General features: G+C 38.0%; 2 protein-coding genes across 9 annotated transcripts; both read left to right on the top strand.

Annotated features, from left to right (window-relative positions):
- Window positions 1-82,965: 82,965 nt before the first annotated feature.
- On the top strand, window positions 82,966-86,497 carry ATP5MC3 (ATP synthase membrane subunit c locus 3). Of its 2 annotated transcripts, none has more exons than XM_054070437.1 (5): window positions 82,966-83,101; window positions 83,206-83,283; window positions 84,224-84,301; window positions 84,662-84,855; window positions 86,255-86,497. In XM_054070437.1, exons 2-5 carry the CDS (start codon window positions 83,245-83,247, stop codon window positions 86,367-86,369), a joined length of 426 nt encoding a protein of 141 aa, XP_053926412.1. In that variant the 5' UTR covers window positions 82,966-83,101; window positions 83,206-83,244; the 3' UTR covers window positions 86,370-86,497. The 2 variants fall into 2 exon arrangements, with proteins under 2 accessions (XP_053926412.1, XP_053926411.1); XM_054070436.1 differs by having other exon boundaries at window positions 82,978-83,119.
- A 4,231-nt stretch (window positions 86,498-90,728) lies between these two features.
- On the top strand, window positions 90,729-137,658 carry ATF2 (activating transcription factor 2). 7 transcript variants are annotated; one of them, XM_054069562.1, is made up of 14 exons: window positions 90,729-90,847; window positions 94,467-94,500; window positions 100,396-100,464; window positions 101,105-101,174; window positions 103,612-103,708; window positions 105,367-105,485; window positions 106,580-106,708; window positions 112,074-112,252; window positions 112,577-112,691; window positions 112,870-112,956; window positions 122,394-122,543; window positions 125,308-125,514; window positions 131,276-131,381; window positions 135,937-137,658. In XM_054069562.1, exons 4-14 carry the CDS (start codon window positions 101,127-101,129, stop codon window positions 136,161-136,163), a joined length of 1,464 nt encoding a protein of 487 aa, XP_053925537.1. In that variant the 5' UTR covers window positions 90,729-90,847; window positions 94,467-94,500; window positions 100,396-100,464; window positions 101,105-101,126; the 3' UTR covers window positions 136,164-137,658. The 7 variants fall into 7 exon arrangements, 6 of the variants coding, with proteins under 6 accessions (XP_053925537.1, XP_053925540.1, XP_053925536.1 ...); XM_054069564.1 differs by lacking the exon at window positions 90,729-90,847 and adding an exon at window positions 90,929-91,076; XM_054069565.1 differs by lacking the exon at window positions 103,612-103,708.
- Window positions 137,659-144,179: the final 6,521 nt, after the last annotated feature.

The following is a 144,179-nucleotide window of genomic DNA, read 5'->3' as shown; positions in this document are numbered from 1 at the left end:
GGCATTGCACTGGAAACTTCATCTGACACTTTGTGCATTATCTGATGCCCTGTACAGGAAAGTGAGGAGGGGAGCGCCAATATATCTAATTCTGCAAGCTGACACCTGCCAGTAGGAACAGGTGTGTCGCTTTTTTATCATCGTTCACCCAGTGCAAGAAAGTGGGAATTTTGAAAGTCAGCGTTCCTGTAGATAGGAAAAATGGAAGGGAATGGATTCTAATCTAATTGTAAATGTCCTGTTTTTAAAACACTTCCTGTCACTAAATCCTTCCATTATCAGACATACTGGCAGCCCACAGCCCAGTCAAATCAGGAGTCCATCTCCAGCTGTGATATCTTATTTCCGTAATTCAAGGTACAAAAAATTGTGGAAAGTTACGTGTTGAATTGGCTGATTTAAAAATGCATTCAGTCTTCAGGAGACTGTTTTGGTAGAAATACAAGATTTTCCCACACTATGGCATATTTTCACTGTTATGCCTTTTATGTGGAGCTTAACACCTGAAAGAGGATCGATTAAGAAACCTATCTGGAGGCTGAGCACAGGGTTGACAGAGGAAGATCTCGAGCTGCAATTACATTTTTGCAGCTGAGTCTGTGTGGGCTTAAGTGAGTCATTTTCCAGTCTTCTAGTGAAGGAAATAGTATTCTTTCATCCCAGAGATGAATAATGTTGGTTACTATTGGTTAATATGTTTAAACGTTTGGAATTGCCTATAAAGACGTAAGTACAATCCTTTTTCCCCGCTATATTGTGTCCATCACTATGGAGTCAGTCATAGATGTTGAGCTGGGTTCTCTTTCTAATAAATTTTACTTTGTAGTTTTGGTCATTGTCCAATTTTCTTCAAATTGCTGTCAGTCATATACAGGTAAGGGGTATTCTCAGCTTTCTAATACTTTGCTGCCCCTCCAGCCCTGAATCTTCTTCCATTTCTCTGATTTTGACTATGCAGACTATTACATTCTCTCTGGGTATTGAAAACTGATACCAGGCATAGCTTATTCAACCAAGTTCTAAATCTACTGGCCCACATTCAGGTTAATCAAGATAAACCATAACTCTTATTAAAAAAAGCGCAAAAACCAGGTTTAGAAGTAGTTTAGCTGGAAGACGTTTCACTTGTTTCTACTTTTCATTTATTTCTTCTGTTCATAGCCTTTTTATTACAAGCATGCAGCAGCATCCACTTGTAGCAGCGTTGCTCCAATGCTGTCATGAGATTCACTAGCGATGTTCTGTAAATGCCAGCCAAAATCTATCTGCAACAACATCTGTTCAACAGTGCAAAACTGATGTAATTACCAACCATCATCTTTTATCCTCCTGCTGGGGCAACTGCTCCAAACATGACTTTTTGCCCTGAGCTAACAAGATCCAGAAAGTTGCTGTTATGTACAAATCCTGCCACAGGAAACTAACACAGCTTATACCCTAATTCTAGCAGAATTGTTCAACTATGAGAGGTAACAAATATTGAAGAGGCATGGATCTCGTGGAAGTATTTTAAAATTTCTATGTTCTTATTTGCTGCTTCTGCTTCAAACGTTGTTGCTCTATAGGATTGTTTTTAATGATTGGCAATAGTCATATGAAAATTCTTTAAAAAATCTAAGTACATATAAAAGTGAAAAGGATGTTGCAGATGCTCAAATTTAACTGTAAATAAATAATAACAGATTATCATGTGTATTTAAATAGATGATAGATACTAGGAGATGGATATTCTCTACACATAAATGTATGCAATAATTAAACACCGTATTTGCAGGAAAAACAAAAATTCACACAGTTTATGGTACTACTGGTGGATACATGTTGCAGAGGCCTTCAATAGATAGTCTATACCTTTCATCAACTTTTTTCTGACTACATACTGATACCTTCCCTTCTGGGAACTGTTTCTAACATTGTGAAACTCCAAGAACCTTCAATTAATTACTATTTTCTTACTTAAGCAACCTGACAAAGAAATGGTTCTGGTTTTCTTGTACTGTAGAGCTGACTTCCAGAGGAGCCACCTACCCTGGTGGCAGGTTTCACATCCAGTGTCTCTGGTTGACTCCTTAGTCATCAAAATGGTAACACCAATCCAAAGAGTAAAATTGACCCCGTTGCAGCAGCAAAGGTTATAACTGTAGGGTCATACATTTCTCAGATAACATTGGTTTCCCCTCATTCATGGAGAAGGGTGTTCTCCTTCCTGAGCTGGATGACCTCTACCTCAAGCTCACATTGGGAAGAGCATGCAATTTTGACAGCACCTGCATAACCTCATATCTTAGGTAGTTAGGGAAAATCAACTAATCTACAGCTTTCCAGTCATACTGTTTAAAAAAGCAGAGAAACCTGAACTGCTGAAATAAAATCAAAATACGACATCAAACAAATAATATTTGATGTGCAAATGCAGCACATATAAGATGATATTTCATTGTACTTCTAAGTAAATACATCTAGAAAGCATAGCTAAACTTCTGGCTAAGCAACCCATCATCATTGCCTGCCTAAAAAATACATGCTTGTGGGACTCAAGGCAGGAGCTCCCTGTTCAGCAGCCTCTCTGCTTCTCCATTTCTATGACTTCCAGGCCTGTATTCTGATTCCTAGACATTTTGATCATTCCTTAAACCCTCGGTGGGATGATTTCTGAATAGCTGAAACAGGTAAGGCTGTGCTAAAATGGGCTATTTTTATAGCCAGATTTAGCAGTGTCCATACACAGGTATGGATTGCTTCTTGGAAATAGCACAAGCAGCTGAATATTGGTACTAAGCAGCATTGCTCGTGATATAAACATATTTCCAAGCAGAACGGTGGGTTTTACACATTCTCTGCTCTATTTTGATCTTGAGTTACTTTTCATCAATGCATTCTCAGCATTGAGGCCAGTAGGACTACACCGTGCTGCACCAGAGAAGAACTTCAGTCAGCCTTGGTGACTTAATTAAATACTTCAAAAAGATCTGCAGTGGGACTTATTCACCTCTTCACACAGTTGCCCCACACTGTTTGTTAAACCTGTTGATATTTTTATTTCTTTGGACAGCCTTACTGTTGCTTACGTGTCTGTACTTTATCATCTGAGGAAAGAAGCAATTGCAATGACAGAACTAGACCTTGTTATGCTATGAGTAATATTACACACAGTCCAGCACTTCTGGAGGGAATCTTGAACACTGGTGCTTTATATACATGATAAACAAGGGGAATTTGTATTGTATTTGAGATAATTTATGGTATAGGCTGCTTCATGTGTAGCTGCTGCTGTGCTGTTGTTTCATGCCAAGATTCATTACACATAATGGGTTGACTAACATCTCTGGGACTTCTTAGAAAATGTGCTAAAGAGCCTTAAAAGAAAAGTATGCAGATTATAGCTTCCTATGCTTTTTGTAAATGTTTTAGACATTTGGAACATGTTAGTAAAACTTTAATAGAAGGAACAGAAGGAAAGCATAGTTCTAAGTTTTTTCTTCTTTATACTCATTTTTTGGGGAATGAATTTTCTGCTTATTGAAGCATATTTTTTTCTTTGTCTGTTGATAAGCAAAAGGCTAGAACAATTATTGCTCAGTAAAAGTGGTGTTGTGCAGCACTAAATGTGTATCCCGTGTAATCCTGACACTACAATTTTTGTGGTTTGTGCTTGTGGAAAGAATATAAAATGGAGGTAAAAATCTATTGGATTAGAAAGGTGTGCTTCTAGATCCACTCAGCACTTCTTTTGCAGAGGAATATATGACAGGGCAAGAATAAGCTGAGAGAATCAGACTGCAGATACCAACATAGTAGACAACATACAGTCCAGTTACAAAAACTGAGCTGAATTCCTAGCTACGGGTGTAATATAAGTTACTGGTGAGACTTGTCTAGAGAGCAATTCTTAACATGTCTATGCATAACTTGGTTGGAGGTTCACTCGTGTCGTATTTTTACCTCAGATACACAAGTACAAACATGGAATAACACCAATGAAGCTTTGGAGTTATCAGGCTAGTGAGAAGTGTGTGTGGCTGCTAGTACCAATCTTGCCTTTTCCCCTGCAAGGATCCCGAAGGGATCTGACATACGAATTACTGTGAAGATGATGGAAGCACAGAGTACTACAGAAGACACAGCGGGCTGCTAGTATGCAGCAGCCCCTACCGTCTGCGCCTGGCTCTGGTAGAGTAAGAAGAGCTTTTGGCGGCTGAACACAGCATCAATGGTGAGTGGTGGGGCAGTGAGGAAGGTCCAAGCAGGGCCAGAGAGGAATAGTGGGAGGATGGCATGGGGATGGGAAGTCTGCATCTCCTCTGCTTTGCTCAGTGATGAAGATACCATGGAGTTTAGTCTACTTCACTGCTCTGCTGGCCCCCATGCATGGCTATGTGCAGCCTCTAACTACAGTTTTTGTTTGAATGAGTCTCTCATCTATGATCACTTGAGCTCATTGTGTATGCAACACTATTGCTGTTAATCCCTCCGGTATTCCTAGCTCCCTGGATTTTATTTGGATTTAGAGCTAGTGGTCCTTAATTTTTAGAGTGAGCCTTTGAGGCTCCACTACACCGCTTCTAATATGGGATTCAGTACTTACATTTTATTTAAAACACAGGACTTGTTACTACAGTGCTTTTAACATTCTAATACACACATAAAATTTTTATGGTGCTCTCTCTTCCTGAGAAATCTCAGGTATAAAACAATTTTTCAAGGAAAATAAAGGCATATAACAGCCCTTCTTTGCTTTAATTTTGGGTTCACAAAAGTCTCTTGCTATGCATGATTGATATCAGTGAAAACAGAAAATAAATCTCCAAGAACAAAGCATCAGAGCATTTTAAAAAGCAGCTTATTTCTGTGCCGGCCTCAGCACACTGCCAGTTTGGTGCCTTGCAGGCTACGGGGGCAAAGCTGCAGAGGGCTGGAGTTGGAGACAGCCTGGCCTTCTCCCACAGTGTCCCCCAGGGATGTTTCTGGGACAGAGCTACTGCCTTACTCATTTCAGCCTGTGCTTTCCCCACACATCTTTCCTTCCCTTATTTCAGTATCCCACCCCAAACACCCACACCTTGCCCAGAGGTGCTGCCAGAGGTGAGGTTGCAGCTCAGCTGTGACGCAGGCTCTGCCCCCGCTGGCAAGAGGCACACAGGGGTGGGGATGATGCCCAGGCTGTCCTTACAGCACTGCTGGCCTTTCTGCTCATGCCAAGCAAGCAGGAAGCCATCGTGTTCATGCCTAGATAGTTGAAAGCAGCAAAAGAGTAGTGGCTATAAGGTGTGTAGGAACCAAATGCTTCCTTTCCGTTGTGCTTTCTGGTACAGTGCATCTGTTGGCACAAAGCCCTTTCCCTGAGGCTATTGTCAATGTCAGATGACTGAACCTATTGCAGATTCCAGCTGAATGTCACCTTTGGGATGTGCACCTTTGCATCTGGGCCAAACAAAATGCTGCAGCCTTTAAAGTGACTTTGTGTTTGCTGGGAATATTTCTTCCATTCAGAAGTTCCTGCTTTACCAGGAAAGCAGTGATGTCTAACATATTGGTGAAAATCAAAAGCTTGGCACCTAGCAGATCTTCATCACAGGTTTATCTGTGGTCAGCTACAAGAAGCTGAACCTTTATTGAAAATTAATCAAATGGAACCAGGTCCTCTCTCAATGTTCAAAAGTGTCGGGATGTTTGTTGACACGCTAAAATATTTCAGACAGTCTTTCAGTGCTTATTTAATCTTGCTTTCATATGCTTTGACAAAATACTATAGTAAAAATGATAATTATTATTCTTACTATTTTCATCTGGAAGAGTAAATAGCATGGGAAAGCTACTTATAACTTATTTCTACATGGATGAATTACTGGAAATCTCACATAAAGTTCTGATTTTATGAGATTTCCAGATCAAAGGTATTTAAATATACCAACTTGCAATTTACAGATCTTTGTATTAACAAACAAGGTTGCCTGCAATTTGTGAGATTTGTTTTTTTCTAAAAGAAAAAAAAATGGTACAGTTCAGAATTAACTACGCATGCTTGTGTGGGTTAACACCCTCAAAATCTATGCGCAGATTAGATTTATAGAATATAATTCAATACTATTTTACAAAGCAATAAAAGTACTTGCCAATTCTCATGAAAAACATTGATATATTTTAGTTTTACTAATGAAAATGTTTAATAAATAAGATCCAATTATCAGCTTCATGGATAACACAACACAGAATCTTTTTTCATGTGTCTGTGTATTTCATCTTTATTTTTACCAATCTTCTCAATTTTCTTTTAATCTCTCTCCAGTTGTTTGGGGTTTTTTTGACAAGAGACCTTGGTTAATTGTTTTGCTCATTTTACTTTGAATTTCAGGATGAGTAGTTTAATGCAGAAAGGTTACTTATTTTTGTAAGCAAGTCTGGCAGGGAGATGGGTGTTGCTGTGTTCGGTGATTTTTTTGCTTATAGTATAATGTAATCATTTTTATAGCTCTGGGTTGATAGAGAATCTTGTGATCTACTGTCCTTGAAAGCTATTGTCTTGGTATTTTCCTATTTTCACTCTGGAATTGCAACCCCAGATTTCAGCTTAATGTAAACTGATACAAAATAATTGAAATTATTTCAGAGGATTTTCTCTTGCTTATACTAGACTAGGTTTTTTTTGCCCAACTATTTAACATCAAATATTGATATAGCACTTAGATTTTTAAAAGATGAGACGATCTTTTCCTCCACATGAGGTTTCATAGGGTACATCTGCCCTAGGGGTGGGTAGCAGTGGTTCTGTTTACTTTATAGGTGAACTTCAGGTTAACACAGAAAAGAGATATTCGCCTTTGCTACAATTACCTCCTCCTTTGAAGAAACTCCTTCCACTCCCATTCCTTTTCCTCCAAGCTCTGACAATTTCATAATTCAACAGTGGCAGACATCGGTATGCGCTTATCTAAGTGTAAAGTATTTGGAGCAAATGTTGCCTTATATGATTTGTGGTGGATTTTAAAATGCACTCAGGCACTGCAGCTAATGCAGGAGGTGTCTGTTAACTCCCGTTATCCACACACTGGAAGGAAGCTTATTTTTCCTTTGTGTGGTGCAGAAGGCCCGTGTGTGGCACCACGAACAGTCCTTGTTGTAGATAAGGATTGGGGTCTTCAAATATTTTTTCCTCTTTTCTTAATGCTGTATTTGGGAGAATGGATTAAGTTAAATCTTGTATTGGCTCACTCATCTGGTGCTGTTCTGCCTCCCCACAGCAAGTGGGACAAGCAGACTAAAGTCGTTTTCCGCTTTATTAAGAGATTTGAAGGTCAAAGCATCAAAATGGTAATTTCAATCAGAGTCAGTCTGGTTGCTCAACAAACTAATGGAGCTACTGTAGCTTGTGGGTCTTAATGTGTGTGGAGACTGTGATCTAATTCTGAGCACTGCTTGTTGGGTCAGATCTGGTTGAGTCAAATTGCAATGCGTCAGCCCATCAGGCCATTCCTGAGAGGCTGTCTTCCACGCATGTGGCAACAAATAAAATACAAAGCAGGTAGGAAATGGAGACCTTGCTCTGCTGAATGAGCACAAATCTCTGCATTAAGGATTAGCACACAGAAAATAGTCCACTGTTGCCTTTGCTATAATCTCAGCAGAGGTACTAAATTCCATGTTGAAGTCTTTGCAGGTATTGTCAGGTACCAGACAAAGGCATTCCTTGTAAATGGATGAGAGTAGAAAGCAGAGACTGGAAGAAAGAGCATAGATTAATTTCTTATTGTCATTCGATTAATCCTTGTACTGCCAAATAGCATGATGTTCACTACAGCAGGAGACAACTGTTATGATATAGTTTTCTTCAGAATTGAGAAAGAGATGGCAATGCCTTGATTTCAGGTGTAAATATAATTTTTTTTCTGACAGTATAATAACTAATACTGATTCGTAGGCATTTGAAGGAATAATAGTATATTTAAAGCAAATATACAGGCGGTGTTTAAAGCCTTACTATAACCCACCCCAGATGCAGAGGTCTATGCCCAGCCCCAGCACACTAACAATAGCAGCAACAGCAATTATATAGCAACTGTAAGTGCATAGCATTTTTCAAGACACTGTAGGTACTCTGTCAGGAGAAAAAACCCAAATAAACAGATTAGTAATATGAAAATACAGCAGAGCACTTAATCACATAGTTGTCTCATTTAAATCAGTGGGTCGACTCATTTTCATATAATTATGCATGTTTTTAAGATATGCTTGGTATGTCACAAGAATGTGTAATCTTATAATTGCAGCTATCCATTTCCCTTATGTTTGCCCTACCTTTGGAGAAAGGACTGCTCTTTTCTTACCGGTTGTAGGGTAGCTGGGATGGGGGGGTGCAAGCTTGTGACAAGAGATTGTAATCACTACAATAGGACACACAGTAACAGAGTCTCAGTTTAAAATAACTAATTATTGATATAGAGAGGGTAAAATATAGAATTTGCTGGATTCACAGTGATACTACAGCAATCTTGCAGCACAAAATAGGGTAACAGGGTAATTGTCTTCTGCTGCCTTTAGAGTACTCTGCAAAAGTCAAAACCAGTGGAAGCCAGACCGAGTAGGTGCAATTGCAAGCGTGGAGCTCCGGCAGAGATGGGGGAGTGCAGGTGGTGGGACAACAGTAGTAAAATGATGTGGTTTATGTTACTAGTGTCCTGTCTTTTATTTACTTTAGTCTGCTGGCAGGATGTTTCTCTGTAAACATTACCACAAAACACTTAAACAGGAATAAAAGTAACTTTTATTGAAGGAATTTAAAAGTAGTCTCTGGAAAACGTGCAAGAAACACCATGTGGACTCCACATCTTCTTCAAAGTAGAGCGAACACAGCGGGGATCTGCTACTGTCACCAAAAAGAATTCCAAACTGCACCTTTTAATATTTATATAATTGAAAGTACAAATCAAGGTTGCTGCCTGAAAGTGCTAACGTTTCATGACAGTGAAAGAGTCAAACTTGACTTTTCAAATATGTCATAGAATATGTAGCACCAACTTAAGCTTGTAGCTCTGGCATGAACAAGCAACACCAGGACAATAGCGCTTACCACATATTGCAAAATATAACTTTCCATTCTTTAGACTAATTAGAAAGGCAGCCAGTAGCACCACTATGGTTCTGTCAGCATTTCCACAATAAAACCCTCTTTTCAAGGCTTTATAACTCGGCTGTAAAAAATTGGCTTCAGGCTGAAATCTGGCATGCCATGGTTCACTCCAGCAGCAAATGGGATTGTGCATGTGGTTATGTGTGTGGTTTGTTGATTGTTTCCTAAGTACAAATTTTCATTAAAATTAGTTTTGTCACTTCTTGGGAGACAATAATAAAATTAACCAATTTTTAAATGAGTATAGTTACATTCTTTGGCAGTCTCTTGCAGCAAGCTAATTGTTAAAACGAAGGTCTGAGATGAGAAGCATACAGCCTTGAGACACTTTTTATTTTAAATTAGATCTCAAAGGAAGTTTGAAAGCAGGTTATTGCACTTGCATGATGAACTTATTTCACATGGTGTGATCCTGACTCCATGGAAGACATCAAGCAGTTTTGACAGAAAAGGGTCCCAGAAAAGCAGCTCACATAAGGGTATTGGTATTCAAATAGTCCCTGGAGCCTTCTGAATAGCGGTGCCAAAGGGACAATCGGTGTCCTCTGAGCTGTAGGTGTGTCCAGGCAACTAAACACTCAGGTGGAGAAGCCATCAGTGTCCTCTTTCACTTTGCCCACAGCGGTGCCAATGTCAGCCTCTCCTAGGCTTGTGCCGCAGATCAAACTGAGACATCTCTTCCAGTTGTGGGTGGTAAACCACTGTTTATTAAATTTCCATATCATGGATAAGCACAGTACATTACTTCAAAAGTGTTCATTTAAACCCTTCTATTGCCACAAATTTTGAAGTGAATTGAGTAATATTAATAATCTTACTACAAATCCTTCTCTTTCAGCTTCACTGTGGTCTGCAAAATGCCAAAAGAAGAAAAAGACTCTACCACGTACCTGGAAACACTGCAATATGGAGACAGAAGTGAAAGTATTTGAAAGGAACTCAGAAAGACTGGTAAGATGAACAAAGCCGACTCTCTTTTCTTCAAGGGAGTTGTCTTCATTTTAATGTGGCTTAAAATCTATTGCATTTTTTGGAGCATTTTCAATAGTTAATAACAGCTGATTATTAAAAAAGAGATGTAAAAACAATACAAGCAACAGAAAATAAGCATTGCTCCTTTCAAGGAAGCGAATAAGAGAAATACTCTAAAAAGACATAGGAGATAGAAAATGTTGTCAATGTGCACTAACGTATTCTCCAAATCATTCTTCAATATAAGTGTCACAAAGAAAACTAACAATCCACATCCAGTAGTCTTCAATCAATGAACAGCTGAAGATGAAAATTAATATTATAGTGTAGAATAACCAATTATAAGCCAATTCAAAAATCTATTCATCATGGACTCGTTTTTTTTGCAATGGGTGGATGAGATTTGAAAGGGAGAGAAAGTGAGTGAGTAAGCAGCACTGAACCAATTCACCAGCTTCCCAAGCCCAGAGCTTTGTCACCACCCCCAAAATAGAGCTGATATATGAAAAGCAAGTGAGATGTTTGGGCTCAGCTGACCTTCCTGAGTACAAGGAGTCAGCTAAGAGAGCCAGCTCTCACACAGGGGTAGGCTCAGGCTCTCCATCAGATAAGCAGAATTTTGTTTCAGCTTTAATTTTCTCCACGAGTAGCTGCCAGGATATCCTTGAACACATAAACCCAATTAAGCCAAGCTAAACTAATCATTAGGCTTTCAAGTATGTGTCTGCTGATATTTTATAAGGCCATAGTCTACTTAAAGTTTCGCCTCCTGCCGCCGCCTAAGGTTGGCCCTGGGAGTCCACTGAAACAACAGGCAAAGGCTCCTGAATTTCTGGGAGAGTCTCTGAATGTCTCACAGTTACAGAGGCTGCCCAGATCACTGTGGTTCGTGCAAGGATTACTCCAAATTTCTTTCTACCACTTCCAGCTGCTAAGGATAGCACCCATTCTGAATAACTGGTGTGACTTTGACCTACGCTTGTGGGTATCCCAATGCCATGCAAGTGGGCAAGCAGATGAAGGGGGCATAGGAGACACGCCCGTGCTTATCTAGGCACAAACTAAATTCTATTTGTCACTTTGAGGTCCTGTTTAAAATTTCTGATTTTTCTCCATTTGCGATAACTGTCATCCTCTGGCTGTGGTCATGTAGTTGTCATTCAGTGAGTGCCAACACCTAGTGGAAAGCAACCAAAAGCTAGTGCTTAGTGTCCCCCTTCTAAACCTACCTCCTCACATCAGTCCCAGCTTATATAGATAATTCACCTTTACACAAACAACTCTAGTCCTCCAGAAGGAAACGCTGGCCCAGTAACCAGACACTTTTTAAAAATAAATAAACTGAATTTGTTGAACAGACAGGTTATACACCATTGCCTGATCTTGCTGCTTTCCACTAATCCCACACAGCTGGTTTTGTGACCGAGTGTTAAGAAGCCATTTTCACTGACCCAAGCTGAGAAACCAACATCAGTTCTGCACATCTGAGTTTCAGTTTCTTACAAGGTTAGTTCACGCTTAAATAAGATGCATAACTAAGTGAGCAGATGCATCAGAGACTGTCTAGAGGGATTTTATAGACAGCCACGGGTCAACTGCCCCAGGTCAACACCCACAGCCATAGTTGGTCTCTGTCCATCCTCATGCTCATTTTTGCCTGTCTTATTAGATACCTCATGAGCATGAAGACATTCTCCCTCTTTGAATGCTATATGCATTTCTTTATGTTTTAGCAGGTCTTCCATGATAGTAAACATCTCATGTACCATTTTGGTTGAAAAGAAGTTTGCTCCCTTTGATTCCCTTTTGGCAATACTTAACAGCCTGCAGCCTCAAGTCCTGTGTTCTTAAATTTGGGGATGTGCAGACTGGACTACATGACTAACAAGATGCAGTCAGGAACATAAGGCCCAACTCTTTATGGTAGAAAGCTGGAAAATTAAATGAAAGGAATGTAAAAACTTTATCATCACATACCACTTGAAAAAGATTTTAAAATGCAACAAATAGTGTACTATAATTCAGGAAGATAATTTCCTAATGTTTTTTGTGAATTAGTGGGATTTACAGGCCATCAATATCTGTGCTATTGTGCTGTCATTGCCTAGAACTGCATGGCCTCCACAGCTTTATGCATCAAATAAGCACTTCCCAATATCTTTTGCCTATCCCTTTGTTTGTTCTTAAATCTGAATGACACTGTTTGACTCCTTTTTTTCCTTCCAAGGTCCCGGTCATGTTTTTAATGAACTGAAACCTGCAGATTGCAGTTTCAATTTCTATATTTCTGCAAAAATCTCCTCTACGATTTCTGCAAGGTTGCGCAAAACCCTAATGGAAACCCAAAGTCTTCTGCCAGTGACTTTGTTGAGATCACAGGAGGGTGAAGGAAGATAAAAATCAAGGTATATCTTAGCTGCATAATGCCAGCTACTAGAGAAAATACATACTGGGGGCTGAAGTCAGAGGTGGCATAACAGTTAAGTCAGGACAAGTACCTGTATCATAAATTAGTCTGAATTAAATGATCAAAATCTAAGATGGAATCTGGTATAACAAAAAAAGGAGATGCAGCAAAGGATAGGATAAAATATATTTCTTATTACATCTCAGCTTCAAATTATTATTAAATGTGTACCTCAGGCTGAGCCTGTCCTAGCCTGACATATACTGGATAGTCACACCCTGACTTCTGTCACTGTCGGCAACCAGTCTTGCAACAGAGCACGGCTTGAAAAAGCTGGAAGGGCAAGTGGTACTTTTTGAAATGTATATATTTGTATTTTAAAAAACCCTCATAATATTCTTCATCAGAGTCTAATAATTTCAAACCAGAAAATATGAAGAATATATGTATATGTTCATATTTATAAATAATAGGAATGTAGTTAAGACCTACAGTGCTACACTCGGCTGTTACTTACTCGGCATATTTTAAACTGCGCCAGCTTGGTCATTTGAACTGTTCTGACAGCCAATAGGACATAGCAGAGAACATCCTGTCACAGTATTAGCACTCTTGCCTGCCTTGGCTGAAATCTTGCATGACTGTGCTGTATGAATTGTGTTGTCCAGAGGGCCATTATGAGTCTCCTTTGCCAGTTCGTGTCCTCTGAACCCTCCCACGTCACACTGGCAGGGAACAGAGCAATTCTGGGAAAGTCAGAGTGTTGCGCTAGCGATGAATTTGGCCCTTTAAAAAAAAGAGACTGATATCCCTCTTTCCCCTCTCTTTCTCTCTCTCCAGCAGGAAATTTTCGTTTCCAGTTCAATGACTCATACAAGTCTCTTCATCCTTTTATCTGAAGCTCTCAATCTCCCAATAAGAGCAAAAGCTAAATTCTGCAAAGCAACATAAAGGAGATGCCAGTTATGATTAGGCTAAATTTAATGCTCTGTCCCATGTATGTTAATGCTTTATGTACAGCTATGTATGCGGCTAAAGGAATAGATAGAAAATAGTCTGGGAAATAGAAGAAAATGAAGTTCATAGCGAAGGCTGTGTTTCCCCAAATGGAAAGCATTTAAAGATTGGGAACTGCCTTTTTCTTCTACCCATATTACCCTCCCAGCTCTATCTGCCAACTTTCTGTTAACCTTCCCTCCGCTTTTAGTTATCAACTTGGGTTTTTTCATGCTGTTCGTAAGGAAAGAAAGAAAGTAAACAGGAATGGAAAACAGAATTAGGTTAATATCTGGCAATTTTTCATGAGCAGCATATCGTAGACAGAGCAACAACAATCTAGATAAGATTCAACTTTTCTTTTTGTTTGCTTTAAGGACAGTTGTTTGTCAGCTCCACAATTCCCATGGATGCTTTGCAGTTCGTGCATAAATGTAAAGTTTCTTGTCTGAGGATCACCCCATGAAGAAACAAATAATAATGGAAAAATGGGGGGGAGATATTTGTAAAAGATAAAAACCTATACACCCATAGTAATATGTTTTGTACAAAGATTTTTTAAAGCAGCCCTTTTACTGTCGTATGTACAAAATGTAAAATCAGATGATTGTTTCTTTTCATAACCAGTAACTACACAGATACGTATACGAGGGTAGGGAGGGACAAAAAAACTTAAAGATGACAGATCTGTACAGAATGCTGTTAGTATGCCAGATCTTATTACAGAGCAGTGGGAGGCCTTGTACACTACGTACCAGCTCTATGGGGACCTCCATATTTAAAACAAGATGAAAAAAATGTGATTTGAAAAACCCCTCATGGGCGCAGCCTTCAAAGGCACAGACAGGTTCTGACTGGATTAACATTTATTGACTGTTTAAGCCTGCTTTTTTTTGCTTCAGGACAGAGATACATGAGTTTAATTGCAGAGGCTGTTCTGCCAACTGATCACCAGAGTGGCAACCAAAGCTTTACTAATCGGTCCTTCATTAAAGAAGTCTCTATTACAAACCAAATTAAGCACACTCTGATCCCAACCTACAGGTCCAATGGCATTACAGCAAAGTTTAAGCTGTTAGAGCACTGAAAAACTTATTAAGGTTTAGCGCTGAAATAGCACTTTTGTATTGATTTTACAATACACAGGTATTATGATTTATGGAGTGCTACTGTCACTCTAACAAGCTGAAGGACACACAATATCATCTCCAACATCATTAAAATTCAGAAGCCTCTAGAACTAACTCATCAACCACTGTACATTGTCACAGACTATAAAGCTGTATTCCAGTTGGAAAACGCCCTAAGCTTTCCGGACAGTGGTCCTCCTGAATCATTTAATTTAAAAAAAAAAAAAAAAAAAGAGAGAACTCAAAATCCACGTAAATTTAAAAATTAAACAGTTGGTAACGTCTCGTTCATGTAACAAAATGGCACTATTATTTACCATCACTTTATACCAAAATGAGTTTTTCTGCCTTCTCTTGCCAGACCGCTCCAGCACCGGTATTAGTTCTGTTGGAAGTAGGTGGTTAATCCGGACTGGAAGAGGAAGGCTTTGGTGCCCGAAGCGAAAGCGACGCGTTATTCTACCTCCTCCTGTACCGGGGATGCTTTATTTCCCCCAAGTTCGGGTGCCGTCTCAGACCAGAGCCACCCACCCCTCCCCTCCCAAGCAGCCGCTCTCGCTTTTTTCCCCCAGAAGAAGACCACCCCCGGCACCGCGGGCGCGGCGCTCCCCCGGGCCGCGGAGCAAGCGGAGCCGCAGGTCCCCGCCGCGGCAAGGCCGGGGCCGGCGCTGCCCCCGCCGCGGGCCGGTTGCGCGGTGCGCTGGAGCCCCCTGTCGGCCGCCGACCGCGCCTGCGGCGCCGTCACAAACGCACCGCTCGGAGGAGCGCCTTTTCGCCTTAAAAACGCGTCCCGTGTTTCAGGTGTGCCCCCGGCGCTCCCTCGGGCGGCAGCGCAGCCTCTGCTCGTCATCCCCGCTCCTCAACTGGCAAAGCCAAGTTAATAGTTTTACAGCCCGGGAGGGGGGAACGCGAGGAATAGAAAGACTTTTCCTTTCTCTTAGTGTGGGGCATCCTTCTCCCGGAATTTTATAACCTGTCTCTTTGAACGCATGCAGATGGCAATAGTATATACAGCACTGAAATGGTTCTGGGCTAGCCGAGGAATTTATCTTGGCAAAATCCCATTCTCTTATCCTACACTGCACTAAGTAGTTGCTATTTGTAATTATAGTAACAGGGACCCCCAAGCCTGCTTCTCTTCTGTGCCATTGTTCACACAGTTCACATGTGCTCATTTACACCGGCACTACCAAATCAGTTAAAAAAGGAATGTAGGAATGACTGTACAAACCACCTGAGTACCAACCCGTTTGTTTTTAATAAGGCGGTATAATATGCTGAGTGTTATATAATAAGCATCTCCATTATTTTCTTCTGCACGGTGCTCTGTTATTTCCTACCTCAGCTCATGAAAAGTGTCGTATTTTTCCTACGTTTGCTCTAAAAATATAATTGAATACAGAAATATGGGTTCTACTGCTGATCTTTTGTGTGTGCAGCTCCCCTTAGAAGCTGTGGGAATGTTTCGTGTGAAAGGATTTCAAAGTCGGGTGATTGGATAGCTAAGCTTATTAGAAAGCAGCCTTAGCTGAGGAGTTCCAAAGTGTTCTAAATTGACACAGCCTTGAGATGTGCCCCACGCTTCTTCTTTTTGACATAAATATATTCATTTTTCTCCCAAATTCTGAAATGTCTAAATATCTCTTAGCACACTTGAAAGTGTCGTTTAAAGATATAGAATACTTCCTAAATTATTTTTCTAAACAAAATTAAACTGCAGCTTATTTTGGTTACTTTTGTTTTAAATGACCCTCAAAGCTCCTCATACTTATCTCTAACACTGATGTAAGTCTTAATTCAACCAGGAGTGTCTTCTAATCTCAAACTGCATTAATTGAACAGCAGGAGCATGTTCAATGTAAACAAGATCAGAATCAGTTCATAGTATGAGAATAGCACTTAGAAAAAAATGAATGACTCTCCTCTCCCTCTACAAAAATATTAGCATTTCTGTTTGCTGAAAAGTGCAGTACCCTCCTTTTTTGGATCTCTTACAAATCTCCTAAAAATCCTGCAAGACTCAGGTGGTCCTGCAAAATGCTATTCCACTATGTACGGCAGATTAAAAATATAAATGATTAAATTATTTTAAGTTTTCTTGAAATTATAACAATGCATATATCAGAAGGATTAGATGTTTATTAACAGTGTAAATATATACTAGTCAATGGACTGTTAGAGTGGTTGAAGTTGTTTATATTTTGTTGCTTATATTTTAAACAGCATATTATTTCTAAGGAAAGAAGAAAAGGCTTTTCTTTCCAATAGGACCGAAGATGCCTGATTGTAACATTCAATCAATCCTAAAATTAAAATTAGGAGGCTGGATCAGCATGAAAGCAATTGTGTTGTAAGTCAGCGTTAAGATGTTATTGATAGAAAAGCTAATGCAATACATTTTCCTCTGTCACGCATTTCTGGCCCAAAGCAATTTGCCAACTAGCTAACCACCTCAGCATAAACACCGGGGAGCCCCCGCTGGGTCCTGGAAATCCCACTTGTCTGCAAGGGCACAATATACAAGGCAAATCTCTATAAAGCTCGGTGCCACAGTTGAATACAAACACTCCTCAGGTCCTGCTGTGACTTGGCATACCCCGCTGGACAGCTGGAAACTGAGAGGAAAGGAGCTGCTGCCAATAATGGGTTACAAGGGATTGTCAGTGCAAAGTTTCCTGGAAACAGGCAGAAACCAACATTATTATTTTGCTGAGAGATATTGATGTGATATATAAGATATATACAATGCCACACGGTTGCATTTGATATATATTTGACAAGATATACGGTAAAGCATAGTGTCTTTCTGACTGCTTAGGCTAAGAATTAAACCCTGAACAAAACAAACAGAAATTGTCCCAACCTTACATTTACTTTATACAGTTCTGGAAATCAGAAATTGCTCTAAATGTTATTTTATTATCTGTATCAAAAAGATTTACCATACTAAGGGTCATGAATGTGTACCTAACACCTTTGCAGCTGCAGTTTACTGTAGATAGATTGCATACAGTCCCTCTTTCATTTTTTTCTTGGAACCAATTGCAATGAAGTGCTACCAGCGATCATTAAAAAAAGATTGCTCCCTTTATGTAGCTTGAATATACAAAATGGTACTTATCTGCAACCCAGTGTAGAGAATGCTTGAAAGACATTTCAAAGATATAAACAAAACAGCAAAATTAAGGATTGGCATCTTTGATCATTAGTCTAATGTAATATAATTTTTAATGTAAAGGAGACATACATTCTAACTTTGAATAAAAACACGGCGTTCTCTATGTGTTATAATAAATTAAGGCAATAAAAACAGGTACGCTTTTCCTGTAAAGAAGCTTATTAACCAGACTACTAGTGCTGCAAAATTTGGCATACAGTAAACAATACTTCTTTTGTTAGAATAATGATGTACAGTTAATTCTTTTATGCTGTGCAGCACTTGGGGACCACATCCATTTACCAAAATAATACCAAATTAGTACTGCAAATATTGAAATCAGACCTTTCAGGCTAACCAGTAGCCTAATTTTCTCTTCAATCTGTTCTTAATCTCAATTCATCAATAACACTGCCTTATTATAGGACTTTGACAGCGAGCTAGGGCTTTTGATAAATTATACATCTCAAGCCAGATTTAAAATTTGAAGCTCAAGTGCTAATTATCTGTACAGGCCTAGTTAATAACGAGATTTCTTGTTAAGTATCTGATCACAGCATGGGCATCATTTGTCAAGAACCTCAAGTCTACCTTGGAGACCAGCTCTTCGAATTCTCCCTTGCCTACCATATGTAAAATTGGGATCTTTGTTTCTATAATAACCTTTTATTAGGAAGCTGACATAATGATTAAGTTCGCTGTAGACACATACAATGAGTTAGACAATTACCCTTGCTGCTTTAAACTACTCAGGCTCCTAGCAAGACAAAATAATTAATATTGAATTTTAATTTGATGTGTTCCACATTTAAACCCCAATTTGCAAAGTACACCTGGAAGGCTGCCGCTGTTTCCTTGCAGTTTGTGCTGATGAAATAAAGGCTCCTGCAGTTTGAATGTAAAAGCACAGAAGGCATGATGCACCACAATCACTTCTCAGTGGAGCAAAGAATTTTCGAGCATTAATGGGAAAGGTAATTACCTAGGTCTAACTTTATAGCCTTTTCTCTAATGAAACTATAATCTCCCAAGGCCTACACGGTTTAAGCATTTACATTATTTTAACGATTTCACTGCCATAACAGTTGTCACACGTGGTAATTTAAAAACTCGGTGCCTTAAAACAAAGATGCTAATTATATTTCTATATTTTTATTATTGAAATAAAACTGGACTGTGTGAAGTGACAGACCCATAATAAAAACAACCATACCCTGCACTGCCTAAGTGGAAGGGGGCAGGGTGAATATTTTTTGCAGGAAAAAAGGCGCCCAAGAGCTTTCACAACTGTACCCGTTAACAGTGCTGAGCGGTTTAATTCCCTTGAGCTTTGGCGGTGGGGCAAAGAACGTGATACACTCTGAGGACCTTCAGTCACTCCAAATTCAGGCAAAACTCCCATTGTGCCAAATTGTGCAGCCATTCCCTTATGGTTCTCAAGCATAACAACCCAAAGACATATTATATAGATACACTATTGCTGTAGTAAGGTGGAGACCTGGAGCTTTTCCCCTATACTAGTCCAGTACTCCCATACAAGTGTTACTGCAGTCCTCAGCAGTCCTCCATGGCAACTGGCAAGTGCTTTCTCCCACATACAGATGAATTTGTGCCTGAAATGTGAAGAAATGGGCTTATTGCCTGGGGGACTGGGCAGAACAGCCATTTGTAGGGTGTATCCTGTAGCATGGTTCCAGCTTTTTAGAGCAGTGCTTCATGTTTCTGCTGGGGTGGGACAGGGCTCCCACCCAGCTCACATCATCTCCTATTCACAGCTTCTGCGGCACCCCTTCTGCATCTGTCTACTAGCCTCTCTTTTCTGTACTAGGCAGTTTGGCTACGACCTCACCTCCATGTCAGACGCACAGGCTGGTAGGGGTGTAACACAATTAGCAAAATCTGTCTTCCCAATGACCTCAGCTCCGGGGCTGGGACCCCAGTAAGCACCCTGCCTTTACCCAGCTCTAGTAGGGCTAGATGACTTCCTCAGGCATTGGCTTTTGACTGTGTTTGAGAACCTCACATCTCTAAATGAGCTGAAGTCATTTTTTTTTTTTTCAGACTACAATTTCCAGAGTAATCTAATTTGATGTTCAGCATCATAGCACTGCTTTCTTTCCCAAAACCTGCTCACATCCACTAGTCACGGGCCTCAGGTTCAAAGCTTGTATTCCTGTCAAAATATGAATTTCATAAAAAGGCAGGTATGCTCACGCCTAATGCAGATACCTTCTGATTATCTGCTTATAAGTGATACAAAACTACGCATTTAAGCAGAAATATCAAAAGGTACTTTGCTGATAGGAAGGTGAGTCTCAGTATTCATTTAGAGTGTCAGTGGACAGCCAGAATTTCCATCTTGTGGAAAATTCAGTTGTTTCAGAATTTTCAATTCTTTACTAGAATGAAAAGCCAGGAAAAGAACAACAAAACGTTATGAAGATTATGTTTCTGGCAGTCACTCCAACTGGTCTGAGGAAATAAGTCGAGACTGTAAGTAGTGTCTTTTGGGTCACAAATTCCAGTGAAAGACACTGTAAGAAGTCTTCTAGTAGAACAATCTGAGAGAGGCAAGGTCTGAAAAATCCCCAGGGAGTCGTGGACCTCAAGAATGAAGCCATGGACAAAGACATGGACAACTTAATATGATGAATAAACATTCATTTCTACTTTGGCCCCTGTAACAACTGTTTCCCTCTTTGTCTTGATGTAAGAAAGACCAGACAAGACTCTTGGATAAAACTCTATCAATCCTTTTAGCCTGGGGAGTAAAATATAATTAGTCAGCCTTGCACTAACGCAAGAAGCAAAGGAGCTGTCAAGCTGGACAGGGGAAAGGATGTAGGGCTGGATAGTGGAGATTTTGTGTTTTTCTTTTCTTTTTTCCTCTTAGGAATGGGAATGATTAAAATCACCTCCTCTGCCTTGGCTCTAGGAGGGCACTCCAGATCAGACGGAAAGCAGATGGCATAATGACTTGTGATGATGGGAGGTAAAAACTTCTTTTATCAAGAGCTTAAACTTATCAAGGTCTGCAGATCAGAATGTTCCATTATATGTAAATTCATAATGATCGGTTCCCATCCTTTCGGGATTTAAAATCCAAAGGTCCTCTCAGATACACTGACAAGGAAAAAATTTCCATGATGACTTTTTCAGCATAGCCTAAGAGTTAAAACTGCTTTTGCTTGGTTTGCATCGGCAACAGGGTAGACAGACTAACAACAGATGTGGGCTGGGTAAGGCTGTCAGCTGCCTGTTTTTTTGTTGGTGCTCTTCCATTAAGGATGGTCATTTGCTCATCTTCTTTGACTAATGAGCAAGTTACCTGATGTTCCCTTGTATTGTCAACAGGGAAAGGATACAATGAAAAAGGTGGGAGAAATGGAAGTGTGGTAGGTTGTCACCATTGAAAGCCCATAGTCCCCTAGTGCAGATCCCAAGGCAGCCAGGAGGTGCTTTAGTACTGCAAGGACACATCTGTGGATCTGCTCTAAATCACCCATGTCCCTGTGCTGCAGGCCAGAACAGCATCTCTCTCACCGTGTGTTACCAGGCGTGATTTCCAAGAAACCCACGTGTAGCTGGACATACTTAGTCAACTTACCTACAGCTGCGCACCCTGCTCTGGTAACCCACTTCAGCTGTTTATTGCACAGAGGATTGCTGTGCCCACAGAACTTCACAGGGTACAGTACAACCCCACCCTTCTAATGAATGTGTTTAATGTCACTTTCTGTGTAATAGCATAAAATAGATGTCTCTGGAAAGCAAGGCAGCTAAATCACCCTCACATGGTGGAAGATTAAGAGCGCCTGTTAATTCCAACAAGATACAGACTCCTACACTTTCACCTACTGATTTGTTCACATTGGAAAACATTCATGAGCCATGCTGAACATCAGAAGATGTTCAGGTCTTCCACACAGATCCTTGTGTTTCCAGCTCCTAAACTGCGCTATATCATTCAGTGGAAAAGACCCATTAGTCTCCTCATTTGTTAGCACTGTGAAGGAATATACCAGGATGGTGAATACTGAGAGACAAGAATGAATCCAAATTTTAAGGATGTCATTGCTTGGAAAATCAAATTCTTTATCAATTTTGTTATTAGATGAGATTTTACATTATAGGATTTCTTTTTTATTTGAAAATGTAGATTTACAATACTGGGCAGATGTCAGAAAAGCTGAAATAAGAAGGTGCATTATTAAGACGGTAAGCAATGACAGCGATCTTCCTTAGCTACTCCAGTAGAGCCATCCACTAGCTATGTTGCCTAATTAGCCTCCATCATTTACCCTAGGGAGCAGAAGCTCTGAGAGCTGCTGCTCTCCTGCTCCTTCTCTTCAAGATGACAAAGAAAAGCAGCCAAAGCGGCTACTCTGAGCCACTGGATCCTTCAAAGCTGACAACAGAATGAACTCTTTGTGCTGCTTACTTACTCCTGGCTTGCATATAATATAATTTGTATAATATATATGTAATTTCCTCCCTAGTCTTTAAAATATCTCAATTTCCATTGCTACTGCAGATTCCTGCCTTTTGAAGATGTTCTGGAAGCCTTATGTTCATGGTATGAGGACTAAGAAAACTTCTTAGTAGAATCATGACTGTGCCTTTTTATAGGTTTTATAGAAAGAAAAATATATTCTATTAATAGCAGAATTCAGAATGGGTTATTCAGATTAAGAAGTCTCTAACAAAAATTTCTTGCTAGTTTTAGATGGGGCTTTTTTCATGATTCCAATCACAGTTAATAATTTCTTCACAGCCACAGATCTTGCTGAACTGAAAGTCAAACTGCATTTTTTGGCATGTATAAATGATGCAATACTAAGGTTTAAGATGTTAGATGTAAATCAATACTGGCATAAATTCTGTTTTAACTGTATGAAACAATAGTACAATTTCAACACTATGCAGCAATATTAAAATTCACAAACGTTTACTAATGCACACAGGCAGCTAATCAAACATTACTTCTTTTCTTCATACATGCATTATATGTATGTATAGACATCATATTACCACACAATAAAAAAGCCCAAATCGCTTATCACAAATACTGCCAATGGAAAAAAACCAGGATTGCCACTTCGCTGGTGGTCTTAGCAGATATAGCAAAATTGCCACTATACATCATCCTTAAAAGAAAGACGATATCAAAGGAGAAGCTGCCAGAAGGTGCCATTTTCAGATGTCAAGATAAGGGATGGACGTCTGAATTAATGCAAGACTTGTTGCATGTTGACTGTAACAGGCAGCCTGGTGCCCCGCTAAAGCACACAGCAATGCTTGTTCTTGGATGCATTTCTAGGGTGTATAACTGAAGGAACCTAAAAGAAACTTAAGAAAACAACTACTAGTCTTCAGAGCGTTCCTGGAGGCAACTGCTGTAGGTTCTTGATGATGTTGTAATCAGTCTTTTAGGAGCTGTATGTAGAAACAATGCAGAGATCAGATGCTGGGGGAAAAAATGTATTGGGAAAGTCCATTAACTCTAAAGGCATAAATCAAGAACCTACCTATGGCCTTCCTGATACAAGGAGTCACTAGTGTCTGTATGTGAAAAGATTGTTTAAGTACCACATTTCAGATACCAAGAATGGGAATGTTGATGCCATTATTTGGGTCAATAATGTTAATGGGGACTGCAAGAAGCAATGACAGCATCAACAGTAAGGAGAAGATCTGCAGTGATTGTAGGGATGGATAAGTGTTGCATCGGCGAAACAGGACTGGGGCAGGTTTCAGCACGTTGGGAAGCACAGTTTTGGAGAGGTTTTTTTTTTATATTTTGTGTAATTGTGATAAATGTCAAGATTACAAGGAGCGGTTGTTTACAAAGCTAGACATACTCTTGGGAGCCAGGAAAGAACCATTGGGGAAGCTGTGATGCAGACTTAGGTTTGCCTGGGCTAGCACACAATGTCTTTCTGAACCTTTCTGTATGTGGCTAGTGCTTGGGTTTGCTGGACTTAAATACATTAGTCAATCCTATCTTAAACCTCAGCTGTGTTTAAAGGTAGATTTGCACCTATTACAGAGTTCTGAAAATGGATGGAAATTAGTGAGTTTTATTTGACAAGAAAATATGCTTGGCTGAATGTTTGAGAAATTAATTTTTATGTTCTTCTGAACAGAAGCTTTTCTAAGAAGTTACTCTCCAGCAAGCTAAAACCTCTTGAACATGTCATTCTCAGGCTGAAGAGCATTTCTATACCCCTTTGCTCTCCTATGTCTCTAACTCGTTATGTTTTCAAGTTGTTTTGCTTTCTTTCACTGCCAGAATTGTATTTCTGGCACGAGCACAAACCTGCTGCCAGCTGGTTTGCCTTGCACTGGAGTCTCCTTATGGCAGAGCTAGCAGAACATGGAGTCTCATTAAGTTCTCTGTGTACCTTGTCTTATTTAGACAGATGAAGGGTCCACAGCAGAGTCATCTGTGAGCAGGACACCTTGGTACCCTGTAGCTCAGAGCTGCTCATGCATTTTCCACCGTGTCATCAGACCACTGCAGAGACAGCAGGGACAGGAGAGACCCGCATGCTATAACTGCAAAATCAGCTCTGTGATGTTCCTGCCAACTTCAAGGCTGTCATTCCTACAATGCCCTGATATGTTAAGATAAAAAAACCCAACATCTAAAGAATTAACATCTGTTCCCTAATGCAAGTGTAAACCTAGAAATGTCCTGTGATACTGGGAGCTGGGAGTGAGGGCATCTGTGTCTATACTGAGAAAACTGAAAGAAGAATTTAAATGTTAGTCATAGTCTTTCACCTGTAATGTAAGTATGCTTCAGTTGGCCTAGAGATGTTTTTTAAGAAAAGACTGTTGTAGTGCTAAGTATATTTAACCGTTAAATCTTTAACTGAATTTTTACCGGTCATGTATGAAGTCAAAGTAATACCTGAGTTACATTTCCACTGACTTACACGCCTCACAACTGAAAGAAGGTGAGATGACTTGCTAACTGGTGTAGTAATTAATCTTCAAGAGGGTAGAAGATACAGCATTAAATTGGAGCTCAGGTTACAGGGATGAAATCAAATGAACAAGTTCAGTGTCTCTAATATCTTGCTACTTATTCCACAAGCTGTCTTAGTACATCAAGAGATTTAATTAATTCTGAGATTCTCTGATCAGTTGCAGAAAAAAAAGACAAAACACAGTGTATGGCAAAAGAGTCCTAATCAGACTGACCTCCTCTGTGGTACCAGAATTATCGGTGTACCCTATGCGCACACAGCAGATGATGTACTGTCTCCGCATCAGACTGTGCTGAAATTCAGAGCTACACCGCAAGTTCCTGTACTAAGAAGGGCATTTGGAAGGACCCCGGAAGACCTTAACTGATCAATTTGTTAAGGAGAAAATTTTTACTGTTAAACTTTAAACACAGAAAGAATTTCTTGCAAAATGGCAGACTCTCCCACAGTGTACAAGCTCTTTTTACCGATTAATTAAGATTTCTGTGCTGCCCACTCACTTCCCAGTATAAACCACACTGAGGACAAGTCCTACAGCTCAAGGCCCTGTGGAGGAATGAGTGAAGCTTGAAACGGCCCTGTCTGGGAAAGAATGACCTTCTTCCTTCCCTTCATGGCATCCAACTAGAAAGAGGGGATTGCCCCCTCCTGAGACAACAGCTCAACAGAGAGCAGTGCCACACAGGCACCAGGGGAGCCGCAAAATCAAGCCTGGCATGGGGCAATACCTTCAGGTTCTGATTCAATTACCTGCTTTTTTGACTTCTGCAAAAGAATGGAAGCATTTTTTTTTTGAAAGATGCCACATTTGGAGAGCAATCGCTGCATGCTGGAGAGTTTAAGTGGGGTATGGTTTATTTAATTCTCTCTTGTCTGCGTGGCAGCTGGGCTTTGTATCCCAACTAATTTAGGTAGGGAGCTTGTTTTTATTCCATTAAGTTGCAGCATGAATGTCACCAGCCATAGCTGACAGCAGTGACCACTGCCAAAAAGCCATCAACGCTTCTCTGTTTGTAGATTCACAGTACTCCTTATTACGCCTTCAAAACACATAGCACCAGATCCACACAATTTATTCTAGAGCAGGAGCTACTTAATGATCTACTATGTTAAAAATGCAAAGTGTAAAAACCTGATCCTGCCTCCATCACTCAGACAGCTGCTGTCACTGGGGAAGGACTGAATTCAGAGTCTGTGACAGTGTTTGCTGATGAGCTATTGGCACATTAGAGACTTACCATGTTAACCTGGGGAGGAGCGCACCTGTTCAGTCAACCTGCGTGCATGATAATGTATGATAATCATGCATCAGTTCTTCTGGGGAACTCTGTCTTTGCACCTAGACTGCTGAGAGATCATGCCATCTATAATGCTTACATGAGTAAGCAGAGTCCTAAGCACTGAATAATTTTGGAACTTGTGTGTTACTCTTTTCACATGCTCAGTTTTGCAAGAAGTTGAACAGATCTTGATCTAAACTCTCATTGGTCTTTTGATTTCAGAAGAGCTGAAAAATCTGCAGTAGCTAAGAATTTGGCCAGTTTTCTGCATCAGGTTGGTTGTTTAAGGATAAGGCAGAATACTGTTTTTTCTTTAGAGGTTGATAAGTTCAGTCTTCTGAAGAAGCTGTTGACTACTATTAGTAGTGGCTTCATTTGTTCTCTGCTGGACACTGTCAGCCAGCAGGGGTTTAGGCTGTTGTGCAGCTCCCAGCTCAATTATTTCTCAGGGCTCTTTGTTTAATATAATGGGGTCAAATTCAGACTGTAGGTGGCTGATGATTTCTGGTCCAATTTACAATAGCCTGTCTGCAAGCCCACCTTGAATCCAGTTAATCTCTTTTGTGAAATAAAGTGAAAACTCTGCAAAGTGTTCAGTGTTTTTCTCCAAGATTTAGTTTTTATAATGTGAACTGATTAGCAATTTTTCTTGTTCAGAGTAGCTCTGACATATTTATACAGCTGTGTTGACAGAGAAATTTTATTTCTCCTATTGTAATGCACTGCAATGGGAAGTCTTTTTGCTGAAAGGAAATGAAGAAATGAAAATAGGCTTCGTACTGCCAATATCAAGCACTAACTGCTTAATGAACTTCAGGCTTACAAGTAATCAAAAATTCCTGATCACTGTTAAGAGTGTTATTTGGTCTTTAGGAAGCCACAGTACTCTGGTTTGTCGATATAAAGGTATTGCAGATGACCAGTCAGCTTTTCAGAGCAGGTATTAAGTTGCCACCTTGGTAGACTCACAAATACCAAAAAGGACTGTGAGCCTTAACTGCTCCAGCTCAGCCCAGACCTTTAGGGCTAAAGGACACCACAATTTCTGGAATGTCATGGTGAAGGGGTAGATTTGATGCTTACCCCAGAGATCATGCAGAATGTTCTGGGGATTCAACGACCTTTGTGGAATAAACTGATTAGTTTACATTCAAGTTGATGAGAGATGAAAGAAAAGGCCTGAATCTCATGCTAGCTAAACAACGTAGCAACGAGTCTACTTATCTTCTTTTGAAATGAGGCTCTAATCCAGACTGTAACTCAGTACACAGAGATGCAGAGAAGGCTTCACATTTCATGATTTTTGCAATCAGGCAAATAGGTAAGATATTAAAAAATCTTTAGCAATAGTGAACCAGAACAAATGTGTTACAAATCTTAGATTTGGTGAAGCAACATAATGTAACTACACGGACAATTGATGGCAGATTTTGTGCATTGACCTAGTGGTAGACATAACCACCTATTTGCAAAGGAGGAGCAGGAAGGCTTTGCAGTCTTCTGGCATTTAGCATCTTTTCCTCTTTCACAAGTGGTTTTCTTTCTATAGCAGTCAAAGTAGCAGAGACAACACTGTACCACAGCAGTATCTTTGTTTACTTTGAACTACATGCCGTATAACTCTCTGGGTTATATCCACATCAACCTCACATATTTATTTCTTTGATGCATACGCGCTTGCTTTTTACTGTTGGGCAGAAGAAAGTGGCCAACATTTTACTTACATTGTAATTGTCTGGGTTTACTTGTTTATAAACAAAGGGGCTTCATTTTAACAGCTTTATCATGAACTTTGCAACTTAGAGGTGGTTTTTAAATGTAAAAAAAACAATTACCAGAGTAAGTGACTTAAAATGTAAACTAACATAGGTATAGATTTCTAAATATATTTGATTTTGTGATAAAATAAAGTAAGATCCATTTGCTGATTTCACAGTTAGTGTAACAGGAGAGAAAAAAATCCTGTTTATTTCCATTCATAGTTAAACCAGTGTTGATTCTTTGCTCATGAGATAAACCTTCTTTGTGGCAGTAATGGATGCAGCTTGCAAGCAGGAAAAGAAATAAGTAAGAAAAAAAACCACACAACTTACTATTCAGAAGGAAAACCAAAAGAGATATTTTATCTTTTAAAGTTATCACACTATTGAGTAAGTATGTTGTCAAAAGTAACTGTAGTCCTGGGTCAGTTTCTCTTCAGTTCTTTCTCAGGAAAACTGAATAAAATGTTGAAACTGAATAAAGACTATGAGGATGTGAATAGATTCTTTAAGGTGCCGGAGGGCAGCCAGCTTGAAAAGACACTGGAGAAGTTTCCGGGTGACCCTATATTTAATATTTACATTTTACATGTCTTCATTTCTTATCTTTATTGTTATCCTTATTACTTATTTCTACAATTCTACTTTGAGCATCTATATTTGAGTTCTAAAAGCTTTCAGAATTTTGAAGAAACAATAAATATTTCCTTCCTTTTTCTTCTCCTTTTTTTTCAGATGAATATGCTTTTGTTGTTCTTCCACTCTCTTCAGTTCCAGTTGCTAGTACACAAGGAGTAGAGTACAGTTTTAATACTATAAGTTTTGAGAACCCTGAAGGTAAAGAGCCTGAAAAGTCAAATGTGAGACTGTAAGTAAAATTTATTGAACTAGCAGATCAGTTACGATTTTGGTAATGTAAATGTTAGTTAATAGAGCACTGGCAAAAGGAGAATATGAGGAAGATGCTGGTTAAACAGTAGATATTTAGCTGAGCTGAACAGGAAAGTTATTGGAAAGAGGGTGGTGGTTCAAAGGCTTATCAAATCTGGAGCTGGAAATTTTTTTTAATTATTACCTTGACATGAAGCAGATGCATTAATGAACTCTGCAGCTGATACAAATTTGGAAAACGCTGATGGTTTGGAACAGGTCTGGAATATTATATAGGCAGAACTTAGGGGAAAAGTTTGAAATTTAACAAAACTAAATGCAACATTAAAAACTCTAAGTGTAATCCGGAATTTAATCAGAAACATCAGAGGAAGAAGAAGTCATTCTTTAATCAGCCAGCACATACAATTCCAAGCCACCAATGCTATAGATCTGGTAAAGATGTAAACATTTTGGCTTCCCTCTAGGCTTCTGCACACTATTGTATTTCAGAACACAGGTATGCTCCCGGGGTAGAAATAATTTCTAGGCTCCTAGCCTAGAAATAATAAGGCTGAGGAGGAAATATGATACTGGCTTTACATATAACAAAGAAACAAAAATGGAGAGAAGAAAGATTCCATTTAAAAATTGTTGCCAAGTACAGAAAGACCAATTTAAGGCCTATCTAAAATTTAAATGGAAAATTAGAAGAAGGCCCGCCCTACTGAGGTTCATCTAGAAACTTGAGTTTTAAATAACATTCTGCCAAAGGGCAGCAGTGTGGGGAACAAGTGTGATTTTAAGGTTTATCAGTTACAATGGCCTGATTATTTGTGGTATCGGAGACCTGGTTTCAAAGGCCTCTCCAGTGATGTTTATTTCGTTTAACAGTTTGGATTAATTGCAGCAGTGCCTTTTCCTTGGGCGCATCTTCAGCTCCTATCAGAAATCAAAACTAACCATTAAACTCTGTGTCCAGAAAACATTGTCAAAACTCTTTCCCTCTGCACACTGTCTCACAATTGCAGTTCTTGAGATATCAGTTTTACCTTTGGATCCTCTATTTGCGAATCTTTACAGAGAAAAGGGCTTTCCTGACTTTTAGACCTCAGTGTACTTTACATGAATGCTTGGACAAACTATCTGCAAGCATGAAATAGTAGAGGACGAGAATACACCAGCATCAGGGAAGGAGAATTCATTGCTGTTAGGAAGGATGAAGTGTCACTGCTTTGCTGTTTTTATCAATAGACACCCATAAGCTGCCAGAGACGCACTGCCTGGAGCTGTTCCTGCCAGGTACCTAAGAATGGTACACAGGTTGCACACTGTGGTTTTCAGACACTAAGGCAGAAGACATTCCCCTGAGATTTCATGTGTTTTCCATTGGGTATTTTTTCTAGCTCATTTGAAAATGTGGCGATGACAAACACCCAGAGAAGTTCTTGATTCTCCAGGGTGACTGCAGAGATAGGAGGCTGCCCAAGGTATTTGCAGCTTAGTAAAACACTCACACCACTTTACTGCTGGGTATTCCCTTAGAGGAGCAAGCTTAAGAAGGTGATATATCTTTTTTTTTTTTTTAATTGTCAGTCACTAAAAAGAAGAAAAAATTCACTGTCCATCTGAAGCACTTTGTATGCATGAGTCACCCTTCCAGCACTTGGCTGAGATAAACTTCTCAACTGTCAGAAAAACTGCTGGACCTTTTGGTACAAAAGATCATCCTCTTAAGGATACTTAATGGCTGGGTAGCAGCCTCCAGTGTGAATGTATCCAAGTAATTATAGCTTAAAGTTATACTAATCACTCCTAATAGAGATAGACTGTTCCTCCTGCTGTGTCCCTCACTGCTCCCAGATGAGAACTATCTCAACAATTTGGGATTAGTAAAAACACTTGTTATACTATTAGCTTCATAACTTTATTAACATCTTTGATTATAGAACAGATGGATGAATATTAATCATTCTATAATGGAAGATTAAATCGCTTAAATTATATCAATCATATTTAAGTCTTTACTTAATAAAACAACAATTTAAGTTGGGTCATCAGTAAGGTTTGAACCTAGGGCCTTCAGATTAGCAGCCAAGACTTCCTCCATTAAAAGAGTAAACCCATTAGCTGCTTGCAGTTATACACTTATATCTATGTACATTGGCCATTAAAATATATGACACACGCTGTGCTAGTGGATTACACATTGAATTTTGAGATTAGGAATTCCTAGGTTCCTTTTGTGCCTCTCAGAAGGAGTTTTGCAGCCTGAATTGAGTAGGCAATGAGAAATGGGTCAGCTGGTGACAATGTTCAGCTATATTTTTACAGAAATCTTGTATAAGTGTTCAGGTATCAAAAGACACTGTAAAAATGTCTGGTTGCATTGTCTTTGGTTCAGAGACACATAAGAGGCAAACATGCATATTTGGTGTATGCACTTGGAGATGTAGACAGAAAAGAGAGTTATTGAACCTCTACTCTGTCATTATAAGCAGAATGTAAGTATGAGAATACAGTAAAAAACTGTAGGGATTTATTGCAAGATACTTTTTGTCATCTATTTCAGATAAACTGCTTCGCTGTAAATAAAAGGTTTTAGGGGATATTTTTTTTGTGTACAGCATTTTTGCTGTGCTACCTAAACCTCAGGTGAACTCAGACACTTTTCATGAACTCCCCTGGGGTCAACACTGGTTTGCACTGACCCTAACTGTAGCTTATTAAAATCCTTTATCTGCCACCTTATCAGTTGCCTTATCAGAGACAACACAAAACCTTACTGGAGGTGGCAAATGGTACCACTGACTGGAGAAAAGATGTATTAGTCTCTGAATATTTAATGAAAGATCCATTGGAGAGTGGCTCAACAAATCTCGTGTGAAAAAGAGATCTTAAATCTTAACTGTAAATTTGAATGCAGTGTGTTTACAGGTGTCAGCCTTCAGCCAGCTTTGATTTCATGACTATGTGCAGAGAACTGATCTGAGCATTTTTGAAAATAACGTTGGACTAACAGAAAATACTTGACCGTTGCTTGACGCTGTTAACAGAGAGCTGCAACTCCAAGACTGAAGGTGAAGCATGGTAAACTAAAGATCAGCCACGGATAAGGAGTTTGAGAATATCATCTACAAAAGCAGAAACCCCAAGAACACACAGAGGAATGTATTTTGCTCCAGTTAGTGGGAGTAGAAACTACTAATCCCTCATTGGAAACACTTCCTTTGGCACTATTTGGCTTTTTTTAGAGAGGACTAAAAGCAGGTTGAATTCCAGTTAACTTTGGAAAAATCACAATAAAAGGTACAATTGCACAGTATCTCCATAGCTGTATATTTGATGCCATAATTCTGCAAACTTTGCAAGTTTGCACATCAGTTTTCCTCAAATCTTTACACGCATACTTAAGATTAAAATTTTATTTGGAGATGTTATTTCACTTTACTGCGAATCAGTACATCAGCTTTTCTATAAGTGCCCTTAGTTGCTCCCTGAAGAGAGAGAAAGTTAGCAGTGGTATATATATTTCCTGCTCATTACACTGTACAAACCCTTGGAGAACTGATACATTGATTAGCACAAGTTAGAAGTGCATCTTTGACTTGATCAATACATTTGTGTGTTGTGGACTGGCTAATGGCAAGTGTCAGAGTGCCCACCTGTTTGAAATAATTGCAGGATAGAAACATTAACCTATTGAAAGAGCGCATTTATTGGGTACAAAGAAAAGTTTACAGTCATCAACTATACAGCCTGTGCAATAACACTGACTGCCAAGCAGAGAAAAGATAGTTCAGCTGTATTAAAATAGCAGGTAAATCTGGAGTCTGGGGTTTGCTCCAGGTATTTAAAGACCTGAGCAGAGCATAATGAAGAAACAGATGTAGCACTTCAAGCCAGTATGGTACAGGAGTAGCCTCAGAGGAGCATTGGAACACAAAATGAAAAAAGATACAACTCTGATCAAAAATACATATCCAAAAGTTCAGAAAATATGCATACCTGTTTACAGATTTATTTTTACCTGTTTACTGTTTATTTGTGCTCTTGTAAATTATTTTTTCAGGTGAACTGAACTTTGCAGCTTGCTTTTAAGTACTCTGATACTTCTGATAGGATATGTTTTTCATTTTAAGCACACAAAATGGAGGAGAAGCTTCCTTTTCTTTTAATCCCATACACCAATAGATAAAACACTCTTGCTTGAGATTTAGTTAGGTTCATGCCTTGTTTGCATGCAGGAGCTAAATATTTCCCAGGAAAGCACCTAACCATTATGGTAAGTTTATTCTAAGATGAGCTGCTTTCCGTATTTCTACTGCTGCTATTCTACTCCAAATGGCACATTTCCATACTCGGCAGGAGATAACTATTGTCTAATGATTCCACATCTCCCTCAGTAGAAGCTGTGTCTAACTTATGGTACTTCAAGGCACAAGTAAGCTTGACTTTCCAAGCAGAACAGAGGAGACTGAGAGCGTCTGAGCTGCAGAGAACCATGGACTGGATCTGCCCACTGGCCTTTCTTGGAGGGGACAACAGATGGTTGAACATGTCCTGATGCATGGAGATGGAAAGGGAGTAAATTCCAACAGGAGACAGCCTATCTTAGACACATGTAAACCCAAAGCCCTGGGTTTAGGGTTGAATCCTGAAGCACTCTACAGCTGCCAAATCTGAATCAACGTGGCCAGGGAAACACAAATTGCAGGAAACAAGCACGCTGATGGTGCCCTGAATGGGTGTCCTGACTTCCCTCCAAAGAGTCTGACACAGACACCAAGATATGTTTGATCTGAAACCAGCTTGATTTCTTTTGCTGCAAGAGAATCTCTTCCCATGTTAGAGCAGCTGAACTGAGATCTTTTCTCAGTCTGTTTGAAATAAAGTATTTCTACAGCCTTATCTCAAAGCCTATAGCATTGTGACTTTCTCCTGGCTCAGTCAGCTACATCGCCTTATCAGTGCAGAGCAGGAAGACTAAAACTTGCATACTAGATTCTGGTTTTAGCGTGATTACAACTCAGGGCCTGTACTAAGTTCATCATATGCCTTTGTACAGGTGAAAAACAGGTGTATGGGAGCTCATTCTCTGAAACCTGATGCATTGAGGTTTTGTAGCAGTTCCATGGAGATGGAGGTAAAACCTAATCTTGACAGGAATGCTCTTAATTATAGGTTAAGAGCTGCCACCTGAATTCAGACCAGCACCTTGATTTATTCCTTGAAATAAAGCCAAATAGGTAGTAGTAGCCCCAAAACAATCTAACCTAAGAAAACGCTGCAGGGTGAGTGGTCCTCCTATTAAGGTAAGAAAACAGTGACTAGGAGGTGTAATACTGAGCTTTTCCTGCTCAGTTTCTGTAGCGTTTAGTTTGCAGGAGAGAGAATGTGCATTTCTCAGGTATTTGGGAAGTGCTTTTAAGTGTTTCTAACACATCTGATACAGCCTGAAAATGCTTTGATTACTAAGGACTAAGACTGGTAAGGTTTGGGGTTTTGAAGGTTTTTTTTAACTTTTACTAGTATCCGATACTCTTCTTTTTAGTTTGCTGTAGTCACACTGAAGATAGCTATATAAATAACAGAAATTTACTCTCCATAATATGTCTTTTAAGAGAATGTTAGAGGATAAGATACTATTGCTGCAATATAGAAAATAAATGTAATGTTATCGTTAACAGCATGTAGTGTTCCTGCAATCCATAAGGTACAGAAAGTTAAGATGGATTTTAAACAGTGATTAAAGGGAAACACTGAATTGATAAAGCGGTAAAGTTTTGTTGTTTACATGAGAAATCTTTTAAATGCTAGTGTTATTGCTCTGTTTTCACTAGCTGTAGGCCGATATATTCATTATTAAACAAAAAAACATCCCCTTTGGAGTGCTGTGGCAAGCACCTGTGCTAATTGAAAAGAACCTTTTGGGATGTGCTCTCACCGCAACAACTGTCTCTCTCAGTAAAAAGGAAAGCTCCTGGTTTTGAGGCAGGCTTTAATTAAGTGTAAAAATGTTTCAGGAAGGTGGTGATAAGTAGCCCAAAGCAACTATGTTTTGGTTTTTACCCCTGAGCTAGATCAACCCTCTGATACATGCTGAAAGGATTTCTTGTGAATCCAAGAGGAGCAGTGTAAGTTGAGACACTGGTGACACAGGTTCTGGGAGAGCATTTTGGTCCCACTCATTTGTCTGTACACTCAGTCTGCTGAAATATTAAGCTTTTGTCTTCAGGCCTTCTATGGTAGAACACCTAACAGAGAAACTGTTACATTGACTTTGTATGCAATTGTTCATAGGAAATTCAATATTTCCTTTTGGATGTTCCACTTTACAGTATGAAGTATCATTTCAGATGGGAACTATGCTCTCCAAGCAGATGTAAAATCTGTCATACATCTTCTGTATCCCAGCAGTTGTCACAAGCTTATAAAAACAGCTCTGGTTATGGGGATAAAAAGCTCTGCGTTGAGAAGGTGGGATTTTAGGTGTGGTACTTAGTTACAATAGGCCCACTTTTTCATCAGCCAGGAGAAAAGTTTGTCCCGTGCGCATCCTTCCTTTAATTGCAATTTTCCAGTTGCTTTCACAGTTTAATCTGTGCAATAAGGAATCGGGTATTACCTGGTGAAGACACCAGCAGCCCATGCTTGGGAGGCAGTTAAGTACCCAGGGAGACCTAGCTTAGAATCCAGGCTTGGACAAAGCATAATGTCACACGCCAAGATGAGCATTTCATTGGTGTCTGCTGGTGATACCTGCCCAGTAAGAAAGCAGTCCAGGGGCACAGTCCCTGCGGTCCAAAGGATGAAAGGGTATTTGCAACCTCTTCCCTGACATTCCCTGCTTGATGAGCATTGGGCATAGAAAAGTCTGTTGTAGGTGATGGAATTCCAACACAGACATTCATACCCTTTATGTTTAAAGTGTTTGCCTGCATTACTTAGCTGCTCACGTATACCTGAAGTTCATGTATGAAATTGGAAGTTGAGGATGTACTGTGAATTTGACCCTTTTTCAAGCTGTTACATTACATTTGTTTACATTTTCTTACATACCTTTTACGCAACACTAAATTGTCACTGAGTGGGTGGTTCCCAAGAACCAGTGTGCTTTTATTCTTGCATTTATTCTGTTCACTATGTAGGCTCATACCAGTCTGCTTGATGTTCACCTACTGAAATGAGTAAGGAATCATTGCCATAGGGATTTCTTAGTGTTAGAACTTATTACTGATGATTTATTCAAATTCAAATCTGATCCTTTTGGGACATGCCCTATGTAACAGAATCTTTCATTACATAATTTTTTTACACAGAGTCCCAGTCCTTCCTGCCATGGGGGTTTTACAGAGTTACAGCTTGCTGTTGATGTATTCAGCTTGAAAATTAGCTTTATACTGTACACACAGATAAGCAAGCTGAAAAAGGGAGATCAAATCTCACTTAATTTTGTACACTTCTGTGCACTTCTCTGAAAATCCACAGTACTTGTCTCTAAGCAGACCTTTGGAAAAAATGAGAGTCTCTTTGAAATACTGTTTGAGCATCAGGTATTTAATATGCAAGATACCTCTGAAGGACAGGTTCTTAAGCTTTATTTTCATAGATTTGAAAATTAGAGTACAAAGAAAGCACTAAGTGATTTACTGGGAAGAACGCAACAAACATAGCCAAAACCCCCTCACATTTAAGTTTGAGGCTTCCTATTCCTGGCATGTCCTGCCTGTCTTTTTACAGATGTTTCAACTCCAACTGCATAAATGTACAACACTTTTGGAATCTATGATTCCCAAAATGGAAAAAATGAGACATGATAATCAGCAATTTGTGTCTCCTTGTGGAAAATTTTTTCTTTAATGTGTTACTCAGCTCTTGTACTGTGAATGAGAACCATCAAACTGAGATGGAATATGCCATATGCAACTGTCTTAATTGAGACCATTCTTTCCATCATATGTTTAGAAAAACTGAATTCAGACTTTGTAGTAAGTGAGCTATTCTCTGAACATTGTCTACAGTACAGTTCTGCAAAGATGCCGTAGCATAGGGCATGTTTGTATGAATACACACATGGATGTTTAAAACTTAAAATTAAGATAGACTCAATGTTTCACAGCTTTCCTCTGTTATGATACTCTCTGAAACATTCAGGATGGGAGGAGGAGGAAAACAAAAAATACAGGAACTGCCAAATAAATGACCATCAGATCCAGTAGCCTTACTCTAACAGTGGTCAGTAGTAGATGCTTAAGTGAGAATTGAAAGAAACAGGACAGAAGTAATCCTAACAAATTAAGCAGCACAGGGACTGTTTATGCCAGATGTTTCTCTGATTAAAACATCAAATACTGTAAGAAGCTGAAGAAAAATTTTGTCTAGTCAATGAGACTCTTTCTCTAGTGTGTACAGAAATAGATACATCATGTACAAACAGTTTCTCTCTTCTGATTTCCATGGATTGTTAGCTTTTGAGCCACAGTTGACAGGTGCCCAGACTGAATGTGAGACGTGTGGTCTCACTTAGGCATCTAGATCTGAGGGGAGACTGTAGCAGTTAGAAGTCTAGAGTGCCAAGCTGTCATGAATTTGGAAGGATGCTCTCACCTTCTCATTCAACACCATTTTCAACACCTAAGGAGCTCGTGCTGTCAGGATCCACGTAGGCCTGGAAATGCTGGAAGCTTAAAACCAAGAGGGCCGCTAGAGGTCTATGCCATATCTTCCACCAGGTGACCTGCTCTGCCAAGGCTAGGAGTTTTTAACATGGATGAGCTTACCCTTCCTCAAAGCTGTAGAGTAAACGAGATGGGAGGATTCTGTTTTGTAGGTGATGGAGTTTCCTTGTTAATAAGGTCTTAACAGTTAAATCTTACTTTGAAAATATTCATCTCCATTCTCATCTTATCTGCTGACTGTCATTCCACATTCCATTCTTTGGTGACTGGAGCACTTTTTCTGCTATTTGTAACCATGGCTCACAAGCAGTCATGTTTGACAAGCAGTAGATAGAGTATCCCCTTATATTCCAGCACAGGGAAAGGCCCTTTGAATGAGGGAACCAGTCAACCAACAGGCAACCCAGAGAAACTGGGTCAGACACTGGTGACCATGAGCATCCAAAGGGGAGCCATAAGAGACTGATGACTCCAGAGTATGTAAATGCATACATTTTAGTCTGGTCATGCAGCCTTCCTGGAAGAGCTTGGTTCTGTCCTCTGGGTAACTGTCTGTCAAGAGGATGATGCTATTCTTTAGGAAAACTTCTCTTTCAAGCTATGATTCCATTTAGGTCTGTTCCCTGTAGATTTTTCTTTTTCCCCACACAAACCCGTCTTCTGTCAAACCATAGCAAGTCCCAAATAAGCTGTTTAGCAAATGGATGATAGTAAATGTTCTCCTGGATAGCGTTATTCAGAGATACAACTTGGCAGTGCTGCTCACATGGGGAGGATTTCAGGTTGGTGCTAGGTATTGCTGGGAATTTTCCTCTCTGCTCTATTCCAGCACTGTTTCATGCAATAGTACAGCTCTTTATTGCAATACTATTTCCATTTCTCTCCACCATGAGAGAAGCAACTAGAATCTTGGCTTGCAATCTGTCTCACTAATGCTTGAGCTGGTGTTCGTAGCCCTAAGGGCTTGTAGGCAATTAAATTACATTCATTTCATAATTTCAAGTGATGGAATTTTGTAAACATTTTTAATGTATCATCATTAATATGCTAAGGAAAGAAATCTATTTCTGCCAGGAAAGAGAAAATAAATCTTCACTATCTCTTTGGTCCACTAGTTTACATTTAGACTAGAACACCTTTTCTGAAAAGCTGTTGGAGACATATGTTCCCATTATTATCTCACAGTGATTTATCACTAGCTCTGAAATAAACATTATATCCAAGTTACCTGCTTGCTACACCATTTTGGAATGTCTTAAAGAACCAGTATACAGACTGATGTGGGTTGCGTGTTTTGGGGCTTTCTTGCCTGCTCTTATTTTTTTCAAATTGTATAAAGTAAGAGGGAGAGAAACAAATAAAACCCAAACTGCCAGCTGAAATCCTCAGTAGAGAAGGCAAGCTCCCACAAAGAAACCAATACTGAAATGTCTTCACTGAAAGGATGCCGAGTCAAAAACCAATCATGTGCTAGGAGAAAGGGAAAACTCACTAAAACATGAGATATGCTATACCCTTAAGGTTGAGAGGATCTTTTAACCCATGTATTTGGGGCGCTGTGAGTCAGTGCAGCCCTCGGTATCGTGAAACAGGTATTTACCACAGTCTAAACTGTCATTCTGCTGTCAGCTGACCAGAATCTCTCGGTGAAATGGGACATCTATACTCCACTTTCCAACCACTTTTGCAAGTAACAAATAGTCAAATTGAGAAGAAGGTGTTTTCTTGTGGCTGGAGGATCAAGGTGACCCAAGGTATAAGACAAGGGGAACCTCTGCCTTAGCATGCGAGGCCTGTCTTTTGGCTAACAAATCACAGGCTACATCCACCTCGGAGGAACAATTCCATTAAATTATACATATTTACTTATGTATCAGAGAAGAGCCCAGTGTTCCTGTCAGGATAAGGAATCTTATTATGCCAGAGCTGTGTAAACCAAGAACAACTGACAGTTCCAAAATAACTCACCTTGAGTTGAGTTAAGAAAGAGCATATAATAAGTCACAGGGTATGGCTAGGGGAACTTATACTATTGTGAGACTACATACTAAAAGAAAAACATGACTAGAAGACATCTGAACTCTTCCTGGAGGCTAATCTTATTTATTTTGGCTTTAGTTATTTGATCTATGTTGCGAATCTTCTCCTTCATGGAATCACAGAATGCCAGATTAGAAGTGACCTTGGGGATCATCTAGTCCAACTTTTTAGGTAATATATAGTTTAAATGACACGGCCCAGAACCCTGTCAATCTGAGCCTTAAAAGTGCCCAGTGTAGAGGAATCCACCAGTTCCCTTGGGAGATTACTCCAATGTTTAACCGTTTTCATGGCAAAAAATTTTCTTCTGGATTCCAATCAGAATCTGCCTGGTAGCAACTTGTACCCATTACCCACTGTCTTTTCCATGTGACTCCTCATAAAAAGGGAGTCTCCATCCTCTTGCTGGACACCTTTTATGTCCTGGTACCCGGTAATAAGGTCTCCCCTAAGCCTTCTCTTCTCAAGGCTGAACAAACCCCGTTCTCTCACAGAATTAAAGCTCAGTTAAGGAGTTTGGTCGCATTGCCCCAGCCTGAAAGATGAGGGGAAGGAGGGAGAAAGGTCATTACTCAGCCTTTGATTACTGTACCATTTTCTCCTTTGTTTCTGGTGATCACTGCTGCAGTAAAATTTGTTAATAGCTATGCTAGGGAAGCTAGCTGAGCTGAAGTACTTTCACTAAAAACTTCACCCAGTGTCAGTAATTTTCCCTTTCCTTTTGCGTTTTTGTTATATGTCTTGGGTAGTGGACTATTCCTGAACATTTAAGATACTTGTCTCCCTTTTGGACAGGCTGTTTCAGACTCATAAATGTTTGTCACAGCATGAAACTATGAAATCCAGCCCCTGCTTCATTCTTGCTTCCTGTTTGTTCTGAGGTTGTACAGGAGCAAAACTGAATAGAAATTCTAGGCCAGTTATTTTAAAATAAATAAATAACCATCAGCTCTAAAACTCTCATTGAATTCAGTGGAGACCACTGCTTTAGGATTATTAGAATAGCACTTCTTGGTTTTAAGGCATTGAGAATTGCTTTTTTTGACTGTGTTTATAATCTAAATCCAAAACCTGATGGATAGATATTTGCCAAATACAGTATAACTAATGCTATGTTATCCTAGAGCAGTGTTGTGTTTTACTCTGTAAGTAAGCCCTGTGTTGCATATCTATTTACTTCAAATGTTTTCTGGTTTTCAACATCATCTCTCCAGTTATTTTATCTGCTAGATTTTTAGTATAAAATATAGACATGGAACGCAGAATACCACAGTAGGTTTTCCTGGCAAAAATGCATGTAGCCTGCTAAGATGCTGGCAGCTGAGGTTAAAAATAGTTAGCATGTGGCAGTGCAACGTGGGGGTTTGGGACTTTAAGATCCACTCTAATTATTCACTGGACCAGTATGCTTCTGTCATCTTCACCAATTCAGAATAACACTTGGAAAAAACAAGTGACCCTCACTATCATACGTAATGTGGCAGCTTAATTGGCAAGAAGAAGGTGAAAAGTAGGCTAGGAAAACCCTTTGAGACTGATGGAGCATATTTCAGTGGCTTCATCAAGGTAATGTTCCCCAGGTGATTGGAGGCAGCAAATATTTCATCAGGAAAAATATAAAGGTGCTTCAACTGCAGAACCCTAAACAAATTATTACAAACACGGGTTTTTAAAAGAGCATTTTATATCCTACATATCTAGAGGAAAAGTAGAAGAAAATTATTAATTTTAATACCCATAAATTATGGTGTTAGTGCACCTAAAATAACTTGCATTTGCAGTGAGTTTTAACTCAAATAGGTTTTCAGCTGTGATACATGTTTGCTTTCATCAAAGGAGGGAAGCAGTCAATGTGTATTTTTGTGTAGGTTAGCACATAGTATGCTCTTTGGCACACGTGCACAGAACAGAAATAATGCTGAAGTAACCTTAATTTCACCGTCACAGAGCCTATGTAGACTGACCAGGCTCACAAAAGCTCACGTTTATTCAATATTCAATTTACAGTCGGATTTTATAGAGATCCTTTGAAGTGAAAACAGTGTAGCTACTATAAGAAGAGTTTAAAATTAAAAAAAAAAAATCAAATTAAATGAAAACTTTTTTTATTGTGACTTTCTAGATCGCATAGTAAAACTACGAATAAATGAACTGCTAGAATATCCCAGACAAATATCCTGATTCTGCTAAATCCAGATTTAAATAAGGATTTTTAAATAAAAATAAATGTAAAAAAATTAAAGATTTTGACTAAAAATTATAAGTATGCAATTTAAACAAAACCCATAGCCCCATTATTGAGGTGTGTCCCCACATCAATGTAGCATTAATTATTTGTATTTTCTCTTTAATATCTTCTGTTGAAAAAGACATCATCATGTGACTTTGCTTTTTTAACATTGCTAACATGTACCATTGTAACTAACTTAAGTTCCTGTTTGGACCTAACAAAGTGCATGGGAAACTGGAAAACACTTCCTCCTATTTTTATCTGTGCACATAGTGTAAGTTGTTATTACCAAGGGTCCCATACTCACATGAGAAGACTAGATGATCCCGAAAGTCTAGATTAACTTGTATACAGCTGTAAATGTCAATGTCAAATGTAAATGTCAAATCATATTTGAAATGGAAATGTGCTGGCTAACTGTTAATAGCTAGTTAAAATAATTCCTGACCAGCAGCAACTAAAAATATGTGATTGTAGTGTTGTTGGTCCTGGTCTTTCAAATTATGTGTTTGCATCATAAAACCAAACATCCTTACGTACACTCGACCCAGAAGGAGCTAAGTAGCTGAATGGGCCTGGCCCATTCTTTTTGCTTTAAGGCAGGTCTGCAGGAGATGTAAGCCTGGATATTGTCTGTGCTTTTGGAAGAAAAGAGGAATTTGATTTCACATCCAAGGAAAAAATATAATGGAAGTTTTGTCTGATACTGAACTGCAAATTCTTAGGATCACCATGCTCAGTACCGAGATAGTCAGGCATAAAATATTTGTACCTTAATTGTTGTCATACTTTCTCTAACGCCTATGGCTTTGGGCTGAAAGAAAACAGTGTCATTACAGTGGGCCACACACACAATCAGATGTCTCTTCCCAGAGTTAATTCTTCCAACAGCTGATTCAATTTTTAGTCCTGAATTCAATAAATAAACAGAAAGTAGAAGAGGATGTTTCAATTAGACGAGTCTGTCAGCCTATACAAAGAACGTATCATTCCCTAAACTGACTGCTGTACTATATGTTAATTAGTCATCACCAGAGAATGAAGGGCTCCATTAACAGGCAGGTGCACATGAGATGGTGTTAAAGGAACACATAGGCATTCTCAAATCTAAGGGTCTTATTTGCAATCTGGTACTGAGCTGGAATTTAGTTAAACATGTTGAAGATGTTTAAATAGCTTGTAGCGGAGGCACTGGCTTTTAAGTAATTGGCAGCAGCTAGCTCATTAGCATAGCCTCTCAGCTGACGTGCCAAATGTGCCCTGGGTTGAGGTGTTCAATAATCAGCAACCAATCGTTCCTCTTTCCACATCACTCAGCATGACAAATCAGTGATATTAACCACATGGGTTAAGGCCAATGCCAGTCACTGTTTACATCTCAGGTCAGCCAATTCTCTTTCAATCAATACAATGTCTCTAAAAATACAATACAAATAGACTAATGGTGTAGTCTTCATAAAAAATCACATGACTTTCCCACATTTTAAAAAAAAAAAAAAAAAAAAATTACAGATGTGCAATAGAAATGGTGGTGTGAAATCAGCTATATTTAAATTGAAGGATGTAGAGACCATGTTGCTGGAAGGAACTGGTTGCTGCATTTGCTAGTAGTCAATAGGAGATAACAAACCCTAGAACTTCAGCGGAACGTGTGATAAAAAAGCCCAGCTGGAGGAAATCCCTTAGCTTTTCTCACATTCATTCAGCTTCTCAGTAGTGTGTTCACAGTAGTACTGCCCGAGCCCTTCTTCTAAGTGACAGGAGTTAAAGGAGAAGCCTGGGGTATTCTTTTCTGTGTGCATCACTTCCCTGTTGGTCAGCACTGAATTTCAACTGCTATCACACATTTGTTATTCAGTTTCTTTACATTCCTCAACCCCACAACCTTTCCTAGTCTAGACTAAGCTAAATAATTTAGTCAGTTTTGCATTTTACCACCTCAGCGCACACCTGTGGTCAAAGATAGCTGATAAATAGGGAGAGCAATACAATATGGTTTTCAGACTGTACTATTTGCTGCTTTAATGTGCTACTGTAAGCAATGAGACCAAGTGTCTGTTCACTCTTATGCATGGCATATTGCTGTTCATAACTCAATTCTAATGTGGAACAACACTGTGTTTTTCACTTTTTCACTTCTGAACTTCAGCAAAAGCATCTCATAAAAATAAAGGAATACATTGGTGAGTCTAGTGTTTACTTGAGGCCAATTAAATTCTACATTATCTTTATCTCATCACTTCTTTTGTAAGCAATAGTGATGGAACTCCACAAGGTACCACGACTATCACAAATTTCAAATGCTGATAATATGCCTGTATATGCTAAGCACCCCAAATCCCGCTGTTTCTGTCAGCTTGGAAAGAGCTGCAGGCTAAATGGAGCAGCGTGATGTGCTCTGAAGGCAGCTGAAAGGACATGAGTCATAATTCTAAAATGAGAGGCTGGAGAAAAAGATAAGGAAAGTAGCCAGTAATACTAGATTTTTTTGAGTTCTCTTTCTAAAAAATACGTGAGATCTTACAAAGAGGTGTTTTTCTTATTCTGCACATGATTTTTGTTGATTTGCTGAGTAGCAGATCTTGACCTCGCAGCCAAGGGTACAGCAACCTTTCAGCATGCCTACTTCAATCTCTGGCTTTCCACTTCTAGTCCTGTTTTGCAGTAAATGCAGGTGGTCATCTCCTGAAATGAGCACCTGCCATAATTTTTCTCCAGCCTTGCTTTTGCTTATAACAGAGCAACATATGAACTCCAGAGAACTCCTCAAGTAGTCCCCTTGAACGAGGTTTGTCTGCAGGCTGAGCCATAACACAGCACTGGTTACCTAGTGGAAGTCTCTCACCATGGCTCCTTGTCTCCCTCTTTTATCCCTTCCTCACTGCCTCTCCCCCCCATTACATATAATGATAGTAATTTCATTTCACAAGTTTTTGTAACACCACTTTTTGACTTTAATTTTTCTTTATTTCCTGCTTCGTTTTTGGTACCCAATGGTTTTGTTACGCTGCTTTTGGTTAATCTTTTTTTATACATAAATCATGGTAAAGATATCTACACTGTATTTAAATATATTTTTGCAGTATATACACTAGAGAAATTAAAAGGCAGAAGAAGAGAACTCAAAAGATTCAGTAAATATGCATAGCTGCTGTCATTAAATGCATAATAATCCAGAATCCCACTGGTCTGTCTGGGCATAGCTGGGCTCCCTTGGGCAGAACAGGCTGTACCACTGTAGGAAAACACAGTGTGGGGGAACTTATTTGCTTGTGATGGCAATCACATAATAAATATATCCTGTGATGGTCAGAATAGCTATTACTGTGCCTTGGTGAGGTTGGGCATTTAAATGTCTAGTCATTTTTCTTTTTTTAATGGCTCATTTTATATACAGTACATCATTGTACCACTGACCTTTTCTTTTCTGACTTGCGCTGATGACATCATGAAAATGACAAGATTACCAGGAGCGATGGAAATAGGTGCTTATCATTGTACAAATTAGCAAAGAGCTGGCAGCAATGGGAACAACATGATGGGCTACTACGTCCGCTCTGGTGCGGATGAGAAGGCCGCATTCCAGCCATCTAAAATGGGCAACAAGAATTCAGAGACAAAAGCTCCTATTTGCTCAGGACCTTCTCTGTGTGGGAACACCCAGATGTAAATGCCTGATTACCATCTACTAAAACATGGAGTTAAAGCTATTAAAAACCAATATTTACCACCCTCAATAGATAAATAGCACGCTTGCTACAAATATCTCCTATTTTAAATGTGGAGCTTAGTCATGTTTTCTGGGCTGAATTTCAGTAATTACTTCCACGTAACAACCTCTCCGCTCATTTTAATTCCATTATTCAGTTTTACAGTTATAGTAAGCACTGGCTTGCTTAAACTGTATTTCATGGTGGTTTTAATGTTCTCATAAGAATACAGGGTTTTGGTACTATCATTTGAAATGCATTGATATTCCTGAGACGTTAGTCTTGACTCAGTATAGTAATACCATTAGGCCCGTAGCAAAGCTTATTTAGTGGATTCACACTCACGCTTAAAGTTAAATATGGAGTTAGCACCACACTGAACTGGGGTCTTGTAAATGTAACTATGCATGCTGATTTACTAGGATAGTGCTGCAGAGTGAGCAAAACAGTTAAATGGATGTCAGCTAAGAGATATGAAAGATCCCATGGAAATGAATACTTGTGTAATCACACTCTGGCTATGAAGGATATGAAAAGAATATTTTGAGTTATGGTATTTAGGTGACGTGCCAGACCAACAGACATGCTGTGGCTTCTATTCCTACCACATACCCCCCAAAAAAACCCTCCAAATAAAAACCAAGACAAACAAAGCTGGACACTGTTTTCTGTTTACAAATTCGTTTTCTATGCATTATCAGAAGTTGCAGATGACTATGAAATAGTGAGGGGTGAGGAGTAGACTGCAGTGGGTTGTTCCAGAGCCACTCGGTTGCAGCAGCTATTGGCAAAACATTGTGATGACTGCAGGTGAAAACGGAGATTTCAATTTTCTTAATAACATTGCAATGTGGTTTGTGATGATCTTATACCTGCTGAGAATGTTGGCTTTTAATTACTCACAAACTGGTAAATGTTTCGGGGGAAAAAAAAAAAGGCTTTTCCTTTATTCTCAAGAATATAATAGCTTTTATTGCCTCGAGACCTAGATTGAGGGATGAAGTGAGGGCACAATCAAATACATAGGAAAAAAAACATTGCCTTAGGAAGGTCACGATGTAGTAATAAGGCATGTCCTTCAATAAGCATCATGACTTTAAGGGGAATAATGATCTAGAAGCATCCTAGTTTGCTTTGTCAGAATTTCCTGTAGCATTCCTGTGCTCCAACCCCTCCTGTGGATTCTGCATGTGGTATTAGCAAGACTTAATGAGCTGTGCTGGATTGCCCAGTGCTCCATGTCTTTATTATCAGAAAAAGATGGCAGAACAACACCTGTTTCCCTGACTGTAGGCATTCTGGTACTTTATTTGCATGTGCATATCTGGAGGCTGTATTAGATGTCTTTGCTCTTGTAGTTTGGTAATTCCAGTAGCAGGTAGCTTTGGCAGCATTTCATATCCATAATGGTATCCGAGACTGTCCCTCAGTGAAGTGAACATGCTCATTTCTATCCATAATTCTTTTATCTTAGTTGCTTTACTTGAGCACACCAGAGTCAAACATGACTCAAACTACAGACCAGGTGATGGCCTTCATACCACTGTGCCATATCATGGGTTTCCTACTGCTTCTAGATCTCCCTCTGAATAGGGAAAGAAACCTATAGGCTGCCTGCCCGGGCTGGCACCTCTCTGGGAAGTGGCTTCATGCAGCTGCTCAAATTAATTGGCATATACAGGGAGTGATCGAGAAAAGGATTTTGGAGAGATATCAGCTTTAACGTAGGCAGGCTCATCTTTCTCTGCTGTCAGTGAAAAGGGAAATGCCTCCTCCATACTTACTTCCTATGTCTCAAGCTATCGAGTGACTACTCTATGAGTCTTGATTCCCCTTGAGTTTTTAATTTTTTTAGCAGGGAGAGAAAAATTAGCTACCTAGGACAATGCAAACAACAGCAAATATCAACAGTCCTATTGCAAACCAGACCCGTAAGACCAAAGAATCAGCAGAGTACTGCAGTTAAATGCAAGGAATTCCACAAATGCCCAGATATATGACAGTGAGTAACTTCCAGAGGCTATGTCCAAACCCTTCATCCACTCCCAATTTTCTGAACTCAATTAAATTTGTTGCTGGTTCAAATGCTTAGAATAGCATATGCAAAAACTTCAATATAGAGTACTTTAGCCTTTCATTCTATATTTGACGGGAGAGTCTTCCGTTTGTGCTCTTTATTTGTCTTCAGAAAAGTGTGAGTCTCTTCCCGTCATACTCTGTGCAGGCAGCCTGACCAAACTCACTCCCCAGGCCGGCGTTAGGCTTTTGGAGACCCGCTCACTGTATTTCTGTCTTGTAAAGCTTCTATTGCATTGTCAGCACTTAACACCAGATAATAATTCTGGAGCCAGACGCTCCCATCACAGGCCACGAGTCACTTCTATTGATTTCAAATACAATGCTGCTTTTATCTCCACTCCATTCAGGAAAGAATGTGGTTGGGCTGCCCTCACTATATATATCATTTGAGTAATACAAGAAAAGTAACACGCTGAAGGAAACTGTTGTACAAAGGCAATGCAGCTTTTTACTAATTCCTAGAATGGTGCATGGAAAAAGAGGGATATATTTTTTCTTTGAAGGTGAAATAATAATCCCAAAGAAATGATAGGAGGATTTTTTCAGCCTTAAATATGGGTGGGAGATAATAAAGTTTCCTCTTCAATTTGTAAATCTTTTAGCATCTGATTAATAGTTGCTAGACTTCATTAATGGCAAATAACCAATAGTTAAGTCTTAAATTCACGTTAGTGGTATAGATAATAAACAATTTCTGTGAAGAAGATTGTCTTTAGGATGCCTAGTTTGATCAGGTTCCTTCACCACAATCAGAAGAAAAAGCAAAATATGTATGGAGTTAGCAACAAGTACCACATCACCACATGAGTCGCAGGCTATTGAGGACAGCGGATTTTAGGACTTTGCACCCAGCTTGCTTTTGAAGAAATCTGATTGACTAAATGGTGTGGGGGAGGGAGTAGAACAGACTTAATATACATATATATATATATTTTTTTTTAAAAAAAAAAAAGCCCAAGTTGTTATTAATGCAGCAGTAGAACCTTAAGTCACAGACAGAAATTAGGTATGGCTGCTCGTAGCAGGACCCAGATGCCGAACTAGAAAAGATACATAATGCTTCCCGTAGCAGCATCTGGCTTTTTGGCAGAGTCTACGCACTTGAGCATTGATGACTCTGGATTTGCTTCATAGTCTTTCGAGCAGTTGGATTGCAGTGGCCCTGGGCAAAACTGCAGCACCTTTTCCTCCATAGCACATCGTTTCATACAGTATTTCCCTTTTCCTAAACAAATTCTTCACCACCAGATAAGCAAATACTGAATTGCCTAGTCCTTCAGTACGAAAATATTTTAGCGTTGGAAAAAAGCAGGATCTTAAATGCTCACATTTTGTATCTCTGTGTTGCAGATCAACCCCTGATCATGACTGCATAGAAAGACTTGGGAAATATCCAATATGAGTATGCCCAGCCTGCAAATGAGAAAAGGGCTCAAAGTGCACATGTACTCTTACATGTCTTTAATGGATTTAAGCTAGTAGTATGTCAAAGTAAAATACATTATACTGATATATAATTAAGGTATCTCTTAAAGCAAGCTAGGGTAAAGGATGGAATCACTATATTTTCATTCTATACCTTTCACCAAGGGCTTTTACAATGATATTAAATATTAACTCTGTATAGGTTTAATCCCAAGCCACAGCAGCAGCCTTAAGGTTAATAGTCCTTTTAATTAAAGGATAAGTCAGTTATTGAACACAGAAGCTAATCACAAAAGGATTACCACTGAAAATGAACATAGTCTGTGCAATTAGTCTGATAATTAAGACTTAAGTACTGGACAGAGATCAAAGTGCTTGTAATCTGCAATAAAGTTCCCAGAGTTGTAAGGATTTTCAAAATGTTAGCTTGTGCTTTATTGCACCTTCCATTTATTGTGTACCCATGATAGCAGCAAACACATTTTCCCAATGGATATCAGCATGTATAACTGCAACAGCTGTTACTACATAAGCCTGGTGTTTCTCACAATATGATTACTCTGTCAACGACTACCATAAAAGGTGGCATCTGTATTCATCAAACAGAGTTATCAATAAACGTAAAGCCATACAACAATTAGAGATCTCCAAGGAAGAACAAATCCAACTGAAAAAAATGTCAACTACACTACTTAATTACTAAGATTGTTAATCAATAAAATGCCTTCATAACTTTTAATTAAATTTTTATTTGAACTGGATGTTTAGAGAATCTGATTCTTTGTTTTTGTTTCATTTAACAGTTGCACTACTCAAGTACTGGTGGCATCTGTGAACAACCATCCTCGGGGGGACACTTCATGTCTGTAATTGCATTTTGTCACCTACAGAGGGTGTTAAGAATCTTGTTAAAAATAAAGGAAATAGTTAGGAGACATCTCACTCTAGCCATTATTATAGTGCAAATTACCAGGTAGAGCAATCCAGAAGCTGTCAGGAAAGGTTAGTAAGAAAGAGTGTCAGGAAATCAACCATTCAGCAATTCATCATGGCCTAACACTAGCTCTAAAATGAAAGCTTTAAAAAAAAGGCATTGTTTTACGGAGTAAGGGACATTATGTTGTGGGGTTTTTTCTTTTTTTTTACAGCAGTGAATAAAGATAACAAGGAGAGTGCTTCTCTTATGAAAGATATAAAGACATAATGATGAAAAATGTCGATTATTTTATCACACAAATTTGCAGGCAAGGTAAAATTGAGAGAGGGGTTGCAACAATTGAAGGGGAGGTCATTGCTGTATATTACCTCACTTTTATTTTTATTTTAATTTTGGAATATGAGGTCTGATTTTCACAATCCTTGCTTGGGCAAAAAAATGACAAGCTTTCCAGCCCACTAGGCTGGTCCTCAGATGTTCTGTAAGATGTCATGAAAATATTATTTTTCAAGAAGTTTTCATAAGTGAAGGTTTGATACTGATTGTAACATAGATTATCTTTGTTCTTTTAAGGGCTATTGGAAGAGTTTGCTGCCATTTTTCTCACTAGAAAATAAACGTTATCTGCCTTTTCTTTTGATTTTCGGATTTGGCTAGTTAGTAAGGACATTCTGATGCTGACTATCGGTGACAATTCTCTACTTCTGTAATGCCACTCATGTGGTCATATCTTCTCTCTGTTTATAGACTGTTATTGTTATGGTGTACTCTCTGAGGAATGCCATTGCTGTTGTTTGGGGTTGTGTAGGTTCACGCTCATAATCATGGCAAAGCACTGGACACAAAACTCAGTCTTATATAAAGCAGCTAAAATTGTACTCAGGATTGGGGAGAAAACAAACAAACAAACAAAACCCCTAAATTACAAGAAGACTGAACTAGTAAAATGTCAGGAAAGAGCAGTTTGCATAGGCCAGTAGCATTTTCCTGGATAATACTGGGTGGGTGAGGTGGAAGGAAGGGAGTCCAGTTTGGTGGTGGCAGGGGAGAGTTCCCATAGAGCATGTGAGGAAGAAATAGTTTGTATGTATGTACTACAAATTCAAATTACTGGGCCAGTCTATCAGCATCAGAGGCATCAAGGAAGGTGGGTTTTATTTCGTTGTGTTGCTGAAGGGCATGAAAAGGAAGATAGATGTAATCAAGACATCCCTGTGGATTTATGTGTTGCATGTGTAGGGTCTTCCTCTTCCAGTCCTAGGAAAAGATAAGCAGTCATCAAATCATCCATTCTGCCGCAGGACCTGAGTAGGGGTTGAAGGAGAAAAGGAAAGCATTCGGTATCACATGATGATCCATAGGGTTACCTAATGTAAAGTATAAACATAAAAATCTGAACCTTCAGTTAATAGAATTTTCTAAACAAATTTTATAAATTTCTTAGTAACTTCTGAGAAATAAATCCCAGCACCTAGCTAATTTCTGATTTTTTTAAAAGGAAAATTACCTGTAAAACTACAAAAAACATGAAGAAATGCTTTGTTTCACTATTAGTAGGAGAAAATTAATCAAAAAAAAAAATGAGGTCAACAACCTCAATTGTACAAATTAAATTATTATTTATCTACTGATAAATTATTTAAAAGCACTCCTAAACTAATCTATACATAAATATACGTGTGTCTTACTACTTCAAGAAAAAATGTTTCAGGATTTCTTATTTTAACTTTATATCACTGGAATATGACACTGCCCGTTTTGTGGAGTTTTTGGAAGTTACAATGATGTGAAAAAAGCCAAATTGTATACCTTGTTTATAATCTTGTTTTATTGTCTCTGTGAAACAGAGAAGGCATCAACTTATAGATGTTAGTCTTCAAACCACTTTCTGCTGACACGAATGGCAAAATTGACACTCATTTCAGTGGTGGAGGACTGGGTTTTTGCCAACAATTAGGTTTTGATATTTAGGCCAAATCTTGGTTCCACTAAATTTGATGGGGAATAGAAGTTTAGGTCAAAATACTAGTATTCAATTAATAGCCATGCTTGAAACTTCCTTTTGTTAAGGGAAAACTAAGACAAAGGCATACTGTAAACACGCTGTTCAGAGGCCTGGTTACAGCATCCATAAAGCTATAAATTAGCTTTGTAATACATTACTTAAGAAGCAGAGGTGATCAAAAATGTGTCCTTCTGTTCCATATGAAAATATTCCAAGGACTACCAGTAGCAAGGGATTGTATTGGAGTCAATAAATAAATGTTAAAAGACAGTTGTCTCAGGTAGAGGGCATCCCATAATTTTAAGAGACAGCTGGAAAATATCTGAAGATAATAAAAAGAAACAAGATGATGACTGTATAAGGTGGCGAGTTGAAGCACACCATGCTTGACTGAAGTCTTTGAAAGCTCTTGGTGTGTTATGCTATTCTATGTAAAATCATGTGGCAGAATAATGCAGTTATCAATTAAAAATTTTTTAAATGGACATGATTGATGATTAAGTAGCAGAAAGTTCAATTACTAGCACAAATTCGCATCAGGTTTGCATTGATGAAAAAGAGTTGTGTTTATATTCAGCCTTATAGCGCTACCAAGAGCTAGTCTTTGTTTGCAATGTTAGGGATAGTTACTGAAGACTTGGCAGGATGAAAGCCCTCGCTTCTCATAGATATAAAAATACCCTTATGAAGAGATAATCACATCAATCACTTTTAGTATTCAGATGTCAGACGTGTATGAAAACCCTGCTAACTACCTTCAGTAAAGGATTTTTAAACTTACTCCTCAAAATGTATATACATGTATTTTAATTCACAGGAGAACAGATTATAAGACTGCTCCTTCCATGACACGGTGGATGAAAATCTGTCTTTTTGCAATGCTAAAAATTCTCAATCCATCAATTAAATGTAGATTCAGGGCACCGTCTCATATTTCCTTGTCAAATAAATTATGTCTTACATCAAAGACCACACAGATTCATACTTAACAAAACAGGGGTACATCTGAACATATCATAAATATGAAATATGAAAGAGAAGAAAATGAGACAGCCAATAAAATGTAAGATTTGTTAGTCAGATAGCATATACCTTAGAAACAGTCTTATCAGTACTCAGAATTTGTGATTAAAGAAATATTCATAATCTGTCACTAATTTTTCCCACAGATTGAAACTTTCTTACAATATAAATCAGAGAAAAAATCTGAGAGAAATTATAAGAGGAATAGTAACAGATAAGATGCTGTTTAAATGTACACATTTTTATTTTTGCACATACGTATGTACATAAAAGATATTTCTCTTTTTTTCCCCTCTTTATTTTCAATTAAACACTAGCTGGGAAAAGGATGTATACTTTCAAACAACAAAGTTTGAAGATATAAAATTATTAAGGGTCGTCAAATGTAAAATTGTAATTAGAATTTGCCTGTGGCTTTCTTAAAACTGTCTGGGCAATAAAATTGTAGCTGAAAGTCAGGTCAATAAAGGCAAAATAACGTGGTAAAATGAAGTGTATGGAGAAGTCGGCTTGAAGCAAGCTACTGCCACTCAAGAAAGAGATCTCAGTTTGGACTGCTTTATAAAACCATAAGCTCGGTATTTCTCATTTTTCACAATGTAAACACTGTCAAGAATAATTTGGAAAGAAATTTCAAAGAAAATACTGACCTGATTAGACCTCTGGTGTGCCCATATCTTGGATACAGCTTATCGTTCTGGTCAGAGTATTATACAGTATAATCACAATACGCTTGCCAGGTATCTGCTGCAAACAGCTGTCAGAGAGAGACCAGCAAGGTGGGTGAACCTTTGGTCTGACACAGGATGGAAATTTAAGTTTCACTGACAACTCTAATGTCCAAGGAAATGACTGCTCAGGGAATGCAGCCTTGAGCTCTAATCAACATAAAAATACATTAATAATGTGCACTTTGCTTCCAGAATGAATGTTCCTCGTTTTGTTTCCAGTTATTAGGAACTCCGCATACTGAAGCATCTTTCACAGATGAAGACTCTGAAGAAACTCTAGCCAAAAGAGGGAAGCAGCCAGGACGTAAGTGTTCTAAGATATGTTAGTAATTACATAATTTTTTTAAGCGGTCTAGGTAATAAGATGTACTTCATGGACATTGGCTTCTGCCAATAGACTTTCACACTAACATTTAAGACAGACTAGCATATGCCTTGTTTTCTGATTCAAAAGGAGGTGTTATTGTCCATAACTGACCAGCAGTTCATTCAGACAAGACAATAATCATGTTCCAAATCTCTTTTTTTAACCTTGATATGGTTAGATAGTCACAAATTCAGTCTCTAGGAGCTCACTTCTGTCAGCAATGAATCGTACAACAACCCTGCACTGATCTGATATCCCTTGGCCTCATGGTTAAAACAGGCAGTAGAAACTCACATTCATGCATCAGGCCTCTAAGTTCTTGGTGAGGTAGCCTGTTTCTTCAGACTGATATTAAACTTGATATAAAATCTTCAGATGAAGATGAGTATGCTATGTGGAAATAGATCCAGTGTTTAAGTAATCTTGGCACTTTATTCTTATTCTGTGATTCACTGTCTTTTTTTTCCAGTCATTAGATCTTCCTATGTTTGTGTCACTAGCTTAACTGTTTAATCAAATGTTCTAATTTGTAGACAATTATGGACCATGATCAAGCTATCTTTTAATTAACTGTGGATGAACTAAATAGACTGAGCTCATTCCAAATCTTTGTGTAAATGTAGGTACGCACTTCTCAGGGGTTTTATTTCCTCAGAGGTTTTCTGATATGTCAACATACTTCCAAAGGGTAGGGACATCCCACGCTGAACAACCTATTTCAGAAATAGTCTTGATGCCACATGTTATCACCATTACTACCATCCGTCACATTTTTCTCAGTATGTCCATCTTGATCATGAAGAAGTATGTTAGGTCTTTCTTTGTCATTTTGAGACATCCTTTCCAGCTTTTCCAGTTTCTCCAGCCATGACTTCCGAATCTTCATAGCCCCTACTTTACAAGTCACAGCTCTCCATCCTTCCAACAAATGGTGCATTACCCACAGCTCTTCATTATTTCCTTTAGTTTTCTTTCCTATTACTCCTTATACCCAAGCAAATATTTATATGAAAAAAAAACCTTCCTGCAAATTAAAAGAAATCAATGTGTGAATATATGTCATTTACCCCGAGTTATTGAAAAGCAATCACAATTTCTGTCTGTCTCCACAACTACAACAGTATCTTCCAGTTGAGAAGGAGGTATGATACAAGAAATATCATGAAATGGAAAAAAATACTTCATTTCTTAATTATGCTGTGAATAACTTCTGGATTTGACAATTTCCTCCCAAGAGAAATATTCACCATATGACATGCTGTGCCTACCTAGATGAGCAAACACCGCATACATATTTTCACAAACATAAAATAAGCACATGAATTGTAATAATTGCAGTGGCGGTGGGAATATAAAGGGGATGGCGGTTCATGACATAGGTCCATTAATCAAAACTGTTTGAGCACATGTCCATGGGATCTTGCAGAATGCAGGCATCTTCTGGCAACTTGACCTTACTATAAGCTTCATGTAAGAAACTGGTAACCTTTCTTTTCTCCTATGTGAAGTCAGACATCAGTGATAAGGATTTTACATTGCTTGAATAAAATTATTAAATAAATAGGAGTAAAACTACGTTTCATGTTCATGAGAATGAGTGAATGAATCAAATTGGCCAAATTGTTTAGCAATGTGCTATATCAATGTGGTGTTTCCAATCACACCTAAGTAAAAATAGTTTGCTTGGAGAGGCAGATCTTCTTCTATGTGGCAGAGGGGTATATGGGCAAGAAACTTCAAATTTAGTCTATGGTATAATGCACATGTATAATTTTAAGAGCTGTCTGTCTGCAGTTTGGTTAGCTGCAGGCTTGGAAAGAGGGAGTGCTCTTTCACAGAGGCTTCATTTATGCTCTTCTTCTTTATCGTCAATCTGGAGTTACAGTCATTGGGCTGAAAGCAAGAAGTGCTTTTCCTCTGTGGGGAAAAATATGATTGAAATCTTAACAACCTTATCATAACTTTGTGAAAGATCCATATCGTCAACTGTGAGAGAAGTATAACTGATAAAGGAGACTATATATAAAACTAGCTTTTTCTCCAGCTGTATAAAACATCATCATTTTAGATAGCTCTTTCTCTCTCTCTGGTTCTGTGTCTGTTTTTACAAGAAGCACAGAGTAATTTATTTAATATGCTCACAATCATTCAGGAAGGATGAAAATCTGAAAGCCATGGCAAAACCCTCCCTGGTGCCAATGGCACTGTGTTTTACTTATCACTTTGTGAAGATCAACATCCTCCATTTGTGAGGCTGTTGGAGACTCACAGGGTAGTACATACTGTCACAAGGAGAACAGTAAGACGCAAGAGGAAATATCTCTTTATATTTTATTTTAAAACTAACTGCAACCACTAATTAGCTCTTATTAATATTCATTTATTAAATGCCACAAAGCCCTCCATTAAGGTCCTAGCAGTGGGGTCTGGAGCCAGCTGCAGCCTGGCCCGATGGACGGCTGGGGGAGAGGAGCAGGACCACTGCACTGCGCTTTGGGCTCAAGCCTGAGTTTCATTGCTCTTCTGGATCTTTAATGAAGGGAAGATACTGGAGACTCACATGTATCTGTAATTGCCACATTTTCACTATGCCATAGCTTCCAACATAAATACAGGCTTTGCATTTGGGGCTTGTCCTGAGAAAAGAAAGGTACAAAGGTATTGCTGCTCTTCTGCCTCCTTTGGTTTTGCACACGGGTCATCAAGCCCCTCTTTCTGCCTATCCCTTAATCGCTAAATGTCATGTTAATGCTAATCATTCCATTAAAGTCTTAACTACAGAAGTAATAGAGAAATTAGAAAAATAACCCAAACACTTTCTCTTTTATTTAATCCCATTTATACCTTCTCTAACACATATATTGAGTCATCTTGGTATCTGGGCCAAGAAGAATGAATTTCCGCAAAAGTCTGCTGAAATTGTAATCCAGTGGAACACAAATGGAGAGCCTGGCCAAGTCACAGACATGACTACAATCTTCTACTACATACTTTCGTTCTCTCATTTTTTATAGTTCTCTGAAAAGAAGAGTGTGAGCTGTGAACACATGAAGGTAAGAAGGGACATCCAACAAAGTGGAATAATTGCTCTTTCTTGCTCAGCAAACCTGGATAAAATTACACATTTAGGGTTGGAAATACCTTTCTTGTTTGTTTTTCCTTTTTCAGCCTATGTTTCTTTTCAAAGATCACAAGGGAAAAATGCTATAATATGGTGTTCACATCATATAACGATGAATTGTTGAGTAGCAGGAGTAGGAACGGAATATTTGGATCATCCTTGCTGCTGTTGCTGAATGCTGACTACTGCTGTTTTCTTCTTTATCGTTAATAAAAGAGCAAGGAGATGACAAAGAAACTGTGGTGAGGAAACGTAACTCTGTTTTGGCATCAATTTGCAGAATAATTCTGTTTCTGTACTGATGCTGGGGTATCATATAGGGAGGTTTTCTTCTGGTGGAGTTCACACCAAAGAAAGTTAACCAAAGAGATAACTGTATTAGTAATTTCTTTTCAGAACTTCTTTGGGTATGTGTACCATTAGGTTTGGGGGTTTTTTTGATGGGTACATAGAGTATAAGTATAAGGGACTGTGATTATCTGCATTGCTGAACAATAACTAACATTGTAGCTCTGCAGTGGGCTGCCACATTCTTGAATGAGTGCAACCAGCAATGCAAGACATCCTTATACTCTCCCTGTCTCTAAAAGTAAGTGGGAAACTTGGAACTCTGAACAGAATGAGGAGTAAAAATTAAAGGGTTCAGGATTGCCTAAGTGTTTGTATAAGTCATTGGTGTTCCTTTTACCCAGAGATCTTAAAGGGACAAGATGGACGTATATGACTCAGGGACTCTATAAAGATTTAGATTTCCAAAGAAGCCAAACTTTGTTAAAGCCTATCTCTTCTGAAATTCCAGCCCAAGGAAAATATGCAGTTTCCATTTCTTGTTATCTCTGTTAAAACTATATACAAAGTTGTTAGCTTGATTTGCTGATCACTGAAATGTGGACATACCCACAGTCCAGCACAGTGGAATATTTAGCAGTAAAATCAGTAAGCTGTTTAAACTTTATGCAGCCATACTGAAAACTACATCAGCAGGCCCTCACAACCTGCTGCAATCTGCTGAACTAGTCACTTGCTAATTAATTTTTCCATAGCTTGTCTTTGGAAAGCTATCAACAAGCATCCTTCAGCATTTGCTTAAGGCATTTTGGGGGGATTAAGTGGGGTTTTAATAAATTATTTTAGCAAGTGGAGATTGCTAAGGGTAGAAATTGCAAAGCAGTTTTCTCATATTACTCAACCTTGCTGTTGTGGAGTTGTTCCCACAATATTTTGTGTTAATTTAGCTTTTTCTGCATATTGACAATTAATGACAATATATCTATGTTACCAGAGTTTAAGACTGTAAGTACTTTGACATCTACAACATTTTAGCTGCATTAATCAGGACTAATATTGTGCTAAAGAAACTCCATCACCTGTGGATTCACTGTAGATCACTGTCTGCACAGATGTGGAAGGCAGTGAGCCACAAAACTAATAATAATTAGGACTCCTAGCCGAGGTGAAAAGCTATTGCCTCATGGAACTATTTTCCAATCATCCTCTTTCCAGCTGAGCTGGACTAGTGACACTATAAACTGGCAATTAAAAGACTCAAGTTTAAAAATACCTTCAGCTTCCCAGGTCCCACAATGGCAAAGGTTAAGTGGATTATGTGGAGATAATTCACTCAGCTCCAGGGGGAGGGTGCTGACTGCCTGGGCTGTGGGTTACCTCCCTCTCCCCTCCTCACTTGCAACAATTGTTCCAGTAGTGTCACCTTTGCAAATGTAAAACAAGGAGAGAAAAAGCCTGGAGAACTTTCCCAAGAGACATTGTGATTACTAATGGGCACTGACTGATACTTGCAAACTTTACTATGATACATCCTCGAAAACTGAGCCTGGTTGGTCACTGCTCTTTGGTTAATGTCTTAATGCTGCTAAATATTGACCATTCATGCAAGTCTTCCAGTAAATACCCTGTTTCTTCAAGGGAAAAGAAATATGAATAAGATTGCTGGCCTTACACAAATGGCTACTCTACTCCATGCTCCAAATGAATTAAAACCACCAGTTACACCTCTAGTTGTGTGGCAACACCTACACAGTGTTTCCAATTAACTTTGTAAGTTTTTAATCAGTGACAAATGCATTTTTGTAAATTCAATTTGCCTTTTATTACAGCACCTATAAAATGTCTTGCAGCATTCCGGAACTTTGTGAAGGTTTTACTTGCTACTGACATAATGCAGCTGTCGGACCTACAACAAAGGCTAAGGTTTATGAGCAACTTGAATTAGGATGTAGGTTAAGCAATTAAAGTTCAAGGAGGGGGAGGTGACTTTCCAAAATTTGCACTTGCCAATGTGAAAAAGCACTCTGGAAACTTGCTGCATACTGGGACCAGCAAAGGTAAAGCAGCTAAAGAGGCCACACTTGGGTTTAAACTCACTATTTTGAGAGAGATCCATATGTGAAAAGTTCATGCAGATTCCGTTAATAAATCTGCACTGCTATTTTTCTTTTTTAAACAAACTCAAATGCATCCTGTTAAAGGGCTGAGTGATTAGATCGTAAATCTGTATGTCCTTGAAGATGATGAAGAAAATGCTTATCTGTAAAGCAATCATCATACTGCCAGTTCTATCATTTGCACGTTTTTACAGGTGCAGGAAAAATTGTTTCATTTTAAATCGTTTGCTTGAATTGCTAGGTAAGAAAAAAGTGCTTCCAGAATTTATAGTTAAAAGAGCAACCGGGTTACTTTTGACATATGGAAACGACTCATTACATCTAATCTTCTGTATCTGAATTCAGGGTATTAAAACAATCAACATTCAGAATAAACGTATTAATTTTTCATCTTAGTGAAACTTAACACTCAGTACAATAACTTCTCATTCCAGTTATATGATACAATGCTCCCAAATTCAACAGCTCTGAAATTAGTCCATTTTAATGAGGCCCGAGTATAAATTTGACCCACTGGGGTTTAAATTAGAGCCAGTCCAAATAATGTTACTAACTCTGGTTTCAGTATATTAATGCATGGAAATCCTTATTATGTGAGGTCTAGACCAGTACATCCTGTGCTAGACTTTTCATTTCTTCTTTTTCACTACTTTTTATTTTCCTTATATCCTGATATTTCTTTCTGTTGTCAAGTATTTATTCAATACTTCTGGCAGTGTATTTTTCTGTTGTAAGTATGATATTGCTGCAACTTCTCCTTTGTGCATTTGGGTCTTACAGCTGATTTGTCACTATATCTGAACCCAGACTGTGGACATGGCTATGGATAACACCAGCAGTATATTTTTGCTGTTGCAGTGCTAGAAGGAAGTTGGGAAATGAATGTCTCTTTGGAGCTTTATTAAAACAATCGATGTGGAAAATAAGGTTTTTGCACTTTTAGACATGCTTACAAAAGGAATGAGATCTGGAGCAATATTTTGAGGTAAGTAAACACAGTTTGCAGTTTTTTTAGCTGACTGCATGACCTGTTTCCACTTTAACTTAAATCCTATCTAGTTTGATTCAATGAAGCCGTTTTGATTTCTGGAGGTTTTCGATCCACAGAAGAGCTACCAGATACACCTATCTGGCACCGATGTTAGTGCCAAAATCCAGCTCAGTGGAAATCAGCACAGAGTGCTTTATCTATTGACAGTCGAAGTGTTGCATTATTTACTGCATAGAATGTCCACCCTGTGAAGATTTATGTGTTTATTTAACTTTGTTCTGTATGGTTAATTTGTTCTAACTGCTGAAGATCCTTACATGCATAGAGTGAAACATCAATCTGTTTTATTTACATGTTTTTAAAGTTATTTGCTAGATTGTTAGCTAGATAAAAAGGCATTATAGTAGAAGCTTATTGTGCTTTACAAAGGTCTAAGATTTCTAAATTACATTTTTCCCACAGATCATAGTGAGCATCATTCAATCATATATATCTAACTTTACTTCACACAATTCTCTTTAACTATCATTTATAAACATTCTTACTTGCTTTGTTGTAGATCCTGCAATCTTCTGCTCATAAATGCAAACGCTAAGTTAAAATTTAGTTTTGTGAGCCAGTTTTGAACTACATGCAGAGAAGATTAAAAGCAATGCTACGAAATCCTCTCCTGGGAAAGATCAAATGGTTACTAAAATGAAAGCAACCTAAAACTGTAGTGTTTAGTCTGGGGTGGGGGAGGGGAATTGGGCATTTAGCTAGAATTAACACCTTCTACTTACACCCTTCAGTGTTTCAAATGGATCGCTTCCTATTACGGGTACTTGCTCAGAAATCTGAAATTACTTTAATTAAAAAATGAAAAGAATCAGAGAAAATGTTATCAACTAATACAGCTAAATTCAAGGATTTACTCTTCACTTACAAGTTCTGCAATCTTCAGACATTTCTAGTCAGCCATAAATCCATCAAGCATTAACTACATGTACAAATACATTATTTCTGTGGGAATATGTGATTGCAGAGACAATCAAACTTCTCCCCAATTTCCAAGGAGCTCGTGCTGAAGTTTTGCTTAGGCAAGCACTCTATTTGTTTATCTGAAACTTGGGATTAGCAACTTTATCCAGGATAAATATCTTAAAAATTCTTGGTGCTGTTTCTTCATGCCTCCATTATTTCAGCCGATGTTGCTTAAAAATATCACAGACAGCTACCCACAACATTATAAAAGAAGGTATTGTAGCTGTTCCTTTTTTTCAGTTTGTCTTGATAGATAAGATGCCCAAAGAAACAGAAAAGCTGACAAGTTTCCTTACTTGGTTTTCAGAGGCCTTGCTCAGTGGTTTTGTTGTGTTGCGTGCTGGAATCTGAAATACAGCTTATTTTCTCTCGCCTTCTTCTCTCTTGCATTGGTCCTTGTCAGGGCATTGCTCACTGATTATTCAGTCCCTTAGTCTGGTTGCACAAAAGTATGTGGTTTTTCCCTTAAACAATAAATACGTTGTTACTTTGTATCAGCTGATCTAAAGTAAGATATTTCCTGGCTTTATGAACTTTGATTTACGTGTTGCTACTACCACATTCCTTTGGCATTTATAAAATCATATCCTGTGTAGGTTCGTATCCTGCCCTCCTAATGCATTACAGGCTGCTAACAGACTTCTTAAACTGTTGGAGATAAATGTCTGTAGTACATCAGTAAAAGTAAATTCTGATTCATATATGTATTAAAGAAAATAAAATCTTTGTATTCCAAGATAACAAGCTAGTGGAATTTGTTATTAAATCCTCCCCTATCTGCAGAAATGCCTCAAAATCATCACCTCTCCTTTTATCCTCTCCCACTGTGCTGTACAAGGAACACGGAAAGTGTGAACAGAGTGCAGATGTATCCTGCTGAGTTCACTGTTCACCACCAACCTGCCACTGAACAATGTGCCCCGTGATTCTGATGAATTTACGCATCAATTTATGCACATTGCCACAAAATATGATGATGTTTTCTCTGTGTTAGGCCAAAAAGGTGCTGAATACCAGAAGTTTCAGGGGGACAGTGGGTATGGAGGTAGCGACATCAGTTTATGCATTGATTTCAGTGGTCTGTGGTAGTGCATCATCAAGTATTTCAGCATGTTAAGGGGAAGTATGGTGTGTAAGAAAGATGCTAACAAATCTAAGATTGCAAGATTATCACCTTTATTCTCTGGCTAAGATCTATGAAATACAAGGTTTTGTTTCCAGCTTTTCCTGTTTTGTTCCTAAGAAAGGCTCGTTTTGACTATAAACTTATTTGAAGTAATTCCTTCTTCTGCAGATAAGACTAATGCTCTCTGTCTAACTTGCTCTTTCATGCCTAAGGGGTGTAACACATATGGTAAGTAACAATAAAACACTGATCTGATAGTACAACTTTATGTAGGGCTTGTGTGACTAAAGCCCAAGCAATAAAATTTCCTTTCCTGCTCAGGCAGAATTGTATATGCCTGTCATATTTTATTGGTTGTTAAATGGCACATACACTTATGGATCACAACCAAAAGCAGACAAGCTACAGTATTATTGTATATATGTCATTTTCAATGAAATCATTGTAGGAGATTTCTCCATACTTCAGCAAATTAACCTATAGGAAAGTAAACCATCGTGTTACTTATGAATGTATGCACTTAACACATGTGGAAACTTCAACCATTCAGTATTAGTGGCCAAAAAAAATTCTCTTTTAACTAAGTAGGGATGCATCTAATGATCAGCAAGCAATGTTGTAGAGCAACAATTTTTTTGAGAGAAATAGTCACCCTTCCAAAATGCAGACAAAAATAGCTTATGGATCCAACAACTCAGACGCGTCTTAGATATATTAGTAAATCCAAAACAATTCACTAGCATGCAGTGACTAGAGCTATCTGAAAGAGAAATACTCTGTATTCAACTTACTGAGTTACAGTAGTGAGCATTCCGAATTCTCAAATTGTTCGTTCTTTTCCTACATGGTAAACAATTCTGGTAAATTATAAAAATGGTAAATAATTTTCAAAATTAATCAGATGTAGCAAAAGGGAAAAAATGAATGTGTTAAATACACAGTGAAAGTGTACTTCAAATTCCCGTTTGAAGAATCCAATTATAAAATTTTGAATTGACGGTGATTTTGAATAGGAATTATGAATATGAATGCAAATGAATTAATAATATCACATGCTGCAAACTAAACTGCACTGCTGTTTTCAGGAATTTCTTTTTGAGTAAGTGTGAACATTTAATTAATTTGCCTAAGAATTAGAAGGTATTGTAAGAATGTTAGATGGCAGACGTGACCCAGCTACGCTGGATCCATCCTCTGCCCTTTCTTCAAAGCTGGCTGAACTGACATTTGTTTATCAAAATAAAGCCTTTTGACTTTTTCTTAGCCCATATCACTGTACAGCACACTAAATAAGCCATTTGGATACAGTAACATTGACCTTTATGGGAGAAGCTTTTGGTCAGGAAAGATATGAAAGTTTGAACTTTCTTCACAGGTGCTAAAAAAGTATTGATAGGTTGCCAGCCCTCAACCAAATAAGTAAGTGGGAGAAGCCTGCTGATCTGGATACTGAAGAGCAGTTTGTCGTTATTCTAATGCCACCTGAGGTAAGAAAAACTAATTTTGTCATGTTCTTGACAGCAATTGTTAAGTAAATGCTACAGGAGTGACAATGACATGTAAGCAAACAGAGAGTGGATACATGACATGAATTTTGGTGACTCAGTATAATTTACTTATACTAGGCTGTAAATGCTTCAGGTAGCATTTGTCCACCTCGCAGATCCCAGCCATTTGAAATGGATCCTTAGCAGGTTACTTCAGCTAAGAATAAATTGCAGTAAAGAATCCTTAGGCACCTTCTCCAATAGCTACATGTGTGATACCACAGTATGGGGAACCCACAGAGTCTCTAAGATCTCTCATTTCTTTTCCTGCAAGACTAACAGCAAAACTCTTGATCTTTCCTCTGCCTGTAATATGAAGTCACCATAATTGTCAATTTCCCCAATTTTATCATTATTCAGTAGAAGCAATCTAATAAAAGTCAGGCTGATGGTCATGGTTAGGTTTTCAGTTTTAGATGGTTGTCTTCAGATGACCTGAACTGAGATGACCTGAACTGAGATGATCCTGGGCAGGAAGTGAGCTGATTTTTTTTCTCAGCTGTGTTTATAAGCACATAAGGTTGTAGGGAGTATCTTCCATTAGAGGGGCTGAGAGGTTGAAGGGGAAAAAAAGCTGTCATGCGCACAGACTCTTTATCAAATCTACAATGTCTTTGTTAAGGTGGTGTTTGTTGGGCATACGCATTGGCTTGACCCTCAAAATTAAGTGCTATTTTTACTGTGAGAAAATATGGGAGAATAAACTTAAATCCAAGCTGATAGAAGGGGTTTTTTTTTTGTGCAGCTTTGTAACGGTGCTTTATATGAAGTGACAACAGTATAGGTGCTTATATTTGGTAAAGAGATTGCTGAATTGGGTGAATTGGGTAAAATGTCCCGTAGCCACCTACCATGGTTCCTGCCATATCAGGACTCAATTAAGAGTTGTTTAACAGAGGTTCTCTATACTGTTTCCCTCAGCAAAAGTTTTAAAGTGCTCTGGAGATGACCTATACTGCTTTATATCCATCTTCTTTTACTTGTTTTTTCAACAGCTGTGAAGTTCCATTTTTCTGCTAGATTTGAGAATTGAATGAACACGCTAAACTATTTATTCAGGACTGATTTAATAATTCTGACACTTATAAATGCTGTCTGAAAGTCAGCTGCAGCAAACGGTAACTTTGACATGCATTCCATCATCTTTCAATATCTTAGGTTTTGAGTAACTACAATTTTAGTAACTGAAATGTGTTTTCCCACAGAACTGTGGTTTCAGTTGCAAAATCAGAAAAGGAGTTTGCTAAACATATTTGGAGCATGACCTCAGCTTACAGGATGTGATGGCCCTGGTCTGTGTAGTTAGGTCTCAGATCCCACTGAAGTGTGCCACATATTTATCACAAAGCCATGAGTGATACTCATTTAATTGCGGGATAGACAAAGAGTTTATTTTGAAGAAAATATGAATATTTAAACTTCTTCAAGGATCAGTCTTGACCTCAGATATTATTCCTCGGTTCCTGCTGACAGCACTAGAAGTTTTGCCAGGGTGTTTACAGACAGAATTTGGCTGATGGAGGATGTGGAGTGTATCGGTGCATAAACCTTCCACGGTTTGTGCAGCTCAATCACTGGTGCTCCCTCTGCTGGTAGTGAAAGAGAAAAACAAAATTACAATTAACATTACGGATTCGTGACTGTTCCATAATACAAATTAAAATATTCCCAGTTTATATGTGTAAATTAGTTAATAGCCACAATTTTTGTGTAAAATTGAGCTCTGTTTCATCTGACTTGTTCAGTGTGGCATGGCTACTTCAGTGTCATGTATTTTCAAAGACAATTTTATAAAGTACTATACTACCTCATACTAATTTTGAAGCAACCATTAGATCAAAATCAGATCAAACTGAAGCAATCATTAGATCAAAATCATTAGATCAAAAAAAATTCTCAGCCAAAGCAAATGGATGCAATGCCATATTATTTCAGCATTTCATCTGTGTATGTACCTTCCACTGACTGCTATAGAAGTTGCACATGTGCATCTGAGGGAAGAATCTGAGCCTGAATTTAGTGTTTGCACACAGCTTGTACCTTTACACATGCAGGAAAGCAGATTGCAGTATAAATTTTGATCCCTTAGACACAAGGAAGGTGTGTTCCCTACTCATTAGTCTCTAAACAGAAAATAAATACTAGCAGCCAAATACCTTTAGGTCGCAAGAAAATGTGTTTCCACCCTTACTTTGGGTTTTTTTATGGATAAAGGAGCTTTCAGCAAAATGTAACAGCAAAGCTAAAACTAAAGATCTGAATGTACTTAAGGCACCTTAGTAAAATAGGTTTGTTGGTCTCGCATCACTGCATACCGCAAAAAACATTTCAGCTCAGTTGATAGACTCTATTTAAGCTGAGCTTTTTGGACTGAAATAATACAGACATCTACACAACTAAATTACTTTCACCTCGAGAGATATTTATGGCTGTGGTCTGTCAAAGATATATTTGGAAGCAGCGACATGATAACAGGAGTGCTCTCTACACAGTTGCACGCATGTACGTAAGAAGGCACGCTTAGATTAGTCACTTGAGCTACTAACATCAAGATACAATTTTCTGACAAATACAGGAAGAATTTCCAATTATTCTTACATTGGTAGTCTAACACAAAACCACCACTAGCAGCAGAGACAGCTGCAGTTTCATGACTTTTTCTCTTATAAGAAAGAGCTATTTTAACCTAATTCCAATGCAATTTCCATGTGGGCAGTGATCCTTCAAGGAAGGCAAATATTAAAGAAACAATTAAGTTTAACTGGTTAAAATCTAAGAAAAGTTACTTCACGTATTTTTCCAGAAGAAATTTATCAACAAGAATTCAAGACCCCGCCCCCCTATCAGTTTTAAACTAAAATAATAAAAGATTGAAGATTGTCAGTTTTCTACGCAATATTTACGAGTGGAATTTAGCACCATCTGCTCAATCTGATTTCTTATGTAATAGAAAGAAAGATAGAATATTATGAAAGTGATTTTTTTTTTCTCTGTTGCACTCTAGACTAAGACACTTCTTTACTGCAATTCCTGTCAGGTAAAGTTTGTATTTTTGTCAATCCATTGGTTTATCTTACCAGGCAAGAAATTTCCACAGTGTGTCTAAGACACCAGGGGAAAAAGATCCCCAAAGCTCTTCATGTCATGCAGCTTTGCACACCTGTATTGTGTGTCAATCTTCAGGGTATTTTTTTGTAAATGAATAAACAAAAGCAACTTTTTTTCCTCACCACACTTAACAGTCCAGTTCATGGTAGAAGACCACCTTATCTCTTCTCTCTGGGGGTACATTATCACAACTTACTGTGGAGGACGTAAGTAACTGCATGGAATTTTCTCCTGTGGACAAAAAAAAAATAAATTACTTTAATATTGGAGACAGAATTTTCAAGAGTGTATAGGGAAATCCCACACTTTAATGAAGACTGAACTTCTTGGGCTCTTAACCCTTACTGACGTAAAATTAACATTTTATGCAGTTCTTGAACGACAAAATGACTCACGAGCAAATTGAAGTTTGTGAGATACAGAAACGTGAGTAACTAACAGGAGCCTGTTCCAGGACTGGGAGGTACAGGATATTTTGCACTCCAAGAATGATGTTTCTGAAGACGTATCTTTAAGGCTGAAAATGCTCCAGTTACTATCCCACTGAGTGATGCTTCCTGAGTGAAGTCACAGTATTAATTCTGGGAATAATTCAGCCGTGGAATTTGATCATTTTACTATTTTAAATTAGATGAGCCAATTTCTTTAACAGATTTTTTTTTTTTGTATGACTGCTATTTACTTGTTTCCAAACTTCTAGTGTTCTACTATTTCTGGTATTTACTAAATGCCTGTTTGTAGTTAAAACCAAATATTATATTTACTCTGTGTCATGTTATCTCTCCAGGGAGATCTTGTAGCAGTCTTCCAGTACTTGAAGGAGCCTATAAGAAAGCTGAGGAGGGGCTCTTTATCAGGGAGTGTAGTGATAGGATGAGGGGCAATGGTATTAAGATGAAAAAAGGAAAATTTAGATTAGGTATTAGGAAGATTTTCTTTCCTGTGAGGGTGGTGAGGCACTAGAACAGGTTGCCCAGAGAAGCAGTGGATGCCCCATTCCTGGATGTGTTCAAAACCAGGCTGGATGGGTCTTTGAGCAACCTGATCTAGGGAAGGTGACCCTGCCCACGGCAGAGGGATTGGGCCTAGATGATCTTTAAAGTTCCTTCCAACCCAAACCATTCTATGATGATTCTATGATCCTGGGAACATACAGAAAATAAAATAAAAGAAAAATTCAGGGGCAAAGACTCGTCTGGAAAGAAACAAATAGTTACATGCAATCAAAAAGGGAAGGCTGGCTGTAACTCCTGCAGAAAGGCTGGCTAGTTGTGTCAGTCCTCGCAGCCTGTGGGGCAGGTGAAACCAGCAGCTACACTTGGTCCATCATGACAGGTCTTCCTACATGCACCACGCCTGCCTGCACTCAGACAACCTGCCCAGCATCCTACGCGCTGGTGGCCTCCTAAGCCAAACAGCACTCTTACTGCGGAGAAAACAATGGAGGCTAATTACTCAAAATGGAAGAGAAATTTGGCTTCCCTCTAGGCAGGCACCTGGGCCAAATTTAGTAATTGCTTTAGAAATCTAGTAATTAAATGCAAGATGATTCTGTTGTATGACATGCAGTTTAATGGCTTTAGCTTTTTTCCATGCGGCATGAATATATTCAGTGAAGATTTTTAAACACCAACAGTTTCTGCTAAGCATTAAAAATGCAAAGCATAATATAAGGATAACAGGTGCAATAGCAGTTCTTTAATGTTCTTAGGCGTTCCTCATGAGTTAGGTGGGTACAGTATAAGCAAAGGGGGTAAGCTGCCAGTTTAATACACAAGTGTGATGTCCACATGTGAACTTTAACAGAAGAAGTGATATGTTATACAGCTACTAATTTCTCTTTAAGGTCGTTTCTTCTGAGAAAGATGGATTTGCTTTGCTGTATTTCACTTAGCTAATACTATAATTCTGGTTTCTCTCTCTCAGGGAAGCCTTCTAGATGAAAATTGAATGTGAACATCCTTGTGATAAAACTACTTCTTACTGTTAACCACAAGGTAAAAAAGATACTAGGTAGCAAAGAAGATTCTTTGATATTAGACTTGTTAGTCTACTTCTGCTAGTGGTTAATTTAGTGCTTTCTCCTTTTTCTTGCTTTGTTTTGGGTTTTCTGTTTGGTTGGGTTTTGTTAGCGAGTTGTTTTGTGTTTTGGGTTGTTGGTTTTTTTCAATTCTACCAGTATACTTGTTCTCATATGATTCAAAGAATGCCTTATTCATAAACAGAGAAATTAATTATGTGACGTCTTTAAGTAGTTACGGACATCCAAAGGAGGTCCTTCCCAAAATTTAACTAGCAACTATATGCACTGTCCTGTAACAGAAATAGTGCATTTAATGTCACTTATTAAATATGTATCTTCCCAGATCAATGTCAGCAGTAACAAACAGAGACAGTAGTTTGCCTCATCCGTGCAGGCGAGCAATCAAGGGCAGTGCTTTGGCCAGTTTGGATTTCAGTGCCTGAATCACAGAGGTTTCCATTGTTTCCAATTTGCAGCAAAGTCCATCGTCTTGAGTTTCCAGTTTCAAATTAAATGGACAGTTTCTCCCTTTCATTATATCACATCAATGATCTCCCAGGGGAAAAAAGAAATACCAGCAAACAATTTTTGCACTATAGTTATCTGTAAACCTGCATATTCTCTTTAATATTTATTTTACTTGTCTTTCTGATTTGTTAGTTATACATTTAGCGCTTTCCATGATTACTACCAAATGGACATTTCTGAAGGATGATTCCACCCACATGACCCATACCTACACCATAAAATGAATAAATTAAAAAAAATCTTTGATAATTTAGGCAGCACATTGTTGTCCCAGATCCTCTGCCAAAAGTAAACATAAGTGTTGGTCCTAAACGTTTTGTAATTGAAGTGAAAACGTACAAACAAAGGCAGAATGAGGAAGGTGAGGAAAGCTAAACGACTACTATGTGCTCTTCAATGAGATTGCCAAGTTAGTAAGTCTTTTATTTCTCAGTCTGATGGTTTTCTCAAGTATAGATTATCCTTTACAAAATACGTTAAGGCTGGAAACTGACAGAAATAGAAGGAAATTTTCAGCATCGCGGAGTAGCCACCAACTCCTTGAAATTCAATATTGAAGGTGAGAAGGAGCTTACTAGGATAAAAAAGCTAAAATCTATTATTCAGGAATAAGATTAGAATATCTTATAACCACTCATTGTCTGTGAATGCATTAGAAGCTGACTAAAGAAAAAGAAATATACTATTGTTAAAATTGATGGAGAGTACAGACTGATGGAGAATATTCCTGGATGGTTATTATTGGCTTTCTTTTTTTTCTAATACTGTACAGAAATAATTTTAAATATGAATTTTAATAAGTGTAGTAAAGACAAATATACATTTTGTGATAGGTTCTAATGACAAAAATACATAAGCATGGTTTTCTGTTAATCTTGCAGCACACACAAAAATCACTTTCTAAATTAAAATAAAAACCTCACCTAGGAATTTCACTTTCTTTGAAAACTATTAAGAATACTCATGAGTCACATCCATAGCTTGCCTCTAGCACAGAGCTATAATGTAAAGAAAGTTTTCTCCACTCTTTAGGGATTGGTTCTCCCTTGAAGCCTGGATAAATTCGTTTCGATAGCACCTGAAGGATCAGTAGAGGATAGTGCTTCAATTACAGGCAAGAACCTGGGCCAAAAGGAGCTCTCACAATTCTCACAGTGCTCATTACCTTTGGCTTTCTGCCTTAACAACTAGCATATACTGTATCAGGTGTATAAGTGTTCTGCATGGTTCTTACACATTCTCCATGCTTCGACTCACTTGGCAGTGCTCTGCACCTCCTCCTCTGCTGCCTTTCACCTTGTGAAATCGTCATTTATGTGAAGCGAATCCAGACCACTTCTGAATTACAAGTCTTTGCATGGCACGCTCTTTGCAAAGGTGTGAAAGGCCACACTAGAGACAAGGAAACAGAATTCCTTGCCCAGAACCAGGATTTCTGATCTCCAGTTGCTTCAATTTTTATAGTGCAACTGTTTTAACAAAAGTTGTGCAGCTGAAACAAATGCTAGTCAGTGCTTTCCAGTGCACTCTCCATATGAGGTTATAAAAACCACCTTTGTGTCAGTTTGCCATGAAAAATATTTTTATCTATAAGGTGCACAAATCTGGAGAAGTCCAGAGGATAAATTCAAACAACAATCTGGTTTTGCATCTGGCTTATATTAGTCAATAGTACATAATGTGATAGCATACTAGAAGCAAAGAGCGTATGGAGGGATTCTAGCACTCTGTTACCACATCTGTCTCTCTACATTATCATCATTAGAGTGTTTAGATGCAATTTATCTCCCTTTGCATCTGAAAGATTCATGTTCCCTCCTATGAACTGGGCATCATCCCAACCATACGGGAACACCTTCACTTCAACACCTGCTATTAGCCATCATCAGCCCAGCAAGCTCTATTTTGATAGATATGTTTTCTGTTTGTTTATATGTTTGCAATCTTTAGCTGAGTGGGGAAATGCGTGTTTCTCTGATACAGAAATAGGAGAGAAAACTAGGGGAGCGAAAAATAAAGTTATGTCCACTTTTCCACAGCTGACAGATTTTACAGCTCAGACATATGGGAATTTAGCAAAGCTGGGCTCTGCTGCCATTTCAATTAAACATAAGTAGAGAAGGTTGTTGCTGGGGTTAAGGCCATTGGCTTAGGCACAAGAGATCAAGAGTGGGTCACTAGCAACTGCCACAGTCTAACACTGGGCAAATCAACCTCTCTGTGTCCCAGATTTACAAAATAGCTTGTGTATTTAGACATTCTGTTCCTTTGGGCAAGGATTGGCTTTTATTACATTTTTCTCAGCATCCAGTACCCTGAGGCCCTGATCTCAATGAGGTCATCTGGTTATTATCATAATACAAACAGTCCCATCGATGTCTCTGCTCTCTGGCCCATATCTTACCCAAAAAAAGCTCCATGTAAAAAGAAACTTGGGAAAAATAAGTAGATGAAGCACAGAAAATTTTCTTTTCAGGTCAAAATCTTAAGCAAAATATAGCTATTTCTGTTATGTTAGAACAAAATAGCTTATTACTAATTAAGGCATAAGAGGAAAATCTGGAGCTGAAGCAACTTCCTTTGTTGTCCAACTCCCAGGCATTCATGGCAAAATCAAAAAGCCCTACAGTGATCAAAAGTTCCATATAAGTGAGCCACATTACTGTCATTTAAAACAAAAAAAAAATGGGGCAGGCAGTACTGTTGCAGTGCATACTTAATAGTATCTGGTAACTTATTTCTGAGACAGTTGTTAAAACATGCTTTGGAGGAAGGTACAAGAATCCCTATTATCTCAGCCTTCCACCAGAGAGAACAGTGTATGGTGGTCTGCATTTCTGCTAGTCTCATCTTACTGGGATGTGAAGATGGGTGTGATGTCTGCAGTATGCGTAGCCATTCTCACGCAAGCATTAGTCTAAAATCTAGCCTGCTCAGGCTGAAATGACACATCTAGTTGCAATGTACACAGATGTTGGATACAGAAGTCTAATTTGAATCAGGCGATCTGGGTTCTGTTAGTGACTCTGCTATATATTTCCTGTATTGCTCTAGGCAAAGCCTGATCCAGCTTCCATTTAACTCCACAGCAATCTATTCTCTGGTAGCAGTGTGAGGAGGATTAGACTCCTAGACCATTGCTTTCCCATGCTCTCCATATTCCAAAATCTTACAATAATACCTGCTCACTCCATAAGTGTCTGGTATGGCTTAAACCATTTGCCTCTAAAGCGATTCACTACTTAGGCACAGCATGAATATGCAATTGAATTAAATTCTTGATTCAGCAAAACCCTCAAACCTGTAATAAACTTCAATTAAGTAAACACGCACTGGAAAATTTTAGGTTCTATGTCATTAGGTGTCAATATGTAGTCTTAAACATGCAAGAAGGTAAATAACTGCAGTGGAACTACTTAGGAGCCGAACATTAAGCATATGCCAAAGTATCTTGCTCAAGGGCTGTATTATCTAACATTAGCCATACACATGTGCTTAAAGTCAAGCATCTGCTTAAACGTATTACTCAATTCATCCCTAAAAGCATAATGCTTATACACTATCTAGCATAGCATACACAAACTTTTGAGCCTAGAAGATACTAAAATAATCCACATTTGATTATATAAAATGTCACAAATTTTTACCTCTATCTTTCTAACGTATCTAGAGAAACACAGAAAACTTGTGGTTGTGTAGCACACGCTAATTTACAGGGCTCCTGCTTACCCTATAACCCTTTACTTTTACATAACATTGAAATCACAGTACGGATGTGTATTTTGAAGTAATTGTGTTGGTGGTCCCTTCATGCTTTCTGAACATCTAACAGTTAGCTAAACAAACACACGTGACTGATTAAAAGAAGAAAGGGAACAATTTTTACAGGGACCATTAAACTTTAACTGCCATCTGGCATGGAATGATTAGAGAAGATCAAAATTAAGGCAGTCAACACGAATACCGTGTAGATACCTCAGGGAATTAATGTGGATAGAAGATGGTGGACTTGTGGCTATGTTAAGAGACAGACAGAGAAGGAAGTGGTGAACACATCCTTTATGACTGCTACCCTAATGGCCGCATTCATAGCAACAGGAGCAGAGAAAGAAGAAATCAAGAACACCTGGGAATAATCAGACGATTGCTGTCATAAAAAAAGAGTTAAAGCATTATACAAGAGCCACACCATTCTTGTTCCTCAACAAGCCAGGAAGGAAATTTTTATTGTGGAGGTGTGTTGAAGTTGGCAGGTAGTTAATATTCAAATTAGCCTACTATCTTTACACAGGCATTTTAAATAGGTTCTGTAATAAATCTTTTAATTAAAGGACCTTAAGGAACATGGACCTGTGGTTGATCTAACTGAACACTGGATGTCACTATTTATACACACTATTAGTCATTTTAGAGGCATTAAAAACACAATCCAGTCACAAATCGGAACAATCCAGCCACGGCTTTTTCAAATTAGCTATCTTTAATTATTTGTTTTCTTGAGATAGCAGTGAGCCAAAGCTTCCAAGCTGCCTAAATAAACACAGCCTACTCCACTGCCTGCCCTGGCTATGCTGCAGTTAGGTGCTCCCTAACAAGAGTACCACATCTGACTTCATATTTTATGGGAAAGATTTGAGGTTTGGATAGCGAGATAATGGACTGGCTGCTCACCGCACTATCTCACAGCTGAGACTCTCATCAGGCTGCCAGATTATAGTCTTATAACTCTGCTGTTGTGACTAGTAAGGAACAATCAAAATACAGCTCACTTAAAACTGCAACAGCTCTCACATAAGGCAACTCCTGGTCTGACTGCACTGGAGTAGAACCTTCTTTCACCTCTCGAGCTGTTAGGTTGGAAAGCCCTCAGTCACTGAAGTATCTGCCCTGAGGTTTTTCATTTCATGACATTAATTACATACAGGAACAAAAAAAACTTAAAAAATTTAAAAAAAATTAGTATCTCTGAGTCAAAGTGGTATGGAAAACAATCAGTGCCAAAAATTAGCTGCCAGAAAAGACTAAGGACAGAAGACAGGTGAGAGGAGGTAAAGATTAGGAACAATTCAATTGATGAGTAATGTGCTGTGAAATGAGACTGGTTATCTTTGTTTCTTGAGCTCAACATGGTATTTTGAAATTTTCAATAGCATAGGAGTAGCATGTGTGCTTCAAAGACTATGAATTTTGCCAACTGTACTTATTTCATAAACTTATGCTGAACAACAACAAAAATTATCAGAAATGTATGCATTACTACTCTGAAATGTATAGTCACTACAAATATTTGGTAATTTTTGACCTTGATTCTCAACAGAATTTTCCAATACATTGATGTGTCTACTTGTCACGCTGCATCCTTGAAAATGCTAAGACCTTTAAAAATTAGCCTCTTCTTAAATTGAATATTCCTTCAGGGAGAATTAAAAACTGCTTTAAGTATCTTTGTTAGTAAACTACTGAAAATACCTCTCATTAATTAAAAAAAAAATTCTATGGACAACATGAACATAGTCTTTCCTAGTGCTGTACAGCAAGTGTACTACTGTAAAAACACTACAGGTATCCAGGGGCATTTTTTAGAGGGTTTTTTCCACAGATCCAGGCTGGACAGCAAAATATCTAAAAGTGAGTAATTGTGAACAGAAATGTAAGGCTGGAAATTATCGGCCCTGCATCCTAATCCTATTCCAGGTTTGGGGTTTTTTTTTGAGAAATATGCTGGGCAAACCAATCTTTTGCTTATCTACAAAATTATATTTCAAATTTGAGCATAGCTGGCTGTCCAGGTGAGGCTCATGAACAGGTTTTGCTCTTTCCTAAACCACTTCTAGCCCTATACAGTACAGGGTAATTTTGCTAACATGAGTAATCTTTTCAGTGGAGCAAAACAGGGGTGAAGCACAGCTATAACATATTAATATACTAATGCTAGACATATAACATATTACTACAGTATGTATGTATCTTATATAGAGCATGATATAGAATATTAAGATTAATAAGCAGCATTAATTTTTCTGTACAAATATGCCACTTTACAACTGGGTCGGGGCAGAATATGCCTTATAAACAGATCTATTCAGAATCTGGAAAGGCAGAAGCTGTGGTGCAAAAAGGCAATGCTCTGTCATTCTCTCCTTAGAATGTGCCATAGACCCAAAGCAATCAAGGGCCACTCGAAATAGTAGTGCAGCTCTGGTAAACTTCTGCAGTTTCATGCCCCAGCTTTGATGCAGAAACCTGTTAAGACTGCTCAGAGCATCTAACAGCTTGTGGCTCTCTCCTGTTAACAAGGTGCAGAACATTCATTCTCCACATGCAAAATTCTGAGCACTGAGCCAAACTGAAAGAGAAATACAGTAGACATTTGTTGATTTTTTTTTTATAATGCCCACAAGCATCCACAGATGTGATACAATGTAGTGAAGCATGTGGGCTTAAGCTGGAATTATTTGCAAACAGCAGGATCTCCTGGCAAAAGAGATGGCACTCGCTGTGTTATGAAAGCTGTCCCTCTAAACCCATGTTTGGTTAGCACCTATGCCCTGTTGAAATTGGCATAGATAATTCCAAGTGGGAACAACGCCAGCACAACAGATGGGAGTGAATGCAGTCATGCCAGAGAACCAGTATGTTCATCAAGTCTGAGTATTAGGGACAGAGTCCTTTCCAAGAATTTAGAAGCAGCAGGCTGTCCAAAGTTTCGGTACTTTAGGTACAGAATATAAGAATATACTATCTCTTTTGTAACTATGAGCAAAATTAATTATAGTAATTTAAAAATAGCTCATCTAATTCACGCAGCACGTCAGTAGTCAGCTGAATTAAAACAACTTTTTCTCCAGATTCAGACTGGCACCAGGTCCTAGAGGGCAAAACCTGTGCACTGGAGTCAAAACGATTCCACAGATTTTCTCCTAAGAGGTTCATACTGAAGAGCTTTCAGACGATAATGAAAATTCATTTACACAGTGCCTTTCAGGCAGTGATCTCAAAGCACTTTGCAAGCCGATGAGAATTTAAACTCATAGATGGAAGGTATGTCATTTACAATTAAGCAAATGAATCTTGCATGTATTAATGGGCTATACTCCCACTCCCCATCCCACTAAGGATTATAAACTGGAACTATAGTCTCTGCAGAGAGGGTGGAGGAAGACGAAATCCTGCTGCCACAATGCTTGCACATACACGAGTACTCTGCTTTTTGCTCTCTATGTGGCACAAATAGCCAGAACGGTTCAGTTATCCAAAACACTAATTTAATCTCCAAACAGGAATAAATAATTCTTACACTTTTTGAGCACTGGACAGTTATCTTTCCTATTTCTCTTTTCAGATTGTGAACAGCCAAAACATTGCCCAGAAGGAGTTGCCTAGGATCATTCACATGATTTTAAGGAAGAAAAAAAAAAAAAAAATCTAACAAAATAGCTTTGGTACTATTGTTTAAAAAATGAGACTCTGGTATTGTAACTCCCCTTGTGCAAACAGCTTGTAGTTGCAGAAGGGACTGCTAACAAAAAAACCCTCCATTTTGGGTTTCTTTAACTTCAGCAATGACCACTTACAGATATTTTTGGAAACACTGGTTCTAATATGGCCACGGTCGTCACTGTCTGTGCTGTTCTCTGGGTCTGTGTTTTATCAGAAAGTGTGTATCTCATGAAAGGTGGTGTATTTGGATTGCTTACATTGTGTTCTAATCAGTGTAGCTAATAGTGTCAACTTACAGCTGAACTTTGTTTTTTGTTAAAAAGATGTTTAATAGTATTAGTAGGAGTAGAAAACATTGCAGAATTTATTTTCATTTAATTCAGAAATATTCTGTAAACTAGAAATCTATGTGTATTATCCAGTCAACTGACAGACCATTCCAGGTGTCAGCTGTTTTTTGCAACACAGCAAAGAAGAAGCCTGAACCAGCCTTGGGAAATACGTGAGTCAGCTGAGTAAGACACCATAGTTAAATGAGTTTATGCTGTAAGTTAATACATGAAGAGGTAAATTCATTCCAAAGGTTCTGAATTTTCTGTGTGATTATAATAATTACTTTGATTCAACATCAGTTTTATTATTGCGTTTCCTCAAAAATCAATTTCTAGAAAACACTGGCTAGATACACAATAATGATTTTTAAACTCATGAAAGCTCACCCTGAATGCAGCAATCATGACACACAGTATAATAGATGTGAAGCACAAATAGTGAAACTATTTCTGAACCTAGCATTTCCTTGAGTTATATTGTAAATACCAATAAATATTACATTAAAATATGGAATTGGATTTTTTTGTACAATTTATTATTTTTGCTGACATATAAAATGAATTTTAAAAATACGGGATCACCTGTGACATGCTGGGTTTTATGAAAAGATGGCTGTTTTTTTACATATTTACACTGTTATACAGCATCCTGAAACTAACCAGCAGAACCTGAATGCTAGACAACAGGGTTTGTTTTCTGGAGCAGCTCTACCCGTCTTTACTTGCAAGGCTGCCTTGGAGCCTTGATCTCACTTTCTACCAGAATCCAGCAGCCAGGATGAAGGTGAGAACATCTCTGTTCCATGCTGAATTTCTGCTGTAGCAGAATGGTTTTTCTCTTGACACCATCCCATTTTGATGTATAATGGTGATGGTAGTAGTAGACCGATGTATATAATCATTATGCCATTTAAAACAGACCCAAAAATGACATGACAAGGATTATCATGATTTTCGAATCAAATTGCATCAATGGTCTCAACAGTAGTAGCATCCTTTCAGAATCTTTCTAACTATGAATGTGGTATGATGTTTGTCATTAATGCCATCCACTTCTAGGACTCCAGTGTTAAAATAATCAATGGACTGTTAAGCGGAATGCTCTACAGCCTAAATTAGCCATACTTTGTTGAATGCCTTCAGCTCCCTAATAAAACAAGCTGTTGAGACTAGAAGAAAACTAATGTTAGCAAAAAATAGCTTGTATAAGTAATCTGAGGGACAAAGATCTCTCAAGGAAAAGATTCTCCCCTTTCTGTGTAAAGGAGTTCACAATGACAAGAAAAAACTTTTATTATTTGCTTTCCTGTAAAGCATCACTTTCAATCCAGCCAAGTCAGCAATTAAAATTCCCATTACTTATGTCAAGTTTTGCTAACTACTAATAATAAGGTAAACAGGTATGAAGAGTGTGTTTCCAAGAATATTTTTACTTCAAGCAGAGACTTCTAATAATGTCTTCATTCCTTCTTCCCAGATCTAAATTGTTTCTGATATTCTGAAGCGTATTACTTCTGCTCTATATGCCCTCTTTCTACAAGCTCCAGTTGTCTGACAGGACCTATGCAGTCCTGAATGGGAAGATTCAATGGGACAGTTGTGAATAGAAGAGGCAGGAGTGCAAAATACTCTCTGGACCAAAACACGTCCCAGGCTGTGAAAAACACTGAAAACCATGTCTTTGTAAATCGATATCAATCAATGCCCTGCAAAGTACATTATAAATCTGAAAGTTCCAGAGAGCCAACCCTGAGGTAAGAATAGCACTTTATGTTTTAACACATTTCACAAACACCAGGACAACCTCAGGAGGCCTTTGATCCAATTACACCCTTTGGGGCTCTTCAAAAATTAACAGTTATTGGAATGTATTGGTTTTCTAGACATTTCCTCTTCAAACTAGATTAAAAAAAAAAGGCTAGTGTGAGCATGTGACATGTTTTGAGGTAATAATCCTCTGCTGGGAGATAAATTTAACCTGCAGAAATATGTTTTGTTCTAGAAGCAGAACTTTTTATTTAGGCTTTGGACAATGGAATTTCTCTTGACTAGCCACAATTTCTCCTTCAGCAAATATAGAACAGACATTCATCTTTTATAAGTTATTAATAATAAATGTTGAATTCTGGTGGACCCTCTGGTGCAAAGCACTCTAGACATACTCATTTATTCAGCATTGTACAGGATTTCACTTGTACAATTGAACCAATCTGCAGTTGCCAATATTCATCTGCATCTGGAGGAAAACCAACCCCTATCTACCAGGCAGACATGCCAGTTTACCAGTAATGTGCCCATTTTCTTTATTACCTGCTTTCTGGATGGTGAACTGAACAAATATAAGGCTTGATAGATCTCCTTAACAAGTTACTAGGAAAATGCCATTTGTATGCAACGTCTGTTCTGCTGATACTCATGTCCCGTAACAATCACAGTCTGATAGATGTAAGTAGCAATTCATTTCGGGGTTGCAAGGAGAAACTGCATGTCACTGTATGCCTGGTCCATTACATGGTGTGCGTAGGAAACGAGCTGCTTGGCAGTGAAGATGAAAAAGACTGTTGTTTTTCTAAAAAATAAGGATGAAATGATGGGAGAATCTTTATGGTTTCATGGGAAGTCTTAAGAAGGCTCAGGAAATCTGGGATGATCTTTCTTTTTCCTTTCTGGGAAAGAAGGCCACACTAGTGAATGACCAATAACGATCACTTGCTGTTCTTACTGCCCTGACGTAAACCTAGCTCAGCAGCAGTGAGCTGTGGCAGAGACAGCGCTCTTCAGGCACCATGTACTGCCCAAACAGCTGCACTGTGTCTCCTTTGCCAGAAGCCAAATAGGGAGGAAACGGCCTCTGGCTGCCTTGGCCACTGCCAACAAGCAGAACTGGTCCTGTCTGGGAGAGACAAGTGGAAAACTGTCAATCTCTTCTAAGAGGCTTTGGGAGTTCAAGATAAAATTCCAAGTAGAATATACTGTCAGAAATGTGGTGAGCAACTAGAAATCACACTGCTCTTCAGCACACTCATGCACTTCTCGGGGACCTAGGTCAAATAGATAAGAAACAGCGCAAGATTAACAGAAGTCTTTTTTTATGAAGATCTGCTTGAATTAAAGTGAGCATGGCCCTCAGAGATCAGTAACCGCTCTTGAATTCCTCCTGAAAGTAACAGCTGAGTTGTATGTAAAATAATACAAGCTGTTATGCCTTAAAAGCAACAATAAACAAGTGTTTAATGGTGGTTTTGACGTTGTTCAGAACGAACAGCTTGAGAATGCATTTTTTTTTACAAAACATTCCAAGGTGGGAATCCTGACAGAAGAGGGCACTTTCTTTGCAAAAGAAGAGGGGTTTTCATTTAACACTTTTTTGAATCCATATGACTTTGTGCTGTGTATATATGGGAGCGTAATATCCACTTCCTTATACATTCAGGAGAGCGGAGGAAGATCTGTTTCATGCCTGGAGGTCCACACCACTAGGTTCCCAAGAAAACTTGTCTCTGCTGTGCTTCCTTTGATGAACCAGCAAATTTCTTTGTTGTGAATGGCTGCTATGCTTCCTAAGGGAAGTACACTGCTTCATAAATAGTGCACTTTTTATGTTAGTGCACAGCCGCAAGTTACATTTAAGCCATTCCACCAGTACAGCATTTACTTTATGGTTTTATTCACAGTGCTGGGAATATTTGTTAACACAATAGTGTGTAAACTGAAATATTTTTGAAGTGAAAAGTTCTGCCTAACCATTAAAGGGTTTAGCAATTGATTCTTACTTCTTACTTAGTGTTTGAATGTGGAAGAACCACGTGACAGGAGCCGCAGATGTGCCCATTCACCTCTGTTTGTAATATGTGAAAAGAAAGAAACAAAAAAGCAGACAACTTATTACCTCTTTTGCTGGCCTTTATAGACTCCCTTTTACTGCTCTATTACTAAGACTCTGGATGCACACCAGAACCAAATCAAGCTTGCTGTTGGTTTCGAGGTAGGGAGCAGAAAGCTGGGAAACTGGTGAGGGGGCTGGAGAACAAGTCTTATGAGGAGCGGCTGAGAGAGCTGGGGGTGTTTAGCCTGGAGAAGAGGAGGCTGAGGGGAGACCTTATTGCTCTCTACAACTACCTGAAAGGAGGTTGTGGAGAGGAGGGAGCTGGCCTCTTCTCCCAAGTGACAGAGGACAGGACAAGGGGGAATGGCCTCAAGCTCTGCCAGGGGAGGTTCAGGCTGGACATCAGGAAAAAATTTTTCACAGAAAGGGTCATTGGGCACTGGCAGAGGCTGCCCAGGGAGGGGGTGGAGTCACCTTTCCTGGAGGTATTTAAGGGTGGACAAGGTGCTGAGGGGCATGGTTTAGGGAGTGTTAGGAATGGTTGGACTTCATGACCCAGTGGGTCCCTTCCAACCTGGTGATTCTATGAAACTCAAACTGTACGGCTGTCTCTCACCTTAGGACCCACAACTGAGTACAACTCCCCTGTAGCTAAGGATCAGAAGACACTGCAGTATAGGATATAAAAGCAACATTATCATTAACATTAGAATGCAGCTCTTGCAAATGGCTATTGATCATGCTCATTGGTGGGTGTTCAAGTTGCTGAGACGGAGTCTGTCTCAGCTGTGTGGCACCTGTGGTTTATCAGCAACAGCCAATAGTCAGTGTAAGTTTCAGGAGGCCGACAGCTCATTCCTAAGACACTGCTCTATGTTCCCATCCCTAAATACAACATATACACCCTCTCGCTCTTCCCTTGGAAGAGAGTCACACAGAATATTTTGGAATTTCAATGTATTTTCACAGCACAGATTGTATCAAATAAAATGTTTCCTAGCACTTTAATCAAAACGTGATTTTTTTCTGCATTTTTCCTAGTTGGCAACAATACTACTAACAGCAGCAAATGACCATTAAAATTACGACCCTGCACATTAAGTGAAAAATCAAAGACCGTGTAAGCGATAAAAGCGGGAATCCCGAGCACACACACCCAGCTCAGTGATGATAATCTTGTTTTGATCAAGCTCGCCTAAAAAGGATTTTTCTTTTACTCGGGTGTGAAGCTGCTCATCATGCAAAATCCCCTAATTAAATAGCAGGGACTTTTTGAACGCTTCAGGCGCTTTTCTGCCGGTGAATGTTGCCCCGGTGGGCCCAGAGGCGTTTGGGGTACACTCCTGCAGGTTCAGACGACCCCGGGACGAGGCAGTCCCAGCAGGAAAATACGCGCCACCGGCCCCCACGGCGGGGTCACCGCCCGCCTCTGCCACGTGGCGGGGGCGAGGGGCGTGGCCAACCGCATAGGGGCGTGGTTATGAAAGGGGGAGCGGCTAACAGGCAAATAGAGGCTGTAACCAGTACGAGGGGGCGTGGCTACGCGAAGGGGGAGCGCCTAGGCGCGTGCGCGGAGCGCCCCTTCCGCCACTGCCAATCACGTGGGTACAAAGTGACCTTGGCGCGCGCACCGCCCTCTTCCGCCGTGCTGCATCCGGGCGCTCCCGCCGGCCCCGCGGCGCCTGCGCAGAGACCCCCCTCCTGGCCCTGAGGTGCGGCAGCCCGAGCGGGTGAGGGGGGGGCGCCGCGCCATCCGCCCCCATCGCCGCCCCCGCTCGCCGCCGCGGCCCCCTCAACCCTCTCCCTCTTTCCACAGAGACACCGGACTGCGATTCCCGGGACGCCGCCCGCTGAGATGTTCGCCTGCGCCAAGCTCGCCGCCTCGCCCTCCCTGGTGAGTAGGGGCGCGGGGGGCGCCGAAGACTCCTCGCCGGCCGCGGGACGCATGGGGGTCGGGCGGGGTCGCTGCGCCCCGCGGTGGGGCCCGAGGACGCGCCCGTACTCGGGGCCGCCCGGGAGGGTGAGGAGGGGAGCGAGCTGCGGCGGGGCCGGGTTCTCCTTGCCGGCTCCTTGGTTGGGCCGGGGCCCTCGACCCAGGCGAGGGGCCTTCCCGCACGAGCAGGGGGGGAGGGCAGCGCAGCGGAGAGCTCTGGGGCCTGGCGCGCTTGGCACCTTGCGGTAGGTCAAATTCCAGCCTGTTGCTCGTCCTACGCAATCCGGGAGCAAGGCCGGGAATTTTTGCCCTTGGAAAGACATGGACTTGTCCTGCTTGAAAACGTCCTCTGTAGCCTGCAGAACGTCTTATTTTGCATGGTGTGGGCGTAGGTTTCCCCTGCAGGAAGAGCTTTTTGCAGGAGTCGGTATGACCTTAGACTGCTGGAAGCCCAAGGGCACATGCAGGCCGCTTGTGAAAGAGGATTCATTCATTTATGCCTCGCTAGATTTAAAAGTCTAGGTTATGCCTGTGCGTTTAACAACTTTGGAACTAATTTTGATGGCTTGTATTATTTTCATTCAAAACGCATATTGCTGCCTGCTGGTCTGTCTGGCTTTTTTATCGTTGCTTTGCTACATTTTCTGTTAGTGTAGGGCACATACAGGTTCATTGAATGCTGTTACTATTCGCAGTAATGTCTTCTGAAAACAATGCTATCAAATTGCATGGCAGTGTTTGCTTCCATATTGTTTGTTGTATATCTAGCTATGCAAAGCTGGTTATATTTCAAGTAAGACAAATGGCTTAAGGTAATAGCCTTATGCTATTATGGACTACTTTACAGGAACAGCTGTGATGAAATGTTTCTTTCTTTATAGCTTTTTTCCTCCTCTTGCAGATCCGTGCTGGATCAAGAATCTTGTACAGACCAATTTCGGCATCTGTGTTGTCTAGGCCAGAGGTCAAGAATGGAGAGGTACCTTATAAACAAAATTCTGTATCTTCCTAAATTACCTGGTGAGCCTAAATGTTCTCAACCTAGAGTTCACTTGTACTAACTTAAGTATCTGTAGTGTGAAAGTTGCATCAAGTCAGACACCTAATAATACTTGTAGCTGTCTTGCTGTTTCCCCTGAGAAGTCTTTCACATTTAATATTAATTGCTTTCAGGTAATATCCTGAATTTTTAACTCTTAACTATAGCCTCATCACTTAGAAGAGGAACTAGACATTGAACATAATACAGCTTTTAAAACTGCAGAATAACACTGTCAGTGTGGACATAGAAAATGGTCTGTGTCTGAATATAATGCTTTTTCATGTTTTGTTTTCTTAGGGCAACTCAACACTTACTGGGGCCCAAAACACTGTCTCCCGGATAGCACTTAGAGAATTCCAGACTAGTGCTGTCAGCAGGGACATTGACACTGCTGCCAAATTTATTGGTGCTGGTGCTGCCACAGTAGGTGTGGCTGGTTCTGGTGCTGGTATTGGAACAGTCTTCGGTAGTCTAATCATTGGTTATGCCAGGTAATCACTCTCTCTCTCTTATAAAAATCAGATTGCATGTAAATGTATCTTGAGACAGCACTTCCAGATAAGCTAAGCTGTAGTCAGGATGATGGCACTGTAATAAATTCTGTGAATAATTAATAGTAATGACAAACATGGTTAAATAGAATCATATGAAGCTGTAGTGTATTCATCAGAATGGCTGTATTGGTAGATTCAAAACTTTGTACACATGAATGAAATGAAATCATTAGACTTGGTCAGTGTTTCAGTCACTGAAGTCCAATGTTTGAGCATACAGCTCCAGAAATAAATTAAAAATATTGCCTGGATTTTTTCCCATGTGAGAGGGGAGCAGAAGTCCTAAATAGAAACTGCATGAAAACTGATAATAAGTAATGCAAGCTTATATGCTTAGTAGTCTTAGACTTAGTAGTCAGCATTGTTATTTAAAAATGGATGCTTAATTCATGTTTTTCTAAGATGTTCAGCTTTGCATCTCAGAATATGTAATTACTTTATCAAATGAGTAATAATTTTTTTCTAGATATCAGGAAGGAGCGAGGGTAGGAATTTCATACCAAGGATGAACTTTTTCCAGATAAATTTACTATGTTCCTGTGATAGGAACAAGTAGTTCACATAGTATCATGGAGGAACAGAACTGATAAAGGCATGAAAAAAGCTTTACTGAAGGTTTCATGTTCTTCATTACTCTTCCAAGCAGTTAAGACTTCATAAAAATCTTTAAGAAATAAGACTTAAAGCCCAACCAAAGACAAGGACGTTCACTTTCCACTTGAAGAAGCACAAGTGTTTTAAGTAAAAAAACTAATGTTCCCTTTTCTGAATTTGGCATGAACACACCAATAAGAGATTGTATAACATTACTTAATAGCATTATGATGAAGTGTGTTGAAGGGTTTTTTGTTCTCCCACATAGTTCTTGGAGGCATAATTCATTGCATTTTTGCAACGAACTGCTGATCTTTTTTTTTTTTTTTTTTTTTCCTCTAGGAGGTTTCAGTTCTTGTATTTGTCTGGGAGCTACTTAGATGTTATACACAAACTTTGTTGAAATAATAGTTCTAATTCACAGATGTGAAATAAATTTATAAAGTATAGTGCTGATAGTTACTGTATGGGAGAATGTAGAGAAGTAAAATTCAAAAGTGTAGGTCAACGTAGTCACAAACTGCTCATTTGGAAAAGCCATATACGATCTGTACAACCTGAATCTAGTCCTAATTGCAGCTCATTTCTTCAATGAAATACTTGCTAAAAATTCATTCTGCCTGGACTTACTGGATTTTCCTGTTATGGAATCTGTGGCAAAAGTACTATGAGGTTCTGAATCTGTATGAAAAACATCTTAATTGTAAACACAAAAAGGTCTTACACCTCCGCTTTCTTCTAGAAATCCTTCTCTGAAGCAGCAGCTGTTCTCGTACGCTATCCTGGGATTCGCCCTGTCTGAAGCTATGGGTCTCTTCTGTCTGATGGTTGCTTTCTTGATCCTGTTTGCCATGTGAAAGGAGATCTGCCTGTAATACTGGCATTGGAACGTAACTGCATTTTATGGGACTCCCAAAATGTTGGTGTCATGGAAATTGATGCTATTTCCAAAGTCATTTCATTAAAGACAACAACTAACTGTCAACCCGTTGCTTGCATTTATTATCTTTCTCACAAGGATATGTGGAAAAAAGGATCTTACTATTCATTCACCATGCATTTTTTTTAATGACATATTACATAGGATCCTGAAACAATGACTTCAAGTCAAATGTTTTATCTATTAATATATATAGGACTGTCACTTGCTTGTTAAAATTAATGTGGCGTATCTTTGAAAGATCAGAGTATGCACAGATAAAATATGAAAGGCTATACTGCTCACCTTGTTCCTTCACTTCTTTCAAACTTACCCAGACCTGTTTCTGTGCACAATTTGGTCTTTTTCCTCAGGCCAGCTGGCACATAAGGTGGTGTGGCAAGTTTAATAGAAGGAATTGAGCACAAATCCATGAACGGTGATAGGAAAGTTCCCTTTCTATGAGTTTTCAGTTACACTATAAACTTTGATCACCATGGTAAAAAGTTTTCCACTTGGTTCTGAGCAGTGTCCCATTGAGCCAAAGAAACTGCTGCTTTAGATTGGCCCAAGGCATTTAATTGTGACACATTGCTATTATTATACACTTGTTTAGTTACTGTATTCTTGGCATGGCCTAATTAAAAGAGAACCTCGACCTTCGTAATTTTGTAAGGTCAGCATTGCATTATCTCCCAAATTCTTTAAAAAGCAGTAGGACCAAAATATTTTTAATAACAAGATATCTGCAGTATCAAGCTATGCTTCTGCCAGTATCTGTCTTTTACAGTCTAAATGCATGTACACTGTTGTGTACACTTAGAGCAACATGCTCTATGCTACTATATGCTAATCTGGTGGTTGGGTTGAGAACATCTTAAACTTTTATTCAGAGTATTAAATAATAGATCTGATCATTCAGCAAATAAAAGCTGAACTTTGGAAGAAGGTGAGCAAGCATGTTATGAGCTCTGTCATCTTGCTGTTAAAATGGTAATTACTTCATTAAATCTAAGGAACTACTATAATCTTCCTGTCCCTAGAGAAATGGAGAAATTACTAGTGGCTCTTAGATGAATGCAAGGCACAGGCAAGACCTTTGTTTTCGTCTAAATTCAAATACCAAATTAGCGTTCATGTAGTCTTAACTTGGAGCTAGCATAAGAAGCTACTTTCCCTGTATGTTCTTGGAAGAAAGTTATCTCAAAAGGATTAAAAGCTGTCATGTAAATCCCTTTATATAGCTGAGGTTTGGGAGTGTAGAATGTGCAGCATCTTTATTCATCCCTAGCACTGTGTTAATAGTGCCTTATATGACTAGGCCTGGAAGTGGGGTTCATGGCGCAGCGAGGAAGGGGTAGGAGGTAAAGCGTTTTGCAGCTGTTTTCCATGTGGTCTATTCTCACGCTGTCTTTTTTAATGAAATTATCCATTCTCATAAGCTAGTCTGTTACTGAGCTAACACGCAGTTCATTTTTCCTGGATGAAAGGCAGATAATGATGAAAATTGGAGGGTAAAGCTCATCTGTGTACTGCTATCCTTCTGGTGGGTTATGAACTACTCTGTTCTTTTAGCACTGTAGAGATCCATGCAGGTATCTGAGGTGGCAATCCACATCTCAGACTAGTCTGGTGGACTAAATTTGAACTTCAGATTTCCATACCACTGGGATTTGGCTAAACAAGGGTCTTCAAACTTGTCTGCGTCAAGCCTAGCTCCAGCTCTGTTAATCATGCTTGTCAATTTGTTTACTTATAAAATGGTTCTGCTGAGTTATAGTTGTGTGTCTGGTGTAAAGAGAAGTTCTGCCTATGGTGTTTCTCCATAACCTCAATAAGAAAGCTACCTACATCACCATGAGCTACTGAATAATGATTTCTGGATCTACATGCCATCTTTTCCCATGCAGTTCATCCTGTCAACATGCACCCTTTTCCCTATCATCAGTGTTGTCTGAAAGGTAGAAGACATCTCAAGTGACCCTGCATATAGATATAAAGCCTGCCTATTTTACTAGTAACATATCCCCAAGCTTGTTAACTTTTGACTCGCTCTTAGAGTGCTGAACATGAGCCAAAGTGAAGCAAAACTATGAGGTTATGGTAATCTTGAAAGAACCAGATCTCAGTGTTAATGAGGAATCAAGCTCTGTGAAAACATGGCAACGAACCTCACAGAGGATTATCCTCCTTATAGACAATAAGGGGCTTATGAGTGATGGGTGGATTTTCACATGTGAATGATTACAGGGCACACTGCCTCTCGTTCTCTACTGTTCTATTTTCACTGCTCTTGAAAAACAAACCTTGAGTTTGGTGGTTACTTGAGCACTTCAACAGTTCAGTCAATTTGGTCTTACAAAAAGTTCTTTTTTTTTTTTTCTTCAAATGCTAAAAAAGAACTGTAATTGTGTAAAAGATTAAATGTGTTTGGTTTTGGTTTTTTTATTTATTTTTAAAATAATCCTTTGCAGTGATTTGGCAGCAGCAAGATATCTAAAGGACTCTTGATCTTCTCTGTAAGAGCTTACATCAAGAAATCTTTTTTGTAGGTCAGAGAAACCGGATACAATGTTCCATGAGGTGATACTATAGGCTTCGCTTTCCTGAAGTCTTTGTCACAGTCTTTCTGACATGGACCACGCTGACCTTAAAGACTGTCAGCTTGGGAAGATCCGTGTTTTAGATTCTGCATATCTAAAAGCTGTGTTTGTGTTTCAGTTTTGAGGACGGAGGCAGCTGGAGCAGAGATCATTATTGTCTCTGAATAGCAGATCTAAAATATTCCACTTGCGAGAGTGATGTACACAACAGTTATCCTAATGTATAATGAAGGAAATGCTTATGTTGCCAATTACATTTTTAAATTATTGCTGCAGGTAAAAGTGATTCGTTTTCCTTCCTGCTGCTTTCCCTCTGCTTTCTTTTTGCACCACTTGCAGACTGAGGAAAGACAAAGGTTGGTTCTCTGTTCGGGACTGATGCTGACGTGCAATGGTATATCTAAACCACTGAAAAACAGTTGTTTTCAATACAGCTCTTGGTGGTTCAGTGAAAAAGAAAGATGTCTGTTCCTTTCTTCCCTTTGTGCTATCTCAGGTTTAAGCCCTTCGCAACACGCTTACAGTAAATAACACATTTAAGTAAACTGTACTTTTATGCAATTTTTAATCCCACCTTATCTCAAAGAACTTTGCAAAAGTGCTGTATAGTGCCCACCCAAACAATTCACAAGAAATTAGACATAACCATATTGTCTTTTGCAAGTACGAGGAAACTCAGATGTAACTCAGATGTCAGTAATACTTCTTTTTGAGAATTTTTTTTTCATTGTTATTTGTCTCATACTCACAGGTTAGTCTTGGAACAAGACAGTTCCAAATGACACAGAATTAAAACTTCATCTGTGATTCAGAGCACATACTGGCTAAACTGTATTCTCATATATGGATATTTTTGTAACTCATCCAAAATGCTAATTAATTATGTGTCAAATGTAGGTAAAGATGCTTTCCTTCCTTGTACAGTGCTGCAGTGTTTTTGATCCGTTAAATAAGGTGAATGTTTAGCAGAAGCATGGCCTCAGGCGCACCTCTAGTTTCAGCTCTAAGGATGTGGTGTGTTGGGAAACCCAAGGAGTACAACCACTACAGGGTTTTGGAGCGTCAATTATTCCAAGACGTAGATGTGAGAAGTGTTATGCACTGTTGCTGAGTAAAGCCTTGCAGCAGTTTAGTCTCTACCTGTTCGCTGCGGCACTCTCCTAGCGGCAGGACCAGCAGCAGAGGGTGGGCATTTCATCTTTACCATTCTACGATCTTCTGAGCTCCCCGTCCCACATGGCTGCACAAATCCTCCCTCCGCAGCAGTTTCACCCAACGCGCTGGGTCGCGCACAGACACGGTTCAGCGTGGCTCTCGCGGCAGATGTGTTGCCCAGATGCGCCCAGCGAAGGCTTCAGCCAGCTGCAGCCTCCCGGGGGCCCTGGTGGGGAGAGGGCAGCGCTCTGAGTACCGGGTACCCAACCCGGTACGGGACCAACGCAGGTCCTCGCCGGCCGCGAAGGCGCAGTCGCGGCAGCGATGAGCAAAGCCCGTGCGTTCGCCCACCGCGACGTCGCACGGTGCGCCGGTCTCCCATCCACGGGCGGACAGAACCCCTCCCGCTCTCTTTCAGCCGCGCCGCGGCGCCTCTCTGCCACACCCAGGCGCTCGGCGCTTCCGGCCACACGCGCCCCGCCGGCGGCGCCCAATCAGCGGCGTGCGGCGCCCTCCGCCCCGCCCGGCCCCGCCCCTCGCCGCCACGTGACCCGCGCTTCGCGGCGGCCCGCGGCGGTGTCAGCCGTGCTATCGCGAGAAGTGACGGAAGCCTGTGGGGGACCCGGCCTTTAATGTGTGGTCCGGCCCGCGCTCCCGGGTGAGTTTGTAAACACGAGCGCGGCGCGGCCCGGCGGCGACTCCTCCTCTCTCCGCAGCGCCAGGGGGGCGGGGAGCGGTGCCGCTCGGCGGAAGGCGGGGGCTCCCGGGAGGCAGGAACATGGCGCCGCCGCCGCTCTCCGCGGCAGCCCCCTCCCCCACCGCGGCCTGCGGCTGCCGGCGCCCCTGAGCCGGGGCGGGGCGCGGAGCGGGGCCGGGGCCGCGCGCAGGTAGGGGCGCTGGGGGGGCGGCGGGAGCCGGGGGTCCGGGCCCGGCCTCTGCGCCTCGGCGCGGCTCCTCTCCCCGCGGCAGCCGTGCGCTCCAGACGGGGCTCCCGCGCCGGGCCGGAGAGGGGTCCGGCTGGCGGCTAACAGCAGCTGCCCTGCCCCGGTGAAGCTGTCGGCCTGCCTGGGACCTGGCCCTGCTGGACCAGTTGCCCCGTTGGCTTGGCCCGTTACCGCGCATCGTGCCGCTCGAGTTGTTTTAATACGAGGCCTCGGGAGCTTTCACGTGAAAATATCACTTTCCAGACCCTCAAGCCGTGATGGCTGCGCGACGTTTTAGGCACGAATGCTTTATACCACGATGCAACTTGATGCTTAGAGTTGGGGGGTGTGCGTGCTGCCATGTTCCTTCTGCAGTCTTATTGATTCTACAGTATTGTTGCATCCTTTCTCTTGGAGCGAGATCCATGAGTAGCATTCCGTAAGCTTAGTGTCACTCATTTGCTTTTATTATGTTGAAGATAAACATCCCAGAGATGTTTATCTTCAAATAGTGATACTGTCACCTGTGTTCTTGCCCTAGAATAAGAAATTCTGATAAAGCTGGAAATAATGAATCATTCATTACTTTCTGAATAGTGACACTGAGTATGGCCAAAGTGTATTTCTTTCCCACCTTTTAAAATAATATTTTTGTTTTCTTCTTGTCATGTCAGTTAACATGGCAGTTACTGTCATGTCCCAAGCTCTTGCTGAGTGTAAAGCTGGATAGAATTAATAAAAACAAATGTTAGTGAAGTTAAGGTCATAATACTGCCAGGTCTATATGAGATGCTAAATTCAGCACTAGCTGATAGGATGAGGAGGATGCTCCTTGTGGTCCTCCTAGTCTTGTGTAAGTGTTCCAAACATGATTCTTCAGCCTTCCGCTGAAAAACAAGTTGCTGTCTACTAGTGGGAGTCCAGTTGCAGACATCTAGTCGGAGGAACAAAGTACAGTCAAGTTAGGTGTTCACTTGATGTTCTTCTTCTTAATATTTATAATTCTGCATTTCAGAATCAAAATCAGGGTTGTCTTATTAAAAGAACAAAATAACTTTTTCAGGGACTGGTTGCTGTGCAATACTTCAAAATAAATATGAAATAATAAAAGCCCCTTAACGTGTGCATGGAGTGAAGCAGCTTTTTAAAAGATCTATCATGAGTTTATGTTTTAATATTGATAATACATGCTAATACTTAATCAACTAGTTCAGCCTTTGATCTTCTCCGCAGTGTAGTTAGTATTTCTGTCCTGAGTTGAATTCTAGAAATATGAAAATGTTTCGTACGTCTTTTTTCCAGAAGCTTCTAGGCTGTGCAGCATCTAACATAAGGTGCTTTCTCTTCTTAAATTTGATCATACATAATTTTATAAATAATTTTTTTTTCATACTACTTCTGTCTTGTAATAAAAAATGTTGCACAGCCTGAAACAGAGTATTCTTTAAAATCCAGTTTAAGTAACTTCTGGATGTATCTAGTTCCTAAAATTTCTTTTCTGTAATCAGCTATTCTTTTTTTTTTCCTTCTACTATTAACTTGTTCTTTAAACTCACAAGTGCACATTTTCAGTTCCGCAAAGCTTTACTGACTTTAAATGTTTATACGTTATTTCTTATCTCAACATATTTGAATGGCTTCTTAAAATAATCTTGAATTTATGTATAAAAATAATAAAAAATAATTACCTGGTTTCAAAGCAGCAAACGTGATTCAGAACTGTTAAATTCTTTTCTGGAATAATGAATAGATTTCAAGTTATCGTTGTGCTCCTGCATAACTTAACTACATCTGTTTCAGATCAATAATGTGCATGCTAAGGAGGCATTGGATATAGTTAGTGATAGAAATATGAGATATTTAATAATTACACAATAATTTTTTTTTTCAAGTATATGCTATGCTGTTTCCAACTTTGTTCTGTGTCAGTTTCAGTTCAGCAGGAGTTCAGCCTCAGAACTTTTCCACTAGCTTCAGTTCAAATGGAAGCTTCTCTTCAGTAAATTGTTCCAAGCATTACAGGCTCTTTCCCTTTCTAGGTAAATGCCAATGGTCATTTATATTATCGCTTACAGAAAAGAAAATGATCATTTTGTTTTAATGATTAGTGGGAGGCTTGTAGTGGAATATTTATGAGCTACTTAAAGATTTTTTTAAAAAAAATTAAGTTAATGATTATTGTATTCAATTTTATACTTCAGAGATGCAATCTGAAAAATGTGAAAATGGAGTAATTTGGGGGGGTTGAGGCTTTTAATTATTATTATTTTGTTGAACATAATGTAGCAAAAGGAGATTGGAATTCTAACGTCTCTTAGGCTGATGGGCAATATTAAGGCAGTCGAACCATGATAAATGAGCTGGAGATTGTAAGTCCTAGTATCTTCCTAAGCAAATTGTGAAGAAATGAGTGGAATATTAAGCCCCGTATAGTTTCTTCTCTGAGGTTCATTGGCCTTTCACTTATCTACAAGAGCTGTACTCAACGCAGCATGAATTTCCAGTAAGTCAAAGAAAGATCAAGGCACCTCTGAAATATACTTAAGCCGGGGTTGACTTAGGAGCTGCCATTTTCAAACAACAGGAAGTGTTAGACCTAAGGACCTCACTTTATTCCATTAGTGCTCTCTGTTTACCAGAAATGTACATTCACGTGGAAGAAGCTTGCTTGTTCAGCAACGCTGAAGTAATTTAATTGCTTTGTTTCCATACATGTGACTGTCCAAATGGCTTCTTATTTGAACTTGTTCAGGCCATCGTCCTCTCTTCTTGCATCTTTTCCTTCTTGTTCAGATGCTTTGCCCCTTATTTATAGAATCTTAGACAAACCGAGGAAGGTGTGGAATTAACTTTAAACATCATTTACAAGCAGTTGACTAACAACATCAGCAAAAAGTGCTGAACATTTGACTCTATTAATGAAAAAAAATCTGAGAAGTATACTGCAGGCATTATATTCTTCCTTATTCTTCCTCAGAATTCTCTTAAATATACCATGCATCTTTTAGGAAATAGCACATGATATTAAGCAGTGAAGTGTGAAGAAGGAGCTTCCATTTTTCTGTTTGCTAGTTTTGAGGTTTTGAACCTTTAAGTATTCTGGAATGTGGCTTTTAGTTTTCTTGCAGAATCTACTGAGCTACTTTCTTGTGATCCCACTTTCTTTATAAGGAAGAACTTTTTATTTTTCAACCTTTTTCTTCTCCATTGTGTTAATAGTTCAGTTTTATTTTTTAGGAACGCTAAATTCTGAGGCATTATACAGATACATTCAGAACACTTTTGAAAGTGGATTTCAGTGGTCAAGTAGTAATTACATCACTTTTGCTTCACTTTTCTTCTTTTGCTTTATAGGAGACTGAAAAAATAGCTGTTCCAGTCCCTCCAGGTAAGTGCAGCAATGATTTTTTTCCTTTAAAGTACAAATTTCAACTTTATTTATTTATGTTACTTCTTTGCAAGTGGTATATCCAACATATTAACTTCTGATTTTTGCCAGAAGCAAAGCTTGTGAGTCTGCCTCTACTGAAAATTATGGTAATAAAGATAGGCTCAAATGCAGGAGGTGATTAAAATTTATGCTGTGCAATGCTGTATGCAAGTATTGAAAGTTTAAAAGGTGCCCTTTCACTTTGATTTGAGTTAATTCATTTGGTTGCGTGAGAAAGCCATCTTTCTTAATTCTGAAGTGTTTGAATTTGGAAAACAACAATGGCTATTTTTTTTTCTTATCTAAAGAGGCATGTATATTAAAATTCTTTTATGGAGCCAAGCAAAACACTAAATTCAGCTCTTCAAGTAACCATTAAGAGTATGTTATCCTTTACTGTGGCAAATATATTCAATCTGCCTGACTTTACTTTGAAACAGTGTGCACCTCAAGCAGAACTCTTAAAATTGATAAAGACTTTGAAGAATTTTTACCTTTCCCTTTTATGCTTCAGTTTCCTATTGTAAAATAAAGCTTTAAAGTAAAATTTTAAACATCTTTTGCTATCCAGAGCAATTACGCACATAAGATCTATGGAAAAGCTTACTAAAAGTTAATAAGTCTGTATACAGTAAGAAGTTGTATCTTGCAGTAAAAAGGGGCACGATCCCAGATCAAATGGAATCCCAGAACAAAAGGAATGTTAAATAGACATGATCGTTCTTGAGGAAATGCAAACGTCTGTAGGAAAATGTATCACCAATAGTGTATAACTTAAGCACTTTGTAATGTACGGACCCAGGGCAGACTTGGTGCTGATAGACTATTCTAGTTCTGATTTCTCAATGCCCTAATACAGTTTTTGTCCAACTTTCTCATTTTTTTTCAACCAGAATGTATAGATGTGTCTTGAGATGGAGCCACATGCGAGTGGTCAGTCTGGCTGCAAAACTTGGGTTTGCATCACACGTAAACAGCAGTAGATAAATCAGCTGCTGCTGTAGCTGGCAGTGTGTCAGATTGGCCTTTTCGAACTGTCCAGTTTCAGGGGTGACACACTTGTGAGAATGTACATCTCTTCTTGCTTGCTGGCCAGTAGAGGAATGCTGACATTGAGAAGTTTTAAAATGTTTTTTTTTTTTTGTTTTTCATTTTGTTAGATTGGGAATTTTTTACGTTTATAGTTACCTGTCTTTTCTGTGTTCAGTTCAGGCTGTTTTCTTCTGTGGTGTTTGTGTCAGCTGTGACGTTACAGGAGGGCAGGCTCTGTATTGCTGCTGTGCTTAGAATGAGTAATTAGGAGGTAAGACTGCACAGCCTGTGAGCGGGTTAGTACATGGAGGTCTTTTAGCATACAGCATGCTGTATGGGGGTAGAGTGTTCTAAGGCTTAACTACAAGTCTGGTGAATCTTTACTAGATGCGTGTGAAGAAGGATTTTTCTCTGCAAATTTGGAGAAATGTATACATTTTAAACAGCAGTTTAAACATTTAATAGGAAAAAAATTTGAAACTGGGTGTCATTTGTTTTTTCCATGCTCCAGTATGGAGGAGATTAGGAGAAAAGACAAGAACTTTTGCCAGTAAAATAAGCCAACAAGACGTTGCTTAAGCCAGTATGTGATTCTGTTCCTTTACAAGTTGTCTACAGGAAGATATTTTAGAAGCAAACCTCAGAGTATGTTGTAATAGTTTCTGGACAGCGTACCTAAGATGTTTAATTAAAATCTTACAAAAAATATACAAATAATTGTTGAAACTATTTTTGTAGCACGTTTAGCTAAACGTTAGTGATGTTTTATAGAAACATCTTTATTTTTTAAGTAAGCACACTGTCTTAAATATTAGCAAATTGCTTGCAAATCCATCTTTATTTCTCTGTATTCTATATGTTTTAAATATGTATATGTAGGCTTATTTTTATATTTTACTGTACCGTTTGCTTTCCGAAAGTGCTAGAAGAAGCTTATGATGTTTTAAATAGGAGTGATGTGAAAGTGTTTTACCTTTCGCATAGAAAGCAAATAACACCAAATAAGTGAGATTACTTTCTGATTTAAGTACCAAATTTGATTATACTGCCACGATGATTTCATAGGTTTCCCATGTTCAGCTCTGATCCTGTTTATCAGTGTAATTCAAAAGGATTCTCTGTATGGGTTTCTTTATGTTACTCAAAGGAATTTAGGGTTGGAAGCCTTGCAGAAGGAAGTTGCAATTCGGTGTCCTGTAGTAAGGCCTAAGTAAGACCTGTAGTAATTGAACTGTTCAGTTTATCTGAAGAGATAAGTTAAGGCTAGGGTTCCACATTCAGATAGGGTTGCTTCCGGAACCATATTTTCCTATGGGACCAGATGTTTGCTCTTGCCAAGGTAACAAAGGTGGCTATAATTCATCTGTAGCAATTGGATTAGCAATCCATGTACTTTATTTCTTATTTAGTTGGGTGAATGACATTTTTGTCAAGATGACGTTGAAGTTGCTCTTCTGGTTTTCAGGGCAAGAGTATTTTTTAAATTCTCCTTAATTGCTGTGATAGTCTCTCTTAGAGCAATCAGTATCCAATAGCTCTTTGGCAGCATAGTGGCAATCATAAACTTATTTTCTGAAAATCTGTCTTCTGTGTCTTAGTCTTGTTATTCCTGTCAGGCAATATCCAGAAGGAAAAGAGGAAGGAAAGGATGAGGATTGTTTCTTTTCCCTAGCAGCAACAGTTTTAGCTGGTGGCCTGTAAAGTTAACCAAGTCTTCTAAAGCTGTTCGAACATTACACAAGTTTGAATTGTCTTTTGCATTTTTTTGCCTCTGTTTCTAGCTATGACATCTTTATGGTATGCTTCAAATTTTAAGTTATCTGGGTTTACTCAGAATTTCATTCACTCAAATCTTGAGTATCTCCAATGATGGAGATTCCACGGCTCCACTGGGCAACCTATTCCAGTGTTCAAGTGCCTTCACTGTGTGATTCCACCCCCAACACCACCCCCTTCGCTTTGTACTTGCTCTTAACTTTCTTGGCATGGCTTGAGTGTTGCATCTCATCCTTTTGTTTTATGCTACCCAGATTCTGGATCTGTCTTCTCTTTAACAATACATTAAGTAGTGTAAGGCAGCAGACAGGTCCTCCTTAGACTTCCTTCTCCATGCTGAAGAAGCTTGGCTTCCTGGTATTCCTCTTCTATGTAATAGTCCAGCCTCCTAACTATTTTGGTGGGGCCTCTGCTGGTTTCTCTCCAGTTTGTCAGCTGTCCTGAGGGGCTCAAAACTGGACACAACAGTCTGGCTGTAGCTTCATAAATGCCAGATAAAGGAGAATAATCACTCCCCTTCATCAGGTTGCTATGCTTTTGCTAATGCTGCCCAGTAGGCTGTTAGCTTTCAGTGCTGCAAAAGATATGATGCTCAACTGTGTCTATTTTTTTGTCCCCTGGGAGTTACAGGTTCTGCCTGCTTGACAGCCAGTTGACCCTGTACTGTTGCGTGGAGTTATTTTATTTTAGATGCAAGCTTTGCATTTGGCTTTATACAAGATAAATACAATCCTTACCAATTTGGCTACACTAACGAATGTGCACCCTTCCCCCCCCCATTCCATCAGCTCCAGTTTCTGTTTAGATATGTAATGTCTGAGGTCTTGCTGGAGTGCACAAATGAACTTCTTTTCTCTTTTAATAAGTGCAAAAATTTCGGTGCTTCAAGATACTTTCCCCTTCTCCCCTCTCAGATGTTAGCTGGAATCGCTTTACAAGGCATTATCTCACAGAATTCCTTGTGGCCTGCAGTCAAGTAATATTACAAGGATCGGGAAATTAATTAATTTATCTCCAACTTTTTCCAGGAAGCTTGCCACGAGAACAATGCTTCCCTTTTCATGAGGGCTGATTTTTAGTTTATAAATTAGACATTCAAAATTCACAGACTTTACAAACCAGAACATGGAACAAGTTAACAACTTCATATGCAAATACGTGTTTTGGTAATATTCTTTTAAAAGAGAAAATGAGTGGACTTGAAAAATTGACATTTACAGCTTATGACCTAAGAAAAATACTACCAGTGTGCATGGACTAGATTTTATGGCTGGCACTATGCACTTGTCAAAGACTGACAAGCTATAGTAACAGAGTAGGAAAAAATGCCTTGCATTCACTTTTGTTAATCCAAATCTTCATCCTTTGGATTAAAAAAACACAGAATTATTTCTTACTCCTTCAGGCATTTCTGATACAGTTAGGATTCTTCTGATCATAATATATATCCATATGTGCATATTACAGCAATATATTATTACATGGTGCCTCGTGGTCAAGATTTAACAAAGCAAGTTCCTTCCGAGATCTAAAGGAGTCTGACTGTGTTAGTTTGAATGGACATTTAAAAAACTCTCACTGTTTAATAGTTGAACAAGGATAATAGCGCTTATGGGATAGCTCTTAAGTGTCTGTTAAAGTTCTAGATAATAATAGGACGTAATCCTGAAGTTTCATTGTTAAGGGCCTTATTTTTTACTCTCAAGCCTTAGTCATGAGTATTCAAACTTGGCTTGTAACCCTGTTAATACTCTTTATTGGTGACAGTACCATGTGTGTAGTTTGAACAGTTCGAGAAATATTTCATTCCTTCAGAAAGTTGAGACAGGTTATGAACTCTTTGCAAAGAACAGCAGAACAATCTCCATCCCTGATTTGCTTTGGCATCCTTCCTTTGGGACATGAATGTTTCCTTGAGCTGTCAGTGCCAAAGACTGAAGTTTCTGGCAGACATTCATCTTTTCTTGGTTTGTGATTTCAGCTCACTATCCTCATTCTGTTCAAAGTTTATATTTAGAAGTGACACTTCGGAATCTCTCCACTCCATGTTTTGCTTTTTTGCTATATGGTGCCTATGACCAACGACTCTGCGATCTTCTCCTCCTTGCAGTAATATCCAAAAAGTCTGTACTGTGATTTTTTACTGTACAGTGCATACAAAAGGGTCACGTAATGTGTTCCCTACATATCTATGAGGTATTAAGTCTTAAATTATTTGCTTACGCTTACTTTATCTGTCTTATGTGTAGTGCTAAATGGTTTAGCAAAAGTATAAATTCCTAGGATGGTTAGACAGCTTCAGAAGCCTTGCAGCTTTTCATGACCAGGCTGTTTGGGGAGAGATGGATTTATTCTACTTATGATCTTTAATCATAAAGACATCTTTATTCATCTTTATTTGCTTCATCAAGCTAAGCAGTGTTCAGAGTTAACATTGTTAGATCTCCACGCAAGTACTCGTATCTGAAGATGAATGTATGTCCTCCAGGGTAAAGCTGCAGATGGGTTGCTTGTCGTCATCTGGCTAATTAGCTAATTTGGTACATTCATTCCCCACCACCACTCCTTGCCCTGTTACTTAACCTTAAAATGAGGTAACTTTAATGATGAGACTAGTTACTCATCACTAGTGGCTTTAGTGATCTGACAACAGTATCTTGATTTTATATGCTCATTGTATCAGTACTTTATTATTTTTTGGCGTTGATGTTGCCGCATCCATACATAAGTTTTATATGTTGTCCAGCACAGGTTGGCTCAATCCCAGGTTGGCTCAATCCCATCTGTGCCCGTCTTTTTCTTTCTGAAGCAGGGTGATGCTGCCTTGCAACATTTGTTCTGTGCTTGCAGGATGAGAGAGCAGAAGCATCTCTTTCTATCTGTTAGAAGGCCAAACTATTCAGAGGATTTATTGAAGTAAACAGTTTCTTTGAAAGGCTGTTGTGTTTCATGGGTGAATAGTGGACACTATCATTTATCTGTACAAAATCATGTATTATTACATGTTTAACATGCATAGTAATTAATATCATCTTTCATTTACAGTTCATGGCCATGGAAAGGAGGATATGATAGTTTCACCTGTGAAACAGGTTTATATGTGAAATCTGACAGGTATGTGTATTGATGTGCGGTGAATATGCAAAACAGCACAAAATATAATTAATATCTATAAATTCTTTCTAAATATTTTTAGCCTGTAGGTGTTTTAGTTGTATAGCTGTAACATTATTGAAGTACGTGTTTTTGTAGTTAAATTTGTAACAGTTTACCTAATGGGCTAGCTCTAACTTAGCTTTAAAGATTATCTTTAAAGGTGATGAAAAGGCTAAGGAATTAACCACTTTTTCTCATCTCTTGGCACAGTATCCTTGAGTACTCGGTATCCTCTTCTGCTTTGTTCTTTATTTTTATTGTGGGAATTGGATCATTATTACAATGTATTTTTATTTCAGTAACAAGTTGTATTACTATGTTTTCTGATATTTTTGCAATTAGTCATGTTACACAGGAGCACTTGGTGTTCCAATTGAGATGTATGTTCAACGCCCACCATGTCTCTATTGGATTTTGTGTGCCTTCGTGACAGAGCTTAGAATCCAGACTCTACTGGAATCCCGGCTATTCAGGTTCTTAGTGTAGCCAGAAAGCAGATATCCTTGCCTAAGGAATATTAAAGTATCCTGTGGATGTTGATATATTGATAATTCATTGTAATATTGGTAAAATCTGTTCCATTCTCATTTTAATATAGGCAGCACAACGACCTGTGGAATATGAGTGATGACAAACCCTTTTTATGCACTGCCCCTGGATGTGGCCAGGTAATGGTCTGGCATGAAGTTATTAACATTGCTTAAATAAAAATAAAACAGTGAAAATACATTTGTAGGGATCAAAGAAGAGGGGATTTATGATAATTGGTAGAAAATATCTGTGCTTTTCTGAAAAGCAGGTGACATCAAGGATTTCTAGCATTTTCTGTGTTTATTTAGAAAATGCTATGCATGAAAGAAAAAAACTAAATAAATGACCCTTTCTGAGCTGAAAACAATTTCATTTGTTAGCCTGCCTTATTTGCATTCATTACAAAAAAAAAAAATCAAAAAACATCCTGATTTGTATCAGGTAACCTGCATTTTTCAGAATATTTCAGTGTTAGGGGAGCTAAGCGTGAAGCTTGCTTGTTGCTAATCTTCACAACTGTGGTGACTACAAATATTTAATTATGTAATTTTTATTTATGTATATTTTTGTGTATAGGAAGATACTAGAAGTATGCATGCCTTAATGTATTTCAGTCCCTATTTTAGTTGTAATGTATTCTAATAAATAGCTTTAGGAGATACAGAGCTGAATGTGAGCAGGAAAGTAAAAAATATTATTGAGCATTTTAGCAGATGGTGGCTTAAAAGATGATGTCTTAACACTTTAATTTAGTAACCTGAAAATAAATGTATTTGCATTATCTGCTGCGTGAGGCGGACTTCCCTGCATCCTTGATATAGAACTAATTTCTTAAGACAAATTTTTTCATTGTATTATCACTGCTGCCTTCATATAGAACTGTTTCTTAAACAGGCTATATATTTTCATTATGTTAATGCATTTGAATTTATTTGAATTTGAAGTTCAAAATATTTTTTATTTTATCCTGAAAACTTAGTTTTTATGACAGCATTAATTTTGTATTAATGGAGCCTTCTGTATATAAAGTGGGAAAGGACTAAGATTTCTTGGTATGTCTAATATGTTCTGAGACATCAAAAGTAGCAGAAGAGGACTGCCTTCTCCTAAGCAACGTGTTTGTCCACATCCTATTGGAACATTGTTTTGATGTAAGCTCTGTCAGAATGTTTTGGCAACTAAATCTCATAGAAGACACATCATGGGGCTACAGTAATCCTTGATTCTAGGGGAGGAGAAGAGAGAAGTTCTTGTCCCTGAAAACGGACAAGGCTTCCCCAGATGCCAGCTTGTACTGTAGAATAGAGAGAGGGAGTCAGAATCTGGAGAACATTTTCCATATGAAGGAGCAGGTCCATCCTAGTGGGGACAGAAAGAAGTACTTAAGTCTTTTAGTGTGTTAGAACACCAAAGTTTCTGGCTTATGTTGTATCTAGAGATAAGGTGCAGGAGCTATAGAGAGCTGGGCATTTGGAACCCTTTGCAGCAGAGTTGTAGTGAAAAAAGTGCCTGGCCTGTATCACCCTGTCTTTCAGTGATCCTGCATTTTTCATTTCCCTCTCAGTTCCACACATACATGTCCTTTCTCACAGAAATAATCCAGATGACTACTCTGAGGTAAACTAAGCTTTTTTGTACTGTTTTTCTGAGGGATGATACTTGGTGTGTATCTGTCACAAAATATATGTGGAGTGACTTATATTGTAGAGGAATAATCAGAAACATATTTTCGGACTCAAATGGTCACAAAGAAAAGTAAAAATTTGAGTATTTGGTAAAATGTGTTCATTTTAGGAATCCTGCATCTCGGGAAACACTTCCTTAGATTGCCTCAATTGAAACACTAATTTTACCCACACTTAGAGATGCATAGCAAGTTTCACGTTTAAAAGTAAGAATATCTATTTTACAGCACCTGGCTTGTCTGCTTTCTGCTTTTTTTTTTTTTTTTTTTTAATAGAATGTGCCCCAGTTTTGGGGGAATTATGCACAAAACTGGCAAACTTCTGAAAACTTGAGAGATTTTTAAAATGCTGATACGTTTAGTTTGTTCTGAGCTTTTCAGTTGTCTGACATCATTGCAGTGTTTCCCATTCTACCTTCCTCTTATTTTACATAGTAAATAGTCAAGGGCAGGACCTATATTTTATTTTTACATTAATAAATGACAACGAAGCCTGTGCTTGTGATCATAGGTCAATTCTTATTGTTATAAGACAATACAGAAATCAAAGAGTAGTGATCAATTACTAAACATTATCAAGATCCATTAGTATAGCAGATGGCTATGGAGTCTGCAGCACTCTGAAATTTTATCTTGGACTTCTGATGAATACAGGTACTTGTAACATTTCCCTGACATAATTTCTATTTGGTTACTATGACTATCATTTGAGTTTGATGGTATTTCTGCTTGGTACTGTTGACCAAGGAGCAAGATATATCTGCCTAACAGAGTTGTCCGTTAATGTAGTAATAATAGTTCTATGTGTTGTAAAAGTTACTTTTTGTAGAATTGCATTTCCTTTGTTCACACTCAAAATTACAACTATTTCTTAAAACTTTCTGCTGCAGCGTTTTACCAATGAGGATCATTTGGCTGTCCATAAACATAAACATGAGATGACACTGAAATTTGGTCCGGCTCGTAATGATAGTGTCATTGTGGCTGGTTAGTATATACTTTTATAACTAGTTTATTCACTTTTCTGCTGGAATGGGCATACATGTTCTGTATTTTCTGTACATAATGCATAGACCTATGTTAAGAGGATATGAAACATTCTTCATTACAGTTGTCTGCAATGTGTGGTTAGGCAATGTTTTCATCCATAATTAGCTTTTGTCAAAATTTGAAGTCAGTGTTATTCTCTATAGGTAACTTTATTTGGATCTGATTTATAACTTAGGTATTTTTCAAGTATCAATGCTTTAATAATTGATTAAATTATGTAATAAGTATTCAGTAAGGACACACTAATAAAGGCTGTGTCTCACAGGATCTGTAACTAGATTAAACTGTGTTTAAGTTTTAATTATTCTTTGATAGTATTTCTTAAACACTACATATTTTATTTTTTTTTACATATTCTGGTGACGTTAGAAGCGTGAATCAGTAACTATTATTCTTTGAATGGGATAGTAGAAGAAAGATAAATTTTCACCCCTGAATTAATGATATATCCTTGGTCAGTTGTAATTAACTTTTATGTTTGTCCAGGATAAGAAGTAATGACCAGTGGATGATTGCTTGCATTATAAATTTTAAACTTCTTGCATGAAAAAAGCACACGCTAATTATTCTAAAGTTACAGCCAGACTGTTTTTCTCAGTTGTAGAGCAACTTAAATGAACTTTGTAAAGGCAGTCAGACACTTTCAGAAACTTTTTTCCTTGTAAGTGGCTGATTTGTTTGGACAAACGGACAGAAAGTTGTTACTTTTGAACCAGGAGTTCAAGAGTAACCATACATTTTAAAATTCTAAATGCAATCCTCGGCAATTATGCTGTAAGAAAGGGGACCCGTCAAATAATCAGGTGTTTGAGAATAGAAACTAGGGCAGTTTTTTCCTCTTCACATCCACATTCCAGCATACAAACTATTAGTCATAAATGCCAGCTTACATTAATAACACACACATAATGCCACACTACAGTATTTAAATGCAAGTAACTGTGTGGGAAATGTGGTTAATTTTGACCTGATAATAATAGTGAAATAAGGGGAATTTATATGGTACCAAAGACTTTCTATAAAGGCTTTTTTGAAACTGCTTCTTGCACATACCGGAAGTCTTGTGATTACAGCTTGACTATATGGGCTTCATAGGAGTCAGTACAATCTTGTGTACAATCTCACACTTTCCTTTAAAAGTTCCATGCACTTGAAAGTAATCACTGCTGTTTTCATAGTATGAGAAGAAGCAAACTGTCTGTGAGCTGTGCATTTTTCTCTCTCTTTCTTTAAAATAAATAAAAAAAAAATAAAGCCTTCCTGTAGGTCTTATCTCTATTTGCTTGCTCGCTGCAGTGATCTGCTATGCTAGACTAGGCGCTTCAGAATAGCTTCCTCGTGTTTCTGGACACAGAAGAAATGCTTTGTCACTCTCCCAACGCTGTAAGGGGCTTACGGGTTTGCAGACCTCATTTGCTTGTCTCCAGCAGGTGGAGTATGCCTTCTGGCTGCGAGGCAGAAAGGAGCCTGTTTGCAAGGCATGAGAGAGTTCTTAACCACATTGTCTTTTTCTGTTTGCTTTTGTTCTGAAAAATCCTATGATAAGTAGGTTCATAAATGGTGTTTAAAATTAAAAATAAAATTGTTCATTGCAGATCAGACACCAACACCAACTCGATTCTTGAAGAACTGTGAAGAAGTGGGCTTATTCAATGAATTAGCAAGTCCTTTTGAAAATGAGTTTAAAAAGGCTTCTGAAGATGACATTAAGAAAGTATGTTGAAAAACTTTTTGTTCTTAGAGCTTCTATATTTTGTATTGGGCATTCCAAGCAAATTTTGGATATATATATTGCCTTCTAAACTGCGTCGATAATCATTTGTCAGCTGCTTTTGTGTGTTGTATGGTGAGAATACAAATTTGAGAGTAGTTTTCTGAAGATTAGATTAATTTTACATAATCAGCATGGAGAATGGAACACATTGACTTTCTCTTAATTCTTCAAGTATCTAGTCTATATATGTTGAAGTTAATGATTAACTTTGATTGAAATTTCATTAGGCCCTGAATAAGCAAAAAACAAAAATGTCTGAAAAGCAAAGAGATTTTGCAGAAAGAAAAACATTTGCAAGAAATCAATGTGAAGAGAATAGCATGTGAATACTGATTACTTTGTTTAGTTTTAAAATACTGATGTTATTCTAAGAATCAGTAGTACTGATAATGAGAGTTAAGTACTGACTGAATTTGAAGAAGTGTCAGTAATGTGGTTATAATTATAACCACTATGTGCTGAAATCACTTTTGCCTAGAAGTTATTGTTCACAACCTAAGTGTCTACTTTTTTTTTAAGGTACAAATTGAAAGGAAAGAAAAATCAGGACTGTATGTGTTTAGCAACTTCATGCTTTTATGAGGAACGTATCATTTGTTTAGAAGTACTTTCTTCTATTTACTTTAGTACTTCCCAGTAATAACTGGTATGGGGCCCAAACATTTAAACACTCCTGCAAATGAAAAATTTTGTTCAGTGTCACCTATGAATAATTTTTACCTTTGTTGGTTACCTGGTTGACATCCATAGGCAGTGATGAAAAATGTCTTGCTGTAGTCATGTATACCAATTTTGCAGAATCAGTATCTGCATTTTCTTTGTTTCATAGAAATAGATACTTGTGAGTAGAATGGGTTATTATCCATTCCTGACAAAGCCTCACCTTTGACTGGTAATGCATTGGCATCAAGATCTTCCAGACATCGGCACCTCCCTGTTGTTATAAGACTGATATTTTTCTTTAGTTATTTACATTGTTTTGCATATTTTAGTTTGGAGACCTGAGTAATTTTGTTTTACTCTGTTACTCTTAGATGCCTCTAGATCTGTCTCCTCTTGCAACACCAATTATAAGAAATAAAATTGAAGAACCTTCTGTTGTAGAGACAACTCATCAAGATAGTCCTTTACCTCATCCAGAGTCTACTACCAATGATGAAAAGGTCAGAACCCCCTTTTTTTTAATTTCTTTTTGGAATTAATTTTTCAAATCTGACAACGATGTGTGAATTTTTGTAGATGATGATAGGCATATTGCTTAGCTGGTTGAAAGGAAAAGAATTTTCGTTTGCCATATTCCTGTGATTATGTACTTATATTGTTAAATTCTTTGGTTGGCTTTGCTCACAGTAATTATGTCATTGTCTCAGGCTGACCATCCAGTAAACCCAGAACAGAAATAAAATTTAATATTCATGCTATGTTAGAAAAGGCTGCAGGGGTTCTTTTTTCTGTTTTGTGCATCGTCGTTCATGAAAAAGCAAAGAAAGTTCAGATTCTTTGATTATTTCTTTTTTTTTTTTTAAATACTGTCAACAGCTTGAGACTCTTTGTGTGCATTTTTGTTTATCCTGTGTTTTAACATGAATTGTTTTGTGGAACAGCAGTAGATGTTCTACAAAAATGTAGAGTGCTGAGGGGCTGTCTTTCAAAGCTAAGCACCAGATAATTTTGTTTCAAATTCTGTACTCTTTAGGCTATTAGCAGTATGTATAAAAGTGGTGATTTCAGGCATTTGCTTGTTTAGTGTTTTCTTGGATACTCAATACTGAGGTATTGTCTGTCACTAGGGGATGTTGCAGTCAAAGCAATTTTAGAACTATTCCTCTAAAGAAGAAATAAATGTTTTAATTGTAATGATAACTTCAATATGTGACTTGAAGTGTATTTATTATGTGGAGCTCTCTTGAGGAACACAACGTGAAGCATTATCAGTGTAATGAATTAATTGTTTTTACTCCTACTTCAATAAATAAAAAATATTTGGAGCAGAACTTCTTAAAGGAATATGGCTGCTTTAGTCAATCTTTTATACGTGCATCTTCAGTGGGCAGTCTGGATTTGAAGGGAGTTAGCCATCTTATTCCCTACAATCTGCAGGACTTCTTAGGTTCACTGTGTGATTCAGTTGGAGGGGACCGCAGAAAGTTTCTGGTCCAACTTCCCCCTCAAAGCAGGGGTCACCTCTAGGATCAGACCAAGTTACTCAGGGCTTGATGCTGTCTGGTCTTGAAATCTCTGAGGAGGGAGGCTGTGCAGCCTCTCAGTGCAGCCTGTTCCAATGCAAGGCTGTCTTGGTGGTGAAAGTGTGTTTCTTTGGATGCAGTCTGAACCTCTGTATTTTCAGCTTGTGCTCCTTTTATCCTGCCAACAGGCAGAAGAGTGAGAAGAGTCTTGAACGTGTGACAGAAATTTAAGAGTTTCAATTCAGTTTTGTGTTTACAAAGCTTCAGAGTTTTATTAGGTAGCAAGGGTGAGTAATAGTAGGTAATCAAGGCAATTGTGTAGTCTCAAAAATAGTAAAATTAGTTTAAAGTAATACATCTAAAGAGCTGCTTAGATTAAGTAAATCATAGTCCAAATCTTAAGTCTTTTTTATTTAATTTCCTTCTTATTTCAGAGGTTAGTTTGTTTTTTCACTGCAAATGCTTTTTTCTAAGTACAGTAATTTTGACAGGAGGTAATATTAATAAATTTATACATTAGTGGTTGGATATCTCATTAGCATCATTACAAGTGAAGAATATATCTCAGTGCTTGGCAGTACTTACAAGCTTGTCTCATTCATGATATAATTTCAGTGCTGTCATGGTGGCAGTGCTGAAGTGAAAAACTGCTGCTGATCAATGGTGTTCTGATGTCTGATGGTCTTAGAGACAAGCTGAGCAAGGATGAAGGTGCTGCTTCGAGTATGCTGCTGCTGCTACATGTGGCCTGCAGAAGCTGAGAAGTGTGAGCAGTGTTGCTGTTTTCTCAGTTAGATTTTTATATTCTCCTTCTACAGATGTATTGAAGGAGGGAAGGTTTTTTCCCTCAGGGCATAGCTTGTTTTAAAATATATATGCCACTGTAACCATTTCATTGGCTGAATATATTTTAGTAGCATTAAATTACAGCCTGTTATGTGCAAGAGAGTTCTAGTTTTCCTTATAGTTGTCAAAGGAATTTCTTAGACTCCTAAAAAATTATGCTTAATTCTTTTCCTAGTTTTCCAGGAGTTCCTCTAGTTCTGCTAGGCTTCAATAAGAGTTGATATTGTGCTTTGAATAGACCCAAGGTATTATTAGGCGTATATGAAGCCTTTTAGCATTAAGATAATAGGTAAGTGAAACCTAATTCATTCTTTGAGAACTTTCAAACTCTCAGTTGCTTATTAACAGTACTCTAAAGGGTGACCCTCCACAGTTCCACAGGTTGCTTAGTTGTTGTCAGATAGCTAATTGCATAACTTTATTATTTTAAAACAAATTGCTTTCTTACAGTAATAATTACAGTATTTGTTCTGACCACCTGCATTTCTCCATAAAGAATTCTGTCCATTAATAGCATTATGAAGTTACTGCATGATATTTGCTCTTACTTACAAAATATTTGCAAATATGCATCTTTGAAAACATTTTATTTAAATAAAGTAACTATCCTCTTATGTAACATACTTTCCAATTCAGTGGTTTTTAGTTTTAAGAATAAAAGAGTTGGAGAGATCCTTTCAGTTAGTCTAATATCTCTGAATAGGCTTAAACTTTTCTCGTAAAGATAAAGTAATTTCAGCTTAACCTCATGGTTGCAGATTCATCTGGGTTTTTTTGTCCTTTAGCAGGACATATTTACAAACCACTGTATTTCAGACAAAGTGTGTACTTCATTAGTGCAGTGCTTTGACTAATTAGTATCTTTCTATCAGACTGGTGTGCCTATGGTTTTGTTTTTACATGCTAATAAAATGTCAGTTTCCTTTAGATCCGTACTTCTTAAATGTGCAGCTTGTGTCATTACCGTATTGTTACAGTAATTGTCACATGCACACGTTTCAGAGTGTATCCTAGAGAAAGTTAGTATACGTAGTTAAAAGGTAGTTGAAAATATTTTGTTTCCAACCATATCAACACACTACTCAGTAAATGTGTTATTCATTTAATGGTTGAGGATCATTTCTGATCTTTTAAATAAAGCAGAAATGCTGTATTTGATAACGCACAGAGAATTGTGTGCATGTGAGGCTTCTTTTTTTCAGAATTTTATAGATTTATTTCAGAATTTTATATAGTCTTCTGAACATTGCTGAAATCTGGTTTCCATAAAACATTTTGTCTGAAAGTTGCAGATCACTTTTTCTCTTAGTAGGGGATCAAGCCATGGAGAGACCGAGTTTTACAGTCAGTATTTATTAGAACACCCATGAATTAAGCTGTTGTTATGAATATCTAATAAATATTCACAGAGCGCCATGACTTGTGCAGTCCTCCATAGTTATCTGGTTGCAGCAACAGTTGGGAGGCCAGTCCTCACTGCTTGCTCAGAGGTGGAAGGTTGTGCTAACACGGTGGTGACTTCTGGCTAGGTGTTCAGAAAGTGTTGAGGGTCAGGTTGGATGGGGCTCTGAGCAATCTGATTTAGTGAAAGGTATCCCTGCCCGTGGCAGAAGGGTTAAGCTAGAAGATCTTAAAAGGTTGCTTCCGACTCCAGCCTTTCAGTGGTCCTTCAAGGGATCCTATCTTTCATTCAATGTATATATAATCCTGTAGCCTTTGTTTACATTATAGCAGCCACTGTGGGCTTGAATGCTCTCTGAATTGTTCAGCATGTTCCTGATAGTGTACAAGTTCAGCTGGTGTTCTGAGTTTATGAATCATTGTGAATTCATCAGGGGCGGTTTTTCTCTAGAGCTTATCCTTTCTTGCAAGGCTCACGTCCTGCCTCTCAGCACTTCTCTTCCTGACCTTTTGTATTTCGGTAGCCATTCCCTTATCCACACGCACAGGTACAGAAGCCACTGGCATGAACCCATACAGAAGGAGCATTACTGTTGCTGAGAATGGGTGAATATCTGGTTAGTTTACATCTTTGTATTAAACACATATACATGGCTCCATGGCTGCAGTTAACCGACTGCTTTTCTTCCCTTTTTTATGGAAATTAGAATTACTTTGCCATAGCTATTTGTTCTGTGGTGTTCATATGTTTAAATTTATATTTATACATTTGAGTTTGTGTGCCACGTATGAAGATATTTCAGGTGAAAGGAAGAAGTAAAAGAGCTCTTAACCTCTGTTGGCTGTTAGGGACAAATATGGCTGTTCCTGCATCAGATCCCTATGTTGGGGATAGACTTTCTAGTGGCTCCTTGCTCACAGTAATGAGACAGGTTATAGTGGCAAACAGCAGGCAGGAAGGGGCAAAGCTGAAACCAAGGAAGAATGATACAGTAATTTCTGAATTGACCATAGCCAAAAGATTTTCGGGGCAAGTATTCTCCCCTTATGCCTTCCTCTGATTTCCCACAGTCAAGCAGTTCGGTCTTTGTTTTCCCTGTGGCTCTTCTCACTGAATAAGATCTATATAGCTGTTGTACCAAATTGTACAGTTGGACTTGTTGATCTTAAAGGTCTTTTCCAACCTAGCGATTCTATGATTCTTATTTGCAGGTGGGTGTTTAATCTTGTCCTAAGAATACGCATTAGTCAACTTCTCCCAATTTTTTTTTCTATTTCTGCAATTCCGTACTGGATGTTTTCATCTTTTGAGTGAATGCTCATCTATAATTCTAGGTACTGTGTTCAAATATTATAACATTTGTAGATATACCAGATTGATACTAAAGAAAAATTTCTTGCTTTCCTCGATACAGCTCACTGTTATTCTCCAAAACCTTTCATGCACTGTAAATAGTCTTTTAGGTCCCTTGGGGAAAAGGCTGAATGAATTAATGAATCCTGATGACAAATCTAGTCTCTGAGAATTTGAAGGGAGAAAATTTCATTGTCTAAAGTCCTTTCTTTTTTGAAGCATACAGTTTGCCAGCCCCCTTACACTCCTATGAAGTGCTCAGAGGAGCACACATGGGTAAGATAAAGGCTTAAAAGAAAAACCAAACAGGTGTGGGTTTTTTTCCTTTTTACTGAACCATAAAGCTCTTGTTTAAGTCCAGAACAATGAACTGAAACTAAAATGTACATAAGGACTATAAAATGTTTTACTTATTCAGAGTGTGCTGATAGCACATGGGTTTCTCAGAAAAAAAAAAAATTAATACCTGATCAAAACTGATTTCTGAGTTAAAGTAGCCTTAGCATAAATTGAGCCAGGGTTTGTCATAAAACTAAAATCAGTCATTGAAACAATTTCAGTTTGATAGTTTAAATGATTCATCCAAAGGGTTTTTATAGTGTTTCTAGTTGTATGACTGACTTTGCTTGCATAACGATATAGAAATTGTGATCTGTTTCATCAAACTGTGTTCATTTAGCAGTTGGAATTAATGAGCTATATTTATATTTTACAAACTGATTAATCTTTATTTTTCCTCAGGAAGTGTCGCTGCAGCAGACTGCACAACCTACATCAACAATAGTTCGTCCAGCATCGCTACAGGTTCCTAATGTACTGCTTACGAGTTCTGACTCAAGTGTTATTATTCAGCAGGCAATACCGTCACCAACATCTAGTACTGTTATTACCCAGGCTCCATCCTCTAACAGACCAATAGTGTAAGTTATGTAAAACTTGGTAAAATGTTTTCTTACAGAATTTGAAAATATTTTGTCTTGTTTACTTTCAGAGACTGTTTCTGCAGTTAATATAAAAATCTGAGATGCTTTGGTGTAATGTGGTGCTTCACTACATATGAAACATACAACTTTCACTACATGTGAAATATAATTCCATGTTCTTCACATCACTAAGTTCATATTTTTGATCTCCAAATAATTATTACATTACAACTGTAAACAAACCAACCAATTTAAAATAATGTGTAAACTTGTTCTCTTCTCTGGATAAGTTTTCTTTTATATAGTTCATTCCTTTTTCAGTCCAGTTCCAGGTCCTTTTCCTCTGCTGTTACATCTTCCTAATGGACAAACCATGCCTGTTGCTATTCCTGCATCTATCACAAATTCTAATGTGCATGTCCCTGCTGCAGTTCCAGTAAGTAAGCATGATGCTATATTAATTTGAAAGTGGAGCAGATTTGCATAAGTGCAGCTTAGAACTTGGTTTTAAGCAGCTTGATAGCTGTTTTGGCTTCAGAGGGTAGTGCTGTCATATGCTCTCTATTATGATAACATACTCAGGTTTTCTTCATTTTTATACTTTATCTGGTCAGCTTGTTAGACCTGTCACCATGGTGCCTAGTATCCCAGGAATCCCAGGGCCTTCCTCCCCACAGCCAGTGCAGTCTGAGGCTAAATTGGTAAGTGAAAAACTCCATTATTCCTCAAGAAGAATAACTTGAGAAATTAATGAAATTATATTGCTTTTTAAAACAGCTTTAGTTTTCTTTTGTTAGTCTAAATTCTGCAAGTACAAATTTAATAAAAGCAGAAAAATAACAACTGTGTTTATTTTGCAGTTATTTCAAATTCCAGCCTATGTTAGTTCTGTTGTTAATGGTCATTTTAATCTTATTTTCAATCATTCTTTTAAAAGAACTGGATTTTCCACTGAACTCCTCCTCCCCCCTTCTAGTGGGGGATAGAAAATGTTAGTTGGAAAAGAGAAAGAAAAGATTAGCATGTTAGCAATGAACATCAGTTTCAGAGAAGCAGAATATGTTTCCTCCCAAAGGATATGGTATTTCTTAAAAAAACTAGGAAACAAAGTTTTTTTTAAACAATGTTTTCAGAATCTCAACTGAATATAGTCCGTTTGGCAAGAGAATTGTAATTAGACATGTATTACTGCCATACTTAGGAAATTGTTTTGTGTGGAGGTTGGTGGTTGTTGTGTTAGGGCAGTTTTGGGGGTTTGGTCATTATTTGGGAGAACCATGAGCAAAACAAGCAGAAGAAAGTTCATTTTGGTTTTGTGGGTTTTTGTTTGTTTGTTTGAGTTTTTTTAAAATGTTAGTGACCTAGTTATGGTGGAAGATTGATTTATTAATTTCTTTTAAAAATTTCACTGACACTAGGTAGTTGCTTCTGGTTTTGCTGTCTTGTTGTTTCCAACTGTTGTAAAGCAATAGAAAAACTATTATTAAACAATAATTAACCCATTTATATATTTACAAGATGCCTCTGTAAACAGTATCTGTCTTGTGAAGTAGCGTTCCTCTTCTGATTCCTACTTTGTACTAAAGAAGAATCAGGAGCACCTGCTAGCTAAAATATGATTTTGCACATCAGGATTGATAAGTGAGAGGATGCCCTCAACATCTTTTATTATCTCATTTCTCTCAAACCCGTGTGCTTTCTTTCCTTACCCATTTTCTCTCTTGAAACCACAATATGAAAAACAGTGAGACTGGGAATACTAATTATTCTGCTGTCTGGAGTAATGGAATTCCGGTATAGTGGCACACTAGACCACATTCACCAAATATTGAAATTGCAGTGGGGAGTTGGTCACCAGCCTTTTCCTAGTGCTGTCAGGTCTCCTTTCATTGTCCTCCTCTGTTGAACACAATGACTTTTAGTGTAGAGAGGGACAGAAAGGAACAAGGTCTGTTTCTGTGTATCCTTATCCCCTTAGGAATGGGAGAAGAAATTATTAATACCCAAGGGAAATAGTTAAATGTAACCAGAATAATTTATCTTAAGGAGAGGTGAATGTAAGAAAGTGAAAATAAGAACTCTTTTCTCAGAAATTGCACATTTGTTAGTAAGGAGACTCGTGCACTGAATTCTGCTTTATGAAATTGAGAAGGAATTGTTTCCAGATAATCTTGGAGATGGACAAGAAATTGGGTTTTGCTCTTAGAAAGCTTTAAAAGGAGGAAGGACATAGGAGTATGTGGTGAAGACTTTGATCCGACATTGGAAGAAGAAATCACTCAAATGCAGAGAAAACCAAAGATCATTAGACTTACATTTTAATAGTCTCATTAGTCTTCTCGTTAGAATTTAGCTAATATATTTTCACTTCAGTGATTGCTTATCTTTTTTTTTAAGTGAGACTGTAAAAAGGGTATTTGCAGTATTTCTTCTTTCTTGTCACTTAATATAAAGCATGAGCAGCATTCAAGAATATCAGAATTGTGTGTATTCTTATGCTCATTTACTTTTATATAGTGTCTATTCACAAAAATAAAAAACCTCCATTTCTTATCACTCCTAAAGTAAAAGGAATTTAATAAGAAACATCATGCTTGTGTAGAAAAGCTTCCAACAGGAAGGCTAACTCACTGTGCCATGTGGTCCATTGTGGCAGATATGTTATGGTTTATTAACTCTAAAGTTCGATTTAATTTTTAAACTTTAAGTCTTTGTGATGTCAAATGCTTTCTTTTTAAATGTATCTCTTGAAAATAATTTTGCTTGCTGCATACAAAATTCTGCAAAGGTATGGTAATTGGGCTTATTTTTCACTTGCGTTCCTGATTAAGCCAACAGAAGACATACTATTTCATTCTACAGCTATTTGTTTGCTCTTTATTTCATTAATAGTTCACATTTAAAGTTGAAATATGAACTACTACACTCAAATTTGATAAGTGAGGAATGTATGTTTCGCTACATTGTTTCATCTACTAACACTATGCTGCAGTGTGTGGATGTATTGGTATGTTTAAGATAGCAGAATGCCGGGAACGCTTTCTGTGTCCTTTTGCCTGCCATAACCACGTTTCTGCTTTATGTTGGGGTGAAGTCTATCAGCCTAGTATTCTTAGTGTCTTTTGGAAAGAAAGCTGGATGAAAGGGCAAAGCTGTTATATTCCCTTCTAAACAGTTGGCGCCTAGGAGTCAGGATTTTTATAGATACTTGGAATTTTCTTGGCTGTTGCTTTATTTTATTTCCTATTTATTATTTTGAGAATTTTTTTGTTATTCGTTAAAGACTGACTTTGTCTCAGACTTTTTCATATTGTGTTATAGAATGTAGAAATAGCATATATAACACATATGAAAAATGTGCTTGAATAGGTTCCTAACAATGCAGTAGTCCTCAGATATTGAAGTCAGTTTGGTAGTGTATGGGATGCAAAATTTGGAAAGTTAATGTGTCTTTTAATGTCTCTGGAGAGTTTTGTCATATATGCTTTTGGCCATTGTTGTTTGAATCTGTTTCATTCTAAGACCATATTTTCCTAATCTGGTATTCTGCATTTTCTGCTACCGTATGTATGACAATACTATTTCAAGGTATTCTTAACTGACACAGACCAGCCCACTTCAGAGGTTGAGTAAATTCTTGAAGAACTGTTTGCAGTAACTTTGTCACTTTAAGATGCAATATCCTCAGATTGCTGAATTGTTGTCAGATACAGACCTGTGTAGAAGGCACAACTCCTTGTGTTTTGGATTAAATACTTGGCTCAAGCCAAGGCAGGAACCAGACACAAACCCTTTGTTTGTGCTTTGTGCCTTTCTTTACAGAGGCTATTTCTGCAGTTCATTTCTTGTTATGACATTGCAAGGAACTAAGATTATTTTAGAGTTTTGTAATAAGAAAAGCAAAGCCCTTTGTGGTCTGGTTTCATTCTAGGCTTCCTTTTTTTTGTTTTAAGTGACAACGAGAACCAATTTGGTAAAAATTAGATTATAGTGCCGTTATTTCTTAGTGTTGTGGAGTTTACTTAATATGGATTTGGGGAACTTAATTTCTATATTTTGATTTATGTGGAAACAACACATATTTCTTCTGTTTGTTGCATAGGTGTTGTTTTCCTTACGAGTTGCATATACCAAATTGTACATAAAGCATCATATATTTCTTTATATAAAAGCACGAATGAACTTTAGTAAAAAGCTGACATTTTAATTTCTAAAAGATAAAGCTTAAAATAACTGGCAGGAGATGTATTTGATAATGAGTACGATGCCTTCCTTTAACACAATTAAAATTTTTCTTAAGCTATCCTAGAAGTCTTAAAACCCTTTGAAGACAGGGGAACTAATAAACTTGCTGGGAAATTTTTTGTCGTTATGGACAGCTTTTGGAGACTTTTTTCAGTTTGTAAATGGTCTCTCTTTTGATATTTGGAAACGTTCTTTGAATAGACTTATTTGTTTGTATTAGCATGTATTTATTTCTATATTTGCTGAAGTTTTCAGTCTGAGTAGTGTCAAACTCCTTCAGCGTGGCAGTTTTGCTTATTCATGTGAAGTGAGTTCCTGAGATGTCACCTACAGAACTCTGTTCTTCCTTTGAAATGCACTTTTCTGTGGTTACCATTAAAGTTGCCTGACACCAAATGATCACATGAATTCCATAGAGGGACAATTGCACTTGAAAACAGGTTCACAGAGTGATAGAAAAATGTATACCAACTGTGAGGAATAATGACTGGGAGGGAAAAAAGTTGTAAACAACAACAAAAAAAATAAAAGCCACAACAGATAAAAATCAAAAAATTGTCTGTGCAGTGAGCCAAATTGTTATGATTGGTGACAAGGAGCTCTCAACTGAAACAGCTGAAATTTAGTGGAGAGTATGTTAAGCACAATCTTAGTGTCTGCTTCAGCAATGAAACATACAGTGCTATGGGATAATTAAATCAAATCATATTCCATTTTAATTTATTGTTCGATATTGAAGTTATTGTTGTGAATGTAGCTGCTGCATTCACACCTTTAAAGGGCACTGCGACTAGAGTTTTCAACATTCTTGGTTCCTTTTTCTCCTGTTGCTTATAGAACTGAGATGAAATATGACTACAGATTTTATTCAGACACAAGCTGTCATTTACTGCTATTCCTTTGAAAATATCATTGTATCTTGTACTGAGAATGACACTCAATAGGAGTGAAAATGAGTTTCAGATTTCTTTGGCACACTTAATATAAATTGTCAGCTTTTCTGACATGACTCCATATTTGTTGTTATTCTAAAGAAACTTAATTTCCACATACTTAAGTAAAATCAAATATGTATGTCATTTCTGTGGTATTTTAGAGAGGCTTCAAAGTAGATGCAATAGCTGCATTTAAAATAAACCAAACAAAAATACTTCCTCCTGAAGATAAGGATGCATGATTCTAAACATTACAGAATTGCTTCCGATATTATCGTGAGAAGATCTGTAATTGTATGCTTTCTGTACACGCAAAGGAATGTGAGCCATGAGTTACTCCTAGTTGTAAAACATCCTTTTTTCAGTGTACAACTTGTGGATGCAAACTTAATCTTCCGATCCTTCTGCATGGATTGCAAAATTTTCCGAAGCACAAAAAAAAATGCTTTAACACTGAATGTTTCCCTCTGTCTCCTCCTACCCATATAAAACCTTTTGTCACAATCTGAGAAATACCTTGCGCACAGTGGGCAACTGGTAGGCTTTCTGCGGGAGGTTTCTACTGAGAAGTGACAGAGGGCAGCTTGGCAAATGTTCAGAAACCGACATTAACTTGCTGGAGCCCGGCATGGGACCTTGTGTTCAGCAGAATTCTTCTGACCTGTCTCTCTGCATGCTGAGCTAATCAGCAAACACCTAATGAGCCTACTCTAAAGAAACAGACCCTCTCACAACCTACTTCATTTTCATATGTTCTCTCGGGGTGGAGAGACAAGACTTCATAAGGACTGATGATGCTGCAAAGACCACAATAATGATAATTAACTTGCTGAATTTAGAAGATTATGCTGTTAATTAGTTGCAAAATAAAGATAAGTAATAGAGCGGCAGATGGTAGGATAACACCCAGGAGAAGAAGGGTTATTACTCTGATGAGCTTTTGTGGCAGATATGAAATATGGATCTGAGTTCTTCACAAATTGTTTCTAGAGAATATTGTCTTGTTTCTGTGAGCTCTTGATGGAAAGACCTAGTCTTACCAAATTTTGACAGATGTGGTGAGGATTTGTTTCCAGGGATATACACGAAGAGTAAAAGCTGCTTGAAAATAGCGATTTTAGTTTTACTGTAATAACCAAAAAATATCGAACAAATCTTGATTGTCGTTAGGTTTCCCCACATAATAATGCTTGTATACATTTCTTCTAATATTTTTTTCAATATACTTGATTTTTAAAACTGAGATTCTCATCATAATTGGAGTGACTATCACACTACTCTCACAAAGCGTGACATCCATATAGGATTTTAGTCCAGTATTACTGTCTAAAATATGAAACTTTTAATATACATGAGCTGGATATATCTGTGTGAAAATCTGTAGCTATTTCTCAGATTTTCACAATATTTTTGCATTTGTGAATAATTTTAGTCATAACTATTTGAATTTCGACTTTTAAACTCTGTATAAAATTAAATTCTTTTCTATTTGTTTCTGTAGTACATTACGTTTAACTGTATTTTTTAAAGGGAGTTTATTTACTTATAAATTCGCAAAATTATAATGTTTAATTTTTAGCATTACAATAGGGAAGGTTAAGTCCTACTTTGTTTATGCATCTGTTATGACTGATGAATATTTTGTAACATAGATAGGATTGTGCCATTTCCTTAACTATAGTTTCCTATTTTCAAACAAAATGTAAAATATGCAAATTTAATAGCATAAACTTCCTTTCTTTTTAGGTTAACTTTGCAAATATTTCTTTAACATGGAAATGCAGAAGTAGAAAGAGCCAAGTGAAAATAGGCAATAATAACTGTTACTTGCTTTATGTGCCCATTAAAAAAAAAACAAACCCTAATTAGTTTTGTTTCATGTCCCATATCTTCTGAACTTGGGCTGTCTTTGACTAAGGAAATGGATATGCTACTGAAACTCTTTCTTTAAGTAACCGACTTTAAGCAAACACTGCAAACCATTTCCAGGAATTAATTGACATCTTTGTTTTGGGATACTTACGTCAAGATTTGCTCATGCGATCACAGCAGAGTAGGTTAGGCAGTCTGGCCATACACATACCAATTGTATAAATGTTTATGCTCCACTGCTATGAAAATTAGAAATTAACTTTTTGTCACTGAACTTAGAGATTAAAAGACTTGAGTTGGATGAAATCATATTGGTTTTACTTCTCATGGCAGTGGAAGAGGAGTATGTACATGGCAAGTTGCTTTGTTCAGGTTGAGTAATTTTTGAGACAGTAACTTTTAAAAATCACCAGATATGATGGCCTTGAAACAAAAGAGCACACTCTTTAAAACCTCCACAAAAGTTAAAATAGACACGTTGTAACTAATTTGTTACAACTAATTTGTCTTACCACAACTGTCTTAATTTTGACTCCTGAAAGTTTGTCACATCCTCCTAAACATCAAGTTATGATACAAGAAAGACTTCTAAAGCAGTTCAGATAATAAAAGAAAATACATTGTGAAAAATTAGATGTTAATAACCTGTGGAAATTATATGGGATAAAATTGTCTTGCTAACATTAAATACTTTCTACTTCCTTTAAAAAAATATTTCTTAAAAAGTGATTTGGGAGAGACGTGTCTCCCTCGTGATTGTTGTGGCAACTTAGAAAATTTTACCATTTAATGACCAGAATTAATTAGATAAGATGACACTACCTCCTTAAATTCTATCTTGAGCTTTCCATTGTTGTAATTACATTATAGACTTGGGCTTCACTAATTTTAGACAGCTAGGAAGCACTTAGACCTTTTTGTGCTCACTGACTTTTTTTTTTTGTTATTGTTTTCCCAAGGCATGCTAGGAAGTTACAGATTGCTTACAGAATCATAGAATAGTTTAAGTTGGAAGGGGCCTTAAAGATCACCCAGTTCCAACCCCATGCCATGGGCAGGGACACCTCCCACTAGATCAGACTGCCCAAGGCTCCATCCAACCTGGCCTTGAACGCCTCCAGGGATGGGGCATCCACAACTGCCCTGGGTAACCTGTGCCTCACCACCCTCATGGTGAAGAATTTCTTCCTTATGTCTAGTCTAGATCTTCCCCCTTCCATTTTAAATCCATTCTCCCTCATCCTGTCACTAGATGCTCTTATAAAAAGTCCCCCCCAGCTTTCTTCTAGCCATCTTCAGGTACTAGAAGGCTACTATATGGTCTCCCTGGAGCACTGGGGAAATTACTGTAAATTTGTCTTCTGTACTTTTCTGAAAGCACCTTCTTCATTCCAGGAAGCTTGTGAATTTGGTAAAAAAATTGAGGTGGAGAACAGAACTTCATTAACACTGAATTCTTATGTACACTTTAATGTTTGGGGTGAAGTGTGCTGTTATCTTCAGTGTAGAGCAGTCACTATGAAAGAGACATAAGTCACGGGCAAAATACTTTGTAAGAGCAAGCCAGCAGAGTTTCTTGGTTATCTCTGTAGTCCTCAGATGGGATATCTGCTGGTGTTGGTTAGATGCTACAGCCAACAGCGTGGGTTTTATAGTTGATATAACTTGCCATATTGCAGACTTGAATATTTTCGGCTGTTCTGACAGAGGTAATCTGCAATCTGTTATTTTAGTTGCAAAATACGATCCAGAAAAGCCTGTCATCATGCAAGGTAGGAGAGTAATGTCCCTATATTCCAGTGACTTAATTGTTGTGAATATCTCCATAAATAGGTGCAAAGTCTTTTGCTTATTTTGAGCTGGCTAAATGTAGCCTAGCTCCAGCAGTTTTAAGACATTCTATTAATATTAGTACTTTAGCGATAGTTTGTTAACTTTTGTCGTGTTTTAGAATATTATCAAAGTTGTCGTAAACTATCATATATTATAACGTTAATATTTTCTTAAACTTGTATTAGGTTCTTTAAGAACCCAGTGATTGGTAGAAAAATATTCTTTAATACCATTTGTCTAGGTAAATTGTTAAGTAACACTGAATATTTCATCATAAATTACACCACATTAATGAAATTCTAAGAAATAACGTAGAATTACAAGCGGCTGTGGTTTTTGAAAGTTAGTATGACCTTTTATCACTTAAGATTAAGAATTTGTTATAAATAGGGTATATAATCTCTTACAGTTTTAATGTATTCCACTAAAAGTTAAGTAAAATCACTTTCAAGGAGGTGTCAATAAAATGCTTTAAAATACCATACCAAGTAACTCTTGAATGTATTATATACAGCTGAACGTTGAAGTTATTGTTCTTCGTAGTGGCTGTGTACAATAATGGAAGAACTCCAAACCTTTTAGCAGTTTTTTAAATGTAAAATAGCATGCTGTAACAGTTATTTTGCCTATTTCTGTATAAATAAAAGCTAATCTTTATGTACAACCTGAACTTTGTTATTGTTTTGTGCATTACTGAAATGTTTCGGCAAAGACCTTGGCTTTTGTGTAATAGTTACTCTTAGAAAGGTTTGTAGAGGTGAGTATTTCTGAAGACCGTGAAAAAGTGGAATCATAAAGAACTGTTTAAAATGTATAGAGAACACCAGAATTTTTAAAATTGAAAGGTTTGAGTTCTGTTTCTTACTTGTTTTCCCTAATGTCATCATTTAATTTCTGATCTGATCCTTGTATAATACCAGCCTCAGCAACTGTTTATCACCTTGTAGTCATCTCCTTGTGGGCCCAGTTGATGGTGAAGGAGGGTTTCTCTTTACTTCCCCATAGAGCTTACCATCCTTTTTCTGAGATCCTACGTAAAGCTGGATTGCTATTGTCATGCTTGCAAGAAATTGTCACCTATTAGTAGGTATATGTCTACATCAAAGTTGAAAGCCTATAAAAAGAAACAGCTATTTTAGAGTTGGAGCTCCTGTTTCCATAATGAAAGTAGCTACTACTATAAATCATTAACAGTTCCTCAAATTATTGTGATAGATCATTTCCTTTTTTTTTCTTTTTTTTTCTACTTGCAGAGATTGAAAGCAGCCTTGACCCAGCAGCACCCTCAGGTAACAAATGGAGATACTGCTAAGGGACATCCAAGTGGATTGGCTAGGACTCAGTCAGAGGAACCACGACCACAGTCACTACAACAACCTGCAACTTCGACAACTGAAACACCGGTATGACAACAGAGTAGATGCATACTTCCTACCCCTTTCTTTGATACGCAAAACCAAAATATTTTTCTTTATTTTTAATTTGTAAAATAGAGATTGTGTGCTTCAGACTTCTCTTGGAGTCAATAGTTCTGTAGCAGTAAAATGTTCGTCATTCTTAGATGTTCTTAAATGCTTATAAAATGTTTTATCCAAGATTATAATTTCAAAATAGGCATTATCTATCTGCTCAAATGTAGAGCTAAGTCCTCCTGATTTCTGGAGTGCGCTAATAGGAAATTCTGTGGGGTAACTGAAAATTGTACAACTGGTTAATATATATTTGAAAAAACGAAGTGGCTTTATCTTGTATGTATATTGCATCTGTTTAATATTTTATATTACAAACACTCTAGAAATTTTCTTGACTGTATCAGGTGTCATGATTATTTTAACTTGCTTGGAAGATCTTTTCTGCACTGCCACAGAAAGAGTCTCAGCTGTGTGATCAGAATCATAGGATTGTTAAGGTTGGAAAAGACCTCTAAGGTCATGAAGTCCAACCGTCAGCCCAGCACCACCGTGCCTACTAAACCATCTTCTGAAGTGCCACGTCTACATGATTTTTTAACATCTCTAGGAGTGATGACTCCACTACTTCCCTGGGCGGTCTGTTCCAATGCTTCACCACTCTTTCAGTAAAGAAATTTTTTCCACTATTCGATATAAACCTCTGTTAAGGCACAACTTAAGGCCATTTCCTCTCAATCCTGTCACTTGTTACTTAAGGGGAGATACCAACACCCACCTTGCTACAACCTGCTTTCAAGTAGTTGTAGAGAACGATAAGGTCTTCCCTCATACTCCTTTTCTCCATACTAAACGGCCCTAGTTCCCTCAGCTGCTCCTCATAAAACTTGTGTTCCAGACCTTTCACCAGCTTTGTTGCCTTCCTCTGGACATGCTCCAGCACCTCAATGTCCTTGTAGTGAGGGGCCCAAAACTGAACACCGTATTCAAGGTGCAGCCTCACCAGCACCGAATACAGGTGAACGATCACTTTCCTATTGCTGCTTGCCACACTACTTCTGATACACACGAGGATGCTGTTGGCCTTCTTGGCCACCTGGTCATACTGCTGGCTCACATTCAGCCAGCTGTCAAACAACACCTCAAGGTTCTTTTCAGCTAGGCAGCTTTCCAGTTGTGTAAGTGTACTGTGTCATCCTGGGTACTGAAGGGGGGTGCTGTAAACTTGGGAATGGTGCACAGTCTCTATGGGATGGTAGATGAGAACAGGAGAATAAAGGGCAAGACCTCTGAGTCAGACTGGAAGTGGTAGTTCTGCTGGAGGAAAGAGATATTTCCATGGATGAATCCTTGAGGATTGCTGCTGTTCTATTTCAATAAAACTTGTTGGAATGTGTTTTCAAAATGCTTTTAAAGAATCTCTAAGAATATTTTCAAAATTTGTAGCAGAATACCAATTTTATATGAGCTATGTACTTGGCCCAAAACAGGAAGGACCTGCATCTGCAGTGAAAGCACTTAGATTCTCAGCCTGGCCAGTGAAATCAAATAATGTATCAAAACAAATACGTTTGGAGCACAAAGAGGCAGAAAGTTACCCATTGTGAAATGATCTTCTTAAGACTTGATGATCTTCTTAAGTTCTCCCATACTACCTTAATTTTTTAAAAAGAATATTTTCATAATATCACATAGCAGAATTTTGAAGATGAAAATCTTGCAGTTTGGTTATTTTGTGGTTACTTTATATTATGATTTTTTTTTTTGAAAAATGCAAGTCATCAATTCCTAAAAGGCTGATTTGAGGTCCCAGGGTTTTTTTTTATTATTAGCTGTTTAGAATTTATTGCAAATCATTATGCCAACTGATACGTGTTTCCAGGTTTTAGTGTAAAACTCTCTTACTGTGCTACCGAATGTGTAGGTGCACCAGTTAATATGTCATGGTGACAGTTCTGTTGAGTCTATATGATCACTTGAAAGGTTGATTTTAAGATCCATTATATTTGTAATTATAATTCATTAGATCTTTGCCTAGGGTGTGTAGACAGCTATGAAAGGAGTATAATGTATAATTTTAAATAAAGAAATATTTTTATCCTGTCATAATATGTGGGTGGATATAAGGGAAATTGGTATCCAGTGGTGAGGAACGCGTCAACGAGCAGGAAATTGCTATGTAGAGATCCAGGGATCAGTGATCATCAGCGTTGACAGCATTTGTCAGACAGCTTCTATATATTGGGCCTAAACAATTGTATAGTATTTCATTTACGACTAGGTTTATGGGAAGGATCAAAAGTGGAAAAATTATTTCCTGCTAGATATAACTTATAAGAGCTATTGGTGAAAGACTGTTTTAAAGTTTACCTTTCGTAAATACTTGCTGAATTCATCAGAATCAGTAAAAGAATGTCTTGGAGACTGTCTAAAGAAGTATTGCTTCCAGGTTTTATTCAATTGTCAAATGCAAATGTCATCAATTGAACACTTTGAAGTGAGTGGCTTTTTTAGTCCCATTTTAAACCAAAGCTAGAGCCATGATTAAAATTTAACAAATTAGTATAGCATAGTAAGGAGTGCAAATACAGTAGAGTTAAATGACATAGCTTTCCACAAAAGAAATGTTTATAACCTGAGTGTACTTAGAAGTGCGTGAATGCGTTTCTCGAAGTATGATATGTATTTGGACTAGACTGGTTGCTTAAGTCATGGATAGTATTGTACTGAGAACTTCAATGCTTTTTACTGTTTTCAGGCATCACCAGCTCAGCCTACGCCACAAACACCAAATACTGGTGGTCGGCGAAGAAGAGCTGCCAATGAAGACCCTGATGAGAAGCGAAGGAAGTTCCTGGAGCGAAACCGGGCTGCTGCTTCCAGATGCCGACAGAAACGGAAAGTCTGGGTGCAGTCATTGGAGAAAAAAGCGGAGGACCTGAGCTCACTAAATGGCCAGTTACAGGTATGCTTGTTATTTCAAGTAAAAATTTGTAAGTTTGCCAAATCTTATTCTGGATCAATGGATTTCTTTGCATGAAATCTGGAATATAAATGATTTTGTAACCAGTGGCTCAGGTTAGAATTGAAAAATCAGCATTAATTGCATATAGCACTAAAAGAAGAATATAAGAAAATACTCAAATTTCAAGATATGTATGGTTAGGGATCATGCTCTTTTGTCCTTTGTTCCACTTTAAATAACTTTCAGACTGTGATACTATACAAGGATAACAAGGTGTGTTGGAGTAAAGGCTTATTAGCAAAGTAATAGCCTTACCTTAAAAACATCTTGCTCTAAATTTTTTGTAACACAGCCTGAGTTATTTAAATAGGATTTGGTTTCATTTCCTTTGGTTCTTTTTAACTTCACTTTTTTTCCTTTAAAGTGAATGTAGTGCTCGTGCAAGGTGCCAGATTGACATCACTGGAAACTGAAGGCCTCTTTTGTCCACAGAACAGGTACAGCACAGGCAGTGGCAGTGCAAACTTCACCACGCTGCCCTCCCAGTGTGCGTAAATCCTGTAGTGAGGGAACTATACTCTCAGAGGGTAGTCTAATCTGTGTTGCCAGTTGTTTTTCCACCTCGTCTGTTGGAAAGTTGTCATGTGGACACACTTTTCCCTTGTAGAACAATCCATGACCCTTTTGTTTAAACTACTATTAAATGTTAAAGTATACTTTCTTAATGTTTTCCAGCAGAACATGAGAATTGTCACAAAGTATTGGTTCAAGATAAAATTATTTTGAGAATTACAGAAAGGAAAAGTGATGCCATTTCCTAAATGAAACACTTATTTAGAAAATGCAGTGGAAAGTATTTTGATATTTTAAAGTTTTGCTTCTTGTTTTCCCATCAGAGCTGTTCACTGAATTGAATTCACAGATCTTTTCCTTCCTATTAAAACTCTTCTTTCATGCTGTTTGATATAGAAAATGTCCCAGCTTGACCAACAGCAAAATGAGGCATGTTGAGATGACTGTAGATCATTAAATTGAAATTACATTGTATTAATTGTCTTCAACTTCACATCTTCATAAATATTCAGCATTCTAGACTGTAAAATGTAAGAAATGAATACCTAAGTACACAATGTGATACCGTTCTCTGTGTTGCAAAAATCATGAAACTGTGTACCAGCATTAGTTAAACTCCATGAAAATATATAGTTTTCTCATACCTGTTGACAATCTGTAGACATGTTTCTTTAACGCAGTCACAATCCTCACTGTAAATCACTGTATGTTGCTACAGCACCATAGCTCAAATAATCTGAGAAACAAGTGAAGGTAGATTTATAGGAAGGAAAACAAAGAACAAAAGAGACTGGCTGTATTTCAGTTTTATTAGTGAAAATATTTTTTTGGTATTACATGAACTGCCTTTAGCTTACACATACCAGTTTTTATAACTGGAAATGGTGTAAGTACCGTAACCAAAACATTTCCAGATTTCTAAGAGTTGCCTCAGTAATAATGAATTCAAGGAAAAGAATTTTCTTATGGTCTGCCAAAAGCAGAACTGTTACCCGTGAGCTACAGAATGACTTGTGAAGAAAATTGAATATGAAAGAAATAACTAAACTGTAATTCGTGTAAAAACATTAACCAATCCTATGTTTCCATAAGAATTCTTCACTTGACAGGCTAATACAGCTGATTAGCATAGCGGGAAATGAAGACCCATGTTCACTTACTTTGTATTTAGTAGTGGATTTAGTAAGTTTGAAGTTTTGCATTAGTACAGTTTTATAGACTGAGTGGTAGGATTTAGTACTTCATATTTTGTTTAATATCTAAATGATATAAATATACCCAGATATCACATTTCCAGAAGTAGGTCAGTACCAGAATTACTGCATTTCATTGCTTCAGTTAAGAATTCTGACTTGTTGCAACGGAGTTAGTAGCTTTCTTGTAATGTCCGTGCCAAACCTTCTAGTGTCAATGTCAAGATTTTCAAGACTGGAAGCTCTTGAACAGTACATACAGATTTGGAAGGGGTTTACTTGGTTGATATATGCATTTTGTTCCGTAGTTTTCAGCTTTCTGTAGAAAAAGAAACTAACTTCTTCCTACTTTCATCTTTTAAATGTTTGCATCTAATTTGCTCTTTAAGCATTATTTTCCAGACTTTTGCTTAAGGAAAAATTTCCATCTATTGCATCACACCAGTAATGTAGTTAGGTTAGGTTGGCTGTCTTTACTGTAGGCTCTGCTATGTAAGTTTTCTTCATGCTTCCAAGCTTTTAAGGTTTATTTACTGTTTGCTTTTTGTGGTCTGTATTTTATACTAATGTGTTGAGCTGTTTATTTATCTTAAATTTTATATACCACATTTTGTTGCCTCTGTGCCTTGCACAATACTGCAGGGTGTGGGATGCTACAGAACATGTTCAGGAAGTATTGCCAGCGCATCCCCAGTGGCTACTCAGTCATATTGCAGGATCAGATGCCAAAAGTTCATTAGATGGTCTCTATTTGGTCCCTATTGTTTTAATATTCTTAGAGGGCAAAGTATTAGCAGACGAATAGCCTGTCTTCCTCACATAGTGATCGTAGGTTTTAAAGGATCAGCAGTCAAGTGGTGGTTTGTACTAATGCTGCAGAAGCTGCTTTCGGAAGGCTAAGTAATGAAAGAAGTGCCCATAAATAAATGTCCTTTCCCATATAGGGGAAGTTGTCAAAAAAGAAGCAGGAAGAGCGGTGTTTAACTTAGCCAAGACAATCCGCTAGCCCCATAAGTTATGTCTGCCTGTCTCTGACGATAGTTTTGGTTAATATACCTCACAAATATTGTCCCACCCTTTGCCGAGTAAGGGCTAGTGCAGTCCCCCCCAGGACATACACGTTTTGGATCCAGGGATCACGAGGCAGATACAGAAGAACGTATTGTACGCTGTGTGGTGTATCTTTGTAAGACTACAGAAGGGAAAGTGTCTTCTGTAAAAAAAAATCTGTAGAGTATGTGTAAAACCAGATATGCTTTCCTTCAGAAATGTGCTTTCTATAGTGTTAGCACATGTTGAAATATAGAAACATAAAAATTCTGCAAGACAGTATGTGAGGTATATTTCAGGCTTAATTAAAGAAATGTTGATGCCTACGCTTACCTTGATATCTCATTAATGATGAGGACCTTTCCAGTGCAAAAGCTCGAAATAATCTTTCTTCACGACAACTGTTTAAGTGTTTATTCTGCATGTTTCTTGTTAGGCTATTTTGAACATGTTAACCACATGTTGAATGACCACCACATGTTAACATGTTTTGAATGAGATGGAGAGACTTGATATTGTCATGTATGTGATAAGAATGTACAGTGTGTATAGAAGTTGTTTCTAACGCTCCCGTACTACCAGTTAGAAGTGGTTCTTACTGGTAATATGTAAATGACAACCATGGATTGCCATTCTGTGATGTTCCACATACCCTGTATCTAGCAGACATACTCAGCTCTACTTCCTGCATTGCCTATAGCACAGTGTTTGTGTTAGTAACAATGCTAGCTATGTATTCTATGAGAAAACCTTGACTTTGGGGTTTTTTTTGTATAGGAATGCTGTTCTTTATTTTTTTCTTTTAAAGTATGCTTCAGTGAAAGATGTTTGCTTTTTCTATTTCTGTTTGCAAACCTCAATACAACTGACATTAATGCACAACTTACCTTTTCAAGAATTTTTCATAAACATTAGTTTTACTTACACTGGCAAAGTAAAGAGCAACTTCATACTTATATGTGCTGTTTGTGTATAAAATTCTTCCTAAAATGTGGGAGATGAAGGTAGAAGGCTTCTGAAAACCTTTTCCTGATTTGATCTTTATTTTGCAATGTTCCTTTAAACTGGCAAAAGTATGTTTTCTACTCTCGGACATTGCTGCTTCTGTAGATTCTCAAGAAGTGTCTCAAAACTACGTCAGCACTTTTTTTTTTCCTCCCAGCTATATCAGTTCTCTGCAGCTGCCTGCTTGGCATCCAGATTTGTGACTTCTCAGTAAGTAACATGGTGAGCGAAGAGGAGACTGAGAGCTGGAGACAGTAGTAGTATGCTTTCTTAACAGCCCAAGATTTTAGGACATGTAGTGCCAGCTGGTAGAGATTTTGTGGGTTTTTCTGGTTGGGTTTCTTTCATTGTAACCTTTTCTGTTTGCAATCTCATTTTTCTTTCACTAGAAACATCCATGAAGTCAGATTTTTTTTTTTTTATTCAGCTCTTTTGGTTCTAAAAGGAATATTTGACACAATAAATTGACTGAAAAGTAGTTCTTAATAATAGCAGTTTTGCTAGTATAAAGGCTTGATAGTTTTTTGTCTTTGGAATGGAGAGGGAGGACACAGAGCAGCTTTTCTTCAAAATCTCTGGTATTTTAGTTCCAGTATTTATGTACTGTGATACTTAGAGTCATTAAACCTAATAAATTCTGTTCTTAAAAAATGTTGGTTTTTACTTTGAAATCCTTTTAGTTGTGATTCATCTCTTCTCTGACGGCATTGCCTTATTTCTAGCTTACAAGTAAATAGATTGATTTCTCATGGTTTTTTTTTTTTCCAGATAATTTTAGTTGCAATCCAGTTTTCCTGTCGTTTTTTTTTAACTTATTTCCAAATGCATAAACATACACATTTACGGAAGTTATGTCATGTTTCTGTTAATATTGTGCTAATATGCAAGTGTTCTTATAGTTTAAGTAATTTCAAGTATCAATGCAAAGGATTTACATTTAAAATAAAATAAGCTATGAAAAGCATATATTATGATAAGATATGGGGATCACAAAGCACTGCAGAACTTGATTCTATAGCTACATAAACATTTTTCTACTATTTAAAGTGAAAATGGGTCTAGCAAATTGCCATACTATTCTTAATTTGGATTCTCACATATAATGCAGTTACGTAGTGCTTCTCATCTGTAGATATCAAACTGCTTTATGGGGAAGGTAAGTATCACTGTCCATTTTACAAATGGGGAAACTGAAGCACAAAGAAGTAAAACGACCTTGCTCAAGGTCGTGTAATAGTGGAAAGGCACAGCCTGGAAATGAACTCAGTCACTAGATTCTGCAAGTGCTGTCTCCTTGATTGCACTCTACTTAATTGACATAACCTGACATTTCAGGATTTTGTCATTATTATCAGTGATTCCTTCACGCAACCTGTTTATGCATGGTTGCCAAAGAAAAAGTTAATACAGAAATCAGCAAACATTTACTAAATTATTTTCCATTACATTAGGTATTCTTTTTCAAAGTCCAAGTATAAATAGAGTCACCAAAGATCATTCTGTGTTGGCTGATTTTTTTTTTTTTTTTTTACCTTTTTTAATATTAGCTGTGGCATCTGTTAAAATATGGGTATTTAAATGTAGGTCTGCTCTGAGTAGAATTTATTACAAAACCTTGCATAAGAGTCTTACAGTACCTGGATCACGTGAATGTGACTATATGTAGATTCTGCACTTGCAAACAGAAAAACGTGTTGTATTTTCAAAAAATGTGTTTCCTAGTTTAAAAAAAGACCATAAAGTTATCCAAGTTTCAGCTAATATTTATATATTCTGAGATAAAAGAAATGTATACATTTTTGCAATAAATACCAAATGAAAACTACTTGTATTTTATCTACCCTTAAATGAACAACTGAAAATCCTATAAAACTTATTACTTACCTTCAAAATGTGCATAGGTTGAGCCTGGTAAAGTACATAACTTTCTTCTCCTTTAGAATGAAGTCACCCTGCTGAGAAATGAAGTGGCACAGCTGAAACAGCTTCTTCTGGCTCATAAAGATTGCCCTGTAACTGCCATGCAGAAGAAATCTGGCTATCATAGTGAGTAATGTTCCATTACCTATAGCCTTAGGCTGCATCAATGAAATACTGCCGAAGTGAACTGAATGAACATTAAAATTGAGAAGTGCAGTTCTAATATTACGTTGAAGATTTTTTTTTAAAAATCTCAAAGGTTATTGAAAGACAGGAATTAATATGTGATACTTAGAAATACATTTTTAAGCCCTTTCAGTTGGAAGTGTTGCATAACATTGAAGGTATTATGTTGGTTTAGTAAATGCGTATGATAATTAGCGTTTAAGGACTATCGGTTACTACACCTGCTTTGGCAAATATAATTACAGTATTAAGAGCACATGATAAACCATTTTTTATACTTTATCTTAGCCTAGTACAGTGAAAGGTCCTTGTGGAGGTTTTTTTTCCTTCATCATAATGAGATTTCAGTAGAGGTAATATAACAGCTGTCCTCATTTACCATAACACCCAGGATCAGTCAAGCCATTAAAATAATCAGATGCAGGTTCATGGCTCCTACTGTACAATGTCTTCTAGATTCCACATTAAGCGACTGCTTTTCTATAAGCAGGGTATTTTAAAATGTAGTTCTAATACTGAACAGAATGCTGGAGGTTTCAGTAGCCTTTTTTTCCTAATACATATTTTTACTTACAGGTGCTTATTCCGTTTTCCTCCTTCCAGCATTTTAAAGGTTAATTATGCTTTCCTGACTTGTAACTTCATTTTTGGATATGATACACAGTGCCAGAACCAGCTGCTGTTACTGTAGAATAAATGGCCAATTTTGTCCATTGTACACAAATTTGTTACAAATAACTGAGCTGGGAATGCATTAGGCAACATTCATAATATATAACCCACAGCTTTCGTTTTTATGATTTAGTGATATTTCAGGATATTTGTAAATGTGAAGATTGTTTCTGCCATATGTAGCCACTTCATTTTAATTTGCCAGTGTCAGTAATTCAGGAGAATAAAGGAACATTTTGTATTGCATGCAAACAGATCCTCAGGTGCTTGCGATAAAACTTAATGGCCACCATCTTTACTTGTAGTCGTTGTAAGCAATTTCATCAGAACGGGCAATATTTTTTAATTTAAAAGATTCAGGAGATTTAGCAACTCTGTATTGCTATATATATTTAGAATACTGATTTTGTCAGTTTTGAGCTTATAAATCTTGGTCCTTTGATCTCCAGTCATTTTGACAAGATAGAAAATAGCATCTTGGAGTAAATTGGAAGAGTATAGAAATATGTTTGGGATTTATATTAACAATGATTGCTGCAGGGATGAGGCCATTATGGCTCCCATCTGACAGAACAACATAATTTCATACAGAAGCTACTAGGGAATAGCATTATGCATGCAAGATTTTACGGTGGGGGAGGTGGAGGGAGAACAAAACAAAAAAAAACCCTGTAGGTTTCTTGAATTTTGATGGTTTGAGTATGTGTGTTCCTGAATTGGCATGAAAAATATTTAAACATAAGTCTTAAACTGGCAAACTAATTACGTGCTAAGGATTTCTTAAGTGAAGAATTAACAAACGGCCTGTTCGATAATATTTGTTTTCTGCCTTCAGAAAGGACAGTAATGCTCATAATTTCCTAAAGAGTGCAAAATGAATAAGAACTAAAATACTAATTAGTGAAAAAGCTTACATTTTATGGAAAAAAATACAGTTGGCAAGGAGATTGGAAGCATAGTTCACCTAGTTTCTTGAACAGTCTTTTGAAAGTCAAAGTTTAACACAAGTGGTAGCTGTAATGCCATCCCTCTGAAAGGATTTTGTCACATTATCTCTGTGTGAATATTGTTAGGAAAGCATGTTGGCAAAGTTATTTACATGCAGTAGAATGTATGAGAGGAAAACGTGGTTTCAGTTAATACATTCATGAAAGTGGTGCTCATAGAAAGTATTTTTAAATAAACGTATTATGTTCATCAAGTCATCTAAGTTGAATGCCCTTAAAAATGTATTGGGTGGTTTGACAGTCTGAGGCTGTGGAAGAAATTGAAGACATCAGATTACAGAGCTCCTGCAGTGCTGAATATTGTGCACTGTTAGGACAGTGCTAGTTTATACTATGCAGCCTGTGTTTTAACAGCTAAGTCCACAATTTAATGGAGTTTCATGTATGATGCGCTTACATAGGCACAAATAATATGTTGCTTTTCAGGGTATTTTTGGCACCTACTTACATATCTTTAAGATCATTGTCTTGGGCCAAATGAAAGGGGCAACAATGGACATACCCCTTTTTTGTTCTAAGATTGTTCTTGGGATCATAATTTCCTTATTTAGACTCTCATGCCTACTTCAAATGAGAGCATCATCAGGACAGAGAACCAGGAAAATGATTATTGTACCTTCAGGCAGTATAGATTACTTTCTGTTGCAGTATTTGAGTTTTCAGCTAATTTGAACTTTTTTATTTCCCGAAGAGGTATGCTACTAGTTCTGAATACATCTTTAAATGTTGGGGGGGGGGGGGGGGGGGGTTGATAGCATATGGGAGAAATCTAAAGCTGTTCATTTATTTTTCATTTTAGCTCTTCTATACCAGATTATTTCTAAAAGTCATCTACAGTACTTCTATATTTTCTTGGGATTTTTCTGGACTTAGAGCAGAAAAAGGTGAAAACTTGTGAGGAGAAAATGTGTTGTAAAAATTTGAGATGTTAAAAAAAAAAAGAATGTTTTAGGTATTTTTTATTTCTCAAAAGGACACCATTATAGTCAAGAACATTTGTACAGATTTGAATATAAAGGAAGATAGAGTTTGTAATATATGTGGTATTAAATGGCGTTTTTTTGTTCTTTCTCTACTTGGTGTTAATGAAATGGTAGAAGGTGGCTGACCAGTTTCAGACCTCAAATAATTCAAACTGCTTAAGCCACTATGTTCCTACAGCCTGTCTGGACAGGCAACAGGAAATTCAGGGAATATTCACCAGGACCATCTCGCTGGAAATGGGCATTTCTAGGCTTGAGGCACTCTGTAGCCACAGATGCCCTGATGACAGTTACCGTGAGGCTTCCTTTCTAGTGATTATCAGGGGATCAGGGAAATACAGCAGTTTTGCTTGCTTACCCATCCTTTTTGACCTTAGCATTCTTTTCCAGAAGTGGTCGCTAATAGAACTCTTGTCTTCAGGCTTTGAAGACGAGTGTGTTCTTAGTATGCATGGGATTGCTGAAATATCTTTGTTGAGGAATTGACTTGCTAATTTAATGAATTTTCTTACCCATAGCTAGTACATCATTGTTTGTTCATGCCTAGCGTTCCTTTTAGTTGCTGCTGTTAGCCTGGTTTTCTGTGGGAATGAGGCTATGATATCACAGTGTTTGTTCATCTTGTAGTGTTAGTCATCCCTTCCCACTCCCTCTGTTCTCCGGAGTAACTTATGAATTTGTGGGCTAGCGTCAAGCAAATTGGAAAGGATTGCAAAGGCAATTCTAGAGAAAATCAAGCTTTGTTCCATTGCAATGTCACAAGCAGTAGTTCATGCTGCTTCTGGCTATGCTTCTATGTATCTTTCTATATTAGTATGTTATACAATAATCTGCAGTGTCTTGAAAGGGATTTTCAATGTTCCATCTGTATCCTGGGTTTAAGTCAGAGTATAAAACTTCTGTGAAAAATGCTTTAAGATACTAAGCAGCACAAAATTTTAACAAAAGAAGTTAAAATTAAATTCTGTGTTAATACTTCTAATTTTGAGTGAAGAAAACAGTAGGCTTATTTTCTTGTTTTTTTAGTCTCAGCTTTTTGCTTGATGTAATGCCTTGGCTAACTTTTGTACTCTGGAAAAAAAAAGGATAAATTTAACGTGGCTAGGATGTCTGTGCAAGAAAGACATCTAAAATCATGCTAATTTTGTAAATTCTAATTTTGCCCAATGAGATTGATTTTTTTTTTTTAATCTGTTTACCCTAAGTCCTGAGATAAAAAATATTTTAAAGAAACAGTCTTAAATCTTACTGAGAGGCATGTGTGTGCTAAAGAAGTTTCTGAACTTCACTTTGTTAACAGAATGTGGGTAGAAAACTTGTGGAAATACTGTCCAATTTATATAGTGGTATAAATACTTTTTTCAGATATCCTATTGATGATCACAAGTTTTAATTACTGAATATAGAATTATTCGCATTTGGTTACTAAGCAAACTCAGTAAATAGCATATGTTAAAAATCTAAAGCAAATTCATATAGCACTAAGAGATCTGGTAGCAATTTTAATCCATAAGTATTGCTTATTGACATAAGCACTCGGCATCAGAATTAGGTGTGGTACCCAATCAGCTGATTTACTAGGCGGGAAATGGGACAATTTTAATCATGACTTTGAAGATGTGAAAATTTTCTTGTTTCCTGATTATTCCATACTGCAGTCCATATTTTTTGCTTACAAAATGGTATTTTCTTTAAAAAATGAAAATAAAGTTGTTCTGCAGTTTGTGCTGCATTGCACCATGAATTTTAATTATTTAGGGGGTGGTTGCTGTTACCTGGGATGTGATGGTGCCCGTGCCAGGGGAGAAAAATAAATTAATTTTTCTTCTTCAGCTGCAGATAAAGATGACAGTTCAGAAGACATATCAGTGCCAAGCAGTCCACATACAGAGGCTATTCAGCACAGTTCTGTCAGCACTTCCAACGGCGTAAGCTCAACTTCCAAGGCAGAAGCGGTGGCCACCTCCGTTCTGACCCAGATGGCGGACCAGAGCACAGAGCCGGTGCTTTCCCAGATCGTCATGGCACCTCCCTCCCAGTCGCAGCCTTCAGGAAGTTGATCAAAAACTTGCGTTGCATCAGTTTCTTAGATACACGTTTGTGACTTTAAAGGGAAATCAACAAAAGACCAGTCTCCACCTAGGAGAAATTGTAGCTTCAAATTATTAGTTTTTAAAAATCCACTTAAATTTGGCTTTAATGATTGGCAGGTGAAAATGAGACAGGACAGCAGTTTTAGTCTCTTTGCAAAAGACTTACTTTTTTTTAAGTATTAGTTTTACTAGTTATTTTTTGTGCTTAATGTGTAAAGTGTGTGTACAGTACAATGTGGTTTATTTCATCTTTAATTTGGTATTATTTTAACAAACATTGGGGTGAATTACTAAAGGTCATCCTCAAGACTGTGATAGTAATATTGTGTGACATTTTTATACCAAAGTTCTGCATAGTCCCTATTGACTTTGTAACGTTGGCAAGGTCATAAAGCACTAGGCAAGAGAAAGACAGTAACAGTAAATTTGCTTTTAGTCTTTTTGCCTTTTTGTTGTTTTGCACATTATGAGAGGAAGAACATTGGGAGATAAACATTTGGGTTGTTTTATATATAGCATTTTGGTTGGCTTTTTAACTGTTGGGTTTTTAATTTGTTTCATAGGGCCAGTACAGTATATGAGATACAGTACTCTTATGCACATACCTGTCCGAGATGAGGATCAGTACTAAATGGGTTTGATTTTTTTTTTTTTTTTAAAAATTGATGTCAGGTGATTTTATTCCCCTCCAACACTTTCATACTGAGGGGAGGAGAGCTTTATTTCTCCTGTCAGAACAGATACCTATAACTACCCTTTGCTCCTAGGCTGAAACCAGTAAGCATGTTGTAAAATACAGGGTTATCAAATATGGAATACTTAGTATTCCAAAGGGAGTTGATATTTTGTGGATTTTTGAGTCGCAGACTAAGGAGTTTACTCATAGTTTTGGATGCCATAAAAGCCTAAAATCCTTCTTCAGACAACTCAAGACTTCTTTTTGTCATTGTCTTGTATTTGCAAGCTAACTTGTACTTAATTCTTGTGTAAGCACTGTCATCTTTTAGTAGCAAAAATTTTGATACCTTTCTTGTGGGGGAAAAAAAAAAAAATCAGTATCTACCGTATCTTGGAAACAATGTAATTATAATGTGGTGTGTGTGGTGTGTGTGTGAGAATGGTTCAGTAGTTAATGCCAGCAGTCTTTTGCTTGAATGTTTAAAGATGCCTTCAATGTGATGCTGGCTGATAGGTGATTGCAGTTTTAAAATGTTATTTACTGTGCGAACTTGGATAACTAACATTCCATGATGTAGTTTGTTTCTGATGAGATGATTGTAGGTACACTTTTTCTCATTATCCAATCATCTATAGGATATTGAGTTTTTTAAATGTGCCATTATCTATTTTGATTCTGTACTCATGTTCAAAATACAGTACAATATTTTACAATAGATTAAGTTGTTTAAAAAATGTAGATGTGTGCTTTCAGGTCGGAAAACTTTGTATAATAGCAAAAACAGATGCATAGTAGCAACTGGCAGTAAAACAGGATTCCATTATGTATATAACAAAGATTTAATGCATTTATAATGGGTTGTGTAGTCATTTGCTCTTCCTTCTCCACACTATACTATGTGTTTTTAAGTGTCAGTGCCATCAAGGTTCTATTTGATTCAGTTTTTAATCTAAAAATGTAATTGATCCACAGGAAGATCATAATTTCTGCAATATATATACAACCATACTATAATCAAAACTGGACAAAGAAGTGTCTAGGTCATATATGTATCATTGCAGGGCTTTAAGCATGAAAATATTAGGGATTCTAAATATTTTGTATTTTAAAACTAAAAAAGTTGAGTTAATAACCTTATGTGTTTAAAAGTCTTACTTTCCCAATTCCAGGATAAAAAGCTGTAACAGTTATTGAACGTTTTGAGGATGGTGAAATGCAATGGACCTCTTGTGAGAAGGAAATTAATTGCAAAGGCACAAAATGTGAATTCTGCAGGAAAGCTATGCAGTCACTTCTCATTGTAGTGTTGGTGGACTAGATAAGGCCTCATTGATTATGCTATAATTTGCTCTCCTAAACACAAAGGCTTTTAAATCATATTTATATAAGTGGAAGTTTTTTTATAACAAAACTGTCGCGCTTGTAAAAAAGTCTACATACATGTATAGGAGATGTGTAACAGTTAATGAATTTAACAGTGGGGCTGGAAAAAGAACCATTAAAATCTGTGTTCAGCAAATAGAGAAAAGTTATTAGTCGTACTACCATGGATTCCGTTTTTGAGGCGTATGTCACACTACTTCTGTACTTAGCATTTTGGGTCTTTACATTTGACATGTTTCACAAACTGTACTGTTTTCTTCTATGTGCAGTTTGCATGAGTAAATCATCAAAGAGAATAAAATCTATCTTTAAGTTATGTTCCTATTTTAATGAAATTATAATTGTTCTAAAAGGCAGCACTGTCTTCCGACTTCTTTCTTTACCCTTGCAATTATTGCAATTTCTCTGCAAGTCATTACTGTAATGTCAAAGTAATGTTATGTAAATAAGAACATATATATTTCCTTAGAAAATAAACCAACTTCCATCGCTCTGCAGTTGACTTCCAGCAGCTTCTGAGGAATCAGCCTTGTATCATTAGTTCCAGGAGTCCAAGGTAATCCACAAAGAAAGGAGTTCATAAACATCTTGGTGATCGCACATGTTGCTGAGCTGTTTCTGGTCGCCCTGAGAGCCACAGCACAAGTGATGTGTAATCAGAATGTCCAGATAACTTTCAGATATCTTAATCTTATTTTAATATACATGAAGCTAGGAAATAACAACAATAGGTGAACGGCTCACAGGGTTTTTTTGTGAAGGGTGGAGGAAAGATCACGCCCTCACATTTGATTTTTGGAATATTAAAAATCTTTTGACCTTATTTATGAGTGTTAGAAACATGGTGTATGGTATGGCATGTCCTGGTACTTCAACATTTGAAAAGCTCTTGACAGAACTCTGGTACAAAGGCTTTGGAGGGGAAAAAAAGGTAAAGCTGCTATGTATTGCATTTATTGCCTGCATTGACCAAAGGAAATTAAATTTGAGCTGCATGACTTTGAGCCCCATATGAGAATAATGCCCAAGGCCTCTGTTGCTTCATTATGTTCTTCTGACTAGGAGTTACACATTTCGCTCCAAGGAAAACATGAAGGCTCTGTAACAGGGCGGCTGGGGGGAACGAGCCCACTCTTTACTGTCTTAAGACTCAGTTTTATACCCAACTCTCCAATTCACGTAACCTTTTTCTCTTTAGTGTGCTAATAGAGGCTGGGGAAAGAAAGATACTACACTGGTGGAACGAGATGACTGAAGTGTTGGGTGAGTGGTGATTTCAGCTACCAAAATTACAGAAGTAATTTACTTAAAGACAGACACAAACATTTTAATTGGTCATCATAAATGATAATGAGGAGAAAATATAGTGAAATTAAGTGCATCCTAATAAAGTAAGGTATGTTAAATTGCACTGAAGGAAACTTCAGCAACGCTTCTTGACATGATTAATACACTCGTGACAATGTGTCTAATGAAGGTTGTTTGCATTTAAATGCGGCCTGTTGATTCCCTCAGTAGAGAAATAATTTGAGCTGCCTCATTTACGTTGCAGAACAGAGTGTAAGATTGGCTTACTGTAGTCTTTACATTTCTTTTTAACCATCATAACAGTAATACAGGTATGATTTATTTAACCTATATTGTGTATAACACTGTGTAGGGTAGGTCCACATGACATGATCATGAAATAATTTTTACATTCTTTAATAGTAAGTCTCCTGTCCTTTCATTTTAGGTTTCTACTGTGACTTTGTTACCTTTTTTTTCCCCCCCCATCCTACTTCATGGAATTTAAGATCATGACCTTTCTTGTTCTGCGTTTTCTTCCTTTGTTTCCTCCTTGCTTAGGTTAACTCTCCATAGCAAATGTTCATTTCAAGTGAGTTGTCAGGAAAGGAATTTCTGTGCGCTGTGTGTCTTGTCTTCAGCTAAAATAGATATGACAAGCTTCTGAAATGCCAACATTTACATCTTCCTAGAGCAAAATATATTACAAAATACATAGTTAGGTCTGAAAGGGCCTCTTGAATCTCCAGTATGGAATTTCTAGTGTTGCAAAAGATTTCATTACAGATGCTCTGTACAACTAGTGAGTGCAGGTTGCGTGCTGGTGGCTTCCTGCTTCTGCAAGGTGCAACTGTCTTCAAAAAGTTTCCAACTTCCCAGGTGTAGGATTAGTTATCATCTAGTAACATGGCTGTCAATAGTATAACGACACATAAACTTGATCCAATTTATGTAATTAATTTATTTTAAGCTTTGCTCAAAGTCTCTTATCCCTCTTCTGTTACCATCTTTACAATGATGATGTATGCTGTTCCAAGCACCATTTTTTGTATTCGTTTTTGGGGGAGAGGAGAGAGAAGGCTCTTAAACTTTTAAATAAACTACCTACAATGGTATTTAATCTGGGAATGAATACTTAGTCTGAAAAGTATTGTGAAATTATTATCCAAGTGCATTTATTATTTTTAATCCCTAGCTAAAGAAATGGTAGCTTGAGCTGTGTGAATTGACTTGAAATGGTAACAAGCGTAAGAGTTACAAAACAGCTTGAAGCAAAGAAAAGGATTCATGCTTCTAGGAACTTTTATTTGCTTATTTTTAATACCAGTAGAAGACACAGAGAGTGAACAGTATTTGTATGCACTTTGGACAGCAGGGCCTAGTGATACTCCAGCGTACAATAATGAGCTTAATACTCTGTAGCTTAGGGAGATTTGTCAGTGCGGGACTAAGATGATGAGCTTCAGGAATGAGCGCGCTGTCAAATAGATACCTTCAGAAGAGCAGAACTACAGGTAAGCAGGTTTTCCTCACATAACTTTCGCCGAGGGCTAGCTTAATACATCAAGTACAAGCATGAGCTATTACAATTCCATTTAATACTGTCTGTTCCCAAGTGGATTGAATAAAATGAATGCAAGTCTGATGGGTGGGTTTGGCTACCCCTGAGACAAAAGTTAACATTGTTTTCCACTGCCTAAGAAAGCCCCTGCTCTTGTTTCACTGCAAGCTAGTATTTGCGTGCTACATAAGTAGTCTTTCTCTCTCCTTAGCTGAACTACTTGTTCTAGACCATTACAGAAGGCAAAAAATACTGTCCTTGATAAATCACTGGACTGATGCATGTTAGAAACTGAATAATTTCAAATAGCCCACTAATTTGTATATGTTTAAAAATAAACCCGGAAGTTACATTCACATCCTACATCTAGGATTCTAATCAGAGGAGAAGGGAGAAGTGGAGAGAGAACAAGCCCTCTTCTTAGGCAGCAAAACAAACTGCCTGAGTAAATTAAGAAAATAAAATGGAGGGAAGGAAGTCCACGCCATTTGCCAACGATTCCCTCTGAAGCTGCCATGTTTCACTGCTCAATTACACGAGCCCTTTGCTCTGACATGCTCACTGACAGAAAGATGATTTCTGTGATGAGCTATTTCTTCAAAATGTTTACAGTGATGTTAGGAATGTTTTGACCTCACTTGAAGTTAGTAGTATAAACATCCCGTTGTTCATAGTGCATGTTGAGAAAGCTACTCTTAAAGGTGATACCACATATAGTACAGTCATTGCAGTTGTCTATAAAATGCCAACAAACTTAATAGTCAGCGTGGTTATGATTTCAAAACAAGCAAAAGGCTGATATTTCAGTTTTCTTGATTTCTGTCCTCTCAGCAGGATCGCTTTAAAGGGCTAATGATTTCTGCTGAAAAAAAAAAAAGTATAATCCTTGTAAATGCTGAACAGATGCTGTATATTTCACAGATGCTGTATAGATGAGAGAAACATTTTGAACATTTGATCATTTTGCTGAATATTAATTTAATCTCAAGCTAGTAAGTTTACAATTGATGACTTTCACATATGTGTGAATATATAAAAGATTTCTTTATGTTGTCTCTCACAGGCTACTCAAACTTTTTGGACCTCTGATTCTAATAGGGCATAACTTTTTTCTTCTATAAACTATGCAGCGCTCTCTTGAAATCTATGTAAGAAGGATGCTGCTCATAGATCTTTGAGCTCTGTTTTCAGTCACCACACAACCGGAATGCCATTTCTAAGTTGTCAGCATAGTTGTATTTGTCATTTCTATCTATCATATGGCAGAGCATCGGCTTCCTTGAGATAGAAACCCTGAGACAGAATACTGACTTGGATGCTTCCCTTCTATGGTCTTCTTAAATCATAAATACCGGGGGTTTTTTGTGAATTCCAGCCTTTTCCTTGTTCCAAAGATCTGGCAAAGTAATTTTGTTTCAGGAAAGAAATGCATTATCTTTACCCCTTCTTATAATTTCACATCTAGTTGAGATTTTATTGTTGCTGTTTTCACCTATCAGATAGGGTCGTCCCCCACTACCACTTAACATTACCACCCTTCATAATCTGACGGCCACCCAGTGCAGTTCGTTAGGATGCATAAAATCCTGTGGGTCTTGTTTACCTCAGAAAATGTCACCACTTCGGCAGAGTTAGGTTGTTATAAACACAAAATTTTATAAAGTGTAAGGGCTTTTTTCAACATATCTATTGATTTATTTCAGTTCATGTTCCTGGAGAATAGCATTAAGTTACCTTTAAAAAAAAAATCGAAAAAAGTGCACGTATATACCTCCTAAATGAATACAAACCTACATAAAATGTTGCATTACACAATTGTTTTAAATATTTTATTTAAAGCAAAGCAGCTTTCCTGCAATGGCAATTTCAAATAAACTTGTACCTGTTTTGGGGGAAGAGGAGAGAGGAGAGAGAAGGTTCTTAAACTTTTAAATAAACTACCTATAATGGTATTTAATCTGGGAATGAATACTTAGTCTGAAAAGTATTGTGAAATTATTATCCAAGTGCATTTATTATTTTTGTACCTGTTGTACATTACCTTGTACCTGATTTATGGAGAGGTGAAGATTAATTTTACCCTTATGAAGTTAGATTCCTTCTATAATGAGGCTTTTCCAAGCAATTATGAGAGCAGCATCTGATTTAGCCAGCTGCTAATCACCATTGATGCTTCTGTCTCTAAACATAATTTAGCCAAAGAAAATGTGTGATGTACAGACTTTCTGTTCATCGTGATCCAGCGATGATCTCTATTTTTTTCCTTCTAACTAAATATTGCATTTCTTTCTGAGGCCCAAAGTTACTCCTTTGAACTCACTGTCATCCCTAGAGCCTTACAGTAGCTTAGTCTAAGCAGGGAAGATTTTTCCTGAATATTTTCTCATTTTTACTATTCAAGTGCTCAGAAATCAATGATATCAGTGTTTCTGGGTTATTTGAATGCTGCCATAGTGGCCTCAAGTTGTGCTGCAGGAGGTCTATACTGCATAGTAGGAACAATTTCTTTACTGAGAGAGTAGTGAAGCATTGGAACAGGCTGCCCAGGGAAGTGGTGGAGTCACCATCCCTGGAGGTGTTCAGAAACTGTGTAGACGTGGCAGTTTGTAACATGGTTTAGTAGGCACGGTGGCGTTGGGCTCATGGTGGGACTTGATGACCTTAGAGGTCTTTTCAAGCTTTTATGATTCTATGATTTTATAAGCCTCCAACCTGAAACACGTTGATAATTTGTCTAATCTACCAAGAGCCATCCAGCCCCTTGCCCACACGGGCCAGTAATGACCATCGCTGTTGCTAGTGGAGCTGAGACCTGTGAGTCGCAAGAGACCTTGTGTGAGACCTATAATTCAGATACATCAAGTATATGTTAAAAACTGTGTGAAAGTGAAGTATTTGTGAAGCAAGTAGGCATACGGTTTTATACTACACAACTGTTTTTTCATAGAGCATACTTGGAGTATTTCTTCTGTTCTGGGGGAGTTGATTGTTTTGTCTTTCGGTATTTCAGTGGGAAATGAGGTTATGTCAATATTCTGATTGCTGAATTTTGCTATGATGAACTGTTAAACAG

Source organism: Cuculus canorus, chromosome 6 (genome assembly GCF_017976375.1).
Source record: "Cuculus canorus isolate bCucCan1 chromosome 6, bCucCan1.pri, whole genome shotgun sequence".
Taxonomy (NCBI): Eukaryota; Metazoa; Chordata; class Aves; order Cuculiformes; family Cuculidae; genus Cuculus; species Cuculus canorus.
The sequence above is the reverse complement of the archived record's forward strand: the minus strand, read 5'-3'. Positions and strand labels throughout refer to the sequence as shown.

What these genes read in the sequence shown, in the direction of transcription:
- ATP5MC3 (XM_054070437.1), top strand. Translation starts at nt 83,245, where the DNA reads ATGTTCGCCTGCGCCAAGCTCGCCGCCTCGCCCTCCCTG. An exon ending in TCGCCGCCTCGCCCTCCCTG is followed by an intron (nt 83,284 to 84,223) that starts GTGAGTAGGGGC and finishes CTCCTCTTGCAG; the next exon opens with ATCCGTGCTGGATCAAGAAT. An exon ending in CAGAGGTCAAGAATGGAGAG is followed by an intron (nt 84,302 to 84,661) that starts GTACCTTATAAA and finishes TTGTTTTCTTAG; the next exon opens with GGCAACTCAACACTTACTGG.
- ATF2 (XM_054069562.1), top strand. Translation starts at nt 101,127, where the DNA reads ATGAGTGATGACAAACCCTTTTTATGCACTGCCCCTGGATGTGGCCAG. An exon ending in CTGCCCCTGGATGTGGCCAG is followed by an intron (nt 101,175 to 103,611) that starts GTAATGGTCTGG and finishes TTTCTGCTGCAG; the next exon opens with CGTTTTACCAATGAGGATCA. An exon ending in GAAGAAATCTGGCTATCATA is followed by an intron (nt 131,382 to 135,936) that starts GTGAGTAATGTT and finishes TTTCTTCTTCAG; the next exon opens with CTGCAGATAAAGATGACAGT.